General features: G+C 43.6%; 1 protein-coding gene, 1 non-coding gene and 1 pseudogene across 3 annotated transcripts; 2 read left to right on the top strand and 1 right to left on the bottom strand.

The window, feature by feature from the left end:
- Positions 1-23,218: 23,218 nt before the first annotated feature.
- On the bottom strand, positions 23,219-24,342 carry LOC113835886 (annotated as a pseudogene).
- A 19,572-nt stretch (positions 24,343-43,914) lies between these two features.
- On the top strand, positions 43,915-117,111 carry Shld1 (shieldin complex subunit 1). 2 transcript variants are annotated; one of them, XM_027421711.2, is made up of 3 exons: positions 43,915-43,947; positions 50,382-50,566; positions 116,590-117,111. In XM_027421711.2, exons 2-3 carry the CDS (start codon positions 50,386-50,388, stop codon positions 117,033-117,035), a joined length of 627 nt encoding a protein of 208 aa, XP_027277512.1. In that variant the 5' UTR covers positions 43,915-43,947; positions 50,382-50,385; the 3' UTR covers positions 117,036-117,111. The 2 variants fall into 2 exon arrangements, with proteins under 2 accessions (XP_027277512.1, XP_027277511.1); XM_027421710.2 differs by lacking the exon at positions 43,915-43,947 and adding an exon at positions 48,473-48,764.
- Positions 81,188-81,289, top strand: LOC113835928. Its single transcript, XR_003486670.1, has one exon. It is a non-coding gene; the product is annotated as a U6 spliceosomal RNA (small nuclear RNA).
- Positions 117,112-144,179: the final 27,068 nt, after the last annotated feature.

The following is a 144,179-nucleotide window of genomic DNA, read 5'->3' as shown; positions in this document are numbered from 1 at the left end:
TTCTCCCAGCTCCCCTAATAGTATTTTTTTGGATCATTTGCCAGGTGAATTGCCTGTACTTATGTCTTCTCAGAATCTGTTTCCAGGGGAATTCGAAGTAGAATATTGGAGTAGTCAGTTCAGTTGTCCTGGATTGCATGGCTGATAAGATTGCCGCAAATTAGGTTTCTCTAACTGCCCCCAGTTGCTGCTCTTCATTAGCTTGTTCCGATTGTCCCTAAGGGATACCAGTGTCTCAGGATGTAATTAAGCCAGTAGGTACTTCTCTCTCAGTATCTGACTTGGAAGATGAGAGGAGTCCCAGAGGGTAAGAGGCGACTGCAATTTAGCCATCTAAGACTCTGACGTGATAGGGAAAAGGATGTTGCAACTCTCAGGTTGCAGTACCCTGTGGGAACTCCCTAAGCATCTCAGAGTACCACACACAGATTCATCAGTCAGTGTGTGTGTGTGTGTGTGTGTGTGTGTGTGTGTGTGTGTGTCCTGCCAAATGAGTGAAAGGTTTGAAGGCATATGCCATCATGACTAGAGGATCTCCATTATTACCTTATTGACTTAAAATTCTGCATCAGAACAAGGAAACAAAAAACTGCCTAAAAGTATGTCTATTGTGGTGGTTTGAAAAGAATGGCCCCCATAGGTTCATATATTTGGGTGCTTAGTCACCAGGGAGTAGCACTATTTTAAAGGATTAGAAGGATTAAGAGATATGCCTTGTTGGAGGAAGTGTGTCAATGGGGCAGGCCTTGAAGTTTCAGAAGCCCATGTCAGGTCTTTTTTGATCTTCAGATCAGTATTTGGCTCTCAGCTCCTGCTCTAGCACCATGAGTGCCACCATGCTCTCAGTAATGACGATAATAGACTAAAACTGTACTCTAAAACTGTAAGCTAGTCCCAATTAAATGCTTTCTCTTATAGAGTTGTCATGGTCATGGTGTCTCTTCACAGCAATAGAACAGTGACTAAGACATCTATATACACAAACTTTCTCAGTACATATGTGTTCTTAGGATACTACAAGTAAAGCATAGGCCCAAAATCTAGGTTGCAGGAAACAACCATTTGATCAGCATGCAGTTCTTCTACAAGGTGGATTTTAGGCCATAAATTGTCTGCACTATTGAAAAACAAAAACAAAAAACAGTTGAACTATCCCAAAATAGGTTATTTATTTATTTATTTATTTATTTATTTATTTATTTATTTATTTATAAATAACCCTTCTTACTATTTAGGGCTGATAGGAACATAAATTTTTATCTGTTTCTTCAAGACAAAACCTCATGGGAGAGGCAACTGATTCCGCTGGCCTTTCTATCTTTAAGAGAGGCCTTCAGCAAAGCCCTTTGCCTTGTGGGATTTGTGTGCTCAATTCTGAATTCAAATCCTTCAGTGTCAGGAGAAGAAATTTATGAAAAACAATGTGATGCATGAGCATTCATAATATGAGAAGAGCAAGGTCACGTCCAGGCAGTTGCAAGGCTGCCAGTCACAGATGGCACACCTAGCACTTCCCTCTGAGTGTCGGGTGCCGCTTGCTACAAACCCTGGTTTTGTTACTGCCTAGTGGTGTGATGCCTTGGGTGATCTCGTTACCCTTCTCCATCAGGTACCTTATCTTAAAATACAGATGAAATTACAGTGTTGCCTGCGTCCCTGCTGGACAGCTGCTCCATGCTGGGACCTTCTTAGTGGACTGATCTACTTGGAGATGTGAAGCATCTCAGGAAGCCAAAGCCTATAAAAGCTGGAGTTGCCTAGAAGCAGGAGGCCTGAGGTCTGACTTGTCTACTGTGCTCCAGGCTTGCTCGGCACAGGAAAAAGAAAAACTGTAGAGGTTTGAGAAACTGACATTGTTCCCCTGCAGCTTGTCATCCCTGAACTGGGCTTTTACAGTTTCTGGGCTCCTGAACTATCACTGTGTCTGTAATTAAATTACATGTTAGCTATTTTGGTAACTATTGAAGTACCAATTCCACATTTGCATGCGCAGGGCTGTTTGCAGAACTATGGCTTGGGAAAGTTTTATAGACTATGGTTGAATTGAGGTGCTGTCATGGACAAGTTGGTTATTCCAGACCTAATCAGTATCAGCAGAGATACAAAATCAATACTGATGAGGTGGAGGCAGGAGGATCAGGAGTTCAGGCCAGCCTTCAATACAGAGTCAGTTCTAGACCAGGCTAAATGAGACCCTGTCTCAAAAACAAAACACAGCTGGAGAGATGGCTCAGCAATTATGAGCTCTTGCAAAGGACCCAAAACTCAACACCCACATCAAGAGGCACACAACCACCTGTAACTCCAGCTCCAGGGATCAAAGGCCTCTGAAGCTACCTACTCATGTGCATATAGATACACCTACACAGAGTTAAAAATAGTAAAAATCAATCTTTCAAACAAATAAATCAATGCTACAGTCAAACTTGTGCCTTACTCTTTTGATCCCAAAGCACTTTGCATGCTGTAACTGAATCAATACATTTATTATCCAAAAAGATGAACAAATCCAATTTTCTCCTGAACTAAGTTTTTTTTTTTTCATTCAAACTTAAAAAAAAAAAATGTTTCAAGCTTGGTGTGGCAGCATAGGACTTTAATTTCACCGCTTGGGAGGCAGAGGCTAGCGGGGCTTTGTAAATTCACTGAAAAAGAATTGGCTTAACCCTGACCGAAAAGTTTAGAATTAGATTCTTTATATATATATATATATATATATATATATATATATATATATATATATATATAATTTATTTAGGGAAAGGAATCAAAATCTTGGGATGTAGCTCAATGGTACAATGCTTAAATATTACAAAAGAGAGGAAGGAAGGAAGGGGGGAGGGAGAGGAGAGAAAAAGGAACTGAGCACAGATGTTTTGCTGAACAAAAGGCCTCCTGGCCTCTTTGCAGCTGCAGTTTCTTGGGAGCTCCTAAGGCTGCACTAGAATTTATAAACAGAAGGACAGGTGGCAGTAGGTGTTGTAAGGCTGTAGGCAGGCATTTCATCGGATCAACCTACAACTGGATGAATGGGGATGGGGTCGGGGAGGGCAACTTCCCTAAGGTTCTCTAGAATTTAGCTTAAACTGTGAGTCATGGCTCCATACAGGGTTATGTAACTGAATGTGGGAGAAGGGCATAAAAACATCTGGAAACAGTAAAAGGTTGCTGGACCCCAAGAACCAAAATTAATTCAAAATCAAATACATCATAAATCTAAGATGTTTCTGGCAGGGCGGGCCTTTGCTGCACTGTGCAGTTTCATCGCAGCCTTGCTTCTGAACACACTGATAGTGTGAGCTCTGTGTGAGCCTTTGTGCCCTGAAATACAAGGCCAGCAAGAACTGCTCCAAACAACCCAGCTCAGATTCTAGTCTCTTGCGTGTTACTGACTGCAGTGTTTTGAGTTTTTGCTGTTCTATAAACACAGTGGTTTAATTATAGAAAGCAAAGACACTTAACATTTTCCTACTGTCATTCCTTAGCATTAAATTAGTATAAGTTTGGATTGGATTGTGTTAAGTGTTTGATTTTAAAAATTGCTGTTTGAGTTACTGACTGGAGTTTCATTTTAAACAAATCGTGTAAAGCCTGGTGTGGTGGCACATGACTTTAATTTTAGCACTTGGTAGGCAGAGGAGGATCTTTGTGAGTTCAAGCCCAGTTGGGGCTATCTAGTGAGACCCTGTCTCCAAAAAAACTGGACAAAAGACTCGGTAAGTGCATTTAGTTTAGTTTTAGGGCAGAATTTCCGATTGAGCTGGTGAAATGGCCATCGACGACAGAACTTGGGGTTTATAAGCTTTATGACCTAAATTCACTCCTCAGATCTCATGAGGCAGAAGGAAAGGACCAACTCTCAGAAGCTGCCCTTTGACCTCCACAGACATGCTGTGCACACATGTGCCTACACACACACACACACACACACACACACACACACACACACACACGGTGCACACTAAATAATAAAATTTAAATTAAAAGCCTTGCTTTAAAGACTTACTTACACATCTGTATCTGTGTGTGTCTGTGTGAACATGGGCCACTGTGTGTGCCACGGAGTCCAGGACAAGGTGTCAGATTCCCTGGAGATGGAGTTACAGGCAGTTGTCAGTTGCCTGACATGGGTGTGGAAACCAAACTGAAGTTCTCTGGAATGACAGCAAGTGCTCTTAACTTCTAAGCCATCTCTCCAGGCCCCTAAAAATAACTTAAAAAATTTAAAACAATTTCCAATAGTTTCTGAAATGACCCTAACCATACTTCTGCCCCTTTGTATTTTGTGTTTATTTGAAGCCATGGTCTCTGTTGATAATTATTAAAAACAAAGAATTGATCAACTCCGAAAAACATTGAAGATACTGTGTCTTGCAGCAGAAAATATTTGCCAAGATTTAGCTCTTTGTGTAAAATGAGTACTTCCAGCTCATTTCTATACAAATTTTCCTTATTCTTTAATAAATGGTAAAATAATATGTGTACCAAAGATTTTCTCCTGCCTCAGGCTTCCAACCACTGTAATCACACTCAATTTCCAAATAAATTGTTTTAAAGTATTTTTATGGCTCTATCAGTACATGTCTTATTTATGTATTTATTTTATATGCCTGTAAGCCTGGGGTCCTGTGAAAACTTCTCAGGTGGAAAGGAGGTCATGGGAAAAGTTTAAGAAGCTCTGCTAGGGGCAGCTCAGGGAGGGTTAAATTTGGAGAATTCTATCCCTTCATGCAGTTACCCACTGTCAAATAATGTAAGAGAAAATATGGTGTGTTTGGAACTGCACAATTGTGAGGGGCACAGAGATTCACTGTGACATTGTCCCTCACCCAGGAAACAGATGGGCTTCAGCTCTCCCATCTTATTCCCAGAGTCCTTTTGACATCCACCCCTTCGTGGGGCAGGTAAGTCTGTAAACCTAGAGAAGCAAGCCAGTTGCTTAGTTAGTAAATGGGTCCAAGTTGGACTGAGGGCATAGTTCAGCAGTAAGATGTTTGCCTAACTTGAAGCCTTGGGTTTGCACACCAAAACTATAAAAACAAGCAAAACGCAGATAGCTAGATATGGTAATGCTCATGTGTCATCCCAGAACATAGGGAGAACACAGGTACAAGGCCAGCTCAGGCCACATAGTGAGTTTGAGCCAGCCTGTGCTACATAACATGACCCTGTTTTTAAAGATAAGTTTTCTTTTTCAGCTACCAAACTGTTAAAGGTTAACCTAAAATAGAACACCCCAGTAATGTGATCAGCACAGAGCAAGGACTCTGTCTCAGAGAGAGAACAGACAGAAAGTAATACTGTTGGCTCTTGGTCCTGTGGAACCTTCCAGAAATGAGCAGGTAGTGCTATCTAATGTGTCAGCTCTCCTTGGTTACTTGGTTCTGCAGGACATTCTTGCCACCAAAACCTGACCCTTATATAGCACAAATTTCTGACTAAAAATTAATACAATTTAATTAATTAAATAACATGGATTTTAGTCTATACAATATGAACTTAAGAACTGGAATCTAGGGGCTGGAGAGATGGCTTAGCAGTTAAGAGTATTGACTGTTTTGGCAGAGGACCTGGGTTCAGTTCCCAGCACCCACATCTATAATCCCAGTTTCTTGGGACCTGACACCCTCTTCTGGCTTCCTTGGACGCCAGGTACACTCATGGCATGAACACATACATGTAAGAAAAACTCTAATGCACATAAAAATAAATTTAAAAATTTTTTAAATTGGAATCTAGACAGAAGAAAGTGTGATGAGCCTACTGTGGGTACTAACATATACTCTGTTGGGGAGTGCTGCTTACTTGTTCTTTTTAAATAGTGTTTATTTTATTACACTGTATGAGTGTTTTGTCTACATGTATGTTTGTGCACTGTGTGCACATGCCCATGAAGGTCAGAAGAAAGCATCAGATGCCCTGGAATTGGAATTACAGATGGTTTTGAACCACTGTGTTGAGGCTGGAAGCTGACTCCGGTCCTCTGGAAGAGCAACAAGAGCAGCAACTGCTCTTAACTGCTGAGCCATCTCTCCAACCCCTTAAAAGTTGTTAGTTTGCTGTTTTGTTTGTCATTGGTACGCACAGGGATGTAACTTACTCTTATCTTTTTCTTAAAACATCTTATGATTTGTCTATTTTCTTAACAATGGGTCTTAAAATTGTGAAGAATTTGGTGTGTGTGTGCTTCTTCTCTCTCTCTCTCTCTCTCTCTCTCTCTCTCTCTCTCTCTCTCTCTTTCTCTGTCTGTCTGTCTGTCTGTCTGTCTGTCTGTCTGTCTGTCTGAGGAAGGGTCTTACTATGTCTCCCTGGTGGACCTCAAACTCACAGATATCCACCTGCCTCTGCCTCCTGAGTACTGGGATTAAAGATGTGCTTCACCATATCCAGCTAATAAACCTGTGTTATAAGGACACTGTCCTCATTCCTGGTAAAGGAGGAATCTGGGGCTGGAGAAGAAGTGGCCATTGGTGAAGGGAGCCTGCTTGTTCTTCCAGAGGATCCAGGTTCAGTTCCCAGCATCCCTGTCAGGGTGGTTACAACCATCTCTGGCAGCAGGGGATCTTCTGGCATCCATAGGCACCACACTCATGTGTACAAACCCACACACATACTCAGAGAATAAAAATAAACCTAGGGGTGAGGAGAGAGAGAGAGAGAGAGAGAGAGAGAGAGACAGACAGACAGACAGACAGACAGACAGACAGACAGACAGACAGAGAAGGAGGAGGAAGAGGTTAAGGCATGGGAAACTCCTTTAATCCTAGGGGGCAGAAGCAAGAGGATGTCTCTGAGTTTGAGACCAGCCAGGGTTACATAGTGAGACCTTTCTCTCTCTCTCTCTCTCTCTCTCTCTCTCTCTCTCTCTCTCTCTCTCTGTGTGTGTGTGTGTGTGTGTGTGTGTGTGTGTGTGTGTGTAATCAAAGACTGCATTTGCATCTTGATTTTTACATATAATAAACCCTCCAACTACAGGAATACTTCTTTTTTGTTAAAAAAAAATCCGTCTCTGCTGCTATTGTTGTTGTCAGTTTTTGTTCACTTGTTTGTTTGAGACAAGCGTTCCTTGTAAACCAGAACTTATTTAGAAAATAAGGACACCCAAAGGTTGACTCTGACCTCCATGTGCCTTCTGTGGCAGGTGAGTGCTTACACTCACATGCAACTCATACACCTTACACACAAGCACACAAGCAAGCTGAGTGTGGGGGCTCACACCTGTATTCCATATGGAGCTGATTTACAGTAGTCATGCATGTGGTTTTAGATGAGTAAGTTTATTAAGCATGCAGCAAGCAAAAGCAAACGAATAAATAGTAGATGGTTGGAAGCTGCAGATAGAAGGTAAAAGCACCATACTATTGTGAACTTACAATGTTCAGCAGGAACAACGGGAGTAACCTGGCTGGGAGAGCAAGGAAAAGCAACACAGTCAAATCAGGCACTTGTAACATCTAGCAGCAATGACTAGGGAAGCCCTGTTGAAAGTGGACTGGAGTTCCAGAGTGAGAGCGCAGAGCAGAGCAGTCTCTCCATGGGTGAGCTTCTTCCTTCCTGTTCCCACTGCAGGCATTCCTGTAGCATGTGATAAACAACAGTAACTTCCAGTGGAAACAGCTTGCCTCCCAGCCATTTGCAAAGCTGAAACAGTTTTAATATCCTTAGCACTGGCTGTTGTCCTTTCTTCCTGCCCCAGAGTTAAGGAGTCACCCTGTCCCAGGACAAGAAGATTTGGAGAACATTCAAGGACATATTCAATTCTGAGAGGCAGTCCATCTCTTGTTCCCAGAGTCTGCTAAAGCACAAAGAACACATGAAAATTTGTCATTATAATGAATACTACACTGAGACCAAAAGGTTGCTGAAAGTTCAAGGCCAATCTAAGCTATAGAGGGAGACCCTGTCTCACAAAAGCAAGAACCAAAGTAAAAATAAACAACTAGCAAATGCTGACAGAGAAGTGTGGTGGTGGTGGAATGAATCTCACACTCCCGAAAGCCATGTAAACTGCCACAGCCACTATGAAAACTAGTATGGAAATTCCTCAAGAAACAAACAAAATCACGGGGGCTGGAGAATAGCTAAGCAGTTGAGAGTACAGGCTGTTCTTCTAGAGGACCTGGATTCAGTTCCCAGACGGCACACATGGCTCACAAGGGTCTCTGTAACTCCAGTTCCAGGTAATGTGACCCTCTTCTGGCCTCCTGGGGCATCAATGGTACATAGACATACATGCAGGCAAAATATCAACATCCCACACATTAAAAAACAAAACAACAACAAAAACTTATATTCCTATACCACATCTGGGAATATACCAAAAGGAATATAGCACAATGGAGTTTATGTAGCCGCAAAAAAAAAAAAAATTATGTCATTTCCAGGAAAACGGGTAGACCTGGAGATGATCGTAAGTAAACTAGAACCAGAAAGACAACAAATATCACATTTTATCTCATCATGGAGCCTTGTTTGTGTGTGTGTGTGTGCACACGTGTGTGTGTGTGTGTGTGTGTGTGTGTGTGTGTGTGTGTGTACTAGTATGTGTGAACGTGTGTGTGTGTGTGTGTGTGTGTGTGTGTGTGTGTGCCTTTACACACAGGAAAAAACAAATTTCTTATAATTGATAATTTATATCTCAAATATTTGTAGCCCTTCTGCTTCTGTTGGGGATGTTTCCTGTTCATATCCCTTTTGTTTCTCTGTGTGCTGTTATATTTGCATATTAAACATTGAATTCACATGGGAATCGTTTGAGACCCAGCATGAAGGTGTCTTCCCCCATAGAAAACTTTGGTTCCCTTCTCCTAGTCTGGAGGCAACACAAACCATTTTAAATCTAGTCCAAGTTAAAACTTAATCTTCCTCATACTGTGTGGTTATGTGTAACCCCAGCACTCATGGGTCTGAAACAGAATTGTAAGAGATAGGAACATAATGAGGCTTATATAAACTTTAGATAAATAAAAAGAAAGAATTGCGTTTCCTTTGATTACTCAGGTGACAGGGACCAGCTTTACTCTGAAAAGATGGCTCGGTTCCAGCCCACACGGAAAAAGATCAGAAACATCATCGGGCCAGGCTTTGATAACTGACATTTGCTTTCATAAAAAAAAAAATAAAAAATAAAAGAAGAATGGTTGACACTGTGTCCCTTACTTTCGAGACTACCCAAACCACAGCTCAGTTCTTCAACTGCTACTTTCCAGCTAACAGACCTTCAGAGAGTTAAACAGGCCTGAGCATATGTTTCCTTTGAGGGCCTGCCTCAGTCTAGATTTTTGCTAAGTATTTCTTTAGTCTGTTGGTAACTCACTAGTGGTTTAAAGATGTATTACTGTGTCATTGGGTTTTTAATCCTTTTTAAGCCTCAGTTGCAGGCTCATGTTACCTACCTGCCTAGCATACTAAGGTAATTCTTAGCACAGAGTCTCAATCAATGTCAGACTGTAGGAACTAAAATGTTTTACGGGGTTAGAGGCTGTAGATTCTCGGGCAGGGTGCTTGCACAGCACACACCAAGCCCTGGTTCGATTCCTAACACTACAAAAAACCCAGCATAGTGCGATTTACCTACAATCCCTATCCAGGATGTGGCAGCTGGAGGATTGGAAGTTCAAAGTCATCCTTGGCTACAGATGGAGTTTGGGGCCAATTTGAGATACATGTGATTCAGTCTCAAAATAAATTCTTTCTTTACTGGAGACCTCATCTTACAACTCTGTCCATAATCATTCTTTGTCTGCCAAGTCCTTACACTCATCTCTATCAAAATGTCCTGCACACTTTTGACCCCTCTCTAATCCTCTATGTGGTTATCTCAAGTCCAGTTTCTCTGTAGGCGCTGTGGAGGTGACAACAGATGATGCTTTTCAATTGTTTGACTGTCACCCTCTTCTTTTTCTGACAATGAACATAGAGACTGTGATGGAGCCTAGTGAAATATCTGGACCCAGGTAGAGGTAATACCAATGAACCCTGAAACAGAACACGTGGTTTTCTTTTTTGTGTTTTGGTTCTGTTTTTGCTTTTATGGAAAGGGTTCCAATCAATAGTCTACCCTCTACTAGAACCCTGGCTCACTATGGGCCTCACCCTATTCTAGAACCAGGCTCACTATGGGCCTCACTCTCTACTAGAACCCTGGCTCACTATGGGCCTCACCCTATTCTAGAACCAGGCTCACTATGGGCCTCACCCTGTCCTAGATCCCTGGCTCACCATGGGCCTCTCCTAGAACTCAGGCTCACTATGGGCCTAAGCTGGCCTTCCACTCAGCACCACCCCCTTGCTCCAGCCTCCCAATGCCAGCACTGTAGGAATGCTAAACACAGCTTTTTTCAGCCTCTGATCCACTGTGTTTGCTTCCTGCCCAGACCAGCAAAGACGCCACAGCCCTGGAGGTTTCTTGCCCGTCCATGCTTCTGATATGGAGCTCTGACTGCCAAGGAGACAGGACAACTTCCTTGCTTAGTCTTCTATTACACTGAGGCAACAGAGGTTTACAGGTGAGGATGAAACACTGTCTTTGCCAGGTTGGCAGGTTGATATGTCTGACAAGCTGCCAGAAAGCAGGTGGAGAGACTGGTCTTGCTGGGTAGTGTAGACTTACATAAACCTATAACAGAACAATTTGGTCACATCTAGCCCTATTTTAAATGCCTTACATGAGAAAATCTGTCCATGTTGAATTCCTAAATATGTACAAAATGACATATGGAGGATAATAATCAACGCATTGGTGCATATAAATCCAAGACTGGGAACAGCGGGCCACACAGACACTGTGAGGCCTTCCAGGTTTCTTTGCCCCTCCTGCAGCCAGGGAGGAAAGTTCTGAGGGGCTGACAAAACTTGCCAACTCAAGCCTCCACAGTGCCCCCCAGGGAAATTCTCAGCCAGTAAGAACGGAAGATGGTGCCTGTGTTAGGTTCCTCAGCCTGCTTTGACAAAAGTGCCGTAGACCGTGTGTTATATGTTAAACTTACTTTCTCACATTTCTGAAACATAGAAGTTCAAGGTCAAAGGGCTGATTTGGTGTCTAGTGACAGCACTTTCTTCCTGGCTTGCAGCGATGACTGCTTCCTGATTACATCTTCTCATGCCCTTTCTTCAATGCTTGGAGAGAGGGAGGGAGCGATAGGGAGAAGGGGGAGATGAAGGAGTTGGAAAGAGAGCAAAAGGGAAGAGAAAATAAACTCTATTGTCGCTTATAAGGACACTACTCCTACCCCCATCTTTATGACATAATTTAACCTAATTGCTTCCTTCAAGAGCCACTCCAAACATAGCCACATCAGGAATTAGACTTCATAGGAACTGGGGGCAGAGGGCACAAAAATTCAGTCCAAATGGTGTCTGAAAATCTCAGCTTGGCCTGTCTTCAGTGTGATGGCCCTGAGACTTGTCCCACCTGGTTGTTTAGCATGTCCCCAGTGGAACTGAACCCAGGCTACCTTCAGTTGTCACTTATTTTATGGTTTGTGTCTGAAGCGTTCCCTGAAGGCCCCTGTGTTTTGTTGCCAACTGATGAGCTTTAAGGGAGGGATGGGATCCTGGGGGCGCTGAGCACGTCAGTGGATAAATCCCTTGATGGGTTCATGATGAGATGGCATTATTCAGTGGGAAAGGGAGAGGCAGGGCCTACTGGAGGAAGTGGGTCACTGGAGACATGCTCTGGAAAGGCACACCTTGTCCTCCGCCTTTCCCCACGTCTCCCCCTATCTCTTGGCTGTCATGGGCCAGTAGCCTTCTGTGCCACAGGCTCCTTCTTCCCTGATGTGCCTTACCACCTGCTCACAGTGGAGCGCCCAGCTATGGATGCCCCCCTCTCAACTGTTGCTCAAGAATGCCTCACGGTGGCAGACATACTGGCTTCCCTGGCCTTTCTCTCCCTGACCAAGCATCCGGAGATCACCACCCTCTTGAAGTACCTACACCTCAAACTTTCAGGGTCTGCTTCTGAGAGAATCTACCCTGAAACGATGTTTCGAATAATTTGAACCTAAAATTAGCCTTTTGCATATGTCTATGTCTTCCCCAGTCCCTGTGCAGGAACCCCACCAATGTGATAACATTGTTAAACCAGGCCCTGGGGAGGTGCTGAAGCTCAGGGGCATCACTCTCACCAGTGGGATTTGTTTCCTTATCAAAAAAGGCCTCAGAGAGCTATGTGGGTTACCAGAAGATATTGATAGTAGGTGTTCTCTGTAAACATGAGGGCAGACCCTCATTAGACTTGATATCTTCCCATGCCTTGTGTTTGGACTTTACAGCTTCCATTACTGGGTTTCTTCCATGTGGGCTTCTTGCTCCTTCATGGTACCCCAAAGTAAGTAAAACTGATTAGAGGGACTGTCTTCGTTAGGGTTTCTATTGCTGTAAAGAGACACTATGACCACAGAAACTCTTATAAAGAAAAAACATTTAATTGGGCTGGTTTACAATTTTAGATGTTTAGTCCATTATCATCATAGCGTGACATGGCTGTGTGCAGGCAGACATGGTGCTGAAGAAGTAACTGAGTGTCCTACTGGCTTGTAGGCAACAGGAAGTGAACTGAGACACTGGGGGTGGCTTGAGCATATATGAGAACTCAAAGCCCACATCCACAGTGACACACTTCCTCTAACAAGACCATACCCACTCCAAGACCACACCTCCAGATAATGCCACTCCCTTTGGGGGCTATTTTCTTTCAAACCACCACAGGATCCCACCTTTTGCTAGAGACTGGAACAGGAATTTAGTACTACTAGAGCATATTTAAATATTGTTAATATTAATGACAAGCCTTTATTATAAACACTGCTTTTAATGTTCTTTTTTATTTAAATAGGCTAGGATATTGGGGGCAAAAATTGCTTGATTCCCTAATTGACAGCTGTTCTTTCCTGGTAGAAATGTGCTTATCTGAAGCTATTATACTTTGACGGTATCTTTTAATGAAACAATAATAACTGAAATAGTTCCCAAGAAAGCTCCAATACATAGATGTTAAAATAATTTTCCGTTTCTTTCTTCAAGAGCCCCCAAACACCTTAAGATGCCATGGCAAGTGTGTGGTAATGCTAGAGATTTAGAGGAGCAGCAAATCTGAAAGTGACAAGTATTATGTTATCTAAAAAAAAGCCAAGGGGGCAGAGGCCAGATAGATAGTCACTCCTGGCCAAGCCACAGTGGAATTCATGCCAGGAGGCAGATCTGGACCTAGAGGCAGATCTGGGAGAAAGGTCAGGAAAGGACGGGTCATCTAAGTTCACCATGTGACAATTCAGCAGGGAAGGGCTCCTGGAGTTTGTCAGCCTTTGCAACATGATGTACTTGGAAGAGAAAAGAACGATGTGTTCTTTAATTTTGAGGCTGGACATCTTGGGGGATGGCACCTTCTAGTTTGGGAGGAACCTGGGATTATATGGTCCATTTGAAATTGAGTAGCCTATAGATGATCCCTTATCAAAGGTGCACAGTGCATTCTGGTGGCAAAGATTGTTGGAGTCCTAGATGATCTAAACCAATGGTTGGTACAAAGCTGCATGTCTTTTAGAGATGGCAGAGCTTCCTTTAAATAATGAGTCCATCAGTTTCCTGGTTCTTTCCCAGAAGAAACCTAATGTCACAAGTAAAGAGGTAGTTGAGAATCTCATAGACCTTTTACAGCAGTGTGTGATGGTGAAGGGCAGTCATCATTGATGATGCAGTGCAATGGGGCTAGCAAGAGCAGGGAGACATCTATACCCCTAAGTCTGAAGACATGATGGGTAGCCACGGTTATGGGTAAAGAAAGTGGCCACCCCTATGTTGTTCTGCTCCCAAGAGGATACAGCCAGGCTATAGAACTCTGTTGGGAGAACTTCAGAAGACCAATTCTATAGTTTTACTCTCCTCTGCCAGAACCATTCTTGACTGAATCCAAAAGGGAAGCCAGGGGGTGGGACCCATTGAAGCACACCACAGAGACCCACATCTAGGACCTGGGATAGAATGGGGGAAAAGCAAAGATTGGATCTGGAAGGACAAATTTTAGATACCTGGAGCAAGCCCAGATGTGTTGGCTCACACCTGTCATCCCAGCACTTTTGAGGCTAGCCTGGGTTGCAGAGTAAGACTGTGTCTCAAAAACAAAACAAAACAAAACAACAAAAAAGAGGGGGAAAGGAAGAAATGCCAGAAAATCTCCTGCATATTCATCATACACATCAATCAGGATAATAGTCTGATTCTAGCTCAGGGTGGACAGGGAAGACCCATGACGAAGATGGAGGGTAATAGAATATGGGCTTGTTCCCATGGTGGCAGAACTTGAAGCAACAGATGAGCCCAATACAAAAGCATGCTTCAAACCTTGCTTTGCATCCTATTTGTGAACATTAGACGAAACAATTTACATAGCTATGCCCAAATTCAAAACATGACCTCATTCTAGGTGGGAGGATGATGTAAAGGAATGGGGAGATGCTTAAGCAAATTCTATCGACATGACAACTAATGCTGACAATAAATATGGGTGACATGCATATACTATATAATTGAGATGTCTCACTTCACTTTAACGATAAATGCACAGTCACCAAAGATGATGATCTATCTACAAAGTTAGAAACAGAGCTACAGAGAGATGGAAGGGTAGGCTGTATCTTGGTCACTAATGAAAACCTCTCACTTTGCTCCAGATATTCGTTAAAAGTTGGCTGCATCTACCCTATACCCATCTCTGGTATGATTACTGTACTGAAGTCCATTTTAGAAGCTCTGTCAACATTTGGAAACCAACTGCTATGCTGGAGACTGTTGTACATACCAGATCTAAGGGGACCTGGATCTTAGTCACAGTTGTTCCAAGGAGAGCTTCCCCCAATGTGTCCTAATTCTCTTCAGATATGAATGAAATCCAAAAGATTTGAGTCACTGCGTCCAACTAGTGACCAATGGCAGAGATCCTAGAACAGGGACCAAATGCTCTGAGAATTTGGACACCCAGTTTTTGTTTGGGGCCTGCCATGGGGTTCAGTAGTACAGTTCCTGCCTGGAAGGAAATAAAGTCCTGTGTTCAACCTCCAGATCACAGGAATTAGCGTGGTGACTCTTGTCCTTAGCCCCAGCATTTGGGAGTCAAGGCAGGGGGTTCAAGAGTATCCTCAGCTTCATATGAAGTTGAGGCCTGGTGTGTTGAATGAGTTCCTACCTCCCAAACAAAGCAAGCAAGCAAGCAAGCAAGCAAGCAAGCAAGCAAACAAACAACAAAAAGAAACCCAAATAAAAAAAAGAAACATTCTAAACAAACAGCTACTGAAAAAAAAAAAAAAAACTAGACCTGGCAAGATGTCTCAGTGGGTAAAAGTTAAACATGAGGGCTAGAGAGACGGCTCAAAAGTTAAGAGCACTGACTGCTCTTCCAGAGGTCCTGAGTTCAATTCCCAGCAACCACATGGTGGCTCACAACTATCTGTTATGAGATCTGGTGCCCTCTTCTGGTGTACAGATATACATGGAAGCAGAATGTTGTATACATAATAAATAAATAAAATCTTTAAAAAAAAAAGTTAAACGTGAGTTTAAACCTAAAGCCCATGGTAGAAACAGAAAACTGACTCCCAAATACTGTCTCTGACATTCACAGGTGTGCCATGGCTCTCAAGTCCTCCTGCTCCATAACACATATGCACTGATAATAACCAGTAACATTTACAAGTTAACACAAATAAATGATATACAAAACTCTTCAAGAGGCTTTATTTTAAAAAATGGTTCTCTATATCATACTCTAATCTAAAGAAACCCCCCAATATGGCTCTGGCTCAGTGAATAAAAGTCCTTGCTTCAAAAACCTGATGACATGAGTTTGATCCTAAGAACCTACAGTTAAAGGAAAGAAACACTCCCCAGAGTTGTCCTCTAACTTCTATAAGATAAAAAAAATTTAAATAATACAAAAAAGGACTTTCTTGCTGGGTAGTGGTGGCACATGCCTTTAATCCCAGTACTCAGGGTGGGGCACAGGGGAGATGGCCAGTTCAGACTCCCTATCCACTATCACTAGGAATCTTGGCTGGGGACATCCTTGTAGATTTGTAGGTGTTTCCCTTGCACCAGGTTTCTACCTGACCCCCAAATGCCACCCCATCAAGACATCTCTTTCATTACTCTCCCCCCTCTATCCTGCCCCCCCAATCCCTCTTGTTCCTATGTCCACCTGCCCTTAGTTTACCAGGAGATCTCTTCTATTTCCCCTTCCCAGGAAAATCCATGTGTCCCTTTTTGGGTCCTCCTTGTTACTTAGTCTCTCTGGGGCTATGGATTGTAGCATGGTTATCCTTTACAGCTAATATCTTATTATGAGTGAGTGCATATCATGTTTGTCTTTCTGGGTCTGTGTTATCTCACAGATTTATCTGGGATTTTCTTTCTAGTTCCATCCATTTGTCTGCAAATTTCCTGACATCACTGTTTTTAACAACTAAGTAATGCCCCATTGTGTGAATGGACCACATTTTCTTTAACCACTCTTCAGTTGATGGACATCTAGGTTGTTTCCAGGTTTTGGCTATTATGAATAACACTGCTATGAACACAGTTGAGCAAATGTGCTTGTGGTATGATTGAGCATCCTTTGGGTATATGCCCAAAATTGGTATAGCTGGGCCTTAAGGTAGATTGAGTCCCAGTTTTCTGAGAAATCGCCATATTGATTTTTCTCTTTGCAGCAAACAGGTGAATGGAGAGTCTGTGTCTTTCCAGCACTGTGAGCGATGGTTGAGGACTCTAAACGACATAGTTATACTGCTCCCTGTAAGGCTCAGTGAGCATCAAGATAGAGGGGGTGGAAGAATGTTAGTGTCAGCAAAATGCAGTCTTCTGAGCATGACAGCCATTGAAAACATGAACTTACATCAGCTGACATTATCTGTGCTGGCCTTGCACAGGAGTCACCCTGACTATAGTCAGCCACAGGTGGGGGTGGAGCTCTGGCACATTACCCCTTACTGCTGAACAATAGGCCATTGTAGGTTCTGGTAGAGGAGGAATCATTGCACTCGGCTCTGTACGCACTGGCGAGCCTACAAGCTCCAGTGCATAGTTCCATATCCGCAGCCACACAGACAGCCCTGGTAAAATGCAGCAAGTCACAAGACAATACAGAATGACACAACTTTAAGAATGGGATTTGGAAGGGGAAAGGGATGGCAGAGATGGGAGGGAGGTAAAACAGACAGTTGCAGAGAATCCATTAGAATGCAATATATAAATATATGAAATTGTCAAAGAATAAATGCAATTAATAAAAAGCAGAAAGAAATTGGGTAGAAAAACTGTATGATTCAGGCATCTTGCTATGGTTGTTGTGCTTCCTGGTACACACGTCTGCTGAAGCAAGGCATGGTGGCAGATGCCTATAATCACAGCACTCAGGAGCTGGAAGTAGAATTGATTACAAGTTTAGGGCTAGCTACTTACTAAGGCTCTGTCCAAAATAATAAATAAAATAAAAAAACTCTTCTATCTTTTAGTACTTACATATGCCAGAATACTAGCCACTGTTGCCACACCAAAACAACTCCTATAACAACCACTATTTTATTGTGATTGTGCAGCCCACTGGTCAGGAGATTGCAAAGAGCACAGAAGAACAGTTTACCCCTACTGCATGGTGCCTTGGTCTCACCTGAGAAGCCTCAAACAACATCCACTGACAAACATCACCTAAGCATCCTGACCCCTGCTAGTAGGGCTTTCTGGCCATTGACTAAGAACTCAGCTGGGCTATTGGCCAGGATAGCAGGTCACAGCATCCTTGGCCTTCCTAACAAGGCATGAGAGGCTGGATCAGGAAATTACTTTCTCCAGAGAACCTGAAGAAAGGAATGCTTCTTTATGTTGTGGCCTTGGAAGTCTCATCATGTTCCTTCCACCATGGTCATAGCGCAGTCACTTCAGGGAGGCAGAAGTCTTTGACACCTGTGCATGGGAGAAGTGTCAGTTCCTTCTAAGATAAGGAAGGATGCAGGTGTTACTGTGCCGACCTCAGGGAACTGCAAGGTGAGGAGCGCCGTTGGGTATAAAATACATTTACATTTTTCTTAAGTGCTGTAAGAATAAAAACGTCTCTAGCCTTTTGTGTCTATTTGTACAGTTTGAATAAGTTTTAAACAGATCCCTTTTCTCTGTACCCTGTGAGAGTATATGAAGCAATCTTTTGTTAGTATAGAACCAGCCCAGAAAAGTAAGGATTTTTGATAATATACCTCAATAACCATATGTCCTCATTGGATGCCAAGAATTTGCTAAATTCAAGGAAAATGGAGTTAAGACGTGAATGGGAAAGGAGGCTTGCTCAGGCTAACAGAGTGAGGCTTAGGAGAAAGCCAAGTATCAATAAAGGAAGAAGTGCATGAAGAATCAGCCAGCAATAGCCACCTCGGATATGATGTCACCCTAATGCAAACATTCCTTCCCCTCCTAGAACCAAAGTTTCTGTTCGAATGGATTATTTTACTCAGTCTTGCACCAGCCCAAAGACATTTCTCAGCCTTGTACTGTCCTCCTCTTTCTTCTGCTTTTGGCAGCACCCAACTCCGTGTATATCTAAGTTCTTAACTTCAAAAGACCAAGTCCTGCTGGCAAACTGTTCAAATGCTCTTCCTCCACACTGTGCCTCCTGAAAACGTCTCCAATCAGAGGACCCACACTCTCAGACAATGTAAGGTGTTCCTTCACTCCTGCCTGCACTGTGCCTCCCGAAAATGTCTACAGTCAGAGGACCCAGTCTCCTTTAGATAATGTAAAGTGTTCCTTCACTCCACCTGTGAATGAGTAGACTGAGAGAGGTCTGCCTTCATAGTTTGGAGTGTCCATGCTGTCAGCAGAATGACCCTAATAATAATATGGCAGGCAGAAGTATGCCCCCACACACATACCATATTCATACCTCAGGGACTTAGGTCCTCTGTGTGACAAAAGGGACTTTGCAGGGGTGATAAGTGAGTGATAGAGGCACAGATGAACCCAGACTCTCTTTGTGGTGTCAAAGAAAAGTCACAAGGAGCACCACGAGAGGGAGGCACAGCCTGTCTTGATGACTCCTGCCTGTAATCTCACAATTTGGGAGTGAGGGCAGAAGAATTGCCACAAGTTCAAAGCTAGACTGAACTACGATACAGCGAGTTCAAGGCCAGCCTGGACTATAATGTGAGACTGTCTCAATGGACACTAGCAAAACCAAAAGCTGCCAAGGCAAAGATGGCAGCTTTGTGCAGTTGGTCACCCTTAAATCCTCTAGGAAAGATAAGGTGAGAACCTCGTACAAAGAGGGACTGACTTGACTCTAAACATGCCAACTTCCTGCTAGATAGATGAGGTCACAGTCTTGGTCCTCTTCTAACCTTTGGGTTAGAGAAGAGACCTGACCTTTTTGAATTCTAGTAGTTGGATGCCTGCTGCTACCTATTTATCTGTAGGTTAGATATGTAAGTTACAAGTTGTTTATTTTTTCAAAACATCCAATGTTTAAGGAACCCCTGTATCCCTTCCCAGGAGAAGCTTGATGGTGATTTGAAGATTTCTGGAAATCTGACTGAAGGTGGGGACATGCTTCCTACCTATACTGAAGGAACTGGACAGGTAGGAGAGGCAGCTGACTTCCTCAGGCTTCTCGGAATCCTATCTTTCAGTAATTGGAAGATTTGAACAAAGAGAGACAGAGATCTTGATTTGGTTTTGGAATGAGGAGATGGTGACTTTCTTCTAGGACTATGTAGAGTTCATTTTTCAGGACTGTCAAAGATGCTCGTTGTTGAGCTGGGGCTCTAGCTCAGGCTCCTGCTTTTATGAATTGCCTTAGGAATTCTTTTCTGTAACATCAGAGAGTTTAATGCTTTTATAACACTTTATTTTGTATGCAGGTATGTATATGTATGTAAGTAACTATACACACCACAGCAGGTTCTCCTTCCACTGTGTGGGGCCTGGGGACCAAACTCAGGCCATCAGGCAATAGGCACCCTTACATGCTAAACCATCTTGGTGGCCTTAGATGTATACTTTTTTCAATCCTTTTTAAAGATCCCTCCATCTTGGAGCTCAGGTGAAGTATTGTTCCAAATGGAATACACATATCTAAAGATTCAAAGCCAGAAAACACAAATGAGAGAAAACATGTAACATTATCCTGGGTTTGGGTTACCCCACTCAGGATTGTTTCCAGCTCCATCTGTTTACCTGCAAATTTCATAATCTCTTTTTTTCTCAATAGCTGAATAATATTGCATTGTGTAAACGTTCCACATTTTCAGTATCCGTTCATCGGTTGATGGATATCTAGGTTGTTTTTATTTCCTGGCTATTGTGAATAGAGTAGTTAAAAACACGAATGAACAAGTTTCTCTGTGGTAGGATATAGAGTCCTTTGGGTATATGCCCAAGAGAGGCTTGGCTGGATCATGTGGCAGATCCATTTACAGCTTTCTGAGGAACCTCCACATCAATTTCCATAGTGGCTGTACCAGTTTGCACTCCCATCAACAGTGAATAAGTATTCCTCTTTCCCTGTATCCTTGCCAGCATTTGTCATCCTCTGTTTTTGCTGTTGATTTTTAATCAGCCAATCTGACGGGGAAAATCTCACTGTAGTTTTAATTTGCAATTCCCTATTTGTTAAAGGTATTGAGCATATTAAAACATGTTTCTCAGCCATTTGTATTTCATCTTTTAAGAATTCTCTGTGTAGTTCCCTGTCCCATTTTTAAATTGGGATGCTTGTTTTCCTGATTTTTAGAGGTTTTTTTTTGTTTCAAAATGTATAACATTCCCAAATATTTAATAAAAATATCTTAATGGAATGAATTAATTTTTTAAGTTGGTGTCAAGAATGTAAATAAGATTCTGTTTTCTTTTACTTAACATGTATTTATTATAAGTTTTGTTTTGCTTTGAGACAGGTTCTCTACATAGCCCTTTCTGTACTGGAACTCACTATGTAGACTAGGCTGGCCTGGAACTCACAAAGATCCTGTCTTTGCCTCCCGAGTACTGGGACTAAAAGTATGTATGAGTATGCCCAGCTTATTACAAGATTTCTAATAATAGATTTCTTATGGAATACTTAAAATAAGATTTATTTCCCCTAAATTGTTTAGAAATAACTTCTGAAAGCATGTTGTACATAAAGTTCAAGTGTCCATCAACATCATCTAGAAAACAAAGTCAAATAATTGGTAATGTTATTACTTGGTTACTATAATTTTTGTCCGTATGGGTGTTTGCCTGAATTTATGCCAGTGTTCTATATGCCTGAAGTTTCCATGGAAGCCAGAAGAGGCCACTGGATCTCCTGGACTAGACTAACAGACAACTGTGATCCAGCATGGTGGCAATGGGAATAGACCCCAGGTCATTGGAAGAGCAGCCAGTGCTCCTAACTCTGAGCCATCTCTCTAGCCCCTATTGTTGCTATTATAACTCATATAGTGCGTAATGTTTTATACAATATATTATTGAAGACTCTCATGATTGCTGTTGAGTATCTTCATTTCACTAAAAGCAACCAAGGTAGAGGAAAAGAATTACAAATTCTGCTAGGAAGCTTCATCGTGAGCTAATAACTTAGACTTGAAAAGAAAAAAACCAATGAAGATCTGGCTTGAGCTGAATAGATAGTTTCTTTCTTGAACAAGTGTTTATCTGTATGGGTGTGGGCATCCTTCCCTCATGTGAACCAGGAACAGACAGTACAGCACAGCTTTTCATGCTTCCTTATTTACTATGCATGTGTGCATGCAAGAAGATAGAGCTGCCGGGCAAGCTCGCTGGTGCTTCTGAACACTTGCTAGTTTTCTTCAGCTCTTTGATGTTATCCTTTTACTGGCCTTATCCCTGAGATGCCAGAATATGAATTTCTGACTCTGACAAATACATTCTCATTTCATATTCCAAACCCAAAAAGTAAGCCAGCCAAAAACACAGATGCAAAAGGAAGGTAAAATATAGCAGTGTCTCTTAGACCATCCCACTCTGGAAATAGAGTTGTGAAGTTTCCCTCATACCAGTAGTGATCATGCTGCCAGTCAGACACTTTCACTGGAGTATTCTGGGCCAGGAACTGCTTGCCTTTTACTTCAATATACTTGGAGGCCAGAAGTTCAGCAGCAGTTTTGCTGGGCTGAAGCCAGAGTGTCAACAAAGCAGCAGCCTCCCTCTGGTGGTTCTGAGGGTTCACCCATTTCCTTGCTCTTTGCAGCTGCTGGTGCTTCCTTCTACTAAGGATTCAAGAGATGCCTTCCATTTGCCTTTGGATTCATTTGCTACAGGGAGGCTGGCCAGCAAGGGCTGATATATCAGGCTTCCTTGCCTTCCTTGACTTGGCATATAAAGACTGGCAGCCAGTAATCAAGAGGAATGAAGATGGTAAGGCTGGATTGTGCATTGTTTTAGTGATTTGTCTTGTTGCTGTGATAAAATACCCGACAAAGCCACTTACACAAGATGGGGTTTATTTTGGCTCATAGTTGAAGGGTGCAGTCCCTCATGGCAGGTGGTAGGAGTAGGCAGCAGTTGGTCACTTTGCATCCAGGCAGGAAGTGGGGATACATGTGTGTGCTCATCTTCCCCATATTATTCAGTCTGAGATTCCAACCCACAGAACGGCACAACCCACAGAATGGCACTACCCACGTTTACAGTGGGTCTGCTCACCTCAGTTGGCCTGATTTAGATTGTCTCCCCAGATGTGCTTTGAGATTTGTTTCCATGGTGGATCTAAATCCCATCAAGTTGACAGTCACGATTAACCAACACATGTTTCTTCCCAGACAAACAAGTACTCAAATTCCTGACCCAAATCTTCCCCTGGGGGAACCAGCCTGGACAGTGCTGTGCCTCTTGTTCCCTTCTCTCAGGATAGACAAGCCTTGCTTGTCCTCAGAGCTGGCTGACCCACGCTGCACATCTGATCTAAACTGAGTCTTTCAGGTTCTTTCTGCCTAAAGTCTTGTATCAGACAGAGGGGACTCTGGGTAGTGTCTGCAGGAGGGGCAGGTTCCTAAGAGAAAGCTGATCTGAAGGGAGACCAGCCAATCAGAGACCTGCTTTTGGCTCCCTCCATGCTGAAGCTCATTTTCTAGTCTCCTCTCTGTTTTACAAGCTAGCTTTGTCCTTTTTGCTTATTTTCCTTTCCAGCTTTATTTAGAGAAACAAATCCAGGTTCTGGTGCTCCTCTTCCCCTGCCCTAGCTGTAAATTAAATAACTTAGACGCCGTGGGAGAGGACAGAACAGAAGGGAGGAAGGAAGGACAAGAGTCTCCTCACTGCTGGCCTCTGGCTGCTTAATTATCTTGCTAGCTGCATGCTTCTTCACCCTGGGATCCCTGGCTCCTCCTAGACCCCTGGGGTCATAGGGTCAGTGGAGGAAGCTATAGTGCCATGCTGAGATCCCAGGTAGCCTCAGCCCTCCAGCTGCTGATGTTGCTTGCATACCAGATGGGCCCCAGGTAACCTACTCTTCATAGTTCTCCAAAAACAGCACCCTCCTCCTTGAGTGCATGCTCTGGGTTAGGGAGTATCAGTAGGCACTTGGTCAGAAGCACATGTCAGATGCCCACCTCAGTTGTCAAGTTCCTCTTGAACACATTGGCACAAATCTCACCATTGGTGCCCACATTTGCGTGGACGGTCTTAGAGAGTAGGCTTTGGGTGAGGAGGCAGGGAAGTCCTTGCCTAGTAGGAGCCTTGTACTAAACAGACCTGTGGCATAGGGATTCTCCTCAGGGCCCTGAATGGTGCCCTGTAGGTCAGTGAGGACCTCCTCTTTGGGGAAGACCTTATTGCCACCAGGTGGGTCAGAAGTCGGTGTCATCTCCTCCTTGTACACCAGGCTGATGGTGTGAGGAGGCAGATTCTCTAGCTGGCATTCCTGCACTCCTCTGACCTCTAGCAGGGGTGGGGTTCCAACTGCTGGCTGCTATGGCCCCAGTGAGGTCCCCCCTGGCCCATTTCCACTCATCACTAACTTCTACTCCTGCCACAAAATGCTCAAAAGCTTACACCTGCTTGGCTGAACTGGCTAGCTCTGTCAGATTGTATCCCATCCTGTCAAAGAGTCGATTAATCCAGGAAAACACCATAAAAATACACCCACACTGTTAGTGAGCCAGAAAGTCTTAGCCCACTACACTTGCAAGAGTCTCCTTCTCACAGCCCTGAAAGTGTAATGAGTGGTAATCTCCCTCACAGGTCAGTGAGCAAGATGTCACCTACCCTCCGGCCATCCATAAACGTGGGCCTGAAGATCTGGTAGGTGCAAAATGCAAGGTGCTTCTCTTTGATCCAGGAAAGAACAGTGTATTCTCTCATTAGCTTAGATAGAACAGTGACGCCTCACCAAGCTGTTCTAGATTTAGAGATGATGAGTGGCAGTCGCCGGGAGCCCAGGCAGTCAAATGTGCAAGAGCAGAGACTGATTGTGGGGCCGTTTCGAAAACTCTCTGACTTGCTGTCTGCCATGGTCCTCAAATCCTTAGCTCCTGGTCTTTGCTTTTGGACCTCAGAGTACATGCCTGGAGACAGCGGTTGTCAGCATGATGCTGTTGATGGGGAAGCATCAGCCCTTGGCTGAAAATATTTTGTCTACAGTTTCCCAGTTTCTAAAATTCTCACCCTGCCAGGTTTTGGTTGTGTTGTTTATAGAGTATGTTGGCAAGGGCACAGCTGTGTCATCGTAGAGGCACAGAGAAGCCCTGAAGGAGAGGCACTGCCTTCATGCTTCTGCAGTCTGGGTGGGCTATAAGCTCAATGACCCTGGCTAGCTCACTGAGACAATCAATCAACACAGACTGTCCTAGAGTTGAACCTGCCAAGGCCCCCAAGCACCTGAGGAGGTAGATACTAGACCCATCTGCTCTTCTTCTCCTGGGTGGAGTGGTATGGTGTGGTACTTTCCTGGAAAAGTAAGACCTGTTTCTTTTCTCTGTGTGGGATCATTAGTGTAATTCCCCACAGGGCACCAGCCCTTCTGAACAAAGGCTGATAATGTTGACAGTCTCTGTGTTCCTGCCCAGAGAACGCTGGGAAACTGTCTTTCCTGGTTGTAGCAGGTTGTGGCAGGAAGATCCCCTCTTATTCTTTATCATGATGAGACAAAACCCCTGTTGGGGCCATATATTTTGAAAATCTATTCCACTGGCCTCAAGTTCTGGAGAGCTGAGAATTCCTATTGTCTTTTAGATATTGGCTGATAGCTGCTCCTATTCTAAATAACAATAGCCTTGGTCCAGGGAGAGTCTATACCCACCCTGAAGGCTAGTAAGACATGCTGGTGGAGGGTGCATGGAGGTTTCAGTACATGCAGCAAAGGAGTGTCTCTAGGATTAAGAGAAGTATTTGCTGTCAGCCCTTTATACATGATAATAGGTGACTTCTGCCATTGCCCCCACCTTTGGATGGTTACTTAAGATGATGGATCAATAAACTGTGGCCTTCAGTATTAACTGATGGCCCTCCTGATATGACCAGATGTCTCTGTCTCATCTTTAATACTGTTGGATAGTTAGCCTTCCCTTGTCCACACTCTTCCGCTTAGGGTTGGACCCAGGGTTGTTTGGCTGGTTCCAATTGCAACCCCAAAGACATCAATCCATGATAAATGGCTCCCAAATGTGGGGCTAATACAGATGGTCAGTGATAAACCCCCAGGAAGGAATGGGGGAAAATCATTGAATGGCTTCAACTTGGTTAGATTCCCCCATTCCCTAGCAGGTGTCTGGTGGCCTACACATGGCACCATGGATATAGAAACAGGGTTTTGCTCAGATGGAACGTAGAGGTTAAAGATGATTGCTATTCAGTGCTTGTCTCACAGCAGTGACCCTCAATTAGAAACTCTCCGGAAGACACTGAGGACATCTGAAAGGTTTTTGTCATTGCATCTAGTGAGCAGAGGGATGTGGGTAGTACCCTGTAGCACACAGGCCTGCTCCATGATAAACGTGGCTTGGTGTCAACAGTGTAAAGGCCACATGAGCCAGGGCTAAGACTGAGATTCCCCAAATCTCAGACTGTGGCCAAATAAGAGATATCAGTGTTACCTGAGAGCTTGTTACAAACATATCCTTAAACCAACAGAATCGCAGCCTCTGGGCATGGAAGCCAGAGATAATGAGGTAAGAGTTTATGTCTGGGTTTGATTTTGTTGAGACGGGGCCTCATGTAACTAACTGTTCTCATTTGCTGTGATAAACACCATGACCAAAAGCAGCTTGGGGAGGAAAGGGTTTATTTCAGCTTACAACTCTCAGGTCCTACTCCATTACTGAAGGAAGTCAGGGCAGGAACCTGGAGGATTGGTGCTTACTGGCTTGTTCTCCTTGGCCCTCTCAGCTAGCTTTTTTTTTTTTTAGATTTTATTTATGTCTTTTGCCTGCATGCCAGCAGAGGGCACAAGATCTCATTTAAGGTGGTTGTGAGCCACCATGTGGTTGCCGGGAATTGAACTCAGGACCTCTGGAAGAACAGAACAGTCAATGCTCTTAACCTCTGAGCCATCTCTCCAGCCCCTCAGCTAGTTTTTTAAACAACCCAGGATAACATTCCCTGGAGCGGGGTACTACTACACTAAGTGGTCTGGGCTCTCCCACATCAATTATTAATCAAGAAAATGCCCTACAGAGTTGCTTACAGACCAATATGATGGAGGCCTTTTTTAGATTGAGTTTTCCTCTTCCCAGATGATCCTAGTTTGGGTCAACTTGACAAAACACCAAACAGAATTCCCAGGATGGTTTTGAAGTTTCTATGTTGCCAAGGTTGGCCTTGAATTACTGATTGTCCTGTTTCCATGTCCCAAAAGCCGAGATGACAGGCAATGAACCCTATCCTTGCCTATAGATGTATGTTTTAACAAGCTCTCCAGGGGCTCATAATGTTTGAGAGCAATTTAATTAAGAAAAGGAAGGTAGCTGTCATTATAAACTAAGAAAAATACTGTCCACATAGAGTTGCAGGACAGCCAGGGCTACACCGAAGAAAACTGGTTTCAGAAAATAAAACAAACAAATAAATAAAATTAAAATAAGCTAAGAAAAATAGAAAACTCTGTACTGATAGTTCTTAAAAGTGAAGGGACCAGACCCTCACCCAGCCCCCTGCTTTGGCAGCCATGACAGGCTGTGGAAAAGACCCAGCAAGTTAGGCTCAGCAAAATGTGCTGAGCTTCCTGACCTTGTCCAACCTCCTAGTCACTAAGAGGTAAGATACCCTCCCTGTGGTAAGGAACCAATCAGAAGTTAGCTGGCAGGCTCTGGACATGCTTTACAGTAAAAGTGGCATAACAGTGGCATACAGAGGATAGTAACCACCCTGGGAGGGCCTACAGGCCATAGCAACCAGTTGGCCAATCAACTCAGGACAGGTCGCCCAAACCTGCAAGTGAACCAATCCTGAGACTGTTGCCAATCCCCTAGAGATTCCCCTTGCTCTGCCCAACAAATTCCCTACCTTGCTGTTTCCCAGGGTCCTTCTCACTCCCGCCTGCAAGGACAGAGGGACAGAAGACCTGAGTTAATGCAGTTAACTTGTTAATCAATAAAAGACTCTTTGCTTTTGCATCAGAACAGGTGTCTTGGTGATTTGGGGGTTCAGAATTTGGGCACAACTGCATGTCAGGATGGCTGAGTGGTCTAAAGCGCTGCATTCAGAATTTGGGCACAACAAAAGTAATTTGCCAATAATCAGTGGCCTCAGGAAGTTTATTATAAATACAATTTCTGAGGGCTCAAAGAGATGGCTCAGTGGTTAAAAGTATGTAGTGTTCTTCCAGAGGACTGGGTTCAGTTCCCAGCAACTGCATCAGGCGTTTCATAACCACCTGTAACTCCAGCTCCAGGGGATCCAATGCCTCTGACCTCCAGGCACCTACACTCACACTCGTGCACCTTACCCCTCCCCCATAATTAAAAATTAAATATTTTATAAGAAATACAAAAATGTGTAAGCCCACAGCTTGTTACTGCATTGTTTATAAAGCCACACGACTAAGAGAACAATTGTGCTACTACAGAGAGAAGACAGGAAGCAGTCACGGCCCCCAGTGCTCTTCCACTCTGCGCAGGCCATGGAGTAGCTCGGTGTAGCTTCAGCTAAATAGTGAGTTCAAGGCCAGCTTGGGCTACTCAAAACCCTGTCTGAAAAAACAATGCTAGCTGGGCATGGTGGCACTTGCCTTTATCCTCAGTACCCAGGAGGCTGAGTGTTCGACGGAACTGTCATGGGAGTTGTCAGGAGTCCATCTGGGCTTGCTCACCAGAGATGATCATGTACCTGTCCTGAGCAGTTGTTTGCAATTCTGCCCTAATACATGTGACCTCAGGGTCTCTGGGAGAGGCTAGCATATATGGCTGGGGAAGAATGATATCTGATATTGGACCCACTGTGAAAGGGTCATTCAGCCCCCAAGGGGTCACTACCCACAGGTGAGAACTACTGAAGTAGAATGTGCTTCAGTGAGGTAGGCATTGCTGGTTTTCTGGGTGGAAAGAGAGAGAAGGAAGCAGAAAGCGAGAACAAAAGCAGGTTGCTCATTGTTTTCCTTGTGAGGTGCAGTAGGTGGAAGACCTATCTGGAGACAGTACAGGCTTCTGAAGGTCATCTTTTGATGTGGCAGTTAGCTGCCTCAGCTCAATTTCTTGGAAGATCAGATCAAGGGCTTCCTGGTTAGTTACATCTTGGTGACTGGAACACAAATAAATGTGAATTGACTCCATTTAGCTTTTTAGCCTGGACAGGGACCTAATGAAGACACCTGGTTCTACACGTAAGCCTCCCGTGATTTCTAAACCATTCTCTTGAGGTGGGCTCCTTTTCATGAAAATTTTAGACACGTGGGTTCCCGTGTTGTGGAGAAATTCTCCAGTTTAAGGACTTTGCAAAGACTGGCAGAAGACAGCTCTTTATAATAGAAGCTATTAGGAGACAGCATGTAAGTGTGTCCCCCAGAAAAGGGTGCGGTAAGGACAGCCCCTTTGAGGGACATGCACAGCATGGTGGGTCTCATCCTATATTATGACCTCAGGTATGAGGTCATGGTACCTCCTTTTTATGGACCAGGTGCAGTATCAGCCACAGAAACTGTAGACCTGGAGCAGGGTCTCAGACATGCCCTTACCACTTTGGCTCTCTCCTGGGTCTGTGCAGTTGTCCACAACAGAGAGAGGCAATCTTAGATAATGAGCCCAAGGCATGTTTATGTTCTACATCAATGGGCTAGGAGGCATGTGAGTGTCTTAATTACATATTTCTCCTCACTTACATTTTATTAGTGATTTTCCCTTTGTTGCCCTTTAAGCAAGCCACTGTAGCATGAGACACTCTGACACTGGGGTTAGTAGAGAACACACAAATTATGCTTCTAAAATGCATGCAGGCAGGTGGGAAAGATAAAACAAAATTTTAAAAATGCATGGATTTGGGACACAGATATCCATATGAGGGCTGCCTGCTCTATCTACTTTAGCAACTAAAAAAAAAAAGAACAAAACACACACACACACACACACACACACACACACACACACACACACACACGTATATATTAGTGATTCATTAATTTAATATGCCCTGGCTTAGAAATGTTAGGGGTGCGGGTTCATGAAAGCTAGGCCACATCCCCAGGCCTCCTTTATGCATATATGTTACGATAAATCTTTCCGCCAAATGCCGCCTGAGCCCCACCCCCACGTGTGAGTTTTACCCCAGCCACCTGCCCGAGTTAGACCCAAATGAATACACAGAAACTTGTATTAGGTACAATGCTGCTTGGCCAATTACTAGGATTCTCATCTGCTAGCTCAGTCTTAATTATCATAAATCTATATATGTTATAAGACTTATCTTATTGGACGCCTTATTGGCGTCCCTCCTTGCTGTGGATCACATCGTGCCGCTGGAGCAGGGGCGGAGGGGAAAAGAGAACCCTTCCTGTTTCTCCTTCGTTTAAATATGAGTCTCCTTGCTATGTCACTTCCTGCCTGGATCATCATTTCTCTACTACATTTCCCAGAATCCTCTTTGACTCCTAGTCCTGCCTAACTTGCCGTTTCATTGGCCAAACAGTATTTTATTTAACAATCAATAAGATAAACATACACAGTACATTCCCCATCATCTCCTCTTTTCTCTCTTTTCTGTCTAAATAAAAAGGATAACTTATCTTTTATAATAACTGAAGAAAACTATAACCATAACTATCTGTCTTCAACTCTACCAAAGACCACAGAAGGATAATATATAAACTCTAGAATTGACAGAGACTTCTCGCTACCTGGACAGTCACCCAAAGTTCCTCTGTAACGCTGGGGCATCCATCTTCAGCCCATAGGCCATAGTGTGTCTGGCACACTTCTCCATTTTAACAGGAACCCTTCAGTACTGTCTTGTTTTGTAAGTTTAGCAGTCATTTTCTTGTGGGTCCTGCATGTCTAGTTTATACAGCAACAAACAGTCCAGGCAAGAGCAGTTTCTTGCCCAAATGGCTAATCTTGCCATGTTGAAAGCAAACTCCATAACGAGTTTCTTCGATGCCCATCTTCCTTTCTGACATGATTGGTGTGCCAGGAGCAGTTGTGTCTTACTGCCAAGAAAAGCCCTAAACCATTTAAATGCCATATTTCTGTAGATCTTTGAAATGTTTGAAGAATACCTATCCATCTCAAATATATCTCTGTATATCTAGAAACCTAACTAACCTAATTATAAGTTCTGACTATTATAGGTAAAATATCTGTATAAACACAATACCTAAACAAGAGGAGACATATACATATCACAAAATTGACCTTACAGTTGTATCAATAAATGAAAATTTATACCAATGCAAAGTATTCATTCCTATATCCTATTCCCCTTCTCTTTCTTTAAAAAGAGATTGATGTGCTCATTATCATTTATAACTAACCCCATTTAAATGAAAACAAACATTTATAAACAATATTTGGGAATATGAGCGTCGTTCTTTCTAAACTGCTTCCTGCTGATTGGGGACGATGTTCATATACCATAGGGATCATGATAAAACATAGAAACCTGACCAAGTCCTTGTTTTTGTAGTCTGTAAGGCTATATCGTCTCAGCTTCAGGGGGTCTTGCTTGATCAAACCGTATTAGTCTGGAAGGAATCCACAGCTTTTGATTTTCTGTGGAAATACAAGCAAAACCTTTATTTCTAAGTAGCCTGTCCTTAAACTCAAATCCTGAAGTTAGAGCATTTTTAAAATGTATAAGTTGGATTAATTTAGCAGTATTTATAATCAAATGTATTTTAGTAGCAGTAAGTCTTTCCTCAGCAATCAAACAATTTAAAGACAACAATATGGCATTTAGTATCCCGATTCTCTGTGTATTTTTCATCTCTAGGTGGCTTTTTTACTATTCTACTTTTACTTCCTTTTGTTTCTTTTTTTTTTTTTTCCTGAGACAGGGTTTCTCTGTGGAAATCGGCCTGCTTCTGCTTCCTTCAGCAAATCCTACCGGTGTTGGCCACCACAACCGGCTACTGTGCATATAGAAGTCAGAGGACAACTTGGGGGAGTTGGTTTTCTCTCTCCATATGGTAATTTGAGTAAGAATGACCCCCATAGGCTCAGCCATCTCGGAGTGGCACTATTTGAAAAGCATTAGGAGGTGTGGCCGTGTTGGAGGAATGTGGGGGACCGAATATCAGGTCCCAGGTTCTGGCCACCATAAACAGCTGTGGCGCCAGAAACTCCGGCCCACTATTGTATTGTTAATGTCAGCAGGGATACTTTGTTTACCATGGCCTCAGGATAATATGCCTCCTTATTTGCATATCTATGCACCTAAGCATCTGTATAGGCCTGCACCTGGGCAGGGAGGATGAGAGGTATGTGAGTAACAAATGAGGGCAGAAGGTTAGGAGCGAAGCCAGCGAGCAGCGAGAAGAGAGAGGAGAACAAAGAGAGAAATGGTTGCCTTGTAGTATTAGCAGGATGGTTAAGAGACACCAGAAAAGATGGCTAATAAAGAAATTACTCTAGTTCCACAACATGGAACTGAGAGCTTTCTGAAGATGACAAGATGCCTGACTTTGGTCTTTATCGACGTTGGGTTCCTCGAAGCTTCCAGGTCCACACACCCCCACTCAGGTAGAACCCATGGACTAAGGCTGAGACATGCTGGGCCACGACAGAGGAAGTGTCTCTGGGGGTGGGCTTTGAGGTTTTAAAAAGCCCATTCTAAGCCCAGAGGATCTCTCTTCCTGCTGCCTATGGATCCAGATATAGAACTCTCAGCTACCTCTCCAGCACCATGTCTGCCTACCTGCCACAATTCTCCCTGACATGATGATAATGGACTAAACCTCTAAATTGTAAGGCAGCCCCAATTAAATGCTTTCTTTTATAAGGTTTGCCATGGTCATGGTGTCTCTTCACAGCAATGGAACACTAAGACACTCCATCATAATGGGTCCTAGAGATTGAATTCAGGTCATCAGTTCTGGTATCAAGTGTCTTTATTCTTTGAGCCATCTCTCCAGTATTTTATTTTATGAGAAGTCCTCATTAAGTTGTCCAGGTACAGTGATGCAACCCTATAATCCCAGTACTTGGGAGATGGAAGAAAGAGAATCAGAAATTCAGGGTTGGTCTTGGCTACATAGAAAATTGAAGGCTGGGAGGCTCAGCTTAGACAGAATATATAAACTTCAAGGAGTGCTATTATCTTCCAAAGAACCAAATTGCTATAGTTTAGAACTTCTTGTTTTCTTGATTGCTCATTTTCTTCCTGGGATAGTCTTTCAGTGTAGCTCAGGCTGAGCTTCCTAAGATCCTCCTGCCTCCCTCTCAGTGTGTTGGGATTATAAGCATGGCATACTACTACATCTGTGACCCGTCCCACAGGTCCAGTCATTCAGGGTTCCGAAGGGGGGCTGCCTGAAAGAGTCATGGGCGAGAGAAAGAAAGGAGACCAAGCAGCAAAAGAAAGGACAAGAGTCTGTCTGTGCAATGTCAAGGTCTCGATTTATTGGGGCTTAGAGTGGGCTTAAATAGCCCTGCAATAATAGAATTGGGGGGAATAATAGAAGGAACATCAGGTATTTGCTGGGACTGGAACATTCTTCTTGTCAGCCGGAACATCTAGTGGTCTTCCTTGGAACAGCGAACAGAAAAGCCCCAGACCCTTTCTCAGAACAGAAGCAGTTAGCAGTTCTACTTGGCCAAACCGTGTCTAATTACAGGATCCAGGAGGCTCACAGAGCTGGCTTGAAGCAGCAAATGTAAAGGTCATTAAAATGCTTACAAAGGTGGGCTTTAAGCCACACAGTTTTGGGCCCATGGCCCCTCACACATCTGATTTATAGATTAGCTCTCCAATGTCACCTAAAGGCCTGTAAAGACTTGGTGACTGTTAGAGATGGTGGAATCTTTATGAGGTGGAGCCTTATAAGTAAGTTCAGTCATTGGGAGTTTGCATTTGATGAGAAAATGGCCCTGCCCCTTCTCCCCCATAAAGCAAATGGGCCTCTTCAGCCACGTAATGGCTCTGCTGTTTTGTCTCAGTGACACAGTGACAGAAAGCTGATTCGGTTACTATGCCAAGCTTTTTTTTTTTTTTTTTGAGTAAGGGTCTTATGTAGCTCAGTCTGGCCTTAAGTTCGCTCATTGTATAGCTGGGAATTGCCCTGAACTCTTTATCTTGGCCCCACCTACAAAGTACTAGAACCACAGGCACAAACCACCATGCCTGGCTCAAAAATAATTATAAGTAAGTTTTTAATAAAGAAAACATTTGCTATCTGAGCCTGGTGCTGTGGGACTAGAATCCCAGCTAATTAGGAGGCTGAGGTAGGAGGACTGCAAGTTCAAGGTCTAGGTCATCAAATTCCCATTCCACTCATACCTACTGGGTTTTATGCAGGGACTTCAAGGAGCTCCTGGGTGCCAGAATTAGAAAGCAAAAAGGGGCCAACTCAAAAGAACTTCTGAGTACATAATGTTGTGATTTGTTCCTCAGCCTTTCTTAGAGTTCCCAGGAATGCTACCCTTAGTTAACAACGAGGAGTGAACAACCCTCACAGCACCACCCTGTAAGCTATGGGAAGGATGGGAAGGGCAAAGGAGGGGCAGTGAGGGGAGTAACAAATGCTTATTTGCTGCCAGTCATTTTGGAGTAGCTGAGCCTGGGCATCAACCAGCTCAGAGTGTTGTCCTTTCTTGTCTCAGAAGGTCCTTGCTAAAAGGTAATGACAGCAGAATCAGTTGAGACTCAGACATTACTGAGAAAAGCAGCTGAAGCCAGTAGTTCTTGGCAAGGTCTCTCAGCTCCCTGTGTACTAGCTTAGTCTATGCAGCGGGGCCTATCTTGAGTACATCACTCAAAGGCATTTGTTACTGGTACCAGGAGTCTTCCTTCCCAGTACTCAGGAGGGTGAGGTATTAGGATCCAAAGTTCCAGAGAAGCCTAGGCTATGCAGTAACTTCCAAAACAGACTGAGCTACTCTGAAGATGCTGCTTCAAAGGGGGAGTCTAGATGTCCAACAGCAGAAAATGGATAAAGGAAAATGCAGCATATACACAAAATGGAAATTATATATAGCCATAAAGAAAAATAAGGTGTCTGTGGTGGTTCATGCCTTTAATCTCAGCATTCAGGTTTCAGAGGCAGGCAGATCTCTGTGAGTTCGAGGCCAGCCTAGACTAGTCTACTTAGTGAGTTCCAGGACAGCTAGGGCTGTATAGACAGACCATTAAAAGAAAAAGAAAAGAAAAGAAAAGAAAAGAAAAGAAAAGAAAGGTGAAATCCTGATACTACAGAAAATGGACACAACTGGAAATTGATGGGGAATGTCCTTCTGTGTATGTTTATCTTACTGGTTGTTGAATAAAGCATTGTTGGCCAATAGGGGAGCAAGTTAGGTGGGTCTAGGAGTTGAGGAGAATTCTGGGAAACATAGTAAAAGGAAGTCTTGTGATACAGGCAGGAAGTGACATAGCAGGCAGACTCATATATAAGCAAGCACAAGAAGGAAGTCATTCTCTTGCTCTTCCTCCTGCTCTCTTCTCTACAGAGCTGCCATGTGATCCTGGCAAGAGAAGACGCCTACAGCTGGTGTCTGATAAGTCTTTATGGTTGATACTTAAGACTGAGCTAGCAAGTAAGTAATCTTAGTCAATTGGCCAAGCAGCATTTGTACCTAATATAAGTCTTTGTATGTTACTTGGGACCTTAATGTGGCGGCGGTGGAACTCGGGTGGCCTGGCAGAAAGCACCCATGTGGCGGCAGGGCTCAGGTGGCTTGGCGTAAAGACTTATCGTAACAGGAAATCATATTAAATCAAATAATAAGATTCAGAAAGACAAATGCTGCCCCCCATCTCTCTGAGAAAGGATCTCATTATGATGTATCCCTGGCTGGGATTAAAGATGTATGCCACCATTCTGAACCTCACATATTTTCTATTATATGAGATTTAAACACACACACACACACACACACACACACACACACACACACACACACACACGTATATATGATCCAGGCACAGTGGCACAGTTCTTTAATCTCAACTCTCAGGAGGTAGAGGCAGGTAGATCTCTGTAAGTTACAGACCAGCTTGTTCCACATAGTGAATTCCAGGACAGCCAGTCCTCCACAATGAGACCCCCCCCCCCCGTGTGTGTGTGTGTGTGTGTGTGTGTGTGTGTGTGTGTGTGTGTGTGAATATACATACCCCAACCCCACATTTTAAGGGCTGGAGATGTGGATCAGTAGGAGAGAGTCTGCCTAGCAAGTGCAAAGGCCCCAGCACCAGCAGAAGAAAAAAGTCTTTGTTTATAAGGCAAGCGGTTATCAGAGAAAGAACCAGGCGTGGTGACTCATGTCTGAAAGCACAGCTCTTGGGAAGTTTGCTGTGGGTTTGAGGTCAGTCTGGGTTACACAGTGAGTTCCAACCTGCACTAGAGAGAGACCATGCCTCTAAAGAATAAATTACATTTCAATTGAGAAGTATATACTATATATACTTTTAATTGACAAATAAAATGATATGTATATCACAATGTTTTTAAAGTATGTATACACAGTGGGATGACTCAATATAACTAAGTTATGTAATGCTCCCTCACATAGGCACCATCTGTGGTGAGGACATTTTATACCCACCTCAGCATCTCCCAAGGATACAACATATCATTAAGCATAGTCAGCATGTTGCATGGTAAATTCCTTCCTTGCCTGATCCTTCCTACCTAACTGAAATGTTTTCACTGTCAACACCAACTGCCATTACCACTCCCCGCCACTGCTAACCACCATACTGTCTTCCCTGTGATAACTTTGTGGGTTGCACATACGAGATCATGTGGTATTTGTCTTTGTACACTTGACTTATTTGTTTTAATGTAATGTTTTCCAGCTATATCAATGTGGTTGAAACTGACAAAATTCTATTGTTTTTGATGGCTAAGTACTAATGCATTGTATGTGTGCACTTTTAAAAGACCCATCCATCCATTGATGGATGCATAGGTTGTTCCCATTTCTTGATTATTGTGAAGAGGGCTAGGATAAACATGGGAGTACAGATACCTTTTTGAGATAGATATTGGTTTCATCTCTTTTGCATAAATAACTATAGTGCAATTTCTGGATCATATGGTTGTTCTGGAATTTTTGTGGAACCCCTGTGTAACATGATAAACAAAAGGCCCAGAGACAGATATTGGGGTTTAAGGTTCAAGATAAGATCAGAAAAGCAAAGCAGCCAGCCACTAGATCCTACCTCTATCTCAGCTCAGACCAAAGGGTGGATCCTCAAACTCTTCCTGACTTCACTGCTCCTCAGATTCACTCAGACTGCCATGCTCTCCTAAATGTGGCTAGAGACTAACCTCAGACTGAATGTATTTATCTTTTATACCTCTCAAATCCTAGGATTAAAGGCGTGAGTTCTGATTCACTCTCTGGAGCCCAGGGTGGTTTTGGATTCAGTGGTCCATCTACCTCTTAATTCTAAATCCTCGCATTAAAGGTATGTATCACCACTGCCTGGTCTCTATAGCTTGTGGCTAACTTTGCTTTCTGAATCCTCAGGCAAGCTTTAATAAACCATAAATAATATATCACCACACCCCATCACAGTTTTTTTTGTACTGGTTGGACTAATTTATATTCCCACCAATGCTGTGTTGTGAAAGGATTCCATTTTTTCCCCACAACCTTGTCACTGTCTGTTGTGTGACTTCCTGGAAAGACAATTGTTGTGTGATAATTTGGTCACATTCTGATGCTCCAGAGACTGACAATAAAGTTTGCTTTGAATCAGGGGACAGAGCTAAATATTAGCAACAAAAATTAACCATAGAGGTTTTGGAGGACTGAGGACAGATAAAGAGACACAGGAAGTAATAGGGCAGGGCTTTTAGATGATCTTGGTCCTTTAGGATCAAGAAGCAACAGCTGTGGAGAGACATTAGATAGTAGAAAAAACTGCTGAATTAAATTAGCCTGTATTCTTTAAAGATGTGTTGTCCTCAAAATGGAAACCAGGATATGTGTTATGTTGGAGAAGATGTTTTGCTTTGTATCCACCAAAGAAGAAAAGCTATGGATACATCAAAATTGATAAAGATTAGACTCAAACAGGAAAGACCTCTTCACTAGAAGAGGTGATAGTTCATCATACAGCATTATAATTCAATCTAAACTAACTTATAAAACTAACAAATGCCTTTCATTTGACCAGATATAACTTGTCAAAAAAGAGAAACTTTCACAGTTAGGGCTGGGGCAGGGTTTTGTTTTTGTCTTTCCAGGAGAATAAAAGCATCCAGGAATCTGAAGATCACCAGACAAATGAGATATCTGAAGAAGAAGGATGAGTTATCCAGAGAAAATGTCTCAAGAAAGAGAATAAATGGCCTAATGATACAGCACATTCCCAACAGGATAAAATTTCATAAAATCTTCCTAAGTGTTTGTTTCTGCTATTCTCTACAGACATATAAGGCAAATGGTCTTTTTGTAGTATCATTTCAATTAAAAATCAAAGCTGGCTTTGGAGTTGGAGCGTGGCTCTTTCCTTCTCTAAACCCAAGCGTGCATGAAATATAAATTTCTATTACTTGAAAGCTATTATTACAAATTGTTTAAGATAATTAAGAAATGTAGATTAGTAGTTAGTCATATATATATATATATATATATATATATATATATATATATATATATGTATCAAGTTTGTGGCCATGTTGGGTATGTTTTCAAGGTCAAACAGAGATGTATTTTAGATAGACAGGTGGTCTTCAAACACTTCAGACATCTACAGAATATGGCATTTAAGATGTTTTAATAACCTAAGGCTTTTTAATGGCAATGAAATATGTCTGCTCCTGGAAGCACAAATCTACTTCAGAGAAGATAATAGGCATTGAAAAACCTCCATTATGGAATTTGCTTTCTTTGTGCAAAAGTTAGCCATTGGGCAAATAAACTGCCTTTGCCTTTGGTATGCTGTCCAAATTGGACAAACAGGACATAAAAGAAAGTGACTGCTGAACTTTGCCAAGACAGGGTAGGATAGTCCTTCAAAATTCCCTGATTCACAGAAAAGTCTGTCAGATATTCTAGGCCTGTAGGCCAAGGATAGATGCCCCAATGTTACAGAGGAACCATAGAGTGACTGTCCAGGCAGCCAGATGTCTTTGTCATTTCTATAGTTTTGGAAATTGTTTGCTCTGCATTTCCTGTTTACTCAAGTAATATTTTATCCTTCTCTGGTCTCTGATGGAATTGAAGACAAGATAGTTATAGTTACAGTTTTCTTTGTTACCAAATTAAAAAAAACTTACATAAGAAATGCAAAGTTTATAAGGTTAAGAAACATAAAAGCTTAAATTGTTGATCTAAAAAGTTGTTTTAAGATATAAAAAGATATTTTTAGGATGGTAATACAAGTTATGATAGGTATAAAACTTTGGACTAAGATAGGATACATAATACAGTATTTTCTCCAAATTTACCATATACAAATGGACTGGACATTGTGAATGTAATTCTTACCTGATAATTATTCTTATTGTATATAGTTTTCCTTATTTTATATAATTCTAAGTTAGAATTAAAATTTTTCCTTTTTAATTAGGCAAAAGGGGGAAATGTTGTGGAATAATCTTTTTGTACAATGTGAAGATGTGTCACTCTGATTGGTTTAATACAATGCTGAACTTCCAAAAGCTAGACAAGAATTCCAGTCACAGGGGATGCTGGGAAGAAGAAGGGTAGAGATGCCAGGAGATATGGAGGAAGCAGGAAAGCAGGATGGGCAGTACATAGATGAGCCTTGGGGCAGCACATATATGAATAGAAATGGTTTAATTTAAGCTATAAGAGCTAGTTAAAAACAAGCATAAGCCATAGGCCAAACTTTCACAATTAATAGGAAGTCTCTGTGTCATTATTGGGAGCCAACAGTCTGGTGAGAAAGTCCAACTACAGACAATTTTTATTTACTCCAAATAGAGAGGACAATGCCAGACTAAGGAAATTATTACCAAGACCATTGATCTTATGGGGACTGTGTTACTTACAGGAACATGGGTGACTTTACAGCACTGAAAAGCCCACACTAGCTTAGGTGATGGCTTGTGAGTGCTGTCAGTGGAGTCTCCTGCACAACCTGCAGGCAGCTCCATTACAGAAAATATCCTGTCCCCAACATGGGAAGAGTCCCTTAAAAATCTTGTACATTTCTTGTGGGTTCACGGACTTTCTGAGCCTCCATTTTCCATCCAATCGTAAGGAAATGTTTCATTCCAGAGGAAACAGTCTCATAGTAGTGTGTATTAGCTTCTGTTTTATTTGTTTGTTTAGGTGCTGGGGATCTCACCAGGGCCTCATGCACGTTATGCAAGGGCTCTGCCACTGAACTACAATAGCCAATCCTTGTTTTTTTTTTTTTCTTAATCTAGTTTGATAAAATGTCAGTCTAATAGCCAGCAGTTCTTAAATAGAGATATGAACAAATGTTAGGTATGAAAATATTCCAGGTCAGCAGTGAACTCATGCAATTTAAAGAGGTTGAAGTGAAACAAACTAGCAATGCTTTCTCAATACTAAATCTATGTGGGTCTGGACTCAGTACCCAGCAAGGGATGTATGTATGGCAGGTGTAGTCCCAAATGTTAATTGTTCTTTTCTTTCGGATGATAAAGGCTCACCGAGGTTCAGTAGCTACAGTCATACAATTGCCAGAAAGAGCGACAGAGTTCAGGCGGAAAGTCTTAACTCCATGTCCAAGGCACTTGCTTCCTTCGCTCTTCAATATAGACATCTGAGGGTAGCTCTGGGTCATGGATTAGATATGTCTGCCCCTAGAATCATCGTATTAATTACTTTTTTTTTCAGTGGCGAAATCTTTGACAAGAACCAAATTAAGGGAGGAAAGGTTTCTTTTGACTGGCAGTTCCCAAGAATACAGTCCAGCACAGCTGGGGAAACATGGCAGCAGGTGCAGAATGCATCACAGCCAGGAAGCAGAGAGTGATGGATGCTAGCTCACTTTCTCCTCTGTGTTTAGTCTGTGAGTCCAGCCCATGGAATGGTACACAGTTAGGTGGGTCTTTCCACCCCAACTAACCAGCATAGAAAGTTCCTCTCAGACTTGCCCACAGGCTTGTCTCCTAGGTGATTCTAGAATCCTGTTAAGTTGGTAATCAGTTATTAGCCATCAGAAACTGCAATAGACTCGATACTTACTATGGCCTCACAGCCTTGCGTGCCAGGAAATGGACTGTAGTTTCTGCCAGTATGGAGTATTTAACACTTCACTAGCACTGTGTTAGCAATGCTTTTCACTTTCACAGTCCAACCTTTTGCTATTTATAAATATTTAAGGTGCAGCTGAGTAAGTGACTTAGACACTAGAGGCTGAGAATTCGCTGGGAAATAAAACTTGAACTACCCTCAAAGATGTGTGCATTTAGTTGAGAATTTCACAGTCTCTTTCTTAGTAGTGTAAGTGTCAACTTACTATCTAATTATGTCTTTATAGTATCAAATGATTGAAACAGCAATAATATGCTTTCAGATTCATTATTACTTAACCCTTGAACTTTTATAGTGTTTTCTTTCCCCCTTATTAAGGCTAATTTCCCAAAGGAGAGTAATTAGGTAGGTCAAAGTTCAACGTGACGCGGTGATAAGAGAATTTCAAAGGATTCCACCCTGTTTTGAAAGAGCTATTTTATTTTGGTCTTTCAGCTAAGTAATTTTTTCTCCCTGCTGAAAGACATTTGGCTGAAGTAGGTGGCTTAGCTGATGACAGATAACACACACACACACACACACACACACACACACACACACACTAATTAAAAATAAAATCTTAAAAACATATAAGTATAAAATTGTGACATATCTCAATTTATATAGACTTTATATAACCAATGGCCAAAGAATTGGGAATCAGGGTTAAAGGATGGGCCAGTGGTTAAGACATTGCTCTTGCAGAGGCCCCTCCTTTGATTCCCAGAACCCACATGGTGTCTCACAACCATCTATAACTCTTACAATGTAGCCTAGGCCAGCCTGGAACTCATAGTCCTCCTGCTTCAACCTTCTAAATGCTGAGATTACAGGCATACATCACCACACTTAACTAACATTCTCTGTTTTGCTGATTTACGATTTGTTGTTGCTTTCCCTTTTCTGTTTGGAGGTACAATGCTCCAGGTTAGACGTGCTGGGACGTGCACTATACCCAACTTAAGATTCTGCTTTAATAGCTACTTCAGTTTTCATCCCTGGTGTCCAGAAAGTGGTGGAAGAGGATGGTCAGAAGCAGACTACAGGGTAAACAACGTTATCCAGACTTCCGAACTTTGCTCCAGGAAGCATCATAGGAAAAGCAAGCCTCGTCATGGAAAAATGACACAAAACATGTGAGAGGTAAAGTAGACACTTAAGTTGTTTATCAAACAAAGGCGATAGTGGCAAAAGGGTCCAAGTTTTTGCTTCACTGATAACAGGTGATACAGTCATGTTTTAGTGTAATTGCTGAGTCAGGTGTAGGTGGAAAAGAGCGATACTCACCCATTCCTGATCACAGAGGCATATCAACCTGAGGCAGTGAACTGGGATAGGGATAGAAGTATGCAAAGGCTAGCCCTTGAGACAGTTATTGTTCTGTGGGAAATAAAGAAAGAGCACAAGAATTTAAAGGGATAAGTAGAAGAAAGTAATGTCTCCTAGGAGGAATAGTCAACTCCCATTTGACAAGTCAGAGGAGGCTCCTAGATGGAGAACTCTCTGTAGCTGACATCTGAAATAGCACAAAGACAAGAAGGGAGAGAAGAATGTTCGTAAAAAATGAAACTGTGATGAAGAAAAATTCAGGCTGAGAAAGAACAAGCATGGAGTATTTAAAAGAAACATACAATCAGTGTGTAGGTGGAGGGCTGGAAGGGAGGGTGATGAGATCTTTACAGCTGTACATATCTTCACAGAATATAGTGTTGAATGGCCTAACCTCATGTAATATTTGCTTTCTTTTCCTTTCTTCTCTTCCTCTCTTTTTTCTTTTCCTTCCCCCCTCCTTCCCTTCCTTCCCACCCCCCTTTCTTTCCTTTTGGAGACAGGGTCTCTATCCCTGGCTGGCCTGGAATGGATAATTAGACTCTGATATTCTTGAATTCATAGAGAACAGCTTCTGCCTCTTGAGTGATGGATTTTAAAGACATGCATCACAACAGGCTCAAGTGCCATTTAAAATAGGATTTTTAAAGTTATTTCTTAAATGTTATATGCATGGGTGTTTTGCCTACATGTATGTCTGTGCAACATGTGTGTGCCTTTAGAGACCAGAAGAGGGCACTGGATCCCCTGAAAAAGGGTTTAAAAAGATTGTGAGCTGCCAAGTGGGTGCTGGGAACTGAACCCAGGTCCCATGGAGGACCAGCCAGACCTCTTACGTTTGAACCATCTCTCTAGACCCTTGAGCACTATTTTTAAAGACATTTCTCTAAAGTACAGGACTCCTAATGTGTGGAGTCTCAACCAAAGGTAAGCATCTAAAGGAGACCATGAACATACAGGACTCCTTCAAGAATATGGTTGGGAGAAAATTGTCCTTGGTCTAGTTAAACAGAATTGTTTTGGACTAGCTTTTTATAGTAGGGCCCAGTGGACAGGACCAAACTGGAGGGGAGTCTTTGTGCTAAGAGCCACTTATATCAGCTGGGAGACAAGCTTGCTTTCTCAACAGTTCCAGTCAGTAGAGAAACACAATCTCTTTGTTTAAACCTATAAAGACAACAACCTAGAATGCAGGCTTTTCTTTCTGTTTCCCTGTAAGCAGATCCTCACTGCTCTTGGGGGTGAACATATTGGAGATTAAATTTAGAAGCTCACCCACCCAGGCAAGCATTCACATGCTCTGTGGCTAAGCCATATCCTCAGCCCCTCAAACTTTATCAACTTTATCTTTCAATAGTCAGTGCCTTTCTTATCTTTTTGTTTAGATCTGAAATTCTAGCCCAAATAGAATCCATGCAACAATATTAAGATATTCTCTTCCATGCTGTGTGAGAGAATTTTATTAGCCTTAGAGCTTATGATCATCCCTCCTCACTCAACCTCTTCCCCAGGGCTGGGGTTCAGAGTGGACTTCCCAGGCCAGTTTTCTTCTTTCTTATGTTCTTTTAAAGACATTTTTCATGCTAACAGTTTTCCAGTTCCTTGGTACCCTCCAAGCACACTTACAACAACTAGAAATTGCCCAGATGACCTGCACTCTGCCAAAGGCCAGCCATATGCCCTCAGTTAAGATGGCCGCCGCTACCTTGCTTTGCCCTTTTCCGGCCTCAGCAAAGACTACTTCCTTGTAAACCTCGCTTTCCCCACAACAAAGATGGAGCCGGCTCTTCCGGTTCCGGGCTCTTGTTGTTGTGGGGTGAGTGACAAGGGGACTGGAGGAGGAATCTGCCGGTTTTGTATCCATTCTGGAATGTCTTGGGAAGGGAGCAGGGAAGCGAGGACGGAAGGGAGAAGCGGCTCGCGCCGGGTGCCTGCCCGACCCCTCCACCCCAAGCCCCGCCCACTGCACCCTTCTCATCCGGTCTGGAATTTAGCAGTCGGGACCAGGACTAGTTCCAATTATTGTTGTTTTGTGGGTTTTGCTTTTGGAGACAGGGACTCTCGACATAGCCCTGACTGTCCTGAAACTCACTATGTAGACCAGGATGGCCTGGAACTTACAGATCTTCCTGCCTCTGCTGGAATTAAAGGCCCGAGTCTATTATAATTTTAAACAGCCATATTAGTAACTTGATGTTTTCATAAAATCTACAGTGTAAACTACAACCCATTTTGTACCTTAGCGGAACTGTGCAGTTATCATCACAACCTTGGACTGTTCATCACCCCAAAGAAAATTTCTGAGAAACAGTCCTGAACCCGGGAGCATCGCTCCACCCACCCCAGTCCTAGGCTATGACCAGAGTACTGTTTGTCTCTATGGTTATCTAATTTGCCTTCTATATAAACGGAATCAAACAGTATGTGACTAGCTTCTTTGGCCAGGGATTTGTAAGGCTTGTTGTTGGGACTTCAGAGGATTGTATTCCTTTATTGCAAAAATAAAAAAACATGACTGTATTGAATCCTATTGCATATGTTTATTTTTCTGATGATCAGGACCTTCCTATTTTCCAAAGTACTCCGACAGCTGCCCATCAGTTTCGCTGTCTTTGTGCCAGTCCATGGCCTTCATTACTATAGAGATGTCTTTGGCTTGGCCTTTTGAGACAGTGTCTTGCGATTCGGGGCCAGGCTGGCCCCGAATTCAAGGTCCTCCTGCTTGTGTGTCCCCAGACATTGACTGGGATCACAAGAGTGTGCTACCGCATCGGGCTTTCACTAATTTCCCTTGTTTTTCAGGTTAATTTAGGCACTATTAGCATTATTTTTTATTTTGTCTTATTTTTATTTCATTTCAGGACAGGGTCTCATTATATAGCTGTGGCTGGACAGGAATTTGTTATGTAGGTCAGCTGGCTTCAAATTCACAGGGATGGGGTTGCCTCTGCTGGGACTAAAGGTGTGTGCCTCCACCCCTGCTGAATAGTACCATCTTAAGATACTGGCTTCTGATGCATGAACTCGGAATGTCTTCCTTTTCTTTAGTGTGTATCTTAAGCTTAATTAACACAGTCCTGTTGTATTTCTGTGCTTTTGCAAATGGAAATGGGTTTTAATTCCTCTTTGAGATTGTTGATTACTAATGTACACAAATACAAGTGATTGTATAGGTGTTGGTCTTGAATCTTTCAACCCTGTGTAAGTTGTTTATTTTCTAATTTATTTTGTGGATTCCTTACAGTTTTCTGTTAAGATCATGCCTTTGGGTTTTGTTTGATTTTTGCCCTGAGGATTGAACCCAGAGCCTGGTACTTGCTAGACAAGCGATTTCCCACCAAGCTGCTTCCTCTGCCTCTGTGTCCTGGTAATGGGGATAGTTGTACAGCTCTCTTTCCAACCCGTATACCTTTTATTTCATTTTCTTGTCCAATTGTGTGGTATAAAACTTCTACCACAGGCTGGGTGTCGGTGGTGCACGCCTTTAATCCCAGCACCCGGGAGGCAGAGGCAGGTGGATCTCTGTTAGTTCGAGGCCAGCCTGGTCTACAGAGTGAGTGCCAGGATAGGCTCCAAATCTATACAGAGAAACCCTGTCTCGAAAAAACAAAACAAAAAACCAAAAACCAACAACAACAACAGCGCGCGCGCGCGCACACACACACCACACACACACACACACACACACACACACACACACACACACACACACACACACAAACCCTGTAGCACAACGTTGGCTAGAAACGTAGACATCCATGTTTTGTCCCTGATTTCAAGATGAAATCGTTTATCTGGCCTTACTGACTATCTTTACTATGGATTTTAAAACAACTCTTTATATGGTTGAAGAAGATACTTTCTATTCCTAGTGTGTTGAGTAACCAAGAAACAGTATTTGTCAAAAGTTCCATGTGTCTGCTGTGGGTTTGTCCTTTATTCTATTAATAATGTGTGGAGATATACAGATGGATTGGCAGAGGTTAAAATAACTCTGAGGGCTGAGGATGTAGTTCCATTAGAATTAGCAGAATGCTCACTTATCATCAACAAAGCCTTAGATTTGCTCCCCAGTGTCACACAAACCAGGCACACACCTGTAACCCCAACATGGCAGACGTGGAGATAGGAGAGTCAGAAGTTCAATGTCATCCTTAGCCACACAGGAAGTTCAAAGTCAGCCTGTGATACATGAAACTCTTTCTAAAACAAACAAGCCAAAAAGAATAAATAAAATGGTGTTTAACATAAAATGACTTTGAATTCTGGGGGTGACTTCCATTTAGTCCTGAAAGAGTCATTCTCTTCCATTTTTGGTGTGTGTGTGTGTGTATGTGGTGTGTGGTGGGGGACTCTGGGATGGTGCCCAGGCCCTCCCAGTATAAGTAAGCTGCACCTCCAGTCTCTGGAGCCTTATCCTTTGTGTACACTGATGTTCTGTAGAGGACTCCTCTGTGTGTTTTTGATAGATACAGGGTTGTGGTTTTCTTGTGGTGTTAATGCGGATGTTGTTCTTGTGCTGTCTTTTCTCCCTGTCTTTCTTTTTTTTTCAGAGGAGAAACGATGTCAGTTCATTATGCATGGCCAGGAGTGTAGTTTAGTGGTAATGCACACATATGGTGTGCTAGGACCCGGGCTCAATTCCCGCTTTTCCTCTGTCCCATTGTTTTTTCCTGTGCACATTCACTGACTCTCAGACAGTGTGTCTAGGAGCAGGTGTGCATATTTGTTTTTTATAATGCAAAGGGTTCTGCCTTCCGCAGGATTTTTTACTTTGTTTTGGCACATTGCTCATCTTGGAATTTTGGGCATTTAATGTAATCGATTTGAAGCACAAGGGATCACATCAGGGATTCCTTTCATTGATGACACTGTTTGATGCTCTTTGAAGGCAGTCAGAATATACTGGTCTCATCTGTGACCTCTTCACTCCCTTCCACAAGCCTCCTGCACCGGGTTACAAAACCGAAGCAGAAACCAGGGGTGCCATGCAGAGGTCCCTGCTGAAGCTCCAGGCTCGCTTAGCTGTTAGGACACCAATAGAGAGACCGAGAGACTGGATGTTCTGTTTTTGCAGAACCTTATCTTTCCACTGCTTTTAGGAATGGTCAGCTGATACCTTGGCTGATCCTCTGCCTGAGCAAGTGTCCACAGCCTGTGACTGGGTGTCCTTGCCAGGTGTCAGTGTTGGTTTGTTTGTTCACTTGCTGTCCTTGCCTGATCAGCACTGGGGCTGCTCGGACTTGAAGCTGGGAGCCTTCAAGCTGGGCTCATTCCATGGGAGCAGCTTTTAATGTGTTTCTTTGGGGAGCTTTGTATGCCTCCCATGTCTGCATCTAAGTGGAAATGGGGGTAATGACGTGGTTATTGTAGGTGAAGCAGTTGGTGTAGGCGTCATATATACTATACACTTGACAACGGTGAACTCTCATGAAACTAACTGCTCGTATTATTCTGAAATTGCCTCTTCCATTAAACATCTGTCTTTGAGACCTTTCAAGTTCTACCATTTTATTCTCTTTTTTTGTTAGTTTTGTCATTTTAATAGCTGTGTAGTCTTCCTTGATTTGAAATAATGCTTTCTTCCAAAACTATTGCTTGTCTTGTCTCAACTTCCTTGTTAACACAGCTGTGGCATCCAAACTGTCTTTTCTAACTGGCTTCTAGGTCCTCCTTAACCCCTTTCTCTATTCATTCAGTTATTAAGTTCTGGTTTCCTTTTAGGCTTTTTCTTTTTTCTTTTTTTTTCTACAGTTTTTCATTACAAGGTTTCTCTGTGTCCTGGAACTAACTCTGATCAGGCTGGCCTTGAACTCGCAGTGATCTACTTGCTTCTGCCTCCTGATTGCTGTGATTAAAGGCGTGTACCACCACTGCCTAGCTTTAAATGTGTTCTTAATCTTGACTCATAGGACCTTGGCCTATCCAGCCCTTCTCTGTTACTTAGACTACTGCAGGGTGAGTAGTGAGTGTCTGTTACTCATGGGATTGCCTGTGGCCAATATTGAGCAGGCTCCAATCCTGTCGGCCCACCTGTTTCCCAGTTACTAAGTCTGCAAGCACAACTGTGCATGTACAACCTCTGGATGTTTCGTGGTGGCTTATGACAACCTAGCGTTGGGTTCTGGCTAATATAAAGTTGATTGCTATGGGCAACTCATGAGAGAGGAGAGGCTGTGCTGCAAGGGACTTCCTGTGGAGAATCCAGTACCCCAGGTTCAAGACCCAGGAAGGAAAACACTAGGGTTTTCTTGGTTTGTTTGTTTTTTAATTTTATTATTATTAATTTTTTGTGATTGTTTTAAATTTATTTTTATGTGTATGCCTGCAGTGTACCACATTCATGCACTGCCCTCAGAATTCAGAGATAGGAAGGTGTGGACACCCTGGAACTGGAGTTACAAACAGTTTTAGTTTTGTAAGCCACCATGTAGGTGCTGGGAATTGAACCCAGGTCCTCCGGAAGTGTAGCCAGTACTCTTACCTACTGATCCAGATCTTAAACAAGAACTTTTCCAGTGCTTCATCCAGGAAGCTACTTCTGAGGAGTTCAGATCTCACCCAGAGAGTTTCTGTATCCAAGACGCTGACAGAAGCTATGTTCTTCCTGTCCTTCCTGGAGTTGATAGCTGGGTAAGGGGGCTGTCTGGCCATCTAGTCAAGACCACAAGGCTTGTTCCTCAGTGTACAAATTACCCTCTGTTGGTGGTGGTATGTTTGTCTGATTTTTGAGATAGAGTCTCAGACTGTAGCTAAGGCTGGCTCAGACTTGCAGCGGTCCCCAGCCTCCTGAGTGCTGGGATTATTGACATGAGCAAGCACACTTAGCATAAGTGATCCTTCATGCTCATTTTAAACTCCCAATGCCCCCATTGCTTGTGGGTCTAACCTAGTTCTTCTTCCCCCTTCTCCCCAGCCCTTGGTTTTATCTTTTAAAAAAAATCTTACTTTATTTTATTTTGAGGTAGGGTCTCCTCTAAGTTGTCCATGCTGGCAGTCTTGATTCAGTCTCTTAAGTAGTTTGGATTATATGCCTGAGCCACGAGGCCTGACTTAAGATGGTTATTTTTTCTATTCTTTTCCTAAAAACAAGCAAAAACTTAAAATAAAAAGTTAGTATACAAAGTAGCAGATTTCATCATAGCCTTTTCAGAGCTGTCACTGCACTGAGGGTCCCGTCCCTGCCCCCTCTCCATCAGATTGGCTCTCTTTGAGTCCATGCTTTGGATACTGGCCATGGCCATGCCTTCCCAGCAGCTCTGGGTGGAGGTGATTCTTCCTAGAGTCCACCCCACTTTCTAGTCTCCTGTGTCTGAATTCACAGAGTTGACATAACAGGTTTGTGTTTGGATTGCCCCAGAGCTGTATAAAGGAAGGACCGGTGCAGGCTATGCAGGGAATATATGGTCACCTGATTCTCACTACCAGATAAATAACCAGAGAGTAACCTGGGATGTGTCCTTGCTCCCAACTGGTCTCTGTATTTCATACATATTTAGTATTTCATTTTTATAAAATCTGGATCAAGTGTTTCTGTTAACTGAAACTTGTTCACCACTATTGCAGGTGTTGTACTTCAGACCTGTAGTCTCAGCACTTGGGAGGCTGAGGCAGGAGGATTGTTTGCAGGCCATCTTGGGCTACATAGTGAGTGCCAGGGCAGGCTGGGCTACAGTGTGAGATTTTTGTAAAAAAAAAAAAAAAAAGGGAAGGAAGGAAAGAAATAACTAAAACTCCAGAAGCCCCCAAAACCTAAAGACTAAAACCCTCAATATTCTTGTTGCCATCAAGTTCTTGTTCTACACAGTACCTCAGCAGTTCTCTGGTGATCAGATGTCCTGTGTCCTAACATTCAGCCTCCTTTCCCAGATGAAACATATAACATACAACATGTATTTGTAATATATATTACTGTTGTTGCTACTGTTTGTTTTGAGACAGTCTTTCTGTTTAGCCCAGGCTGCCCTCCTATGTCAGCCTCCTGAGTTTTGGTATTACAGATGCTTACTATCATGCCTAGCTCCTGACTGACATTGGGATTGATTTTTCTCAGTAAAAGTGTCTTGCCTCACAGTTAAGGGAACTTGGTGCCCAAACACTGTGTCAAAGGAGAAGAGCAGAAATACCTTGCCTTAGGGGAAGAGAGTGGCTGGTTTTCTGGACTCCCAGAAAACTGCTGATACAGGTAATCTAGGGCAGCTCCTGTTACACAGAGCCTTCAGTGTGGAACTATTTTGCTTTTCCTTGCAGGCCTATGGAATCCCAGGCAGACACACCCAGCAGCGAGTCAGTGGAGAGCTGTACCTTGAACCTACCGACAGCATGTGACATCAGAGGTCATGAAGCATGCCAGGGAGCCAGCCAGGCGGCCAGCAGCAAGTCTCTGAGTTCTCTGGAATCCCATTCTTTCCCTTGTTCTTCGACTGCTGATACAGGTAATAAGCAGAGTTAAGTCAAACTAACGTAAAGAAAACAACAAGTGGCAGAGACAAAGGCATATGCTAGTTCTGCTTCTCCACCTACAAGGAGTAAGTTGTTACCTTACCTAGAAAAACACCTTACCCAGCAACGCTGTGGAGAAGGGCTTCAAAGAAGGCCCCCAGAGTAACAGGGTGGTGCATAGAAACTGGGGATTTGGAGATGAATGATGTGGAAGTGAATGCCCAGGCCCTTCCCTCAGGGAGCTCAGAGTCTGGGGAGACTCAAACACAGTGTATCTAGACAATGAGGACCATCAAGGGATGCAGGTCTTTGTTATCCCTTCCTGGGCCCCTTTCTGATCTCTGTGCAAATGTGCTTGTAGGCACACTCGGTTTGACAAGGAGGGTGGAATTGTGCTTTGTTCTTTAAAAGACTTCGGAAAAAAGCAGTGTGAACTCCGTGTGCTGTCAGTAATGAGGATGTCAGTAATTGATGGAGAACAGCAGCGCAGACTACTGTGTGCTGTGGGTGATGAGGATGATGGAGAACAGCAGTGCGGCCTACTGTGTGCTGTGGGTGATGAGGATAATGGAGAACAGCAGTGCGGCCTACTGTGTGCTTGTGGTGGCACATGTGTGCACTTGAGGACAACTGGCAGGAGTCAGTTCTCTCCTTCCACTATGTGGATCCCAGGAATTGAACTCAGATCATCAGATTTTGAAACAGACACCTTTACCTTCTGAGCCATTTTACCAGCCCCTGGTCTCTGGATTTAAATGAAAACCTTTCTATAAGTTTTCCCGATTCGATTGCAGAAGTTGATATTTTAAGGCTAATGGTAATTATTGAGCTGGAAAGCCCAACTCTTGCCTATTAATTATGTAATCTATAGTCTACAAACCTGGATTCAAAGTTTAAATAAGCCAGTTGCTGGCCCGAACTTGTTAGTTAGACCAGGCTGACTTAGACTAACCTTGAACTCACAGAGACCCACCTATCCCTGCCTTCTAAGTTCTGGGATTAAAGGTGTGTGCCACCAGCCCTGGCTCCAGAAAGTCTCGTGTAGTGAAGGCTAGGCTTGAGCTTGCTCTGGGAAGGAGGCTAGGCTTGAACTTCTGGTCCTTCTCACTCCACCTCTGAGTGCTGGCATTATAGGCACATGCTACCATGTCTAGCCTCCTGTACTTCCCATGCAAGAACCTATTTTTTATGTTCACATGTTTAGCTCATTTCCCCTCCTATCATTGCCTGTGTGTAGGTAGCTGTAGTTGTGACTTTTCACGAGGTAGCCCTTCAGCAGATTCCTGCCAACAGTTTCACTCTGCTCTGACAATTCTGGACCACTGTCTGCTCAGTTCCAGGCTTGCTTTGCTTTGATCTCCAGTGCTATCCTCACAGCTGCTGTTCTAGCCCAGATTCTTAACACCTCTAGTTCCTAAGCCAACCAGGCTTAGGTTTGTGTGTTCTGTATGGTTGAGAACTTTCTCTTCTGAGGAGTATTCCAGCTGGACAGTTACTGGGTTAGCTCTGCAGTGGCCTATGGTACCAGTACATACTCGGTAAGGAATGCTTGGCTCTATTCAGGTGGCTTGTGCTTGGCTCCAAATAGAGTCAGCATGAAGAGCTGGCAGGGTGTGGTGGGGGTTTGGGATGGAGGTTTGAGAGTGAACTTAGTAGCTGGCTTCCTAGCTATTAAATTAGATAGGATCCAGGAGCTGACTATGAGTCTGGTCAGGGACTGAGGGCTCAGTGGTATGTCACTTGCCTGCCATGCTCAAGGCCCCAAGTTCAGTCCAGAAAATGAAAAAAGATCCATTCAAATTCCATCTAACTCACCCTTTGTTGTCCCACGCGATCGTCTCGCCAGCAAGAACAACACAGGACACTTGGATCCTTCTGCAGTAAAGCTTTAATGTGTCTTGAGAGAGAGAACATAAGCTTACAGAGCAGAGACCCCGAACTCCCAAGAACCCATCCCTTATAAAGGCTGGCAACCGCCGCCTCGGACGTGTCACCCCATGATTGGCTGCAGCTCATCGAACCATATGATGCCATGGGAGTGGCAGAGACCAAGGGATGGAAAGTTACCCAGCACCTGCGCATTAACTTGTTTACATTCGGTGCCTGCCGGATGCAGGTGCCATCTTATAATGGAGAATGCAGGGACGGCTCCCTACACTTTGTCAGCATCTCTAGTGGAATCCAGGCCTGACTTGGCAAAAGAGTAGAGGATCAGTAATGGAATAGGGCATCTCCAGGCAGGGGCATACACCTGCAACAGGTAAGTAAGCCAGTGGGCATTCCTTGAAGCCCGGACATGAGATAGGCAGAGCACAGGTGACTTATCCAAGGTGAGGTCACAGTTCTCACCACTGGAGGAGTGGTAGGCCAGAGAAGACTGGCTTCAGGGTTTCTGTTGTGTTTTGTTTGCTTGTTCATTTGAGACAAGGTCTCAGTCATAGCACAGGCTAGCGTGGAACGTCACAGGAACAACTTGCGATGGGACTGGCACCTCTGCCACTTCCTGTTTCACAACCTGCTGATGGGTCATGACCCTGGTTGATGGTGAAACTTCTGCTTTCAAACCTAGATGGATGTTTGGCACTGCACATCTCTGAACAGCTATTTGAAAAGTAAAGCTAATAATCTTTAATTTTAGACAAAGCCTCCTTCTATACAGTTCTCTGAGACCTACCATCAAAACCATCTATGTGCAAAACCACTGTTTTGCTTGTAGTCCCACAAAATCTGCACTCTCCTTTGACATGAATTCATTTCATAAGAATTCTCCATTGGCCATCCTGAAACACTGAGGTGTTTTCAGTGATTTTGGAGGCTGGAAGCTGTGTTTCCCCTGGAGTTGTAGTTCCAGCTTCTGTCCACCCTTTCTCTGTTCCCACCAAATTCTGCTAAACATCAAGGAGAAGCAAAGCTGCTGGGTGATGGGGGTTGTGATGGTCCACAAATAAAGTAAGGCCAGGTAGACATCCCTGATCCTGGACCATGGCTCTTCTATCTAACGGGTCTGCTGCTAAATCCCAAGCTAATAGATTACCAATGGTGCATTGGGATCTTCATTCTGGTAGCAGACATGAATTCATCTTCTATGCCATTTACATGAATCAGATCTTAAATTTCTCTGGAGCTCCAGGTGTCCCGAGCCCTCCCATAGTGGAGAGTGGACCCAAGTTGTTACCTCTCCAAACCCCCCTGATACGGGGACCCACAGAGCCAAGATCCTGGCCTTTCCACCTCTTCATCTCTTGATTGTTCCTCTTCCTTGGGCATATGCCCATCCCCCATCTACCCATGGGATAAAGCCTACTCTGCCACAGATGCCCATGGTTATGTCTAGGAGCCAAACTGATGGAGCCTTCTTGCCCTCACTGGCTGTGTCTATTCGAACACCACTGTTCATACCCTGGAGGAGACTATTAGAGGCAAGAGGCACCAGTCTGTAGTGCATTTTCCAAGAAACTGGGTTATAAGAATCCCAGGAATAAGCCAGAAAAACCTCAAAAGTTTCTTTTGTTCCAGTCTGGTCTACAAAGGCAGGATAGGCAGGGCTATTGGCTGCCTTAATAGCCGTGTGTCTGTACTGAGGTTACCAGTTAGCCACCTCTCAGGAAGTGCTGTTGAAATAAACAACCTTTGCCTCCCACAGGCATAGGGTCATGAAACTCCTCCCCATGCCTGTCCCAGTAGATAAGGCAGAAGACTCAGCTGCTGCCAAGGTCTTCCTGGGACACATTTCCATCCTAGTGTGTGAATCTCTCTGAGATTGTCCTTCCTCTCCTTAGGCAGCAGCCCCAAGCTCTCCTGCAATTTGGTAGCTGTGTTATTTGTTACAAACAACCAATACAGCAGCAGTGCAAGGCTGTGGGCTGCAAGGCTGTACAGGCTCATAGCCACTGAACACAGACCTCTGGGACTACTCATCATATGATCCTGGACTCCTGATTTTAGGCTGACCCAAGCCTTAGAGCCTTAGCTGCCCAATTCCCTCTTCAGATGGCCTCCTCCTTGATCAACTCCAATTCACTCCATGGGCTGTGGAATGGGACCCACCCATTGCCTGACTTTAGATGAGGCAATGGACTCAAGCTCCTTATCTGTTACATACTCGTTGTCCTGGCTGCAGGACTAAAGAGAAACACAAGTATGCAGAAGCCAAGAGCCATATTAAGCGATGAACTGTCTTCATTAAGCATCTCAAAGGCAAGGTCACAAGGTTTCTTAGGGCACAGTCCTCTGTTCTGTTGTGGCTTGATAACCAGGTAGGTCCTGTAGCATATCTTCCCAGGGCCCACGGAACCTTTGTCCTGCAGATACCAGCAGTGCATTCTATCACAGAGCAGAGGGGTTTTCTGCAGTTGTTTAGACGTGGCAAGATGGGTGGAGGAGATCTTGGTGATTTCCTCAGACTAGAACTTTTGTCTGAGAACAGTGCTGGGAACTGGACTGCACACAGCAAGCCTGAGTGTTAAGCACAATAAGGCTTTGATGATTAAAGGCGCTTGCTGGCAGGTGGCTGTAAACTTTAACAGTGCTTTAATGTCCCTTGGGGGAGTCTGTCAACATCCCAGTCTTCAAAGGTAGCCAGATAATTTAATATTTAAGAATAGGTAAATATTCTTTATCCTGTTTATAATTCACATGGTATCTCTTTGTAACTCTATAAAACTCTGTTCCCATAATGAAACAATCAAAAGCCCTTACAGCCAGTATGTCAGAGAAGTTACATAACAATTGTAAACTGCTAGATTTGGGGCTGGGGAGATGGTTCAGTGGGAAAGAACTTGCTGAGCAAGCTTGAAGGCCTGTGTTCTCAGGTGCACAGCATGGGTGTAGTGGCTGAGGGGGGCCAAGATAGGCAGATCCTGGGGCCTTACTTGTCAACCAGAGTTCCCACGGTGGTGAGCCCCCGGTTCAGACTGGCAAGATAAAATGGGAGGGGCTGGAGAGAGGGGTCAGGGGTTGAGCATACAGCCGAGTTCTATTCCCAGCACCCATGTCAGTTCACTCTCTCTCTCTCTCTCTTTGTTTTTTTTTTAACATTTTATTTATTTATTATGTATACAGAATTCTGCTTCCATGTATATCTGCACACCAGAAGAGGGCACCAGATCTCATAATGGATGGTTGTGAGCCACCATGTGGTTGCTGGGAATTGAACTCAGGACCTCTGGAAGAGCAGCCGGTGCTCCTAACCTCTGAGCCATCTCTCCAGCCTTGTCAGTTTACTCTTATCCACAGTCACCCCAGTTCCAAAGGATCTGACACCCCCACTGTGTGCACTTGCTCTTATATGAAAGAGCCCCCCCCACCACACACACCTATGCTGTGAAACATAAAATAAAATTGAAAAATTTAGGTAGAGAGCAATTAAGGAAAATACCAGATGTCAGCCCTTGGCTCACACATGTGCATGAATGACTAAGTGTGACTGTGGGGGAGCACTAGTGTGCGTGTGCACACACACACACACACACACACACACACACACATACACACACACACAGAGGCAATCCTGTGCCACTTTCTCTTTTAAGAGTCAGGCTGTATGGTAGACATGCAAATGATGTCAAAGAATTATTTTGATGAAGATATAAGCAATGTCTAACTGGCTAGTGACACTTCTCCCCTTCCCCTTCCTTTTCCCTCCCCTCCAGGATACAGAAGGAAAGGAAAGACTAAGGCAGTGATTATAAATGGATTCTCTGAGACATGACTGGAAATAAAATGGGTTTTCCATCACATGCCCTGGTGGCTTTTGATTTTTTTTTTTTTTTTTTTTTGCATGGCAGTACATTCCAGTGTTGTGTTGGCTCACTCATGGTCCCTACCCCTCTTCCCTCCCTCTCCTTGCCTATTTAGCCAACTAGAAGGAAGGTTCAGTTTGGTAACAGGATTCTGAACTCTCCCCTCTACTAGTAGATGGCAGCTATGGTTTCTGCCTGGGAGTTGAAGATTGAGGGCAGTGGGATTGAAGAATGGTGGGGCTTCTGGACTGCTCCCCTCTCCTCCCTCTTTTTCCCTCCCTCCCTTATTTCTGCTTTTATGAGCTATAGTCTCACTATGCAGACAAAATTGGTCTCAAACTCAGATCTTCCTGCCTAGGCCTCCTGAGTGCTGGGGTTACAGAGCTGGTGATTTTCAGTGTCCTGTGTACATTCCTTTAGGAACTACAGGCTGAGGCTTGGGAGGGATGGTACCCTAGCCTCTCATCTCTGCATGCTTCTGTTAGCTTCTTTATACTGTGGGTCTTCAGGCAAGCCCTCATCTGAAGAGAAGTTTGAAAACTACCCAGCCCACCTAATCTGATTCCCACACGGGGAAGCTGAATCTCAGGATGCAAAGCCCACCCAAAGTCACTAGCACCCTGGAAACTATTTCCTGGTTGGCCCTCTTGCAGATGACCTTAACTGTCAATTCCTTGTCCCTTTTAAAATACACTTAAAGTCAAGCATGGTGGTGTATGCCTTTAATCCCAGCAGAGCCAGGCAGATACCTGTGAGTTCAAGGTTAGCCTGAACCTTAGTTCAAGGTTTACGTAGTAACTTCAAGCCATCCAGGGCTACACAGTAAGACCCTGCCTCAAAAATAAACAAATAAATAGAATAAAATACACTTAGAACTGTGTATTTTAGAGTTCTGAATGGCAGCTTGTATCACTTAGTCATTGGAGGTAGTGATGGTTTTAATCATTTTTGAAAAGTTGGGGGATACTGCTGCCATCTGTAATGTCCTCTGTTCTTCACTCGGGAATTTCAATGCCATTTGTGAGGGCTAACAGTCTATAAAGGAAATCTCAGCAGACCTGAAAAACAAGTGGGGCTCCTGACACCAGACAGGGCTTGCAGGGCGTTTAGATGCAGAGCCAGTGGGCAGAGTGGCTGCCCGCTGACACACAGCTTTCTTCACTGGCTCCTGCAAGTGAGCTTACATCCAGGACTTGTTCAGCTCTGCCTTCCTACCGTGCAGGAAAGACTTGACTGATGTAGTCAACCAACACCAAGCCTAATTCACCGGAGGCAGTAAGGGAAGCCAGTGAACACCTATCACTTATTGTACACCTACTCTGTAGGTGCTGTGTCATAGGTGTGTGTGTGTGTGTGTGTGTGTGTGTGTGGTTTTTGTTTTGCTGTTGCTGCCGGGTAACTAATCCAGGGCTTCCAGTTATGTTAGTTAAGAACTCTAGCACTGTTCATCCCAGAGTGTTGTTCCTTTTGATTCTTAGAACCAACCCGAAAGAAGTAAGTGCTGTTCTGACCTCCATGTTACCCTGAGGAAACAGTCTTTGAGAGGCTGATACTGAGATTTTGTTTAAACAGTGCTGGAAAGCTGAGACTCAAATCTGGGCCAGGCCAGACCTAAAAGGCAGGACTTAAAAGAAACGCAAACATGAGTCCTGAGGAAGGGTTGTGAAGTGCTAAGCCTTAAGTACTTCCTTCCCAGCTCCTTCTGCTAACTGCCCTCTAATAGCAGTACTTCTCAGGGAGCACCCATGCTTCTTGCCTCACTTGAGACACACACACACAGACACACACACACACACACACACACACACACACACAGACACACACACACACACACAGACACACACACACAGACACACACACACACACACACACACACAGACACACACACACACACACACAGACACACACACACAGACACACACACACAGACACACACACACACACACACACACACACACACACACACACACACACAAACTGCTTACTATCCTTCCTAGTCCTGCTCTGTGGAAGAAGCCAGCTCAGCTATCTGAGGACCAGCTTTGGAGAAGGCATTGCCTTCCCAGTTCAGTGTCACATTAAGCAGGAACCACTGTCTTAGGTCAAAACTGGGAAAGAAACAGTCAGAAATTTGGATTCTAGCTGTTGGCTGGAAGGAATGAAACCCTTATTTACCCAGAAGACATTTTCTCACCTGTGTCCAGGTGCTCTTTGTTCTTTGAGGTCGCTCTTTGGTGCTGGTTCCAGCCCAGGCCTTTGTATTTTAGGCAAATGTCACCACTAGCTGTTCAGCCAGTGTCCTACCTGGAGCTTTTGAACACAGCTGATGACACGCTACAGAATCCAGCTTCCTGGAGCTTTTAAGGGCAAACACTTTTGTATTCACTTCTGGGTTCCTATGCTTGACTGGCAGTTGCCTCACAGTGTCTGCAGCTGCTGTCTGCCAACTTAGGCCTTGACTCGTGAGTAGATTCTCAGGCAGCACCTGGCATTTAGGAGGCTCTCAGTTAAGGCTGCTGGACTGAATAAATGAAATTTGTTAAGAAAAGAAAGTAGGGCTGGAGAGATGGCTCAGTAGTTAACAGCACTGGATGCTTTTCTGAGGACTTGGATTTGATTCCCAGCACCCACATGGTGGCTTGTAACTGTCTATAATTCCAGTTCTGGGGGAATCCCACATCCTCTTCTGTTTCTTTGGGCACCGCATCACTTGGCGCACAGATGTATGTAGACAAAACACCTGTACATGTAAAACTAGAATTTGAAAACAAGGTTTAAGGATACAACATATTGGCTTGGTTATAGTGCCTTGCTCATCAATTTGTGATTTTTATGACACATTCAAGTTATGTTTTATCTCATCTATGAGGGTGATGACAAAATCCACAAGTTAAAAGTGTGTACTTTCACAGGCCCTGCAACTTTGTTTAAACCGTATTTAGAACTTCTCTCTCTATGCACCCCCACTCACTTTTCTCCTTGAAAAGAGAATCCTTGAGGTTGGAATGGTGGTGTATATCTGTGTAACCCCATCCCTTGGGAAGCTGAGGCAGGATGATGATGGTTTTGAGATTAGACTGAACTATATAGTGAGTTCAAGGCCTGTAGCAGACTTAATTTTGGGCCATCAACCAGCTCCCAAATCATGACAGGGAGACTTATTATTAGTTATGAATGCTCGGCGCCTTAGCTTAGGCTCATTTCTTGCTAGCTCTTATAACTTAATTTAACCTGTTTCTCCTCATCTACTTTTTGCCTCAGGGCTTTTTACCTTTCTTTCATTCCTATGTCCTACTTTCTTTGTTTCCTCCTTGTCTGTCTGGCTGCCTGGCTGGCTGGCCCTGGGCGTGTTCCTCCTTTTCTCCCTCGATCTCTGCTCTCCTCTCAGCCTAGACTCTTCCTACTTATTTTCTCTGCCCACCATCCCTGCCTATCCTTCTTCTGCCTAGCTAATGACTGTTCAGCTTTTTATTAAACCAATCAGGTGCCTTAGGCAGGCAAGGTGAAACAGTAACACATCTTTACATAATTAAACAAATGCAGCATAAACAAATGTAACACACCTTTACGTAGTTAAAGTAATATTCCACAACAAAGGCCAGTTTGGGCTATATAGTGAGATGTCCCCCACAGGTGAAGGTGCTTGCAGTTAGGTGTAATGACTTGAATTCAATCCCAGGAATCCACACAGCGGAAGGAGAGAAGCAACTCCATAAATAAATGTAATTAATACATAAACAAAGGACCAAAACAGAAAGAGCACAGTAGGAAATGGAACAGTTTTAAGGGTGTATCATGCTACAGAGTAGACTCTGATCCACATGTGTTCCTAGGACAGTTGATTTATTTATTTTATTTACTTTGAGACAAGATCTCAGTGTGTATCCCTGGCTGTCTGGGAACTCACTATGTAACAGAGCTGGCCTCTGAACATGCAGAGATTTGTCTCTTAAGTGCTAGGATAAAAGACTCATGCCCTGCTGGGCTTTTTCTTTGAGACATCCTCTCACTGTGATGCTTACGTTGCTCTTAAATTTAAAATCCTTTGTCCTCAGCCTCCCAAGTGCTGGTATTATAGGTTTATGCCACTATGCCCCGAGGGGATTGTTTCAATCATTATTTCTTTGTTTTTTAAGGTTTATTTTTATTATTTCAAAATCATGTGTTTGTCTAAGTGTGGGTATGGATATGTGAGTGTGTGCCTTCGGAGGCCAGAGGCATCCGACTCCCCGGATCTGAGGTCTTAGGTAGTTGTGAGATGCTGAGAATGAGTCATCTCCAAGGACCTCTACCCACTGAACTATCTTTCCACCCCAGGAAATCATTTCTTAATTCAGCATACATTTCCTATTGGTGATTACAAAGTAGAGTCAGAGATAGGTTGATAACCAGTAGTTTATTGGGGGAAAATACTCCCACAAGGGAACCAGTGACCAGGTTTGCACCTGAGCAGGATGGACCCAGAAATGCTTCCCAGCCAGCTCAGCCAAGCCAGAGAGAGCTGTGTGCTTGCCTCCCTCTTAAGCCCTTGTTACCTAACTGTGACCATGCCCAAGTGGTCACAGTTAGGTAACCTATAATCAGGGTTTCTCACTACAATTTCCTAATAAGAGTACATAAAATTGGCGGGGTGTTGGTGGCACACGCCTTTAATCCCAGCACTAGGGAGGCAGAGGCAGGAGGATCTCTGTGAGTTCCAGGCCAGCCTGGTCTACAGAGTGAGTTCCAAGACAGCCTCCAAAACAATACAGAGAAACCCTGTCTCAAAAAAAAAAAAAAAAAAAGACATAAAGTTATAGAGTGGAGAATACCTCTGAAGATTGCCTTTAAAGTTTTTTGTTGTTGTTTTGTTTTTTGAGACAGGGTCTCACTATGTAGCATTGGCTGTCCAGGAACTCATTATGTAGTTCACTATGAATGCTGGGGTCTAGTCTTGGCTTGGGGTTAGTTCTGACATAGGGAAGGGTCATCAATGCAAGGAAAAATTCTGACCAAGTGGGTTGTGCTCAAGTGATCCCAAGTAGCTCAAGCCATCTTTATTTATACTTAAACAGTTTTTTTTTCTACCAGGCTTACATGAAAAACTTTATTATTGGCTCCGATTTTTGACTTTTAAAAAACATATCATATTTTTGGAACCACTCACAATGGGCTGGGCATTGCCCCTTCAATAGCTAATCAAGATGATGTCATACAGCTCCATGGAGGCATTTACTTAATTGATGTTGCTTCCTTTCAGATAACTTTAGCTTGTATCAAGTTGACATAAAACTAGTCAGCACAGTAACTTTGCCTTTTGAATAAAAATTATCAAAGTTTATAAAAAAATACATCATTTTTAAGAAACACGTCATAATCATTATAACCATTGCTCCCTTATGCTTTCCCACCCCCTGCATAACTTTATTCTAGACCTAGAGTTCATCATGTTTGCAGACTTAACTAAATATAAGCCAGACACATCCTGCTCTTGCAGAACTCATGTCAGCTGGCAGCTACCTGCAGTTACGCAGTTAAGAAAGTAACAGACATGGGCACAATGCTTTTTTCAGGGTTTCTCTGTTTTGCTTTGGAGATTGTACTGGAACTCACTCTGTAGACCAGGCTGGTCTTGAACTCACGGAGATCTGCCTGCCTCTGCCTCCCGAGTGCTGGGATTAAAGGCATGGCCACCAACGCCCAGCAAGCACCATGTGTTAAGGACAACAATATTCAAACCCAGACAATTCTCTCATGTCTGCTTTTATAGAGTTCCTTTTTCTACAGGAGGGTTCCATGTCTCAATCTCTCTGTAAAAAGCAGACTTTGGTAAGGTACTTCTTCCCCCATCTCACTATACTATACTTCTTCCACCAGCATAAGCTCCTGTTTATGGTAAAGATAGATCTTTCCATCCCACATTTTACATTGCATTCCCCCCCCATTGGATAATACTAGATTTTATCATTGATTTGATACACTGGTGGTCAGGGAGCTTACTCTCAACAGTTGGCACTATGTCTATTCCTGAGGCTTTTTTCCTTACTCTCCTTTCCAGAACTATGAGACATGGTTAATGTTCCAATCCTTTCCCACGTGTACCTAACTGTCTCCATTGAGTCAGAAGTTTCCAGGATTAGGAGTCGTAGTTAGTAATTCCAGATAAGACATTTGTTTGAGAAGCATTGCCTCTCCCCCTGCCCCCATGAATCTTAGGGGAAAATATTTGAGAAAAAAGAATTTTCAGGGAAAATTACAGCTGTTGCATGTGTGACTGACAAAACTAAAAACCACCCAAAGAATCAACAATATAATGAGAGAGAAAAGAGCCTGCAAGCTGCATGAAGTTTACAAATTCCTACAGAGGCCTGAGAACTATTGGTTCTTGTCAAGTGAGAATCCCTTTCCATGGGTGCTTTGCCCTGAGGAAACCACTGAACAGGTAGTCAGATGGTGATCTGAGAGTAGGCAGCCAGGCTCCCAACACTTGAACTCACAGAGATCCTCCTGCCTTTACCTGTGGGATGCTGAGGTTAAAGGCGTGTACCCCCACTACCCAGCTTGCTTTTAAAGATGTTTAAGATTTTATTTATTTATTTATTTATTGTTTAGTGTGTCTGAGCATGGGAACACTTGCACAGTGGCATATAGCAGACAGAAGAAAACTTTCAAAAGTCAGTTCTCACACATTGAAAAAGAAAAGCTAGATGTGGTGGCACACACTTGTAGTCCCAGTGCTTGAGAGGTAGGAAATAAACAGAGCTCCAGGGCTTACTGGCCTGCTAGCCCACCCTGCTTGATGAGTTCTAGAGTAGTAAGAGACTCATCTTAAAAAACTCAGAAGTGGACGGCTTCTCAACAGCAACACTGAAGGCTATCCTTTGGCTCTAATACACACACACACACACACACACACACACACACACACACACACACACACAGACAGACAGACACAGACACACACACCACAGGCACAGGCACACAGGCACCACACAAACACAGACACAACACATAAACACACATAGACACACAAACACTCAGGCAGACACAGATATACAGACACACCACTTACACACACACAGGCATACACATATACCACATAGACACACTACATAGACAGAGAGACACACAAACACACAGGCACACACATAGATATACCACGTATGAATACAGGCATACATACATATGCAGACATACACACAAACACACCACATACATACATGTACACACACACCACATACATGCACGCACACAGGTACACACGCAGGCAGATACCACATCATACACAAACAGAAACAGACACACAAATTCACAAACATGCCTCCTCCTTCAGGGTCTGGGTATAGTACCTCTTCCTCCATCAGCCCCCTCTGTCTGTCCTAGGCAGTGTGACTACCCTAATTGTCAGTCAGGATGCCATATATGAACAATCTCTTGACTTGTTTGCTGTCCTATAGGATAGACACTTGCCTGCTTTCCCAACTCCTACAACAGTGCTCTCCAGCTTTTGGGGCTTTCATAGGTCTGCTAAAAACCCTTGGTGTAGCTATGTGTGAGCATGTGGGAGTCAGAGGCAGATGGATCTCTGATTTCAAGGCCAGTCTGGTGTAAATCGTTAGACCCTGTCTCAGAAATAAATAAATAAAACTGAAAAGTTCTCACCTTCCTATGTGGGATCCAAGGCTAAGACTCACTTCATTCTAACTTCTTTGTACTCACACCAAGCTTAACTTAAATTCTCTAATTATCATTTTCTGAACGAATCTTTGTTTTTCATGACAAGCACTTCCGATGCTGAGCCATCTCATCTATTTTCCCTAAGATAACCATTTCTATCACATTCTAGTACTTTGGGTCTTTTCCTGTTTATAAGATGATACAATGGAGTAACAACTATAAGGAAATGCTGAAAAACAAATGCATTCATTTCTCCCAGCATGTAATATAGTTGGTTTTCCAAGAGCTCTCTTTCTCACCTTTTTCTAACATTTTATTTTTTGAGACATGGTCTTGCTGTGTAACTCAGGCTGGCTTCAAGCTCATGACCCCTGCCTCCTCCTCCCATGTGCTGTGATTACAAATGTGAGCCACCAAGCCAGGGTTTCACAGAGATTGTTTTGGAAAGTGGTGATTAGAGAATTTAAGTAAAGCACTCAGTGAGTACAAAGTTGAAGAAGTTATGTACTGAGCAAGGCTGCTGCCGCTTTAGGGGACCAGTTTGGGGTGGAATTGGCTACAATTATTCTCCAGGTTTTATTCAGTAACACCTAAGCTGCTGCCTTGAACTGGGCACTGTGTTTGACTCTACTGCCCTCTTGTGGTTGCTGTCCACATAGTTCTGAGCAGGGGGGGGGGCATTTACGTGAGTTAAACATTTTGTCACTCTCTGCTCTGATTAAGCCCAGTCCTCACCCCACCCCCAACCCCCAACACGGGGGGTTGAACTCAGGACCTGGCACATTAGCTACACATCCAGCCCCTCTTATGTATTCTTTGTAGAAGCTGTCTACTAGAGGTAAAATTCAACATTTTTAGAGCTTTGTATTCTGAGATGGGGTCTTAGGCTAGAACCTGAGAAGCTAATTTGTTTTGTAATTCCTAGTGGCAAGTTTATTCACTACGCATGTGTGATGCAGTCCCAGAGTACGTTCACTTACATATGATACTGTTGTCTGTGCATTTGCTGGTGAGAGTTAGGCTTTCTCTTTGGCAAAGACCAAAGGATTTACATTTTTCTCCTTAGATAAAATTATGGTTGTAGTAAAGGGCAATTATGGCATTTAAAAAATCCTTGCTCTCCTCTCTTTCCAGTATTGGGGGTTGAACCCAGGGTCCTGTGCATACTGAGCAAGCACCTGACCATAGAGCTTTATCCTCTGCCCACCCCAACCCTTTATTTTAATTTCAAGACAAAGCCTTACTAGGTTGTTCAGGCTGACACAAACCTGTTCTATTGCCCAAGGAGACCTTGATCTTGAGTTATTCCAGCTTCAACATTTCGGATACCTGGGATTATGGGCATTCTACCAAGATGCTTGTCCCCAAAGCTAGGGGGTTGAATTTAAGGCCAGCATATAGCAAGGTTCTATCATTGAGCTATCCAGCCCGTCTGTCTTCCTCTCTTTCCCAACAGCATCTTGCTAACTTGTACTGAGTTCAAACTCGTTTAGCAGCTGAGCATGACTTTGAACTCCTAATCTTCCTGCCTCCACCTCTGAAGTTCTGAGATTACAGATACATGCTGCTATGTCCTCCTAAACCTAAGTGATAGACAAATTTTATTTTCTAATTATGTATCTGTGTGGAGCCCAGAAGAGGGCACCCCAGAGCTGGAGTTACAGGAGGTTGTGAGCTGCCTGATGTGAGTGCTGGGAACCCAACTTAGGTCCTCTCAAGAGTGGTGCACACTCTTAACCACTGAGCCATCTCTCCAGCCCCAGTCAGAGTTCTTAAAGTTACAGCTTCCATTTCCTTTTGAATTCAAGGCCAGCAGCTGCACAAGACCATCTTAAAACACGAAAACAACAAAGAATGGGTTGAGGATGTGGCTCTGTGGAGAGCAGAACTTGAGCCAGCACCCGAGTGAAAATTAGAGCATGGCCACACTCACCAGTGACCCCAGAGTTGTGGGAGGCAGAGATACGGGGACCCCTGACCAAAACAGCAAGCTCCAGGTTCTGTCTCCAGGGAACAAGTCAGAGAGACAGAAAGCACCCACCATCCTCCTCCAGCCACTGCAAGTGAATGCTCTCCCTCATAAACCTCACACTGACAAAGTGACAGAAAACACCCACCATACTCCTCCAGGCCACAAGGGCATGCTCACCCTAATAAACCTCATGCACACAAAGAAAGTGACAGGAAACACCCAGCATCATCCTCTGGCCACTGCAAGTGCATCCACACCCTCACAGACCTCACACACACAAAGAGAGAAAAGGAAGAAATGAGGTCTCTCTGGAACTGTGTCTTTCTGGAATTTGTCTTTCTCTTCCCACACCATATCCCACATAGCTCAGGGTGGCCTTGAATTCACTAAATAGCCAAGGATGGCCTTGAACTTGAACTATTTGTTGACAGGGTTTCTCTCTTTTGTGGTTCTGGCCATCCTGTAATTTGCTATGTGGATGAGACTGACCTTGAATTTACAGAGCTTCCTCTGCCTTTGCCTCCTGATTTTTGTCACCATGCCCAGCTGGCCTTGAACGTTTGATTTTACTGATTCAACTTCTCTGGTGCTGGGAAAGTGTATACTGTTTTTTAAAGGTGGTTTCACTATATTACCCAGGCTAGCCTAGAACTTACTATATAGACCTGGCTGACTTTAAACTCCACCCCCCTGCCTCAGCCTCCTTGGTTTTGAGATTGCATGCGTCACCATGCTTGGCTGTTAATACTTTTGGAAAGATAAAAGAAGACTGTTTGGGGCAGACGAAATAGGAATATAAATGTTTGAACTTTCTGTCAAATTTGTAATCAGACAGAGGTGAGCTTAGTATGACAGGATGGTGGCTGGGCCTGGTGACCTTCGTTTCTGAGGAAGTATGGTCTTTGAGGTTTTAAGATAGTGGGCTTGGAACCCATGTGGGTGTCAAATGGCCCTTTCACAGATGTCACCTAAGATCATTGGAAAACACAGACATTTACATTATAGTACATAACAATAGCAAAATTACAGTTATGAAGTAACAACAAAAATAATTTTATGGGTGTGTGTGGGGGTCACCACAACAAGAGGAACTGTATTAAAAGGTCACATTAGGAAGGTTGAGAACCATTTTTTTAAGGCCTTTATCACTTTTCACCCAGTGTTCTTAGGCAAGTTCTTAACCTCTTTAAGCCTCATTCCTGGTGTGTGTGTGTGTGTGTGTGTGTGTGTGTGTGTGTGTGTGTGTGTGTGTGTTCTAAAATAGCACTACGTGGTGGAGTTGGACGAAGTGGGTGAGAGGTGACACTCAGTTCTCACACCACTAAACTCTTACATGACAATCACTTGTTATGGTTTCTATGTGAAATGTCACCCACAGGTTCCTAAGTTCTAACACTTGGTCCACCCCAGCTGGTGGCACTATTTGGGGAGGTTTGGAATCTTTGGGGTCCTACCTTGCTGATTTCCAGCCTACCCCCACTTCACTGGGAGCTCTCTCTGCCTCCTGATATGCTATGTCAAGCTGCCTCTGCAAGCCCCACCACTGCCTGACTCTTCTCAGCCAAAGTGTATAGCCGGATTTTTCTTTGGGTTACCATCTCACAAAAAAAAAAAAAAAAAAATACAGACTTATTATAAAATCTCAGCCTATGAGCCTATGGTTTAGGCTTGTTCCATTAGCTCTTATAACTTAAATTAACCCATTTCTATTCATCTATGTGTTGCTACATGACTCGTGGCTTTTTTGTTTGTTTGTTTGTTTTGTTTGTTGTTTTTTGAGACAGGGTTTCTCTGTAGCTTTGGAGCCTGTCCTGGAACTTGATCTACAGACCAGGCTGGCCAGCAACTCACAGAGATCTGCCCGGCTTTGCCTCCCAAGTGCAGCAGACTTACGGCTTTTACCTCTCCCCCTGAATATCTTGCTGCCTCAGCATCGGGCTGGCAACTTCACCTTTCTTCTTCCCAGACCTCTCTCTGTCCAGAATTCCGGGCTATACCTCCTGCCTAGCTATTGGCCAGTTAGCTTTTTAATAAACCAATCACAGTGGACTAACTTTACACAGTGTAACCAAATATCTCACAACAAAAGTATCTTTCCTGCCATGATGGGCAGCACAGTCTAGAATAGGAAGCCAAGATAAAGCTGTCCTGCCTTAGGTTGCTTGTGCTTGGTATTTGGTCATAGCGGTGGGAACAGTAAACAGGGCAGCGTTCAGTGTCTGTGATATATGGATGCCTGCCTTGTGCTTCCTTCCTCCCTGTGGAATGTGTGCTCGCCCCGCCCTTGTACGAGTCCCATCCTCTGGGGTGGCTGGGAAGCAGTCATCATTTTCCTCCACAGATCTTCCACTTAACCCGTTGAAGTGGTCAGCTTTACATTGGTGCGAAACTGGCACACATTCAGTAGAAACCATGCTTCAGGTTTTGAATTTGGATCTTTCCCAGTGTTAGTGGTGTGTGGCCTGCCGTGATGTGGACCAGCAGCAATGAGCGGTGGGGCCCAGTCAGTCCTTCTGGGACACACCCATATTCCATAGCATACAGTGTTTCTATTCAGCATGCCTAGTGGGTTACATGCAGTAAGTGCTCTTGTGAGATGTGATGCTTCCAAATCACAGTGAGTGTATTTATTAGGGTATGGCCCCAATGGAAGTTGAGAAGCATCTGTATTATCTATAATTTACGTGTCTGTGTCTATTCTAATCTTATAAGTCAGACATCAGTTTTGACAAACCACCTCCAAATTTATGAGGAATTAAGTTTAGCTTCAAAGAAACCTAACAATAGAATTATAGTTGTTGTTGTTATTTATGTGTCTGGGTGTTTTTCCAGCATGGTGTCATTGAACTGTGTGAGTGCAATGTCCGGGAAGGCCAGAAGAAGGTGTTGGACTTGTTTGTGAATCTCTATGGCTATTGGGAATTGCACCTGTATCCTCTGGATAAGCAGCCAGTACTTTTAACCACTGAGCCATCTCTCCAGCTCCCAACAGTGGGATTTTGGTAGAAGTAGCATAACAGTGTTAGTCCAGGGGCTTTTGGGTTTCCTTTTGGCGTTGGAGACAAAGTCTCACTTCTCTAGTACCAGCTGGGCTGCCTCTCACTTTGTAGCCAGAGTTGACCTTGAATTTGCTGCAATCCTCCTGCCTGCCCCACTCCCCAAGTTTTGGGATTATAGGCATGAGCCACCATCCTGGCTCCCAGGTACTCTATCTGCTTCTGGTCAGGGACACAGCATTACTACAACATTGCAGAGTGACAGGAAAGTTGACGTCAGCCATCTTGCCAGATGGTGGTGTGCCTATCAGCCAAGACACCAGTCTTCCTTCCTTATATATAAGTTGTTTTTTTGCCCCTGTGTGTCCAGTGGATATGAACTGGGGAGCCCAGGGCTAGGAAAAGTTCAGGGTAGTGGCAGTGATGGCTGCCATCCTTCGTCTCTGCCCTCTCCACGGAGATGATAAATGATGCTTTAAGACTTGGTTTCTGTACTTGATAGTAAGTGCCTGGTCTTCAGTCCTTTACGTCTTTCTCCCTTGAATTGTTTTTTCATTCATGATCACATTAGTCAGAAAATTAGTCTGCTGGTGGCCTTGTGACGGGACAGTAGGCACCACTTTCAGCTAGAACTCTGTGTGTGTTTGTGTGTGGATTGTGTTGCTTGGAATGAAATCTAAGGTCTTATGTATGCTAGGCAAGCACTGTGCTTTTTTTCTTTTCAAAAATAGAGATAAAAGTAAATATTACAACAAAATATGAAATTAAACATAAGGCTATATATGGTGGCAATGCCTGTAATCCCTGCAGTAGAAGCTGTAGGATTGCACAGGTTCAAAGGCAGCTGATCTGCATATACATAGTAAGTTCTGTGTGGAATGTATAAAATAACTAGGATTTATACAAAGCTTTTCCTACAGGTATTCTCTATAAACACCTTCTGTGAGTCCTTTCAGCTACTCCTGTTGTTGTTTAAAAAAACAGTGTGTGAGAGAGACCCCATCAATGACAGAGCTTGCATGGAGGGTTTTTTATTGGGAAAAGGGAGGCAAAAGGGGAGAGAGAAAAGGGGAGACCAGTCTCTGGGGGCAGGACTGGTTGGGGGAGGAAAGAGAGGGAGAGAGAGGGGGGGGAGAGGAGAGGAGAGGAGAAGAGAATAGAGGAGAGGGAAAGAGAGAGGAGGTGGGCAAGGCCCGCCTTTTATAAGGGAACACAGTGAATGTGCACAGGAGGAGCTCTTAGTGGCTGCAGCTGAGGATGTATCCTGTCAGGACTCCAAGGGCAGGCCAGTACAGATGCCTGAATACTAACAACTCCCTTGCACTAATAAGTGTATCCATACAAATAGGTATATACATAGAAACAGCACATCAGGTTTTAAAAGCACAAGAGGATAAAGCCTGAGATGTGGCTTGGTGACGGAGCACTTTCTGCTGTGTGTGAGGCCCTGGGTTTGAGTACTTCCAGGAAGAAAGGGTTACCAAGACACCACTGTATCTGTTCTTTTCATTTATTGCATCATGCATCTTGTCATATTGCTGCATGTAGATTGCATATTTTATGGCTACATAGCTATTCAGTGTATGGTTTGATCATGATTTATCTAATGTGGTGAATGATACTGGATGGATGTTTAGTTGCCCAGCTTTCCACAGTCACTACAATGATCTCCTCATACATGTATCTCACTCAATGTACTTGGTGATTAAATGTTTTCATTTATTATTATTATTATTATTATTATTATTATTATTATTATTATTAATGACTATTTTATCATTTCATTGATAGGGTCAAACTTGAAAGCTCTGTTGCTGTATGTCAAATATTAGTAATTTAGTAGATTTTATCCAAAAATGTAAAGCCTAATAATTAGCAAAAGACCTCCTCAAAAATGTGCCATAACCCCCACCCCTTTTTTTAAGTACTTGGAAGGCTGAAGCAGGAGGATTGCCGTAGGTTCTAGGTCAGCCTAGACTAATGGATGAATTATCTCTAAAAGGGTAGGGAGTGGCTTACTTAGTAAAGTGTCTGTTATGCAGGTGAGAGCAGAGCTCGGGTCCCAATCCCCAGTACCCAGATAAAAGCCAGCTGCAATTGAACACATTTATCATCCCAGTGCTGAGGTCCCCACCCAGGTGAACTCCTGGAGCTCATTAGCCAGCCAGTTTAGCACACTTGTCAAGCTCCACATTTGGTTGGAGACCTTGTCTCAAAACACAAAGTGTGGGGCTGGAGAGATGGCTTAGCAGTTAAGAACTTGCTGCTCATGCAGAGAACTGGAGTCAGTTCCCCGGACCCCATGTCACAGAACCTGGAACTTCAGCTCCAGATCTGATGCCCCTTCTTGTTCCATGGGCACATGCACACACAGCCCCATGTCCCTATAAACACATATACATAATGAAAATAATAAAGACAAAATAGGGTGGTGAACAGTTAGAAGACAACCGTGTGTGTGTGTGTGTGTGTGTGTGTGTGTGTGTGTGTGTGTGTTTAGAATTCAGTTTTGTTAGGAGCTAATTCTGGTGAAAACATCTGCTTTAGAACATCAAATTAACACCCCACACAGGAACTTAAGGGTGGCCTTTTTGTTTTTGTTTCTGAGTTGCTGTAGTACAGGGACAGTGTTGTGGCCCGCTCAGTGGCACTTGCAGAGGCGGAGCTGCAGAAACAACTTGTCATGAGAGGAGGTGAGAAGTGTTGGGGGCGGGCTTCTTTTTCCATGATTGTATTTATAAGTGATTAAAATGACAGCTTAAAAAAATTACTGAAGAACTAAACAGTGCAGCTAAATGGAAAGGATCTGCTTGTACATGTTTGTACAAAAGAAGGGAACCTACGCAGTTCTATGAAATTAATAGGAACCAGAGTTTAGAGCAGCAATTCTCAACATGTGGGTCATAACCCCCTTGGGGGTTGCACATTAGATATCCTGCATATCAGATATTTACATTACAATTCATAACGGATTGGAGTTGTGAAATAGCAACAAAGTAATCTTATGGTGGGGTGAAAAACCATTGAACATGAAGAACTGTATTAAAGGGTTACAGCATTCGAAAGGTTGAGAGCCACTGGTCCAGAGTGACTCCCGAGAACATTTGTCTATGTGGTGTCATTAAGAAAAACTATAGACAGCCGGGTTTGGTGGCACACATCTTTAATATCAGCACTTGGGAGGCAGAGGCAGGAGGATCTCGTTGAGCTTGAGGCCAGCCTGGTCTACAAAGGAGTTCCAGGGCAGCCAAGGCTACACAGAAAAACTCTGTCTCAAAAAAACACAAAAACCAAAAAAAGAACAAGAAGGATACTCTTTAGAATTAAACTTACCCTGTGCTCACAGCTAAGCTTCCTATTTTCCTTTATGTCCCAGTTCTGTGATTAGGTAAGTGAGTAGCAGAAATCAGGTAGGGTATAGCTGTCACATAGTAGTCATGATGGCCTCCAGTACCACAGTTCAGCCTGCTCCTGACAGCACTGCTGCTATGCCCCAGGAACTGCCCAGTGCAGCTGACCCTCTGCAGCTGCCTGGGATGGTTTCCTCTTGAAAGACCCCAAAAGAGGTACTTTCGTAGAAGGAGACCCGCACCCAGGAATCAGCAAAACCACGAACTTTGGATGCAAAAGCAAGAGGCTTTATTAGTAGCGCTGGTACCCGGGGACTTAGCTTTTGTTAGGCTAAGCCCCGAGCCCTGGAAGGGGAGTCCTTCTATAGGGGAAAAAGGCACCGTAATAGTCAGGCGAAACGGCCTTTATCTTTTGCCGGTCCAGATGGCTCTCCTTGGGACGGAGCGATCCGGCGGGGGCCGGGGCCGGCAGGGAAATGCCGGCAGCTGTGGGGATCAAGGGTCGGGGAGTGCAGGGGAGGATGTATTCCCCACGCGCGGGGAAACTTAAAAGAAAAAGCTAAGGGCGGGGGTCTTTCATTCCCCCATTTCTCTTGTAACTGAATGGAATCTTTCATTCAGAGGTCTCTGGATATTTTGGGTCTATTAGAATGTAGGGACCAAATATAAGGATTTCTCGAGTGCATTGACTGACTCTTCTAGGACCTGGATATCTGTGTGCATGGCTTGTTGTAGAAGCTTAAAATGATTAATTCCCTGTAAGGCAACGGTTCTGGTCCTTATGCCGGCTGCTATGCCCCCCATTGTTACCCCTCCTAATAATAGGGCCATGGTAAAGGATATTGGCTCCCTCTTATATCGGGTTGATTTTCCTAGTACGCTGTAAACATACTCAGGTTGGTGATAGTTTTTACTTTGAGTCTAACTTTAAAGATGGCCCCCCTGATCTGGTCCTGACAGGTACCAGCGAAGGCCCCAAGCATACCCCTTCTGTCATTTTGTTGCTTTCTTACCCTCATCCGTAAAGGAAATAAGGAGAGGCATAGAGGTGGTACCGGTGGAGCCCTTTTGCCATCCTCTGGTTACCTGAATCTTGTCCCATGAGGATGAAGGCTTCCAGTGAGCATCCCCTGTTGTTTCGCATCCCCATGCAAGGGAGTTCCTTTTGACTTAGCATTTTAATCAGGGAAAATGGACGGCGAAATTCTTTTCCAAACTGCTTCCTGCTGACTTTGGGACGAAGTTAGGGACCCCAGAAGGTTGAAATGCTAGTCAAAAGCAAAAAGGAATTTAGGCAATGGGGAATCCATCAGGGGCTTCTGGTTAGCAGACACTGTTGCAGAGATAGGGGGTGTCCACATCAGCTGGACTGGTTCACATCCACAGCAAGTCCAGGGCTCGCAGTCTACTTGGAACAGCCAGTAGTCTGCAACTGATACTCAGATGTCTGTCAGAAGCAGAAACCTGTTTAAGACATATTTAAACTAGGAACAGAGGTTAAAACTTATTTATTGAAGCCCACAGTGCAGAAAAAGCAGATATCTGGATATCTGTTCAAACAGCAAGAACATATTTATAACTTTGAGTCCTAGCAAAAACTACAGATTTGGGCTATAAGCATGTACATTTTTCTTCTGTCCAGAGAGCCAGGTATGGATTGGACAGAGGTGCCTTTGGCCTAATGAAAAGCCCTTTAAGTTTGTACTTAGATGACAACCAAAATAAACTTAAAAACCTTGAGCTTGTGCCTGAACAGTAGATAGTCATTATTTTATCAGCTAACATACTGACTAGTCTATAGTGGATCTGACTGTCTGATGCTGTCAAGCTGACAACCAGTAATATTTCAGAGATCTGAGAAGGGTATATTTTATCCGAATCTACTAAAAAGTGACAGAAGCCAGTTAGAAGCAAGTCCATATACAGTTAGCCAAACCCAAGTTTCTCCATTATCGTTGGAGGCAGCTGTCTCAAAGAACAACAATCTTCGCCAGGCCTATATTGTGAGAGGTTTTATTTTCTCTCTGTGGAAGAGGGACATGGAAAAGACTGACCTTGTTTTGTCTAGGCAAAGGGGTACAATCAATTTTCCAGTGTCCAGCAGCTTTGTCCACAGTCTCGGCCAGGTTCTGGCAGGCGGCAGGTTTCATATCTGAGCATCTGCTCATTGGTCCAGGTGCAGGAACTGAGGTGCCTGTAATCTTCGGGTCATTGTCAGGATCTGGCAGTCTGTCTGACATTATAAACTTTAAAGATAACAATTTAAATGCCATATTCTGAAGATCTCTGAAGCATTAGAGGTCTGTTTGTCTGTTTTAATTACTTGCCTTAAGCACACATTAAGTATACAGGTGGCTAGGTAAGGTCTTATTTCTGTAAATAATTTTTAGTCTGACTGTAACTGGTTTTAACTTAGTAAGATGTTTGAAACAGCACAGCTGAACTTAAAACTGCATAGAGCTACCTTATATTCCTTAAACAGTAGCTTAACTTCTTTCTTAGGCAGGGTTTTTCTGTGACTTTGGAGCCTGTCCTGGAATTCGATCTGCCGGACCAGGCAGGCCTTGAACTCATAAAGATCTATCTGCCTCTTATTCCCGAGTGGTGGGATTAAAGGCATGTGTCACCAATGTTCTAAACTTTAAGGCGTGTGCTACCTATACCCTGAGCTTAAAGGTGTGTGTTACCAACATCCTAAATTTATTTCTAAAATATAAACTGTAATATCTTATAATAGATCAGCATCTTTCATAAAACAAAAACTTTACATTGTCAGGCTTTGCTCAAAAATAATTCTAAATTGAAGCTCTTTAAGTACAAACATTAATAAAAACAAACATTAAAAAACTGTTTTTTTTTTAAAAGAAATTTAAATTCCCTTAAGGTCTTTCTGTAATATATAGAAGCATTAACATTTTAAATCTTAACTGAAAAACTTGTTTCTAAGATGGTATCTCTAATTTCCATGCGGTCATCTTTAGTCAAGATGGCGGTTTAAGTATTCTTTTTTTAATTTTAGCAAAATGGAAGCAGAACATTTTAAAACAAGTATATATAATTTTTTTGAGAAATAAACAGGACCTTTTAAAACAGAATTAGCTTAATATGGTTAAACATGAGAAACCATAGCACAGTTTACATTTTTCTCTGATCTATAATAACCTTTTTTTTTCTGACTTTTTACAACTTGCTTTAACCCTCTATAATTTTCTGTGACAATCTTCTCTGCTATGACTTGCTTTAGCTCTCTATAACCTTTTAGTTCATTTCTCTGACTCTCTTAGATATTTTTAGACAAGTTTTCTCTTTTTTTTTCTCTCCCTCATTATTATTTAAGTTTCTTATATTTTTTTTTCATTTCTCAGTCAACATAAAAATTTTGTCAAAGTCCCTTTTTCATGAAGTATAGCAAAAAGCACATTGATCCCTGTCCAGGTCGCTGGTGGCCTGCCCTGGATCTTCCGGATCATAGGGAGTATACATCCTATATGCTTCTTTTAGTCTCTCTAGAAAAGCGGCGGGCGATTCCTCCGCCCCCTGTATCATCTGCTTTACCTGGGCCAAATTGGTGGGTCGGCGTCCTGCCCCCCGGAGACCCGCTTCGAGCACCCGGTGATAGAGACGTCCTACCTGCTTCAGTGGTAAAATCCCATTCAGGTCTTTCAAGAGGGCAAGCCGCATCAATTTCATTGGGCAGCCGGACGCGCTGTTTCTCCTCCGAGGTTAAGAGGACCTGCTGAGGCAGCGGGGGCCGCTTCTGCCTCTGGTGGGTGCCGGATATGGCGGGGGCTCCTCAGTCAATTCTCCCGGGGGGGAGTAAGGGAGTGCGTGGCGGGCGGTTAGAGGGGGAAAGGAAGGGGGGTCCCTTGGGGTGTCTTTTACCTGAAATATAGTTTGGGGGTTAAAGGTATCATCCCGCGGCCAGCCAACGTCAAAGGCTGGCCATTCTGAGGAACAAAGAGTAATCCATTTGCGTTTATGCACATCAACTACAAAACAAAGACCGAACAACACAGAACAGGCTTTCGCAGCGCGGTTTCGACAGAGAGTCGAAAGTTAGAATTGAGAGGGGGGTCGAAGAAGGGGGCCCTCCTTCTTCGTCCCCAGTAAAGATTGCAAATCCCTCAAGCCGAGGGCCTTCTCCAAAGAGACTGGGAAGATGTCCAGTCATAGATCTAAGTTCAAAGTACAAATCCCTCACGCCGAGGGCTCCAAAGTACAAATTCCTCACGCCGAGGGCTTCAAAGTACAAATCCCTCACGCCGAGGGCTACAAACGCTACCAGGACGTCTCCTGGAGCCGCGGTCGGGAGTTCCTCCTCGGAGCCGCCAAATACGAATGTACTCAGCTGGGTACTGCAAACGCAGGCGCAGTTCATAAGACGGATTCAGACAGACAGACAAGACGAGACAAGACAGCGGATCCGCACAACGCTTACCTCCCAGATGTGGGTCGGTGGTCCCTGGGCGGGTCTCGATCCCGGACCGAGCCCCCAAATGAAAGACCCCAGAAGAGGTACTTTCGTAGAAGGAGACCCGCACCCAGGAATCAGGGAAACCACGAACTTTGGATGCAAAGGCAAGAGGCTTTATTAGTAGCGCTGGTACCTGGGGGACTTAGCTTTTGTTAGGCTAAGCCCCGAGCCCCGGAAGGGGAGTCCTTTTATAGGGGAAAAAGGCACCGTAATAGTCAGGCGAAACGGCCTTTATCTTTTGCCGGTCCAGATGGCTCTCCTTGGGACGGAGCGATCCGGCGGGGGCCGGGGCCGGCCTTGAGCGGGGATCAAGGGTCTGGGAGTGCAGGGGAGGATGTATTCCCCATGCGCTCCGCCAGCTGGGCGCGGGGAAACTTAAAAGAGAAAGCTAAGGGCGGGGGTCTTTCACTCTGTGACCTTACCTTTACAACAGCTGCATCCACCTCACCCACCTCGTGGGCTGTGTAGATAACTCAAGGAGGGGCAGTCTCAGCTCTCAGCAGGCACAGTTGGGACTCAGTATTTTTGGTTGTTGCAACCTTGAGTGTTCTACTGGCCTCTGGTAGGACATTAGCATTCTTCAGTGTTCAGGATGGCTTCCCCACTGATCAAAGAGTTACTGCTGTTCACACTGCTGCCAGACACTGGGGTCTCACTGTCACTCTGGCCTTTTTTTTTTTTTCCTATTTTTGTACTGTGCTTTTGTGAAAAAATGTATTATTTATTAAGAGACTACCCTAGACCCAGAATAGCTAAGGGAGCTGATGCTGTGGTGGAGTGACACTGGCATTAATCAAGGTGGCAATTAGTAGATAGGTGTTCTAAGATCAGGGTCACTTCAGTTAGCTGCAAGACCTTCAGGAGCTATTGTATCCCGCCAGGTCCTGCCACCCTTTGGCCCCAAATAAGCTACATAATTATTTACTGTGTGCATGTGAATGAGGGTATTCCCCTGCAACTGTATCATCTACAGTGACTCTGTAAGTCTTAAAACTGTCCTTACTGCCACCGCAAATGTGTTTTGGGGGCAGGGTGAAGGTGGGCAGTAGTTGTATACAGCTGCTCTGTGCAACCTGTGCTTTTGGAGTGCTATACCACCAGACACAAATCCTTGTCCAGCTCTGCAGATGTCCTGGCACTTAAGATCATCTTATACTGTGAATCTGGACATCCAACTCCAAGAAGTTCCAATGGCCTGGTAAGGCACCACACACACCCATTTTCACTTCAGCAGTATTCATCATCAGTTCATTTGCAACACACTTTAAATAAACACTGAGCACTGATCACACAAAAAGCAGGAAGAAAGGCAGGAAAGGGCTTTTTCTCCTGTAACTAAAGAGATTGCAGCTTAGAGCAATGCCCCAGGCTGTGGTGTCTGTGACAGTTTTGGGACAGAGGTCTTCATAGTTCCCCTTAATTCTCAGAGCCTCTTCCTTCTGTGATCTCAGAAGGTCACAGGACAAGGGAATCTGAGAGTGCAGGTCTGTCCTCACCACAGAGAAATCTCTTGCTCTCTGTCCTAGTTAACTTCCCTGTTGCTGTGATAAACACCATGACTCAAACTTAACCTGTAGAGGAAAGGGTATATTTCATCTTTTTTTTTTTTTTCTCGAGACAGGGTTTCTCTGTAGCTTTGGAGACTGTCCTGGAATTCACTCAGTAGACCAGGCTGGACTCAATTCACAGAAATCCTCCTGTCTCTGCCTCTCGAGTGCTGTCATTAAAGGCACCTGCCACCACTGCCTGGCGGTATATTTCATCTTACAACTTCTAGGCCACACTGAGCCTCTGAGGGGAGTCAAGGCAGGAACTGAAGCAGAGGCCATGGAGGAGTGATGTGTACTGGGTTGGCCCTCATGGCTTGCTTGGACTGCTTTCTTTATGTCTTTTATAAGTCCTTCCAGCACCATTTGCCAAAGGGTGGCATGCACATAGTGTTGTCTGGGCCCTGCCACATCAACCATTAATCAAGAAACCCTATTTCAATCATTTGTCAAGAAAATGTCCTAAAGGTTTGCCTATAGCTCAATCTGATAGAGGCATTTTCCGCATTGAATTTTCCTCTTCTCAAATGACCCTGGCTTGTGTCAAGTTGACAAAACTAGCTATAACACCTCTAGAAAGGCTTCTTGTCACAACTGGGCAAAAACTCAGCTGCTGCAGATTCCTCCCACAAACAGTCTTCTCTTACACTGAGGGTACTGATGCTGAGCCCATCTCTCTGACACTGAGGGTACTGATGCTGAGCCGATCTCTGACACTGAGGGTACTGATGCTGAGCCGATCTCTCTGACACTGAGGGTACTGATGCTGAGCCGATCTCTCTGACACTGAGGGTACTGATGCTGAGCCGATCTCTCTGACACTGAGGGTACTGATGCTGAGCTGATCTCTCTGACACTGAGGGTAAAGATGCTGAGCTGGTATCTCACCAGCAACAGACTAACAGAGAAATGGATATGTATAGGAACTGAAGACTTGTATTAAATTCCACTGCCTCTCTTTGCCTATGACCCACAGCGAGTAACTCTCACCCATACTTTTCTCATCTGTAGAATGAGCATTTATGACAGTTATACAGTTGCTATGAGGATTAAGTGAGACAATGCGTGTCTCACCTTTTCTCCTTTCTTTGTTGCCTTTTAATGATCTCTCTCTCTCTCTCTTCCCCCTCTCACCTCTCTTGATATATATATATATATATATATATATATATATATATAATATATATAACATTTTTGTTTTCTAAGGAAAGAGCTTTCACATATCCTGACAAATCTGTCTGGTACTAGGAAAGTAAATTGAGGGCCAGGGACATGGCTCAGGCAGGCAAAGGTACTTGCCACTAAGCTTCACAATTGGAATTCAGTTCCCAGAACCCACATAGGAGAAGAAAATTGACTTCATAACATTGTCCTCTGACCTCACACACAAAATAAATAAATGATAAGCAGTTAGTGAATCCTTCTTGACTTCAGATGCCAGGAACCACAAGAACTGTTAAACCTTTGTGGTTATGCCTGAAAAACCACGGAAGGCAGTGGGTATGAGATGAGGGCTAGGGGTGTGTGTGTGTGTAGCTAAAGGTCATAAGATTCTCTTTGTAAAATATTTACACAGGTATTGGGTTGATTAAAAAAAAAATCAGAATTTAGGCCGGGTATGGTGGCACTCTCCTTTAATCCCAGCACTTGGTAGGCAGAAGCAAGTAGGTCTCTGTAAGTATGAGGCCAGCCAGGTCTACATAGTGCCAACCTGTCTCTAATTTTTTTAAAAAAACACAAATTTAATAAAACACCAGAAACCACAAACCAGAGGGAAGGGAGAGAGGTAAGCTTTTTCTTGGTTTATTTTTCCAACTGAGGAATTAGTATTCTTCTCATCAAGGAGGATGGGTCTTCTAGAAACCTTTCCTGAATAGATCGATGGCTTTCTTTTTAAGGCATTTCTATTCCTGCTACTGATTTCTGTAGATGTGGCCCCTTTTGCTCCCTCCTGGATGCTGAGTTGCTTTGACCTGGCCAGGTCTCAGGGTGTGGGCTGAACTCCCGATGAGCTCTGGCGCCCCCTCCTGTCCAGTCTGAGACTGGCTTTTTTCAGCTCTAGAAGCCCGGTTGTGAGTTTCCTCGGGTTCTGCTTTCTTCCCATTTTGTCCAGAAAAAATGAAACAACTTTCTCCTCTCCTGCCACCTAGCCCCATCTGCCTCTAGCCGTCATAGTGAGTGGTCTCTGCTCTTGTCCAGTCCTCTTTCCTGCCTCTTTGTCACCACCTTACACCTCGGTCCCCTCCTCAGCCCCTGCTGATTGACCCGGGGTTTGCGATTGTTTTTGTTTCGTTGGTTTTATGAGACAGTCTAAAGTATTCCTGCTGACTTTGAATCCTCCTCCTCCTTCTTTTTACAGTTTATTTTTATTTTCTATGTATTGCCTATGTGCCATGTACTCTGTGTGTACTTGATGCCCACAAAGGCCAGAAGAGGGTTGGATCTCTTGTGACTGACGTTACAGACAGTTCTAAGCCACCTGGTGTGGGTTTTGTAAACTCGGGTCCTCTAGAAGAGCAGCCAGTGCCCTTAACTGCAGAGCCATCTCTCCAGCCCTGAGAGATGTCACATTTACATGTCACCACATTTTGACGTTTTAAGAAAAATCTGCAATCTAATTTTCAAATTATCATAAATATTGATATATGTATGTATTTCAGTAAGTGGCTTTTCAAAAAAGTTTTAATACATTTCTCTTTACTTGTGGTATACATGTATGTATGTAGGAGGTCCAAAGACAACTTGGGGAAAGCAGTTCTCTCCTTCCTTTGTGTGAGTGGCAGGTATTGAACTGGGGTCATCAGGCTGGAAGCAGGTTCCTCAACCATCTTAGCTATATGTCACCAGCTCCTCAGAAAGTTTTGAAGTAGAAAAGTTAGTGCTCACTTTGGCAGCATGTATACTAAAGCTGGAACAGTCCAGAGAAGATTAGCAAGGCCCCTGAGCAAGCCATGCAAATTAATGAACATTCCATATATTTGAAAAATAGAAAAGTTATTGCTTCACTTTAACTCTGTATTCATTTTTTTAGCTTTTTAAATTTTTGTTTTGAAAATATCTCCTCTGATAAGACAATAAGCATTCTGCATTACAGATATTGTCCGCACAGGAACCCATTGTCAAGCATGGCATTGCCACATCACTCGCTGGAGTTAGTGACTTTGCCCTTCCACGCGTTTCCATGTCAAGAGTGCCTTCACATTCCATGTTGCCACTAAACAGTAAAGTTATTTGGGCAGCATTTAAAGAAAATTTCTCTGAAATGCATGCATACTAAATAGTCATACACACTATTATTCTATTTTACCCCGCATCAGCCTGCACAGGGAGATTTCTAGTCTGGGCTTTACTGGAGACTTGCTATTCAGAAGATGCTGAAATACCAAGTGTTGCCTCTTTCCTGAATTTTAGAGATTGGCAATGTAGATGATATGCTGTATGCCAGGTCTCAGAAATAGAATTTGGGTCATGTAGTTTCTATACTGAGCTGGAGAACCATGAGGTTCTGATGAAGTCTATCCAGTATGGTACCCACCACTTATATAAGGCCATCTAAACCTAAAATCCAAGGCTTTAGTCACAGTGGCCGGATTTCAAGTGCTCCAAGAGTACGTGGGCTGGTGGCCACCACATTGGGTGACCCATGAAGAACATTCCCATCATGGCAAGGCCTGTTTAAATAAGGAAACAGAGATGGACTATTCTAACAGCCTAATGGCATTTACTGAGACTATTATTAATCTGTTGTCTTTATTTGATGAATTTAAAAAATAAAAATAAGTGCACTTCATTTTTAAAGCACTTTTAAGTTCATAATTGGAACTTAAAACAATTGGAAGCACACACACACACACACACACACACACACACACACACACACACATATATATATATGCTCCCTCACACATGCACGGTGCTCCCCACAGTGGCATGATTTTTACAGTCAGCAAAGTGCATAGGTCACAGGTGTGTTCCCTAGGTGTGGTACAGCCTCTGGACTCGGACACATGTAACGTTGTTTATTTCGCCCACTGTGTGACCATTATATCAGCTGATTTTCTCTTTACTGTGACAAAATATTCATCAAAAAGAATTTAAAAGGAGAAGGTTTTACTGTGGCTCATGGTTTGAGAGGTTTCTATCCATGGTTGCTTGGGCCTGTGAGCTTGATTATATCCTCATAGAAAGCAGGACACTGAGATGAAGGCTGTTCTTCACAGGGAATGAGGGGCCCAGGAAAGAGAGGAGATCCAGAGGGCCATGATAACCTTCAGAGGACAGCAACTCCCCTGGAAACTGTTTCTCCAAGCTAGGCTCACCCTAAGTCCCCACAACCATCCAGATCAGCACTTGCTACCAGCGGAGCATCAGGCCTTTAGACACGGGGCCTGTAGGAGGTATTTCACATCAGGCACATCCAGCTCACCCAGAGGAGCTTTATCGTCCTGGGAGTTTCCTCTGCCTGTTCACCCTTCCTGTCCTCTCCCTCAGCTTCAGCCGCTGGCAGCCATTTCCTTTTACTGTTCCCATAGTTTTGACTTTTTCTAGAATGTACGTTCAGAGAAATCTGCTAGAATTTTTTTAATTATGTGTGTATTTATGTATGTGGATGAGTACATATACACCTGTGTGCACTGTGTAGACTGTCTTGAACAAGGTCCTTAGAAATCCTGTCCAAGTCCTTTGAGACAGGGTCTCTCATTGGTCTGGAGCTCAAGATTTAGGCTAGATTGGCTGGCCAGTGAGCCTCAGCAATACTCCTGTCTCCACCTTCCCAGCACTGGGATCGCAAGTGTGTACTCATACCCGGTGTCTATGAGTTGGTTCTGGAAGTTTTAATCAGGTCCTCATGACTGCAAGGCAAGCACTGTGCTGACTGAACTGTCTCCCCAGCTCTGTTAGTAGATTACAAGCTGTCAGTTGTAAGCTTCTTTAGATGACATATTGTATTGTTCTTTGATAACTAGGCGGTTTGAATGAGAATGGCCCCCATAGGCTCATATGTTGGAATGCTTGGTTCCCCAGTTAGTGGAACTATTGGAAAGGATTAGGGGGTGTGGCCTTGTTGGTGGAGGTGTGTCACTGGGGGTGGGTTATGAGGTTTCTAAAGCCCATGGCAGGCAGGCCCAGTCTCACACTGACTCTCTGCCTACAATTAGTGGATCAGATGTGAGCTCTCAGCTACTGCTCCACTGCTATGACTGCCTACCTATCGCCATGTTCCCTGCCATTATGATCATGGACTCACTCTCTGGAACTGTAACCAAGCTCCCAACTAAGTGCTTTCTTCTATAAACTTCCTTGATCATGTTTCTTCACAGCAATGAAACAGTAACTATTTCCTAAGAATAGAGTTTAGATATCACACTTAATTTTTATTGATTTATTTTTATTTTGGTGTGTGTGTGTGTGTGTGTGTGTACATACACTAGAATCAATGTCTTATATGACAGTATCTACAGAGGCCTCAAGATGGTGTCTGTTTCCCTGGGGCTGGGAGTTACAAGCAGTTATGAGCTACCCAGTATGGGTACTTGGAATAGATTTCTGACCCTCTGAAGAGCAACAGTGCTGTTAACCACTGAGCCATACTTCCAGTGCACCCACCCCATTCTTTAAAAAACAGGAAAAGAAATTTATTTCTTGACTGTGTAAACCTCCTAGACAGGTGATCAGGTCAGCAAGGGGGCTTTCCTCCAAGCAGCCCCTTGGGAGCCCAGGTTCCTTCCACCATGTGGCTCCCAGGCCTTGTCATTACTCATGAAATCAAAACAAGAAGGACAACGAGGAAGTGGGCAAGGTATCTTTAATGGGCTATGGTTTTCAAGATACATGTCATTTCTGTCCACATTCCAGAGAAGACAAGGGACATCCCCCTCCGCCCCGGAAATCCTTGGAAATACTGTCTAGCTCTTAGTTAAAGGACACACAGTGGACTGTGACTAAGGAAACTTTCTCAGAGCTAGTGTTCGTAATGGACAGGGCAAGAAGTAAATGCCTTCTGTCCTCTCCACCAGCCATAACTGAAGTCGCTAGGAGAAGCCCCACCTATAGGACAGAGCTGCCCTGGCACAGTCAGTGTGGAGTGACAGGCTGAGAAGCAGACTTCCTGGGTGCCCGCCTTGTCACCAGAAGGCAGGGCTTTCTTTGTTTTATTTATTTTGCTTTTTAGGCAGGGTGTCACTGTGTAGCTTGGCTGGCCTGTAGTCACTCTGTTTACCAGGTGTCTCTGCTGTTCTAATACTGGAGTTAAAGGCATGAGCCACCACCCTGGCTAAGGGTTCATTTTAAAGGAGACTTTCTGGAACAATTCAGCAACAAAATGTCTAGTTTTCTGCAGGCTACCATGTGGTGCTGGGATCTGACCGCAGCCCTCAGGGTTGAGCAGGAACCACTTCTAACTGCTAAGCCTTTCTCCTGCTTCCCAGATGCCCAGTTTTCAACCATAGACATTGAGGTTTGTTTTCTCTGGTTTGTTTGGGGATCCCTGAACTTTGATGGCCTTTCTGGACCCTCGTATTGACATTGTTTTTCAGATCCACGGTGATTTGATTCTTGTGGGTTGTGTAGATGCTGCAGCAATCACTGGAGACCTTAGCTTTCCTTGAAAATCACAGGAATGCTTGCCTAATCGTTTCCTTGGAAAGTACCTTATTGAGGTGTGTTTCTTTAAAACAAATCAACAGTTTGCACCTGTTTTTCTTGGCTCCTGTTCAAGTGTGTCATCACTGACTGACAAGTGTTACCTGCCAGCTGTCCTTTTGCACATAAAAGCTGAGTGTTCATGTAGTCATGGTAACATGCCTTTGATAGTGAGTGAACAATGCAGAAATAGACTGTTCCCTCCAGTCCTGTCTACTGTGCATGAGACACAGTATGAGGCCATTCTGGGAGAGAGCTGTGTGAGGTCCGGCCATCAGTCCAGCCAGCACTGCTATCTCACGCCCACTAGGAGGCAAAAGCCCCTGGCGATGTTTCTGAGAGCTCATTACTAGATTCCTCGTTACAGTCTTGGCTGAGCTGACACATTTGGCAAATGAGAAAGCTATGGTTGTGACTAGGCAACAGTTTTCCTTCCTGTCTTTCTCCTTAAGGAGGGGATGTGTTTAATGGGGACGTTGTTTCTGATATTCATAGGCATGCTCACTAGGCTCAAAGGCAGCCTGGGTTAAGATGGCAAGATGCCATTTAAAAACAAATAGCAGGATGTGCCATGGGACTGTTACATCACAAGTAGTCCTCATTTAACAGAACACTGTTTTCATGAGCTTATCTGCTGCAGGAGACCTTAAACAAATTACTAATTAGCATTTCTGAAATTTGCATCTCAAGCACTGGCTATTATGAACAGATTAAGTGGGGGACTTTCTGCACCCTGGGGGCTTGAAGGGGCACCCAGAAGGGGCCTGGGCCTGGAGGAAGGAACTGCTGCTCATAGCCTGGGCACACCTCAGAGGGTGAGGATGACAGCCAGAGGCCAGCTGGCAGCAAGGAGGATTTTCTCTGCTGTCTGTGGCTGTGAACTGGATGCAGGTTCCTTTTTCCTGCTGTCTAGGTTTTTCTTTTGATTCTCTTGTTGTTCTGGAGTCAAGCCATTTATTATATGTAGCTAGTGGCAAAATCCAACTCTTCACTGTTGAGCTCCTAAAGGAAAAATTACTGTTTTATTTATAGCCTCAGCTGTCCTTCCTGTTGAATAGCTGTTTTTAATATTTCTTAATGCTGTGGGGTCCTTAGGAACTTAACCATGGTGGTATAGCAAGGTTAATCATAATTTGCTTATTTGTCTGTTTGTTTTGAGAGTGTTCCGGGCAGCTGAGGCTGGCTTTGTGTAGCTGAAGATGACTTTGATCCTCCAACCTCCAGCAATTTACTTGGATGTGGTCATTAGTTGAGCATCACTGCTGCCCATGTCCAGCTCTTTCTTGTCTCTGAGGTGGAGTTTGTATAGGATATCCAGATTTTCCCAGGTGACTTCACTTTAACAGTCTGCACAGATAGCGAGCAGCCAGACTTGGGGGGAGCCCTGTGTGCTCTGCTGGTCTGTGGGCTACTCACCATGGCCTCTGCATCTCTTTCCCCTCGAATATCTGTTTCCGTTCCCAGAATTTCCTACCTTTTTAGTCTGGAGAGATGTTGAGAATAACCACCCCAACTCGTCTCATTTCTGCACTTGCCCTCTACCTCCAGTCAGGTACCAGGATTGCCAAATGACTATTTACAACCTCTCTAGGTACAGTTCATGTGTTGACCTTGCTGGTCCTTCTGGGAACTGCTCCCCATTTTAGATTATCCACTTGTGGGCAGATAGTCATACTTCTCTACATTCCTTTATGGTACCCCAAAGTTTCCTGAATAAATGGGCAGGGGGACTTCCCAAACCTAAAGAAGGTTAGAAGTGAAATGACACTGGAGATATATAGCAATCACTCTTTACCTAGCTAACAATGAGACTGATACTTAAGAACAGTGGGGTCCTCAACGTTTTTATTACTCACTAACTGTCTTACATGTGCTGTGTAACCAGGCTAGTCTTCATATCCCTCCCTAACATTCACATTTAATATCTGCCATGTCCCCTCTAGAGCTTTCCAATGGCATGGGGGCAGCCATTTTTGTGTTGCTTGTCATGGAATCTCCAGGTCTTAGAACAGCAAGTCATTCATAAGTATTTTCATTTACATTTCCTATTTGTCTTTTTGAAAAATTTTCTTTGGTGCGTGCGTGCGTGCGTGCGTGCGTGCGTGCGTGCGTGCGTGCGTGTGTGTGTGTTCTGTGGCACACATGTGGAGGTCATAGGATAACCTTTGGAACTTGTCCTATCCCAGTTCCAGGGATTGAATTTATGTCACCAGGCTTTTCCAGCAAGCACCTTTATCCACTGAGCCATCACAGCAGTCCTCATTTGTCTATTGTAATTAGTTTATTTTCTTTTGGGCTTTTTGAGACAGGTTTTCTCTGTGTAGCCCAGGCTGTTCTGGAACTCTCTGTAGACCAGGCTGGCCTGGAACTCAGGGATTCACCTGCTTCTGCCCCTGAGTGCTGGGATTAAAGGCATGCACCACCACACCTGGTTTTATTGTAAGTTTCTTAATCTGTGATACTAAGTAAAATATATTCGGTTGTAATTTGGGCCACCTCAAGCCTATTTAGTAATTTTGAATATATGTAAATAGACTTTAGCTCTTATCATTGAAAATGGACATTGTTTTTATATTACTATTGTGGTAGATTTTATTATTAATGACTAGGGGCAATTCTTTTTAAAGGTCACAAACAGTGTTTAATAACCTGAAAGAAGATTACCTTGGGAAACAGGAAGCAGCAACATAGCCTCAAATCCTTGATTTATTTAAGCCCTGCATGGCCCAGTAATCTTTTCATCTGCAGTTTCCCCCAGGCCTAATACTCTGAAAAAAGCTTCTGGGAAGGAAATTGAACACGCACTTTGAGATAGCAGAGCCCTATGAAGCTCATAAACCGAGCATATTAGGAAAAGATACTGATCAAATATAAAAGCAAAAGGCAATTAGCTTGAAGGGACTAAGGAGGATTACATAAAGTGAAAATCTGGAAAAATAAAATGAGCAGATGGTCCTAATGAGCCGGGAAGATTGACTCTGGTGCCCCATTGCAGCGGCTTTCACTGGTGCATCTGCCCCAAACTAATTGCCTCTTGTCTGCCTGGTCACCTAGGCTGAGACGTGCGGCGTTTGTAACAGATCCTATTAAAAGCTCAACCCTGTCTAATTTTTTTTCGTTAGTTTACCAGTGAGTGCTGTGTTTATGTGGATCATTTGATTTACTTTGAGGTAATTGTAATTATGTGTTGTGTTTTACTCAACAGCTTGTCCTTTATAATATAATTTGCTCTTAATTGCACTATTATTTCTTCTGCCCTTCTTGATCAATAGTCTCTTCTTTAGGGAAAAAATCATAATGAGCTTAAGGAGTATCTGTGAAGGAAGCTGTTTGTTTTGTTCTATGCTTTTGTGTTTTGAGGCAGCATCCTGCTCTAGCTGTCACTGACGTGAAACTCACTAGTCCAAGCTGCCCACGGACTCCTGGTGGTCCTTGTACTTCAGCCTCCTGGGTGCTGATATTATAGGCGTGAGCCACCATGCCTGACTTGAAGATGTTTATTTTATTTATTAATTATTGCTTATTATTACATATGTGTGTAGGTAGGGCATGGGGGAGCACACATGTGGCACATGGCATGTTTGTGGAGGTCAGAGGACAAGTGTGTGGAGTTCCATCCCTCCTACTTTCACATGGACCCCAAAGAAGGGGGTCAGGCCCTCTCACTGGCCCTTCCAGGTAATACTTTTGAGGTAGATGGTCTGTGTGCTTCTACTCCTGGATGATGGAGAATCATATTTGTCCAAGTCCTGACATAAAATAGCATTGTGAAGATGCAGGCAGGAGAAGAGCCAGGCCTTAATTCACAAAGAAGCTACCTTCCTTGTGTGCAGTATCTCTAAAAGCTGAACATGTCTGTACCTGGGAGCGCAGCACTTCTGCTGCCTGGTACATCCCTAAAAGGGACGCACCCATGTTCATAGAAATAGACCACTGACAGTAGCACAAATGACAACGATCACCAGAAACCACCCAGAAGCTGCCACAGCTGAAAGGGACCATCAGTGGTGGTTCACAATATAGATTCATCATTGAAAATATACACATTGTCACAGTATACAACATGAATGACTGTCACAATGCAATGATAGGTAAAAGAACCCAGACCCCAAAGAGTACATCCTATGTGACGCCTGCTTGTAAGTCAGAAAGACAGCAGTCTGGAGTGACTCTGGGTTAAGAGCACCCGCTACTCTTGCAGAGGACCCAGGTTCCTTTCCAAGTACCCACATCAGGACAGGAGGCTTACGGCCACCCCTAACTCTAGCTCCAGGGACTCAAGTGACCTCTTCTTGTCTCTGTGGGCACCCCCACACACATGTGGCAGACAAATACGCACAAGTAAATGAAAATAAAAGTGCTTTTTAAAAAGACAAAGTGATGTAGGTGATGGGAGTCAGAGTGGATGTAACCACAGAAAAGATCATAAATTGAAGGGTACACTATGACAATCTGGGGTTCTGGAGCCCTTGGCCTCTGAGCTAATTATTCTGGATGTGTTTGTTCAGTTTGTGGAAACCGATAGAGATCATGGATATATATTAGCTTAATAGAAGTTTTTCAAAAAAAAAAAATCACTGAAAATGTGGCAGTGTGGCCACCTAAGGAAGGGCTGTGCTTGACTCCAGGTGCTTTGTGCTGTCATGAGGTAAAGCCAGTCTCCACAGCTCAGTGACCACTGAAGGTTTGCTTATGTAACATTAAGGGGCTTGCATTGGGCTTACACTGTCTCCAGGTGGAACTTTATGCTCTGCCAAGAGTGAAAGAGGCCGTGCAAATCTTTCAGAATCCCAAGAACTTACCAAAGTCCTTATTTCATTTGGCCAACTCCAGAGTCTTGGTTTCATGGTTAAGCTAAAGTCTCAGGTAGCCCAGGTTGGCCTTAAGCTTGCTTTATAGTCAAGGGGACCTTGAACTCCTGGTCCTCCTGTCTCCCTTCCCAAGTGCTGGGATTACAGGTCTGTGTCCACACCCATCAGGCTCTCCAGTCTGTGATTAGGGCCACTGTAAAAAGAACAAGGTTGAGCAGCCAGCAGTGTACTAGCTCTTTTCATTTCTCATTTCTCATTTATTTTGTGACTGAGAGTTTGTTGAATCAAATTGCCTCACCTGTCATTTCTCCATCCAAGGTCAGGCATTGTGGGTGCACACTGACAAGTGATTGATTTTTGATCTTGAAGAAATGGGCATGACTCTATTGCTGCCCTTTCTCAGTCTCCATTTGATTAATCCCATTGACACCTCTTTCTGTGAGTCAGTCAATCAGTCTCTCTTTTCAAAGTTTTCTGGTTTGCACGCTCATTGTAAAAGATCAGGAAATATGCAAAAGACCAAAAGAGAAACATCAACACCCATAATCTTTCTACACAGTGGGAAATTCCTGTTCTATTTTGTTGGTTTCTCTCTCTCTCTCTCTCTCTCTCTCTCTCTCTCTCTCTCTCTCTCTTGCAATTCCTATTATACCATTGCTCTTGTGCCTCTGTTCTCTCCAACTCCTCGCTTTCTGTCTTCATGTCTTTTGTGCGTGCGGGCATGTGTGTGTGTGCATGCATGTGTGTAGTTCCTAAGTAGCCCAGGCTAGCCTTAAACTCACAGTCTTTTCACCATTGCCTCCTGAATTCTGGATTTACAAGCCTGTGTCCATCATGCCCAACTCTACTTTCTTTTCTTCTTCTTTTATGGGGAGGGGGCTGTTCAAGATAGGGTTTCTCTGTGTAACAGCCCTGGTTGTCCTGGTACTCACTCTGTAGACCAGGCTGGACTCAAACTCAAGATCAGCCTGCCTCCCTCCCAAGTGCTGGGATTAAAGGTGTGAGCCACCACCTCCTGGCCCCAGCTCTACTTTCTAAAGGCTTCTTGAGGAAAGTGGACCCTGAATGTCACCAACTCCATTTTCCTTCCTTCACACACACTGAGACTGGGATTCAATCATTTGGATTCTTCAAAAGCCAATACACTGTAATACAGAACTCTAGCTCCTAGCCACTTCTTAATTCTTGAGATTACCTTGGCTAGTGTCCATAACATCCTCCAAATTAAAAAAAGAAAAGACAGAGGGCTGACAAGATAGCTCAGTGGTCCTTGCTGTCAATCCTGAGGACCTGGGTTCAACCTCTGAAGCCCATGTGGAAGGAAGATTGCTCCCACAAGTTGTACTTTGCATACATACTGGGGTATGCCATGTGCACACACACACATACTCATTATGGGGGCATGGCATATGTACACACACATGGGACATGATGTATGCACACATACACATGTAGGGCATGACATGTGCATATACACACATACACATGTGGGATGTGACATGTGCACACACATACATGTCTCCCTAAATAAATAAATGTAAAAAACAAAAAGACCTATAATTCATCAGAATAAACCCATACTGCTTGCTATTGTTTTTATTATAATCTTTTTAAAATTAATTAATTAGTTTTTTCTATTTTATATGCAATGGTGTTTTGCCATGGGTGTCAGGTCCCCTGGAACTAGAATTACAGACAGTTGTGAGCTGCCGTGAGGGTGCTGGGAATTGAACCTAAGTCCTCTGGATGAGCAGTCAGTGCTCTTAACCACTGAGCCATCTCTCTAGCCCTTGTTTTTATTCTAAATCTCTTCTACTGTCTTCTTGGAAGAAGCCACGGAGCCAAGAGCTTTTTTCCCAGCCAGTGCTAGAAATCAAAGCTATGCCTTGCCCATGCTAGGCAAAGCACTGAGCTGTGTGCATCCAGCCCTGCTCCCCTGCTCCCATCAGTGTACAGATGGGTTTTCATTGTGACATTGTAACTTTCTTGTATGTACCTGTCCCTTTCCCCACACCTTCTCCCTTCTTCTTGTGGGACTACTATTATGTTAATGTTAAGCTAGTGAAAGAGTGTGTGTGTGTGAGTGTGTGTGTGTGTGTGTGTGTGTGTGTGCGTGCGTGTGTGTGTGTGTGTGTGTGTGTGTGTGTGTGTGTGTGTGTGTGTGTGTCGCTTTGAGAACTTTCAGCCTTTAAAACCCCGAACTTCCTGGGTCCTTGACCTTGAATCTTAAGATTTGCCTTTTTTTTTTTTTTTTTGATTCTTCCTGGGTTTCTAGATAGTTTCAGTGACCTTGATGTTTTTGGAATCACAGCACCTGCTGGCATAGTGTGACTAATGTGGCCTGACTCTGTTGCCATGGAGTTTCCAGCCTTTATGCTTTTAGACACACACAACCTACGATATTTGAACTCATTTTTGCCTTCTAAAATGAGCTCCTAAGACAGTTCTGATTTGGGCTTTTGGGTTTCTTCCCTTGACTTCCTTCAGGTTTTTTTCTACCAGGTTCCTGTGAGCTTCATCTTCCGCTTTAGTTTTCTGAAGTGTGAGAACAACCTGAAGGAGCCCACAGTGCTCATGGCTGTGGGTCCTCTTGACCCTTATGAGTGCATTGTTTTGTTTGTGTGCTCTGGTTTAGGGCTGTGTGATATTCTCATTGTCCCAGGGCCTCTGTTTAAATGTGTAGCTGTAAGTTATTGTCCATCCTGAACAGAGAGTCATCTAAGTGACTGGTATAATGGAGTGTGTGCTGAGAGAGTAAAAGCAAAGAGTTTCTTTAAAAATGAGGAGAGGAAGCAGCTTGCACTGGCATCTTTATCATTTCTACTTTGTAGAGCCCCTGACCACCACCTACCTGACTGTGCCCCCCTCTCTCCAAGTCTTCCCTATTGGAACTCCACTTGAGGCACTTGTCTGTCCTAGGCACTGAGGAGACAGAACTGCAGGGGATTCTGTATGTCATCCCCTCCAACTCTGTAAGTGTTATAGTACCTGCTTGAGGACCAGTTTTCAGTCCTGAGGTTGCTACTGCACTTGTTATGAAGGTAGTGGGCCTTCAGTTTCCTAGAGCACAGACCCCTCATTTTAGGAGCAGCTTCCTGAAGGAAGGAAGTATATGAGGGGGGCTTCCTGCAACAGGGGAGGAGTTCTGCCTCTGAGTCTTTCTCTTCTGATACTTTTTAAAGATGGTGTGTGTGTGTGTGTGTGTGTGTGTGTGTGTGTGTGTGTGTGTGTTCTTACACACAAGTCTGTAGGCATGCACCCACATGTGGAAGTCAGAGAAGCTATCAGAGTCTCTACCACTGTTCACCTTATCGCCTTGAAACAGGGTCTCTCAGTGAACCTGAGGCTCATTGTCTGCTTTATTTGCCTACCAGTGCTCAGATCAGAGGCATGAAAAGCCATGATCATCTGTTTTTTTTTTTTTCCCATGGTACTGGAATTCAAACTCAGGTCCTTATGCTTGCATAGGAAGAGCCTTTTCTCACCCCAGCCTTTATTTATTTATTTATTTATTTATTTATTTATTTATTTATTAGCACTTTGAAATGTTTGTCAGAGAACTAGGAAAAGGACCATCTGTCTGGTGATACAGGCACAAGACATCTCAAGCTCACCCCACTGGGTTGCATTCTAATTTTTCTAATATTTTGAGTGAAGTATCTTTCTCTCTTTAAAAAGTTTATGAAAAACATCTACAGAGTATGGTAGGAAGGATGATGGTAATTAAAAAAAAAAAAGACCCCATTGATCAAAACTGGAGTGATGAATTCCTGTAATCCCAACAGAAAGGTCAGACAGGAGTTCAGGGCCAGCCTGGACTATATGAGACCATATCTCAACAAAACCAAGAAAACCAAATCCCTAGAGTCCACAGTTAGCTTGTCCTTAGTAGCACTTCTTTTCATCACTCCAGCCCAACTTCTTCTAACCCTGTCAGTAGACGTCTGCTGTAAATAGACCAGCTCAGTGTGTTCCACAGCATGCCTTAGTCTGTTTGGATGGCTATAATAACATACCATATACTAAATAGTTTGTAAATAAAGAACTCTGTTGCTTACAGTTCTGGAGGCTGGCAAGTCCAAGGCCAAGGAACCAGCAGATTTGGTGTATGAGGAGGACCTGGTCTCTGGCTCAGAACTATATCATTAAGCAGCAAAAAGGACTGTCTGAGCTCTCCCTTATAAAGTCAGTAGTTATATGTCACCAATAAAGGCTCCTCCCCTATGACTTAAGCCCAACTTCCAGCACCATCATCTGGGATAGGATTTCAACATATGAACCTGAGGAGACACACACCTGCAGACTCAAGCATCCTGCTGTTTATTTTCAAACTTAGAAACCCAAATCACCCTTTGTGAATTCAGGTAGAGGAGGCAGGTTTAAAGCACTAGCTAGGGACTGAGCTGGGACCAGACATTTGCCTCCCACCCTACTACCTGCTTCCCAGGTTCTCATGCTGCTTGTGTGGATGGTTATTTGGGATTATCCTTAACACTAAAAGCCGGGGCAGTGCATTCATTCATTCTCCCTCACTCTCTAAAACACTGTAGCTAGGACAGGGTCCCTGTTTCCAGGAAATGACAAAGAAAAACTGCTGAGTCTGTGCACTGAGTGCAGTGGGGTTTGGCAGGGACCAGCTAGCTCTGTTGGTGAGTTGAGGATGGCTACCCAGAGGATGGGCACTGGCCATGGTGTTCTAGAGTAGCACCAGAGGCCTCAGGTAGAGCAAACAAGGAAAGAGACAATTGGGAACATGTCAGGCACTATGTAATTACAGGGGCTTCATAAGGTTGCATGAACACTGTAGAAAATTCCATGAAACTGTTACCCTGCCTAATTAATTAACCAGAAGGAAATAGGAAGTGATTTTCTATGTCTGGTGTAAAATATTGTAAAAATAATTTCGATTCATTTGATAAAGTATTACAGGATATTTTAATTTTTGGCTTTGTGAATGTCCCTGACAAGGGCTGTAAAAATCGATTTCCATAACCTAGAACTGCCTCCCTCGGATCTGCTAGTCCTTGTTCTCATGGCTCTGACTGCAGTGGCTGCCCTCTGGCTTTGCTCACCTGTTCCCACTTCAGGACCGTTTCTTTACTTTCCTGCTGTCTGTAACCTGCCTGACCCTGTTCTTTACACTGCTCCGCACTCCTTGTATTTTGGTCTCTGGTTAAGTGTTCTCTCCAGAAAGAGGATCCCAAACCTTCCTATCTGGCTGGTCAGGTGGTGGGAGGATCTATCTATCCATGAGAGAACTTCAAATTAGCATTTTAATACCCTCCCCCCATACAGAGAGCTATTCAAGGAATTCCTCTATAGAAAATATAGAGCTGTGGTGACCAACATGGAATTTGGAAGAAGCAGAAACAACTAAGGAGACAGAGAAATCTACAAACAAAACAAACACCAAAACCAGAATGGGGCAGAGAATCAAGCAGGTTGGATCAAGGGGGTGGAAGGTTCTAGGGTGGGGCAGGGGCTGAGGAAGTGAGGGTTTATCCCAGTCACTTAACAGAGGAAATTTATACTGAGAGGTTATTACAGGATTAGGGCAGTTTAGCTAGCTATAAACACAGCAGATAAACCCAGCCCATACACCTTCATCCCAGGACTTGGGAGCTGGAGGCAGGTGGATCTATGTGGGTTCCAGGCCTGCCTGGTCTACCCAGTGAGTTCCAGGTTAGCCGGGACTGCATAATGAGACCTTGTCTAAAATCACAGCAAACAAATACAGAAGAAAAACAAGAATGTTCAAGTGATCATTTGTTTGTATTACATTACATTAATGAAATTGTTGTGACCATACTTAGAGAATGGGAAAGGGAAGTTGTCCCCTCTGCATGAGGCTCAGGTTCTTCCCCTATCAGAGTAGGGGATGAACAGGTGATGTCCCAAACTGTTGTGTTCCTTGAGGACACTGATTAGACACAAAAATCTGAAAAACTAAAGCAGTAAGTTGAAATGGTGACTATGGGGGATGCAGAAGGGATGGGGAGCTATTGCTTTTCAGTATAAGACTCTTAGTCTCTTCTTTGAAAATTTATAAGCAATTACTATATCAATAAAACTAGAAATCTGTCATCGATTAAAATACACCTTTTGATAGCCCTTCTTATGGGCACATGTCCCTGTAACAGTTTGATGCGTGTTTGGTTACTAGGAACTTTCTCCAGCATGTGGAAATGAACGGGTAGGCCAGCCTCATTTACTGAACCAAATCTATGTCCACTTACTCTGGGAATAATCAACTCAGGTTTACCTCACTGGAAGTCATGCTAAAGACAGTTGTCATTTCTCTGTGCCATGGAGACAGATTGGACTGTGACTCATAGTTGTTGAGGCTGTAGCTTTATTAAAATTGAGTAAAGCTGCCATACTAAATTGGGTTTTTTAATTACTTTAGATTTGATGATGTATGCTTTTCATGTGTATAATCTTTAGCAAACATTTACCTTCCCCAACTGGCAGACTTATAATTCATAACTTCTCATGTCTAATCAAACATTTTCTTTTTCCAGTGCCTCCATAAGGATCTCTGTTCTTCATTGTCTTTTAAAATAGTTGATGTGTTCCCCTGTGTGTGGAACATTTGACATTTCCATTCTCTGCATACAAACTCAACGTTATTATTCCTCACTGCTTGTATTAGTTAATTTTCTGTTGCTGTGGCAAAACACCATGACCAAAAGCAACAGATGGAAGGTTTTATTTTGATTTATGATTCAGAGGGATACCATGGCGGTGAAGTGTGCCATGGCAGTAGGAGTAAGATGCTGAGAGCTCACATCTTCAGTGGCAAGCAAGAAGAAGAGAAAGACCAAGGCTTTTAATCTCAAAGCCAGTGACATACTTCCTCTAGCAAGACTGTACCACCTGAACCCCCCAAAGAGTGCCACCAGCAGAGGACCAAGTGTTCAAATGTCTGATACTATGGGAGACATTTCTCATTCAGACCAGCACAGAACCTTAGTCTATAGTCAGTGATGCTTATTTAAACACAGTTTAATGTTGTAGTCTGATAGTTTTGCCATAAAGACATGGTTAGTGTGGACAGATGGATGCAGGTAGGTAGATAGATGGATAGAGACAGAGAGATGGAGAGAATAGACAGGCTGTGTAAAAACCAGCTTCAGATAACAGCGCTGCACAGCAAGCCTTAGCCTCTCCAGGGTGCCCCATCTGTAAGCGCTACATTGTGGTAATATTTCCAAGCAGAACCTAAATAATGACCCTTCTTTTATACCCAGTACAATTTACCAAACTAATTGGCAAATGTAGAATCAGGAAGGTGCTCCATTCAAAAGAGCTGAAATAAGGTGGTGGGGCTATAGCTTGGTAAAGTCCCCACCTAGCATTTCAAAGGCTTGGAGTTCAATCATTAGCACTACCTGTTAGATTTCTGCTTAAATTAGAAAGAAAAAAGGCGCCAGATGAGACATGAGACTAGAGATATATCATCCAGTTTATTATAAGTCAGGAAAGCTAGCGAGAGAGAAGTAGAAGAATAGGATAGAGAGTAAGAGAGGAGAGAGACAGAGTTAATGGCTGACCGCCATGGTCAGTCTCTAGAGAGAAGAGAAGCAGAGAAGGAAGAGAGAGCGAAGCAGGGAAGTTGGAACTTTTAAAGGGAAGACTGTGCATGCGCACTTAGGTTCCACGCATGCGCAGAGTCCTAAGGCCGGTCCTAATGTGTAATGAGTGGCAATAGCATAGCATGTCCCTGTGGGTGCCCCGACTGTTGTCAGGGGGCGGGGTCTGTCTCTTAAAGAGATAGAGCCTGTCAGCATTAAAGCCTGAACCTTTCACTACCTTCTTGCCCTGGCTACCCACCGCCTCCCCCCACCTCCCAAAAAAGAAAAGAAAAACTTGTTCCCACCAGGAAGGCCTGCTTGTTTGATGCACAAAAGAAAGAAAAGGAAAAGGGGTGGTGAGAAGGAAGGAATAGTTATTTATTTTTTTAAGCAAAGCTGTTAAACTAAAGCGTCTCTATTTCCTGCTCTTCTCTGTTCTCCTAATGGGCACAGAGACACCTGTGAATGGCCAGGCATCCATCTGGCTATATGAGTGCCTGTTTCTGTTTTAAACAGTATGGAGGTGGATGCCTCCAATACAAGGATCCTAGAGATGCAACTCCAAGACATCAGATCCCAGTCTCTCTGTGGGGTCAATGTGGGTGACTTCAAACATATTTTGTGCCCCCAGGGAATACAAAGGAGCCAAGCCTGAGCCCTGTGCCTTTCTAATCATGAGATAACCCTATCCCTGCTTTCCTGGAGGTGACCTGGGCTGATTTCTCCCAGGAGACAGCTTCTTCGGGCTCCTTACTTCCTTGGTTCTGCTCTGGTATCACTTCCTGCCTTGACCTTTTCCATATGGGTTTCTCTGGCCTGGTTCTCTGGGTTGGCGCATTCTGTTAGCTCAGAGATGTATCTGGCCACATCGTTCTACTTATAGTGAACACTAGAATTGGCAAAATTACTAGAATTGCTGCATGTATCTACCAGTGGCATTTGTAGACACTGCATTTTGAGGACATCCAAGGACAAGCATTCTGGTTCAGTCCATGACACTATTCTGAGAGAAAGCTGACATCCAGAAGATCTGTTATTCATACTGGCATTTCCAAGGATAATAATTTTTCCTGCTGGGAAATCATTCATTGACCTAGATAGATTTTACTAAATATTTCCATAATTATGTAACTATTTACATAAATATGTCCTTGGCTTCCTTAAAAGACTTTTTAAAAAAAATTTCTGTGTTTCCCTCAGTAACTCAGCCTTTTTCAAAAGAGCAAAGAGTTACTGAACACAGTAAACAGAACTTCATTTATGTTGCCTTGATCGAGGAATACAAATCACTGAAAGCCTTTTATTCACATCTCTAATCACCACAGCCTCTTCAGTGTTGACTCCGAAGAACACTACAAAGGTAAAGGAGTCCTCTGCATTCCCCCACCTGCAAAGCTTTCTATTTTCACTTTTTAATCCTTGCATATAAATGCATGTGGGTGCAGCTTTAATACCTTATTCATCAACATATGTTGTTTTCAAGTCCTATTTTTCATAAACCTTGTTCATGGTTTTATCTTCATCTGTTATTTTTACTCTCAGGACAAAAATCATCATATAAAAATCCATCCTAATCCAAATTATCTTGGAGACTTGCTGTTGCCTCCTTAGTCTAAAAAGGAGATATTATGATAAGCAGAGGGTTCATTAGGACTAAGACGTTTTATGGATGTTGCTCTAATTGGTTTATACCATGTAGTCGGTCACCTGAAGATGGTGGTAAAATCATATCACATGTTCTCTCTTTAAACTTAGTAAAGATGGCCACCAGCCACATGGTTGTTTCCATCCTGATGAGGTCACCAAACCACAAGGTTGCTATTTGCTCCAAGGTGAATCCATCAGGTACATGCACCCCCAGGAGGGCTTAGAGAAGCAGCAGGTTCCAGCAAGCCAATAAGAGCGACAGAGACTGAGCAGACAGCTCCTAGGGGGAGATGAGAGACAAGTAGCCATGGATAGAGACAGAGTAAATTATAGGAGAGAGCTGAGAGACAGAGACAGCTACAAGGCAGCCAGAGCAGAGTAAGAGGATGGCCAAGAGAGACAAGCTCCAGGAGGAACTGAGAGACAGAGCTAGCTATGGGGGAGGCAGCCAGGAGCAGCTTAGAAGCTGTCTGCTGTGACTTCTACAGGAGTAGTAGGCTCTAGGAGCCAACAGAGCAGTCAACTCTGAGGTGACACTCAAGTAACAGGAGAGAGCAATAGTAAGGCTCCCTGTCTACCTGCAACTAGAAAAGATTAATGGGAGCACAGAAACACAGACAAGGAACAGAGACAGTGACAACAAATCCAACAAATATAGGACACAAATCAATGACCAACCAAGACAAACCAGATCCTGAGGATGTGTGGTGTTGTCCTTGCCACAATCCAGACCCTGGAATTCTCACACTGCATCCAGCTTTTTCTGATTGCCACCCCAGACAGAATAGAAACCTGAAACATAGGTTTATCTTTAACCTAAATCCTAGGTATTACTTATCTCTGGAGGTCCTGAAGGAGACAAGTTGGTGAGGGGTACCCAATTCCTGGGGCCGAGGAATGATATCTTGGTGGCCTCCCCTAGGACTGGCAACCCTTACCCTTGCCTAGGAGGAGTTGTACCTCAGGCACTGGGAGTCTTCTCCTCAAGAATTTCAGTAGAACCTCCAAATGTTATGGGAACCTGAAGAGGAAAACTCCCAAAAGGCCTGAATAAGTCAAATAGAGTCTTTATATGCCAATGGTGGGGCTGTCCAAGCAGAGCAGTGGGAAGCAGCCGTGACCTCCAATTTGTTTGAGTTTTTAAAAGGCATAACTGCAATTGTGATGTATATACAAAGGCAGCTCTGAATATTTGCAGCAAGCAAGCATTGTGTACAGAAGTAGAAACAGCAGATGAGCAGTCAGGCTATTCTCATAACCTTGAGGTCAGGGACACATTGTGTAGGAACTTATGGCTGGTCTAAGTCATCAGGGACCAGTTGCCCAAGATGGTTTGGGCATTTAACATTTCCTTAGGAATACTTTCACAAGATAGCCTAACTATAGTTCAGCAGCCCACTACAGATGGGAAGCAGGAGAAAGAGAGGGCACACTGGGAGGGGGGGGGCTTTTCAAACCTCAATCCCACCTCTTCAAGGCCACCCCTCTTAATCCTTCCCAAACAATTCCACCAGCTGGGGACCAAGCATTCAAATATATGAGCTACCACAATATACTTGCTTCACTGGAGCATAGTCAAACTACCAGAGACCACATACCTAAGAAAGCTGACTCTTTCTCCCCCAGAAGCCATCAGTAGCTCCTCAGTTAGGAGTAGGGGCTCATGAGTCCCTCCCACTATGTGCTGAAAGTTAACTGGCTCCATCTTGTTCAGGCAACTCCAGCTGCTGTGAATGCATGCGTGTAGTGGTCCCATCATGCCTGAAGACACAGTTCTGCTCCAGTTCCCCCCTGTTCTCTGGCTTTTACACTCTTTCTGCCCCTCCTCCTCCATGGCCCCTGAGCTGGTCGGGAGCTAGATAAATTCTTGAGTTCTGTGGCTTGATTTTATCATCTATGAGTGTGTTAATCTGCTCTCTACCTGTTCCCTTCTTGCATGATTTCTTGTTTCAAAGACTGTGCAAACTTTCTACTTCCAGAGTACCTGTGGCTGGTGTTCCTAGTGCAAACTAAGATCTTCCAGTCTGGCATATTCCTGTAAGCCTCTGAATTCAGACCTAGAGTGCATGGGAAGAGAAATGGTGTACGAGACTTTGGTTTGGAATGGGTGTGAATACGGACAGAGGTTGCATGGTTCTGGAGTTAGTACTGTAATTGAGCACTTCTTGAGGCAGCACACAGCTTCCTCACTGGGAAGCTTTGGGGTTGTTGTAGCAGCTATGAGAATTTGGAGCCAGTGAATGTTACCACATGTGACTTCATGATACATGTTCTCTGCCCCCCCATATATATATATATATATATATATATATATATATATATTCCTATGATTAACAGTTCATTATTAAAGTTTACTTTCTTCAAATTGAGTTATAGGCCTTCTTTGTATTATCTTTCAAAAAGAATACCATGAGAAATAGAATTAATTATTCCCTCCCACCATAGTGCTTTGATTAGATAGTGTGGTTTATGGGCCCTGCAGTGCAGAGGCCTCCAGAGTAGAGGCCTCAGCTGAGTGAGGGAGATAATGTTAGTAATTGCTTATAAAGCAAATGAATTATACACAGGAAAATATCATCTGCAAAACAAGAGCATTTACATTTTCACATGAAAATGAACCCGGAACAGCTTTTGAAGCTGGATGATATTCTATTACTGTTTATTATAGAGCAAGACTTTCAGAAACGGTAAGAATGCAGGTGAACTGCGCTTTGAAGACGGTCGCATCTGGCATGAAATTCTATTTGGAGGCTAGGTGGACCACTGTGTGGAATTAAACAGACTCATGCCACCAGAGAAATAGAAGTCAATGTAGCCCTCTCCTCTGCCTCCAGGCAAAGTATCTCTATAAACTGATTGATATGAGCATTGCCCTTTTTGTTTTTAACTGTTTATTAGCACGTATTAATTATATATAATAAAGGGTTTTATTATGACATTTTCATGACCATATGTAATGCATTTTGAGCATATTCAACCTGCTATGCTCTTAGCTCCCTCCAACTCCCACTCACCTCTTCTCTCCTCCCAGCTTGTCCCCTTTCTAGTTTCTTGCCTGTTTTTGTTTTTGTTTGTCCACTTGTCTGTCTGGGTGAGTGTCACTAGGGTCGCTTACTGGAGCATGGGTGAGAAGTCATCTACAGGAGTACAAGCACCTTGCCAGTGGCCACACCGCTCTCCCTCCCTCCCCACCCCCTACCCCCAGCAACCATTAGCTGCCTATAGATCCTTGGGGAGTAGTGGGTCCTCATGAACCCCTCCCTAGCAACCATTAACTGTCTGTAAATGTTCAGGGAGGGAGAGGGAATGCTGTCTCTTTAAACTCCCAGAGACTGAGCTTCAGATATGTAAGAAAAGTGAGGCAGAGAAGCAGACAGACTTGGTCTCAATAGGCTGAGACTGCTCTATTGTAGCAGCAAAGGACTCCAACCTTTGTGCAGGATGAAGGTTGACGGCATTTAGAGGGGCTGGAGATATATATATATATATATATATATATATATATATGTGTGTGTGTGTGTTGTGTGTGTGTGGTGTGTGTGTGTGTGTGCGCGCACGCGCGTGTGCGCGTGTGTGTGAGAGAGAGAGAGAGAGAGGGAGAGAGAGAGAGAGAGAGAGAGAGAGAGAGAGAGAGAGAGAGAAAGAGAGAGAGATCTACCAGGAAGTTATAGCTATTTTTGTTGTTTGACTGGGAACAGGAGTTGCTTTTGTCACCCAGATATATTGTTTCTGCAGGTGAACTGGAACAGTCAGGCCAGTAGTACTGGGGCCATTCATTGCCCAGTACAGCCTGACTCAATTCCTCATGGCATGAGGCAATTACACAATAAGTAATCTGACTTTGAGCAGAAATCATTTTGTTAATGGTCTGCTAAGAAACGACACCTTAACTTCCTTAATTTTTGGAGGCATCCTAGGTTGCTGTTGTCGATAGTGGTTCTTATTATTGTTCTTAATTTGAAACTGGGTCTCATGTAGCCCAGACTGGCCTCAGACTCATTATGTAGCTGAATTCTCCTGCCTCCACCTCCCAGGAGCTGTGATTACAGGCACGGGCTACCATGTCTGGTTGTATGGAGTTCTAAGGATTGAACTCAGGGCTTTGTGGGTTTTAGGCAAGCACTGTGCCAATTGGGCTACATCCAAGCCCCTGGTAATTATTCTGGTAGAACCTTGAAGGTCTTATCCCATTGCCTTCTTGCTAGCATTGATGCTGTGTGTACGTCTCATCCAACTTAAGTCCAGGCATTTATGGGTGGTATGTCTTTTCGTTTTAGTCGGCTCAGGGTTTTTATCTTTACCTCCAGTAATCTACAGTTTTACCTTGTGCCTCCCAGTAGATTTCCTTTCATTTACCCTGCTTATAAAACATTGTGATCAGTTCTGAGCATCCCCAGTCCTTAACGCTCTAAGTTGCCTTTCTCCTGCTCTCTCTGTCCCTTTCAGAAATTCCAATTAGATGCATGCTAGACTCTCTCATCTTCTCTTACTAGCAGTCACTTGTTTCCCTTTGCTTATCTCTCTACCAAATTCGAAGTAATATCTTTAACTATGATTTCTGTTTTTAAGTTCTCCTTCAAGTTGTGTCTAGTTTTCTGTCTTATCCAGTTGCTGAGGTATTTGTTGTAATTTTTCTATAGTTGGACATGTTCTTTGTTCTTTTTACTTCTTTTTCTTGTTTACCTATTCATTCTTAATATTATTTATTTTGTGTGTGCAAGCACACGTTCACACACGTGTGTGCCACAACGCACATGTGGAGGTCGGAGGACAACTGTAAGAAGAAGTTGATTCTCTCCTTCCAGGCAGGCATGAGGACCTGAGTTCAGAGTCACAGCATCCATGTCGAGAGACAGTGGCACCTGTCTCCCCTACCCAGTGAGGGGAGGAGAATAGAGACAGGCAGATCCCTCCAGATCATTGTCCCACAAACTTGGCAAAAGCAATGAATTCCTTATTCAGTGAGTGACTCTGCTTCAAAAAATAAGGTGTAGAGTGATCAAGTAAGACACCTGACATCAGCCTACACACACACACACACACACACACACACACACACACACACACACACAACCCATATTAGTGCAAAGTGAAAATGAATATCACCTGTTGTCTTAGGCTGAGGCAGGACAATAACTCCAGCCGGTGAGTTTGAGACCAGCTTTTGCAATATAGTAAGACCTCCTTAATAAAAAAACAACAACATAAAAAGAAGTATCAGAAACATTTTTAACACAAATACATCCCGGTCCCCTGTAGATCCCCTTGTAGCCTTGTTCTCTGTCATTTAGTCAGTCTTGGCTTGCACTTATATCTCTGCTGCCTACAATGCTTTCTTCCTGGTTTGGATTATGTAAGTTTTAATTCTGTTTGGGGCTTTTCCGAAGCTTCTGTGGTGCAGAAGGGAAGGCTAGAAGCTTCCTCAGATTTGCAGGTGAGTTGGAGGGAGGAGGGGCTGAGGAGTCTATATTTCCCACTCTTATTGAGCTTGTTTAAATTTAACTCTCCATACATTTCTGACTCATCAGCAGTCCTGTGAACACCAGAGCTTTTTTCCTCCTGGGGGAGGCAGAGGGAGCAGGGGCCTCAAGGAGAACGAAGCATCCCCATGCCTGCTCCCTGGTTACTTTCTTGTTGCTGCCATAATCTACTCTGACAAAAGCACCTTAAAGAAGGAGGGTTTCTGGGCTAAGACCCATCTTGACAAGGAAGTCCCGGAAGCAGGACTTAAAACAGCTGCTCCCATTGTGTCTGTGGTCAGGAAAATGCTGGCATTCAGATAGCATCCTCCTCCTTATGCAGTCCTGGTCCTGGGGCCAGGAAATGCTGTGACCTAATCAACATAATCCCTCCCAGGTCTGGAGAGATGATTCTGCTTACTGCTCTTGGAGAGGACTTAGGTTCAGTTCCCAGCGCCCACATATGGTTCACAACCATCTCTAATTCCCATTTTAAGGTCTCTGATACCCTCTTCTGACCTCCAGTGCCCCCCCCCTCTCTGTGTGTGTGTGTGTGTGTGTGTGTGTGTGTGTGTGTGTGTGTGTGCATGTGTGTGTGCAGGCAAAACACTCATGCTCATAAAAATTAATCTTTAATGTTTTTAAAAAAGATAACCTGTCACAGTTTGTCCAGAGGCTTGCCTCCTTGGCCCTGTCAAGTTGACAGTATTACCTACCCATCACATCTGCCAAGATGGAGGCTGTTGCCTCTGCTCAACCCACTTTTTCCCATTCATTCATTCATTCATTCATTCATTCATTCATTGTGTGTGTGTGTGTATCCATCTCTCTGTCCATCTGTCCATCTGCTCTCTTAGGCCAGAAGAAGGCATCAGGTCCTCTGGAGCTGGTGCACAAATTGCTATGATCTGCTCAACATGGGTACAGGGAACCAAACTCAGCTCCTCTGCATAAGCTGCAGGCGCATTTATCTGCTGAGCCTCTCTCTCCAGGCTACTCTCTTTCTAACGAGTGTGCCTTGCTTCCTGGCTGACTCTAATTAAACTATGCCCCATATGAATTCTTGGGAGCACAAAGGCAGAGATTGCTGCTGGGGTTGAAACACAGGAAACCTCTCCATAACCATTTCAGTCTCACCCACTCTGGTGCTGGTCCTCCTGGGGTCTTGTGGGCGAAGTAGCTTGGGGACTGCTGGAGGGCTCTACCAGCTTGGGCTTCTGTGTGTGACTCTCCCACACACTAAGGCACCTGCTGTTTCCACCCACACTGGGATCACGATTGCTTTGCAGTGGGTGCTCTTGAGACCTGTCAGTAGCCATAGTCCTCCTGCTGGGAGTCAGGAAATGTTCCTGTGACTCATCCCTTCATAGCCTGGGCAGCAACTACAAGGATATCTTTCCTTATCATAGCATCTATCTGCCTAGGAGACATACATGGGCATATGTAATTTACCTTTTAAAATCTCAGATGTTAAATGACAAACCCCTGATTTCCAGTTGCAACAACTCTGCTGTGGGTTCTGCTCTTGTTACTATGGCAATAATCACAAAGTATTTTCTGTTCCTTAAGCACGTGATATGCACTGAGCTTTATGTTAATAGTTCACTCAGTGCTTACAGCAGTCCTGTTGTCTAGATTATAGACTGTTATTGTATAGGAGGAAACATGAGATTCCTGGGTAACTTGCCTAAGGTCACATGGCTCATCTCCTAAATTTGCAAGCGTCTCTTCTGTCAGGACAGAGGCATTCCGATTCCAGATCTTTGGCCAAGAACCTTTATAAGGCCAGAACTGAAATTTCCCTTGCAAGGCAACAGTTTAGAAATCTGTCCAGATTGTTGCCTGGGGTAGCTCATAACTGATTTTGGGATTCTTTTGTTAGGATTGCTTTTGAAATTAGCTTATAAAAGCTAGGCAGTGATGGCACATACATTTAATCCCAGCACTCAGGAGGTAAAGGCTGGAGGATCTCTGTGAGTTTGAGGCCAGCCTGATCTACAGAGTAAGTTCCAGGACAGCCAAGGCTGTTACACAAAGAAACCCTGCCTCAAAAAACCAAAACAAACAAATAAACAAATAAATAATTAGCCTAGGAAACATAAAGGGATCCATTCCTTTTTGTGGCTAAACCTTAATTTGCCCCTTGGCCATGCTGCCTTCTTGATCACTTCTACAGTGTTTACTAGATTTCAACACTGATGCCTCATGACACTTTCTAAAAGAGTGATGCCATCCTCTGGGGTTGAAATTTGAGACTAGTGGGGATACCCAGAAGATTCAGGGACTGACGACAATTTCTGGCATTTCTGAGCAGGGTCAGTGTTTTACATAAAAGAGTGTTGGTCCCTGGGTACTGACTTTGAGGGGGACACTGAGCTCTGTAAGTGCATTGCAGCATATTTGTTTACAGTTAAATCTGTGCCTGTATATTTGAAGCAAGAAGGAAAGATGGGGAAATTGTAGGTATATTGGAAAGACAAAGAGCCCCTCATCCCAGTCTGGCCAAACCTCTCACTAACTGAGAAGCAAGGATTCCAGCACCTGTGCTGTGAAGGCTGCTGACATGGAGATATTATGCCTTTCGTAGATGAGTATTTTATGTTCAAACAGCCATGATCCAGGCTTATGGCCTGAGCATATATGACGGTGGGCAGGGTCTTACTCCTTTCCCCAGACATAACCTGAGAGTCTCAAACGAGACTGAACTTTACCTCAGAGATGTCCTACCTTGCTGCACCTGGGCAGTGTATCAACTGAAATCTTTGGTCAAATGCCCCTCAGCAATCATCCTGTGACCCTACTTAAAGGGTTTCTTGGCAACCCTTTAAAGATAAGTAACTTGTAAACCCTGCAAATCCTATATATGACAACTATAAAACTATTTTTTTTAACAAAGATGATCTGAGATTCTCCCTTGAGGAGGCCATCCTCACTTAGCTGTGTCTTACTGTCTACTAACTCTTCTGCGAGGCCACACCCCTTGCTTTTGGGTCTCTCTTGATCCTGTGCTAAAGCCTATATAAACATCCCTTTATTAAACCCAACTCTTCTGGCTTCTACAGCCACCTGTATTAATGTACACATACTTGCATACACACACACACACACACACACACACACACACACACACACACACACACGAATAAAGATAAAATATTTTTGAAGCCGGGCGTTGGTGGCGCACGCCTTTAATCCCAGCACTCGGGAGGCAGAGGCAGGCAGATCTCTGTGAGTTCGAGGCCAGCCTGGTCTCCAGAGCGAGTGCCAGGATAGGCTCCAAAGCTATACAGAGAAACCCTGCCTCGAAAAACCAAAAAAAAAAAAAAGATAAAATATTTTTGAAATGCTTATATCTGTTTATATCTGTTTTATAATCAAGGTTAAACTCCAAGCATCATCTTAATTAGCAGTTCACATTTAACCTGATCCTGCTGAAGAGAAGTCATAATCAGAGTAGCATTGTTGGAGCTTGGGCAAAGCTGTTGGTAGAGTGCTAGCCTAGCATTTGAGAAGCCTTGGATAAACTGGGCATGGTGATGCATGCTGAGGCAGCATGAGAACGTGTCTCACAAAACAAAACAAAAACAATCTAGGATCCCAATCACTTGCTTTCCTTTCTGCTCACAAGTGGTCCTTACTGCCCAAGCTAGAGTGTGAGCTAGCCACTGGGATGAAAGCTTGAAGATGGGTTTTTTATTTTATGTATATGGTTGTTCTGCTAGCATGTATGTTTGTGAATCATGTTCCTGCAGTGCTGGCAGAAGCTAGAAGAGGATGTTAAATCCTCCAGAACTGAGTTACAGATGGTTGTAGGCCACTGAGTGGGCGCTGGGAGCTGAACTAGGGCCTTTTAGAAGAGCAGCCAGTGCTCTTAACTGCTGAGCCATCTCTGCAGCGCTAGAAATGACAGTTTAGAACTGTCTGGGAAGGACTTTTTTTCTTTTTAGACATGGTTTCCTTTCAGTATGCCACCACATTCAACTAAGGTTGCATTTTCCAGGGATTTCTTGCTGGGCTAACTGCTTTGAAAAAAAACAAATAAAACCCATTTCTCACAGGAACAAACATGAGTGTGTGTGTGTGTGTGTGTGTGTGTGTGTGTGTGTGTGTGTGTGTGTGTATACATGCATGCACATATGTACATGCATGTGGAGTTCAAAGAGTAGCTTCTGGGAGCAGCTTTATCCTCTTCTCCATGGGATCCAGGGATCAAAATCAGGTCATCATCAAGTTTATACAGCAAGCACTTCTAGCCACTGACTCATCTCTCTAGCCCTAGAACATTTTAGTTTCTTAGGTTAATACATAATTTTCCCAGATAATTTACAATTCAGAACACTGGTGAGATTCAGTAGCCCTGATGTGAGGCTTTGTCTTCGCACATATATCTTTGGCTTTTTCCAGCTTTTACTGTCTTCTTCAGTGGTGGCCTGCCTGTCACAGGACTCTGTCCTTTGAACATTTCATTTGCTATCACTAAGATGAAGGGTGGCAGCATTTGCCATTTCCCTCTGGATGATTCATCCAGCTTTGCCTTTCAGATATAAACAAGCACCCACAGAGACTGCCTAGTTTCAAAAGCACCTGACCCAGAGGCAGCCATCTTCCTTGTGATTTTGTTTTTGAAAGGAACTGTTGTAAATCCTAAAACATAAAAACTGGGGGTGGCAGGGTTGCTAGGCATGAAGAAGGCCCAGGCTTATATTCAGGTTTTATGATTCATTTTATTAATATGGTAGAATATATGTTCCTTAATATTTCAGTGTAGGTGTTATATAGGGGTGGGGGAGGAAAAAACCAAAAAGAGGACTTAAGATGTGACTGCCCCCACTTCCAGCAGTTTCCAGAAGAACAGCAAGGGAACAGAATAGCTGTCCACTATGAAAGGGGGAAAAGAAGGATGACTGGGATTCAGTGAGACAGACTCAAACCCAACCAGCTTCCCCAGAGAGCCGGCTATGGGCACCATACATGCACACTGTCTTAGTCAGGGTTTCTGTTGCTTGAACAAAACACCACAACTCAAAAGCAAGTTGGGGAGGAAAGGGTTTGTTTAGCTTACACTTCCACACTGCTGTTCATCACTGAAGGAAGTCAGGGCAGCAACTCAAACAGGGAAGGATCCTGGAGGCAGGAGCTGATGCAGAGGCCATGGAGGGTGCTGCTTACTATCTTGCTTCCCAAGGCTTACTCAACCTGCTTTTTTATAAAACCCAGGACCAGCAGCCCAGGGATGGCACCACCCACCATAGGCTGGGCCCTCCCCCACTGATCACTAATTGAGAAAATGCCTTACAACAGGATCTTATGGAGGCATTTCCTCAACTGAGGCTACTTCCTGTCTGATGACTCTAGTTTGTGCCATGTTGACACACAAAACCAGATGTATGTATATATACATATATATCTCTTAATAAAACCTTATGTGTGCTAACTAACAAAATATTCCTACTCTGTATTATAACAGCCTATTAACAGTCCTTGCCTAGAAATTATAGGAGTGTGTGGGAACAGAATGAGTTAAAGTTTTACTTCTGAAATAGTTAAAGGTGTGGAGTTCTGCTAACATCTTAGAGCCCCTTCCTCTTATCTTGGGAAGATAAATCTGTGGTGGCTTGAATGAGAATGGTCCCCCATATTTAAATGCTTGGTTCTCAGTTGGGGAACTGTTTGGGAAGGATTAGGAGGCATAGCCTTGTGGGAGTTAGTATGTAAGTGGAGTTAGTATGTAAGTGGAGGTGTGGGGTGAGGGCTTTGAGGTTTGAAAACCCATGCCGATCCAGTGTCTTTCTCTCAGGATATAAAGCTCTCAACTACTGCTCCAGCACCATGCTTGTCTGCTTCCTGCCATGTTAATCATAGACTAATCCTCTAAAACTATAAGCAAGCTCCCAGTTAAGTGCTTTAAGAGTTGACTTGGTTGTGGTGTTTCTTCAAAGCAATAGAATAGTAGAAAACACAAAATGCTTACAAGAAACTGCCTTAAGAAATGATTACTACATCTGTCTGGTCAAAACACAGATCCTGTTCCCTGCAATATTTGTTCCTGCAATCATGTCTAAGTGGTGATGGAAATTTTCACCTCAAATGGTCCCATAGGCAGGGCTTTCAACATTGTTATCCAACAATCTACAACAGCTGTAAGCAGCTCTGGATTGGGGCTGGACTTTTTACAGAGTATTAGTTTGGGCCCAACCTACTCTGGGTGCCTGCTTAGTTCCTTGCTGATCAGTTTTCCTGGAACAGTTGACACTTTTGCTTCCAAATAGGCTCTTGTAAAATTGGGAAATGAGATTTTAAATATTATGCTGTGGGAAAGATGTGGTTGGCTGAATCATTGTTCACCAGTATTCTCTGCCTCTCCCTAGAGGCTAATTTCCTACACATGTCCATTTTAAATCAGGTCTGTGTTCTGGGACAGTTAATCCTGACACCTAGAAGAAATTGGGTACTTTTTCGTTGCTATGATAGAATGCCATGACCAAAAGCAACTTCTAGACCAGAGCATTTATTTTGGTCTATGGTTCCGGAGGGATGAGTCCACCATGGTAGAAGCATGGTAGCAGGAGCAGGAAGCTGAGAAAATGAATAGAAGTAGGGAGAGTTTAGAACTCAAGCCCATTGTGAGAAACAAAGAATAATCTCTGTGTTGCACAAAGGAACACCAAAGTGAAAGTATCTGAACAAGGCAATCATCTTGAAAAATGATACACCAAAACTCAAACCTAGCAACACACCAGGGCAGCATGGCCCCTGTCCTTTATACCTAACATAGTGTTGGAGGCATGCAGGTCCTTGTGCTCACAGATAAGCACTAGGGGAACCAGGAATGTTAAAAACATGGGATTGTGTCTTCAAAGGGAAAGATATATAACCTGGTTTCCATGCAGAAGTCTGGGGATATGGTTAATAGCCTAGAGCCCCTTGTGCAATCTGTGTGGCCAAACCACACTGGACCCTCCCCAAACCCTTGTCTGGAGCCTGTTTTCTCAATCTACAGGACCTATCTTTATGGAAGATGTCATTGGTACTTTACAAAGAGTTTCTGTGTAGTCATATCTTAAGCTTTGTTGTACACACAGAATTGAGTCAGTTATCACCAGAAAACAGAAAACTTTTTTTTTCCCAAATCATGCAGTGCCTAAATATGCCTAAAATAAATTACTCGAGGTCAGACTCTTGACTTTTGAGCCAACACCAGCTACTGAGTCATGTTGAACGGAGGTCAGACTCTCACAGTTTGAGCCAATACCAGCTGAGTCATGTTGAACAGAGTTACTGTCTTGCCTCCCACAGATTGTTGCCCTGCTGGCAATGGTGGTCACAGAGACTGCCTTCCCACCCCCCGCCACACACGCATACAACGTAGGAGGTGACTGCCTCTCATCCCATTGCCAGGAGCTTGATATCACACTCGGTTGAGACTGGCTTATAGATACACAGGGGGAGAGGAAGGTTTGGGTTCAGTAAATTTGTCCTTGCCAGGCTAACAACCTTTGATTAAAAAATGATAATTCTCACACTGTCTCACAAGGCTTCACCCCCTAAAAGTTCCATAATCTCCCAGAGCAGTGCTACCAACTGGGGATCAAGTGTTTAAATATATTAGCATATCTCATTCAAACCACAATAGCAAAGTGCACCTCTTTAATGAAAGACACCTCTGGATGTATCTGTGAGGGCATTCCAGAGAAAATTACACCATGAGCATTGTTAAATCTGTTGAAAAATGTAAATTTGAATCATCTATTGGCTGGATGTAGAACTGTGGAAGGTGGAAACTTGCTATTGTGGGTGGGGGGCTGGGACTGTCTTTAAGTGTCTTGGCCATGGCCCCTTCCTATTTCCACTTTCTGGTTTCTGACTGTAGTGAGGTAAGCAACCTCTTCTGCCACTCACTTGTTGCCATGATACTCTGCCATGGCAATGGAGCCAGGAGACTGGAACTATGAGCCAAAACTAACCTTTCTCCTTTAAGTAATGAACAGATGGACTGACTCACATGCAGAGGAACCCCGCATGCAGGGGTCCTAAGCAGGAGCTCAGGGAATGTGGTCAGGGCCACGAAAGAAGCCAGGTAATGCTGTAGACAGGTGTGAGCGCCCATCAGACCTTCCTCAAGGCTTGTAGGGCTTGGCTGGAGATAACACCAAGTTTCATCCATTCAGTGATCTTGGTCATTCCTCCAGAGGGTGGCTAGTAAGAGGAACAAAGAAAAGAAAAAGGTCCAAGGTCTGGAACAGAGAGCTGTAGCACCACAGAGTAAGGCCCCTCATTTTCAGGCAGTAGCATCTAATAAACTTCAAATGATGTTGTTATCCATGGAGACAGTGTATTCAGTCCCGTTCTTGCACATAAACACATATAGACACACACACAAAACTAATTATTAAAATAAGAAAGTTCCACTTTATTTAAATAGTACAGAATCATTTGTTCCGGCTAAGATTAACAACAATAATAAAAGTCACTAGCTCATGGTCTGAGAAAGGAAAATGCACCATATGACTGGGTACCAGCAGGAAGAGGGATTCATAATAAAGGTACCATGGGATGCTCAAGGTAAATCAACATGCTATTGTGCAGTGGGTCCATTCATCTCAAAATCCATTCCTGGAGACAATACTCTTATTCTGGAAGGAGTAAAGCTACTGGGGATATCACTGGCATCTTTGTCGTATGGGACTATCCTATATACTGTAGGATGTTTATATCCTTGACCCTATTCAGTATCAGGGTTAAATGTAATATGGCTAAATATACTTAAATAGTATAGATATAATCATTTAATATAAGTGGCATTTTATAATTACTTCCCAGACTCTTTGCAGAACAGATATTACTGCTCCCGATTGAGAGCCCTATAAATCTGTGCTACGTTCACAAGTAGACTGAGGTGGTGTTTGAACATAAGGGTAAAGGTACAGCAATGAGTGGAGCTATGAAGAGCCCTGTCCCACACACAGGGCATCAGGAGAGGAGAAGTAAGAGCTTCACTTGCTGCTGAGGAATCAGCAGGCCATAGAAGCTGCATGATGAGAGAGAAGGGTGTGTGTTTGCAGCAAAACACAACTAAAAGAGAATCAGAGACTGGACAGCCTGGAGGCAGCATTCACAGAACTGAATATACTCAGGCCATATGTCTTTGTTCCTTTGCAAGAGGAGGGTTGTTTCTTTTAAGATAAATTGCAGTCTGCTTGACATTTGCATAAAAACACAGGAGACGAGCCAGTTTTTAGGCTCTTTTGTAGACACCTCATAGAACCAGGCTGGAGAGATGGCTCAGCGGTAAAGAGCACTGGCTGCTCTTGCAGAGGACCCAGGTTCAGTTCCCAGCACCTATATGCTGGTTAATAATCATTGGTAACTCCAGATCCAGGTTTTTCAATGCCTTCTGACCTCATCAGGCACCAAACACCCACAAGTAAGCAGACGGTATATGCAAACAAAACACCCTTATGTGTAACTAATAGTAAAATGAAATGCACATGAAAGCATGAGCCCTGTGTGTCTGGGTATATTGGGCAGCTGTTGAAAGGACATGCCATGTTCTTGGGGCTCTGAGTATGAACCCTCAGGTGGGAAGTTTCAGGTGTTTCTCAGCTTCCCCAGTGTCCTCTGGGACTCTCCTTGCTCCGCCATCCTTCCCACCAACACTTTCTGCATCTTCTGCCTTCCCAGTGAGCAGCCAGATGATCTGTAGGAGAAAACATCAAGAGACTCCTCATTCTGCCATTGTGGCACCCACCTCTCCCTTCTCTAGTTTTTAATAGAAGAACCATCTATAGGACATTTACTTGCTAATATCTGGGCTTTTTTTTTATTTGTTTAAAGTAGGAAGTGTTAGCAGTTCCTCCTCAAGGTTTGCTTTAAAACTTTTTTGTCACAGTCTAAAACTCAAAGCCAGCAAATACAATGCAAAGAACTTTTGCAATGCATTGTTTATGTTGGGTGGTTCTTACTTGTTTTATTTTTGTTGTTATTATTGTTGTTGTTTTGGTTTTTCTAAGATGGGGTTTCTCATGTTCCAGGCTGACCTCAAGCCAGCTCTGAAGCTGAGGATGACCTTGAACTTCTGATCTTCCTGCATCCACCTCTAAATTCTGGCGTTACATGGGTGTACCATCAGACTAGGGTAGTGGAGGACAGAACCCAGGGCTTTGTACATGCTAGGCAAGCACTCTAACAACTAAGCCACATCCCTAGCCCTGATGAATTATTTGAGAGTAAACTCTAACCTGATGCCCATCACTCCTAATTATTCTACAAACCAAGACATTCTCCTACATGATAAAATCAAGCTGTCATTATCAGGAAGTTGGCAGCCATACTGTAACAACCATCTAAACAACATCCCTCATTCACAAAGCTCCAGTTGTCCCATAATGTGCATTATGTCCCAAAGATCCAGTTCTAAGTCTCTTGTGCTGTTAGTTGGCTCATCTCCTTTTCATCTGTAGATAGCAGTCTTTTGTTGGTTCACATGAACTTGGCACTTACAAAGAATACAAGCTGTGTTCCTCTGATATCTGGACTAGAAAGGCCAGCAGCTGCCTCTCTCCTTTTCCCAGATAAGGTTTCTGGGAGGAACTCAGGGAGGATGACTGGCCAAAGCTCTGGCCCTAGCAGAGGGAAGGGACATTTTCTTAGCTTTCTATTTTTGTCTTCCTCCCTGTCTCCCTCCCTCCCTCCTTTCCCTGTGATTAAGGAGTACAGGAGAGAGTCATTTGTGCATAATCTTTCCTTGAATTCACTAATAGGAAAGAAAACTTGTAACTAAGCCTGACAACCTGGGTTCAGTCCCTAGGTCCCACATGGTAGAAGGAAAAAAACTGACTTCTGTGGGTTGTCCTCTGACCTCCACATGCATGTGTATGTACACACACACACACACACACACACACACACACACACACACACACACACACCCAATGGCTACTATATAAACATTTATAAAAGAACAAATGAATGGTGAAATATATTTTTAAATAAATGCATAGACAACATCTAATATTGAAATTAATAGCTGGTAATGTCAAAGTAGTGTGTCTTGCCCTGTTCAGGTTGATAGGAAATGCCATAATTTGGTGAATTAAACACTTGTACTGGGGGCTGAGAGTCTTCAGCAACCCCCACTCCCTTATCCAATTCTGTTCTTTATGAACTGTATTCATCATAGAAGGAAATGCTAAATTTCAGGTGGAAGGTCATCATGATAGGATATTTTTTTCAGTCTCCATGAGTCTATATACAGGAACCCTAGGCTAAGAACTCTTGATCCAAGCTAGGTAGATGGCTCAGCAGTTAGGAGCACTGACTGGTTTTCCAGAGGACTCAGGATCAGTTTTCAGCACCCACATGGCAGCTCATAACCATCTGTAACTCTGTGTCTTAGTTAGGGTTTCTATTGCTGTGAAGAGACACCATGGCTTATAAAGGAAAACATTTAACTGGGACTGGCTTACAAGTTCTGAGATTTGGTCCATTATCATCATGGTGGGAAGCATGGTGGCACACAGACAGGCATGACACCAGAGAGGAAGCTCAGAGTTCTGCATCTGGATCAGCTGGCTTGAGCATCAGAAACCTCAAAGCCTGCTCCCAGGGACACACTTCCTCCAGCAAGGCCACACCTCCTAATAGTGCCACTCCCTATGAATCTACAGGGGCCATTTTCATTCAAACTACCACACTGCAGACCTGGGGATCTGATACCCTCCTCTGGCCTCATTAGGCATGCTGGTGGTGCACAGGCAAACATGCAGGCAAAACCCCCTTACACATAAAAGAAAAAAGAAAAAGAAGGGACTCCCAGTCTTCGTGTGGTGTAACCTGAGGACTATGGGAAAGTAGAGTGTTGAGCTGAAGAGAGGCTATTGTGCTGTTGGTTTGCTTTCTGGTCTTAAAATTTTTCCTTTATTGTGTGTGTGCATGATGTTGTAGGAAGGACATGCCACCATGTGTGTGCGGCGGTCAGAGGACAACTTGCAGGAGTCAGTTCTCTCCTTCCATCTGGACTGTGGTTCTGGGGAGCCACCTCAGGTCAATTGGGTAGCAAAACCCTTTACCCACTGAGCCACCTCACCAGCCCAGTTTCTGATGGTTTTGACTGCCTGTTTGAGTATTGAATTATGTTTTGTCTTGCAGATAGCAGCTCTCTAAACACTGAGCAAAAGGAGGGCTCCTGGGACTCTGAGAACTTCTGGCTTGATCCTTCTGTGACAGGCCAGCTGGAGACCAGTGAAGAGGAGGATGGACTTCGGAAATCGCTGGACAGATTCTACGAAGCATTTGCCTATCCACTGCCAGGCTCCGGAGATCAGCTCTCTGTCCCTGTGTGTCAGTGCCTGTCTCAGACAATCTCTGAACTCCAGGGCCAGGAGAGCCAAGAGTACGCTCTCCGAAGTTTCCAGATGGCACGAGTCATCTTCAACCGGGATGGCTGCTCTATCTTGCAGAGGCATTCCAGGGAAACCCGATTCTACCCTCTGGAGCAAGGAAGCAACTCTCTGGAGGATGTTGAGCTCACCCCAGGGCTGTCAAGAGAGATCATTCGTTTCCTCTTGGAGCAGCCTGTAATGAAAGACTCCTAGCTGGTGCTGATGTAATGTGAAAGTCAGCAAGGCTGGAGGGGGATGTGCTGCAGCTTGGCCCTCAGAGTCCCTGGGGGGTGGGGGTGGGGGGTTGTCTCTGGATAGCTTACTGTGTCCATCGGGGTTAGCTACAAGCTGTACAGGTAAAGGCTGGCACCAGCAACCTGGTTATGGAGCCAGTTAGACTATAGGTGTGCCACCCCACCACTTGCCTTGGCCAAGGCTGCCACTGACTCAACTAGGGTTGAGCCCAGCTTCCTTGCCTGTGTTCCAGAGTGCTCTCCTGGGGTCCAGGCCAGGGCTGGGACTTTGGCAGGAAATCACTTCCTTGCTTGGTTCAGCCCTCCTCCCACTCACCTCCTGGTGTCTCTGGGGTCTTTTCTTAATAAACCTTTTATATCTGCATCCTTGACACAATCTACTCCTGGGAGAACAAGCCTTGGAGAGCAGGCTTCTGGAGATGAGTGTTTTGAGGAGACGCATTTCTGTGCTGAATCAAGGGTAATAATTATCCAGAGCCATAAATGGAGAGCAGGAGCAATTGATTGACCTGAAGCAATGTAAAGATTTAAAAACATTTCCAGATACCACATCACATCTTAATCATACCATTGGCTCCTCTCCAAAGCCAGAATTCCCTGTTTTATATTGACAGTGGGGAAGGAACACTTGGACAATCTACAAAGCTAAACTTCACACATAAAAGGGCTTCTTCAGCCCCATTAGATTGCAGTAGGGAAGACAAGGAGACAGCGCTGGACCACCCACCAGGTCTGAGGTGTAAGGGTGGAACTATGTGACCTTGCCGATTTGTGCTTAAGGGGATAAGGAATGCTTTGCCCAGGCACCTTTCCCCTCTCCTGTTATTTTTGCCTTCTGTCCACTGCCAGCACTCTCTGTCATCCTCTGAAGGGTTGCCCCTCATTCCTGCCCTGATCTTGCCTCAAGCACCCTGAGCTCCAGTGCAAATGCTTGCCCAGAGCAGGGCTTTGCTGTCCCCTGTGCCTGTCCTCCAGGCAGGTGCACAGCCTGACAGGGAGCTCTTTAAATAGCTAGTTCAGGCTTGCACTGGCAGATGCTCCTCTCTGCGGGTTGCGTCCTGAGCCCCGGTTTGAGAATTACATCAGCTGGCACCAGGAACTCTGAAACAGTAATTGGAAGCCTCATAGAGTTCTTCAAGCAAATTACATCAGTAGAGAGGCTTATTTCCCTCGTTTGGAGTAATAGCAAAAGCTGGCAACTCTGTGCACTTAGATTTTGAGAAACTTGAGGTGAAGTTTAATTGGCATGAGACTCCAAAGCTTTTCAGAAAGTGGATTATGCAAATGGGGCAGCCAACAAGTGCACACTAAAAGTCAGTACATTGCAGTCTCTTGGGGACTCTTGAATGGAAAGAAGCATAAAAAGAAGTAGTGGTGTAAACAGGCTTCCAGTTCAGGGAGGGTCTTCCACATGAAAATGCCGAGGCACACGTGGAGGGGGTTCTACATGTGTGAGCAGGCTTCCAGTTCAGGGAAGGTCCAAGGTGAGACACTTCCACATGGAAATGTGGAGGCACACATAGAAGGGGTTCCACGTGGTAGGAATTCAAGTGAATAGGACCTTGAGAAGTGCTCACAAATGGGCTCCAGCTTTCCCTCTCACAGACAGTCATCTACTGCTCCCTCCTGTTCAGCCGTCCATCCAATAATCATGGAACTGGTGCAGTTTGAAATCCACACCTGCAGGTTACATGTGAAGGTTGCTGGCTTTATTGTTTTAATTGAAGCCTGCCAGTAGACACCTTGAAGAATGGTAAAAATTATCTGGGCACAGGGAGACTCACACAGTTCGTCTCTGTGGCTATCAAGGCGGGAGGGGAATCTGGGTTATTCTATGCTTGTTTTTAGTGGACAGCAAAAAAGCAATTTGAATCTTCATGTTGGAAAGTAGTGGCTTCTATTCTGAAGGGAGATTTTAATATCGAAGAATGTCTAAGCTTCACTGAGGTCAGTACTGAAGGAGTTCAGCAAGAGGAAACCTCTGATGGTTCAGAGTGTGGGAGAGTAAAAGCCAGGGTTGCCCCGGGGGTAATGCAGGGTATGGTATGTGTCCACTTAAGTCTGAGTAAGTGTTTGTGACAGGCCAGTACAAGATATTTGATTCCCTGTGGTCCTGCCCCTTAATCCAATCTCTGTGAGGATAGAGTGGTATTTTCCATTTATCTCTGTGAACCTTTAATAAAGACTAAGATAAGAATACTGCAGTCCAGGCCTTTGTCAGTATTGCCTGTTTCCCCACTGAGGGGTGAGTTCATGACATCTTATCAGTTCATGGAAATTGTGAGGGGACTTAGATGATATCTATGATGTTTTCCAGACCCACAGAGCTTTTGTGAGGGCCAGTTTGTTCCCGAAACATCAAATCCTGAAGATGAGAAGTGCTGGCTGCATCTGAGGTGCCTGTCCTGTGCTCAGGTCATCAGTCTGTTTCTCCTGATGACTCAAGCTCAGAGCTGAAAGCTGGGACCTCGCACTTGCTCAGTCTGCACTCCTCTTCTGAGTTATAGACAAGCCTCAATGAGTTCCTTTAGGGAACATTCGACAGATCATCTTATCAGTAATTTCAAAACAGTGCAAAAGCAGCAACTCTTTTTAAACTTCTTAAATTTCTTCTTTTTTATTTATGTGGTATTGGGTCACAGTGACATACAAAAGTGCATATAGCCTATGTGCAAATGTCTCAGTAACTCTCACAGCTGAACCCACCTGTGCAACCAGAATCTTCTTCGAGCCCAGTGGTGCCTGCTAAGGGAAGAGTTCCATCTGTGGAGATGACGAGAGCAGTTGGTACTGACCAGTTTGCTCAGGGTGCTGGTAGCACACAAACTGAACAAACACATGGGCAGTGCTTCTTTCATTGCCAATCTATTCAGTTCATTAAGCTAGGGAAATACAAACACTATATCTAATCCATGACTGCATAGGGCCAGCTTAATACAAGTACTTAAAATGTAAAAGGCCGATACAATAAAATTTAGTCATAGAGTAGATGACACCGAAATCTGGTGTGCCCCCAAATCGACGAAGTTCCAGATACAGTGGTATAGACTATTCTAGGAGAGGGCTGTGGGCAGCTATGGGGTGGAGCAGAATAGTGCAAAATACATCCATGTTTCAAGCTACCTGTGCCTCTCTTTGCCACAGTGAAAATTACTTTGAAAAGAAAAGCATGCATGAATGGCCAGACAATTTAAAAGACTAGAGATATCATATAGGAAAATATTTTCTGTCTAGTAATTGAAGCGGTACTGATACAAAAGTAGATACATCAAAGGAAGGGTTGAGTCCATAAATACATATAAGCAGTGTGGTGGTTTGAAAGAAAATGGCCCCCATAGGGAGTAGCATTGTTAGGAGGTGTGGCCTTGTTGGAGGAAGTGTGTCACTGTAAAGGAAGGCTTTGAAATCTCATATATGCTCAAGCCACACCCAATGAGACAGCCTATTTCCTGTTGCCTTTTGATCAAGATGTCTGCCTGCAAGCTGCCATGCTCCCTGCCATTATGATAATGGACAGAATCTCTGAACTGAAAGCCTCCACCTCAGTTAAATGTGTTTCTTTATAAAGTTGCCATGGTCATGGTGTCTCTTCACAGCAATAGAAACCCTAAATAAGATGAGCATATACGCAAATTGAATACATGATAAAGGTGACATTTCAAAGTAGGCATGACTGGGGATGTAGCTTGCTGTAGAGCACTTATGTAACATGCACGTGGTCTAAGTTTCATCACCAACACGGGAAGAAGAAAAGAAATGTAAGACAAAGAGCTGTCAGCAATGGTTTTGGAATGATGGACTTCCTACTTTGGGAGAGGGAGAGTTAGAATGAAAAGCTGAGTTCCCCATCGAATCACTTATATCAAAATATATTCTAGGTGGGTATCAGGGTAAAAAAATACTAAATTATGAAAGTGTGAGAATATATATATATATATATATATATATATATATATATATATATATACACATATGGGGAGAGAGGGATCTTGGAATGGGAAAATCTTTCTAAGAATTGCTTTAAAAAAAGAAAGTTAAAAAGCTCAAAGAAATTTTGATGAAATTGTCTAAAAACATACATCTTCTGGCCTGGCAAGAATGACTCAACAGGTACTTACTGCCAAGTGTGATGATCTACCTGGGTTTAAGCCCTAGGACTCCATAGCGGGAGGAGAGAACCAACTCGAGTGAATTTTCCTCTGATCTCCAAAATTGGACTGGTGCATTTGCGCACACGGGCGCACGGCACACACACACACACACACACACACACACACACACACACACACACACACACACAACTTCAGGTGGAAAAAATGTTATAGTCCTAACAAGATCAAAATGAAGAAAAATACTTGGGATATGTAAATTTTCAACACACAGAGTTCTTGCAAACCATTTGAAAAACAACCAAGGAAGAAAACTGGAAAAATATGAACATATTGCTAGGAAAATGGTATATATGTACTCAATGTGTTTATGTCTGTGCTCCTGTAAACAACCCTAATGGCACTGGGTTACAAAAAAGAAAAAATGGACAGGAGTTAGTAGGGAAGAGGACAGGATCCGTGGGAGAGGAACAGGAACAAGAAGGAGTAATGGGGAGGGTTGGACATGACTGAATTACATTATGCACGTGTATGAAAATGTCATAATGAAACCCTCTGTCATATATAACTAATGCATGCTAATAAATCACTTTTAAAAAAGCATGGCAGAGGCCGGGAGTTGGTGGTGCACACCTTTAATCCTAGCACTTGGGAGGCAGAGGCCGGTGGATCTCTGTGAGTTCAAGGCCAGCCTGGTCTCCAGAGCTCCAAAGCTACACAGAGAAACCCTGTCTCGAAACACCAAAAATAAATAAGTAAATAAATAAATAAATAAATAAATAAAATAAAAATGGGAAAACAATACTATGAGTTACAGATGACACTATAGTTAATGTCTTATAATTGGTATGAGAAGTCTTTCCCAAAACAGAGGGCAATGCAAACAAGAAAAGACCAACAGTCCTGACAACATAAAAGTTAAAGCATGGGCTTCCGTTTCTAGCCTCATCTCTTTCTTCTTTCTTCCAGGGCCAGTATCACCCCTGCAAACAGTGGACATAGCTAAAATCCACAAGGCTAAGGCTTTCTTCAAGAAATATGGCAGGTACCTGCCCCATGAAGTGACACAATGCAAGAAGGGCAAGCATTGTGTCTGCCCAGGGGGAGTGGTGCTATGGCAGGAAGCAGAGTGGCTGCCTATTTTCTGTGTGAGGCTGGAGTGTGTTGAGCCCAACTACAGCTTTAAGAGAAGCTGGCTATGAAAAGAGATGAGCATTTTGAACTGGGAGGTGATGAACGGGGGGAAAAGGGGTCAAGCAATTCAATTCTAAGCTCATTTTGTTATGAAGACAGCAAATTCATGAGGTTATAGTCAAACACATAAAAACTGAGGGGGTAGAGAAAGAGGAGGCCAAAAGAGTGTAAGAGCCAGAGGGGATGAGGGACACCAAGAAAACATGGCCCTCTAAATCAAGATCAATACACATTTGAACTCACAGAGACTGAGGCACACGCACAGAACCTACAGGGATCTGCCCCAGTAGGGGTCCCGGAGCTGAAAGGAGAAGTGGACACATGTCCCATGGCTGACCCAGACGTAATCTCCAATTGATAATCCCTCACAATTGAAAATTTAATTTCTTCCAAAGGAGTCTCACAAGTAAACAAACTACTCTAAAGGGTAGGCTGCATGCCCAGCAGTAGGTGGCCAACTGAAGAAGAACTCAATGGCATCTTTGGAGGTAACTTACCTCATAATGTGTCAGGGCTCTTGCTTTAAATTTTATTTTAGTTATATATTAATTTTCTCCTCTCTTTTTACCTTATAAGTCCTATGCATGTATGTCATGTCTTGCAGCTTAGTGTTTTTATGGAATTCCTGAGCAAGTAAATGAGAGGGTCTCTTTTTCCTGAGCTTTCTCTTGGCCTCTTTTCTGTTTGTTTTGTTCAGTTCTGATGTGTGAGTTTTTCTTTATCTCATTTTATTACTATCCCTTAGAAGTTGGGTTTCTTTTTTGTTTTTTGTTTCTAAACGAGACACAGAAAGGAAGTTGGTCTGGATAGGAGGGAAGATGGGGAGAAGCTGGGAGGAGTAGAGGGAGAAGAAACTCTAATCGGGATATTTTATCTGAGAAAAGAATAAAAGGACAAAATTGGGGGGCAGACACTCTACTATGAAAGTGTACATCACCTTTGTAATTAAATAAACAGATGAAAAACAGAGGCAGTTAGTGGTGGCCTCGGTCACATGCATCCCTGTGACCAGCATGGTTTAAGATAGTATAGTTGAGTTCTCACTGTGTCTGCCTCAAAGATGGGGAAAGTGAAGCATGGAGAACTATCAGGTTTTAAGATGGTCTCAGGTCCACACTGAACTCCCTGGTCTGTAATGCTGCCCTTCACTCCTAATGGCCTTCCTATATCCAACTACTTCCCCTTTGAGAGCCCCTCCCTAAGAAAGACCTTCCCAGACCATTCCTTCTACACTTCTCGTCAGCTCCCTGAACCGTTTGGAGGGGTTTCCTTTCTATACTACCACAGCACCATGGACTTAATCACACCAAAGACACATAAGGCAACATGTGGTTTGAATGCCTCCACTTCTCACCTTCACCATGCCTAGACCACTTGGTCCATCATAAAACACAGTACTCAAACATTTCTACTTACAAAACAAGATGTAGAAACATGTCCTCGTGCTTTAGAGATGTCTGGAAAGGGCTTATGTATAAAATACCAGAATGTAGTTACCTTAAAATACTTCAATAGATGAGAAATGCAGCAGGTGGCATCAACCTCGTTAGCGTGTTGGAGGTCTGTGTAGATCTCAATGAATATCAACCCTCCTCTTCTGCCACATCTGGGCTCGGTACACTTGTTTATTGCTTTCCTGTGCCCCCCTACACACACAGTTATTTGTGCCATCCAGCTCTCAGACTCTGCTTTCTTCCATGTGGAAATCACCTTCCCTGTACATGGGAGAACTCATCCTTGTCAATAAGGTCACATTGGTATAAACTGTTCTCTCAGAAAATACATTTGTGGACCAGGGAAGGTCCATCTATGGGTGTGAAATATGCTGGCCTCATTTTCTCATTGCTTTATCCTCAAATCCCTGGGAATCATTCCAAGCAAATTTTTGTACATGTCATTTCCTTGGGTGATGCATTTGCAGAAGACACAGACTTGGCATCCCTGGCCACTCCCTGCTTTCCTTCAGCCTCGGAGACTACTGTCAGATGCCTGGAACTCCCTGGTCTATCTCATGAGACTACAATTCATGCCTATTAAACCATGGGAGTCTTCCAGTTGCCTTTGTAAGTCCCCCCATGAGATCTTCAGTGCCACTGCAAGGTACTATGGGAGCTGCGAGGAACATTTTAGTGTAAAGTGTGCTGTTATCTCTACTAGCAAGGATGCAATAGTGCCTGCCTTGGCCTCCCCCTCCCATCCAACATCCCCAGCCTGCTGTCTTTCCTGCTTCTTCAAACAAACAAACAAACAAATACCTGTACATGCAGTCCATCCATTAAAATAAATGAACCCCACCAAGCCCTTCATTAATCATAGTTTTCTCTGTCCATCTCTGCTTCCTCCTCCTCTTCCCTCTGCTTCCATTGTCTAAAGCCAAGAAGTAGATATGACCTAATAAGAAATTGGAATATGGAGACAAGAAGGCCTAGGTTTGAGATTTGGTCCTGCCACTGTGCAAATCACTCAGCATCCGAGGGCCTAAATTTTCAAATTAGCAGGCCATTGCTTTGTCTCAGGCTACATGAGCTTCTACAGGTCAATGAATGTTCAATGTATATGCTAGCAAATAGTGCCCCAAACTCTTTGTTGTTGTTGTTTTGTTTTTTGAGACAGGGTTTCTCTGTGGCTTTGGAGGCTGTCCTGGAACTAGCTCTTGTAGACCAGGCTGATCTCTAAATCACAGAGATCAACCTGCTTCTGCCTCCCGAGTGCTAGGACTAAAGACGTGCACCACCACCGCCTGCTTTTTGCCCCAAACTCTTTATAAGCTACCGGGTGAGGTGGAAGTGTGAGTGACCCCTTTGTTCCACACTGAACACTCCCACGGTCTTTTCTACCCAAGTTCTACAATGACCAGCAACCATTGCCCATAATAATAGGGTTTCAGTCATTCTCAAATCTCAGCAAGACTTTCTGAACAGCCCCTAACATGGATTCAAACTGGCAACCAACAGAAGACATCAGATTATCTTCAAACATTGGAAAAGGAAACAACATACTGATAACCTACAAGTCAAGGGCAAATTCTCAAAGGGGAGGAAGAAGGCAGGAAAGGAAAACTAATAACAGGGCACATCTGACATGGTGCTGAGTGGGGAAATTCACAGATGTAAACACATTAGAAATGAAGAAAGGAAATCCAGACTCTTGAGTTTGTACCCCATGAAAAGCAAAATACCTCTGAAGGAAGCAGAGAGTCAGAGCTACAAATAATGACAGGAACCAGTGAAAACATGAACATTAACAAGGGGCGTGTGTGTGTGTGTGTGTGTGTGTGTGTGTGCGTGCGCGCGCGCGCGCGCGCGCGCGCACACACACACGTGCATGCCTGAGAGTGCACTAATGAGTGTGTGTACACACGTGATTTTTTTTTTTGTCAACTTGACACAAACCTAACCATATACAGAAGGAGATCTCAACCGAGAAATTTCCTCCAACAGATCTATCTGTGCACATGTGTGGGGGGCATTTTCTTGGTTGTTGATTGATGAGGGAGGGCCCTGAACACCGTGGACAATGCCATCTGTGGGCAGATGGGCCTGGACCGTATAAGAAAACAAGCCAGGGCAAGCAAGCCAGAAGACAGCCTTCCTCCATAATTCCTTCTTCAGTTCCTGCCTCCAGGTTTCTGCCTTGGCTTCCCTTGATGATGGACCTGTAAGCTAAGTAAAACCTTTCCTTGACCATGTTGCTTTCGGTTAGGGTTTTTATCACAGCAGCAGAAACTAGACTAGGAAACAATATATGGTGAAACTAAGAGTTGATTCTTCCAAAATATAGATAAAATTGAATAAACCTTTCAAATCACCACCATCACTGTGTGTGATAGTAGAACTGTTATATGATAAAACTGCACACAGCTGAAGGTTGGATCCAAGGCAAGTGGAGAAATCTGACCAATATCATCTCCCAATAGCAATATCCTAGTTGTGACATTATGCTATAGTTTTGCATAATGAAGCCAGTGAGGGAAATGGAGTAAAGAATGTGCAGGATATCTGTTATTTCTTATAGGTGCAGATGATATACACTTACAACAGAATTTAAAATCCACCTTAAAAAACTGAAGAAGGCCTGAGGGATGGGTCAGTAGGGAAAGCACTTGCCACTGAGGTCTGAATGCTGAGTTCAAGCCCTGGAACCACATAAAGGTGAAAGGGGAGAATCCACTCTCCAAAGTTGTTCTCTGATTTCTACACATATATTGTGGCAGGTGTGCACACACACCAGTGCACGTAAAGTGATAATAATAGATAAATTCAATCTAACAATGAAGAGCCAGGCATTAGGTAGTGCTCACCAGCAATCCCGGCACTCAGGAAAGCAGAGAGTTCAAAAGCAACCTGGGCTACATAGACCCTGTCTCAAAAAAATTTTTTTAAGGGTAGCCAAGTTATGTCATGATTAGCTAAGCAGTTGTTTGGTGGCTGCTCTTGTAGTTTTGTCCACCTGGCAGATTCACTGGTGCTGGACAGTCTGAGATGACCTTACATGCATGTCTATCTGTTGGGTCCAGCTACTGACCAGACCATTGTGTGGAGGGCAATTTTCAAGGGCATACTCCACTCTCACTACACAAAGCATTCTTTAAGACTCTCCTTGCATCATATTTACCAATGCCTCATAGGCCAAAGTAAGGTACCTGGTCAAGTTCAGAGGCATTGTGAGAAAGGACTATGTAAGAGACGTGAATCATTGAATGGCATTTTTGAAAAAAATTGCCATAGGAAGTATTTTTTGCTGTTATTGTTTTTCTTTCTTTTTTCTTTTTTCTTTCTTTCTTTCTTTCTTTCTCTCTCTCTCTCTCTCTTTCTTTCCTTCTTCTTCTTCTTCTTCTTCTTCTTCTTCTTCTTCTTCTTCTTCTTCTTCTTCTTCTTCTTCTTCTTTTTTTGGTTTTTGGTTTTTTTTTTTGGTTTTTTTGAGATGGGTTTCTCTGTGTAACTTTGGATTTTGTTCTGGAACTAGTTCTTGTAGACCAGGCTGGTCTGAGCTCACAGAGATCTATCTGCCTCTGCCTCCCAAGTGCTGGGATTAAAGGCATTTGCCACCACAGCCCAGTGATAGGAAGGATTTTTTAAATCTAAGACAACAATAAACAAACATGCAAAACAAAACAACGCCCCCACTCTTGCATTTGCCTTTTCTTTCCAATGGTCACCTCTGTTTCCAATTTTCATCTGCTTAAGCCCTCCTTTATGTTCTCCCTACCACAGCTCTCTCATCCTCCCTCCCTCTTTGTCCAACCCATAAAGGATCTTTCCAAATATTCCCCCACAGAGGCTCCTAAGTTCCTAAATGTCAACAAGGTGAAGGCCATCCTGGCTCCAACCCAGTTATTCTGCCTTTTCTATGCCCTTCCAAAGCCATTCTGCTCCTTCTCCATCACCAGGGCTCTACCTAACTACTTAGCTACAATTATCCTACCCAGCAGGGCATTTTTCAGCTCTTAGCTCATGCACATTTCTTCCCTAGCTTACCCTGCCAGCACCAGGCAGGGACTGGAGAAAGCAAAAGTTAATCAGGACATGAATTTTATATTCATGCCTCCTGCTCAGCATCGTGGAGAAGCATTCCAACAACTTTCTATTCTTAGCTGAAACTGCAGACCTTCAAAGCTAAGAGCAAGCAGCTAGAGCAGGAGTTAGATTCATGCCCTTTGAACACCAACGTGGCAGAGGGATTGTCCAACTGTACGTGTGAAGTAGCAACATACCATTAACAAACAGGATGTCCTCCAACCCTTCAGGCCCTCATTTCTGCCTCTGCCAAGTGAGGACATTAGCACAACTCCAAATCCCCTCAAGCTCAAACACTGTGATCAATCTCCAAAGAGGGTGGATCTGGGAGCCTGCTTTTTCAAATTGATTGAGCAGCATGGAGTTAAGTGCATGGAAAATTAAACTGCTCTTCATAACAATTCATTTCCTGAGTTTAGTCCATTAGCCCACGTTTATTAAACACCATTTACTCTGCAGCCCTGGGTTGAATGCTATGGAGACAGAAGTAGCATCTCACAGAAGCCATGGCCAAAAGCAGTCAGTTACATAATCAGAGTTTGTTATATAACACATACCTACCAAGGCCATTCTCTAGCAAATTGCTGCTTGTTTATCTAAAACTTCCTTTATAAAACCAAAAGCCTTGACTTTAATCATTACATACAGTCCTGATGTGAGCTGTGGGCTCTATGTAGCATATCTATGCTTTTTTCCTTGAAGTATTCGTGTGTGTGTGTGTGTGTGTGTGTGTGTGTGTGTGTGTGTGTGTGTATGTGTGTACTCTATGTTTAGATGTAAACATATGCATTTAAAACATATTCAACTGATCATATATATATACATACATACATATATATATATATATAATATATATATATATATATATATATATATTGACAACTTGGGGTTTGATTTTTGTTTTGTGTTTTAATACAAAGTCACTTTATGTAGCCTCAGCTGCCTGGAACTCCCTATGAAGCCCAGGTTGGCCCCAAATTTGGCATAACAAGCCTACACCACTGCATCTGGTTCATGTGGGGCTGGAGGCAGGTACTCTACCAAGATACAATGCAGCCTTCACTCTAGAGTGCCTTGTAATAAATCCCAGATATTGTTCTGTTGCGTAAGTTCTATAGTAAATATATCCCATGGATAAAGCCTTTGTGGGTGGAGGATAGGTCTCATAGCCCAGGCTAGCCTCAAATTTAGTATGTAGCTGAAGATATCCTTGAACTTCTGAATACTCCACCTCGAGTGGTCTGATTACAAGTGTGTGCCACCACACACAGCTTCTTTCTTTTTCAACTACTCTATCCATAATATTCCCAAGGAAACAGCCAGTTCCTTGGCATCAGCTAATCCTTTGCCCATGTTCAGTTTTCCCCAGTTCTCTCAAAAATGCCTTCTCACCACTGAAATAAGGATCCAAATAAAGACTCATGGTTCCATGTGGTTGATGTACCCCAGAAGCACCTTCCAAACTGTGGTAGTTTTCCTTTCTTTTCAAAACTGTAGTGAGGGCTGGAGAGGTGGCCCAGTGGTTCAGAGCATTGTCTGCTCTTGGAAAGGGCCTTGGTTCAATTCCCAGAACCCATTTCTGGTGATTCACAACCCCTACAAATCCAACTCTGTAGGTATCTCCACCAGTCTGGTCTCCACAGACACAGACAAACACACATAAATGCATAACAAACTAAATCTTTCAATTTTTATATTGAAAAGCTATTTTGAAACCACTTTCCAAACCAATGGCTTGCCATCAACCAAAGAAGATTTCCTGATCCATAATTCTTTAACCTTTTTCCCCCTGCATTTTACTACAGTGTGGTCTTTCCCTTGCTTATGAGAAGACTGAAAGACAAATGACTTCCTGTCCACAAAGCCCCACCGCCAATTTATGTTAACAAGCTACAGAACTTAGATTGCCATGTGTAAAAGTACTAGAGCATCTCAAGCTGTTACCATCTCTGTGATGTCGGCACCTGTGAACATTTTATGAACCATGGTCTTTCGTGGCTTTGACACCAAAGCAATGTTCTCCAGGTATAGTGACCTCCTTCACCCTATGCACACATTTAGTCACTAAGGTCACTGTAAGGGTTGATCTGAACCAAATCTCTCTGCTTTTTACACAAGGATGTTTCCTTCCCATCCCATCCCATCACCGTTGACTATGGTCAATCACTGTTGGCTGTGAATCTGAAGTGGCCAGCACAGCATGTGAAATCACAGAGCTTTAGAATAGGAGCATAAGCTAAGCAGTTAAGCAGAGAGACTGAAAGGTTTCTGCACCAAGCTGAATTAAGAGTGAAAAGTCCAGGTTTAATGAGTGAAACACTTCCAGATGGTCTCCCAACCCCCAGAGAGAAGATGAGGAGAAGGAAACTGAAAACCACATGGTGTTTCTGTAGGAGGCCACTTAAACACCCTGTAGGCGTGGTCTTGAGCATCTCTAGGGGAGGAGCTGCTGTTTCTCTGACTTTGGGTAGGGCTTGGATCTCTGAGGTGGAGCTCTACCCAAACAGGGACCCCTAAAGGAGAGGGAGCAAAGGATCCTTTCCCAACCTATCTCCTCCCTGCGTAAAAGCCCAGAAGAGGCTGTACTATGGGCTATTCATTTCCCTGTCTGCCGAGGTTCTGGGTTTCATGGGGAAGAAATGAACTCTGGATGACTTCAGTAGAAGGACCATGAGTTGCTAAAGGAATTAGCTAGAAGGATGGATGCCAGGTTCCTAAAAACAGGTAAGATATGTGAATGTGTGCACAGCAGGGACACAGCCAAAGACACACTTCAGAGACACCTCAGATAGGATATTCCTAACTCTGGCCCTCCTCTGTGGAGTAGTAAACTAAAAGTCTTGCCACTTGAATTTGGTTAGCAGAGTCTACAGTTGCTACCAAGACACTCCTTATCTTCCTCTCCCAGATGTGTTCTGTCCCCAGACAAGCAGCAGTATTTTGAGTGCCAAATCTGCAAAAGTTTTAACCTCATTAAAGAGGAAACAATTTCTTTTTGTACATTGGTGTCACCCTTACTATCACCTGTCCCAATTACAGAGGCAAATTAAGCATGGTGTGTGAGCATTAACATCTTTTCTCCCAGGTTCTGTTAGTGCTTAAGAGCTGCACATGAAAGCATACCAGGCTACTAGCCAGCAGATTGGCTCAGGGAAGACTTGTAACTCAGATTTGTTGAGGCAAGAATTCTGCCTATGCACTTCAGTGTATTTCTGATGGCTCTTGGATTCCATAAAGGAAAACAGGGTTGTGTGACTTAGTAATATGAGGCTGCAGCTGACACTGTGGCCACAGTTTCCAAAGGCTCAGAGCTTTGTTGTTACTAGGAAAGGGTGCCCTTGAATTAATTTCCTGGGTAGGTGTCAGTGTTTGGCAGATAATGGTCTCCTCTGCTTTCTGATTGCCTCAGTGGACTACACAGTGTAAAATAATGAGCTGGAAGGCCTTCAGAGTCTGGGAGTCCAGTTTAGGCTTCTCTCAGAAACAGACCCTGGGGAGCAAACTCAAATGAAAGTAGTTTTTCTTCATACAGAGATCAGGCACTGAGACAGAGACTGGAAGTCAAGACCAAGCAAGTGGGCACTAGAGGTTAATCCTACTGGGAGAGGCTGGCAGCCAGGGCAGAAAGTAAACACGGGGAGTGTTGTGTGGGGGGTGTAGTTAGTGTTTCTACTCTTTGGGGGCTCACTACCCAGCTCCCAAGTAAATACACAGAGACTTATTCTTCCTTATAAATGTCCAGCCTTAGCTTGGCTTGTTTCTAGCCAGCTTTTCTAACTTAAATTATCCCATTTCTCTTTAACTACATTTTGCCTCTAGGCTTTTTACCTTTCTTTAGTCTATACATCTTTCTCTCCTTCTTACTCTGTGGCTGGCTGGGTGGCTGGGTGGCGGGGTGGCTGGGTGGCTGGGTGGCTGGGTGGCTGACCCTTTGCATCCTCTCTCCTTTTCTCATTCTTCCTCTCTCATCTCTCAAGCCTAGATTTCTCCTATTTATTCTTTCTGCCTGGCAGCCCTGTCTATCCTTTCTCCTGCCTAGCTATTGGCCATGTAGCTCTTTATTAGACCAACCAATCAGTGTTTTAGACAGACAAAGTAATACAGCTTTACAGAGTTAAACAAATGCAACATAAAAGAACGCAATACATTTTTGCATCATTAAACAAATATTCCACAGCATGAATGGATATAAAACATCTTAAACTAATGTTCCTGTCAGTCTGGTTAAGGTAGAATCTGGGGAGACACTCATTTTCAGTACTACTGAACTGTTCAGACCTTAGCTACCAAACAATGCCCTTCAATATAGAGACAGTTGCTGCCAGTTGGAATGAAGGCTGGAATTCACAGAATCTGAGGACACAAAAGGCTGGAAAAGCCACCCTCATCATTAGGTACCCTGAATTCACTTCCACCCTCCATTCTTCATTTTCCCTGCATATTCAAACTCCAGAATAGAACTTCCAGAATCAATCAGTAGAAACCCATGTCTTCCACTTCCAAAACCAAAATTCAAATTGGCACAAATTGCTTACCTCTTTATTGACTGCTTGGTAATGCCCACCATGTTACAGAGTTAGTCATTCAGCTGTGCCCAATAATTTATTAGCTTTTCACTGAAGGAATGTTCACTGGCTGACTCTTACTCCTTCCATTTAGCAAACCTGGCTGCTTGGAAACAGTACAATCCATGGTCACTGTGCTTTCAGCTGGTTCTTTTTGGATCTAACTGTTTGGGTAAGATTAACAGCTTGCTGAACATGAAGACTCTCACATAGGTAGAAACTCATGAACAAGTCTTTGTCATAGTGTTAGTCTCAAACCAGGGCTGGAACACCTGAGCAGCAACCCTACCACTGGGTCATATCCCCAGAACCAGGATCTTGATGGAATAGAATGTTTCTCTATTCTGGGGAAGGAGATGGGCTTTCTTCAAGATCATTTGCCTAAACTGAGCATCAGCTATGAGCGGGCAACTTGGCAATGTCCAAGAGAGGCTGGTGTGTTGGTTAATGTAGAAACACTTTGTCAGTATGTCTGGAACAAGGGCATCCTACTGACATTTCCTGAATGGGTTTAAAGACTCATCCAACATCTTCCATGTAATCTTATATTAATGAATAGTCTGGTTTATTTGCTTACTTTCTTGTTTTTCTTTTCTTTTTTTTCCCAAGACTGGGTTTCTCTGTATTGCTTTGGAGGCTGTCCTGGAACTCTTTCTGTAGACCAGGCTGGCCTTGAACTCACAGAGATCCACCTGCTTCTGCCTCCTGAGTGCTGGGATTAAAGGCATGCACCACCAACACCCGGCTATGAGCTGAATTCTTGCCCATCAGTCACAAAAGAATGGCTAAGATCAACAATACAAATGACAGCTTATGCTGGCAAGGAGTTGAAGCAGTGAAACACTCCTTCACTGCTGCTGGGAGTGCAAACTCGTTCAGCCACTGTGGGAATCAATATGGCAGTTCTTCAGAAAATTGGGAATTGATATACTGTAGGGATACACCATAACCACACCTCCTTAGGGCTGGCTACAGGTGTGCCTGGCCACGCCCATCAGGGTGTAGTCAAGGTGATGTCAGGGTAATGTGGGAGAGGTTTTTAAGGGACAGACAAAGCACATGGTAGCTCTCTTGCCTTACTGCTTTGGCATGCTCGAGCTTCCTGTTGGTTGGCATTTATCTATTAAAAGTTATCCTAACCTTACGGAGTACGTATCAGTTATTTACCACAATAATCTACCTCAGGGAAGGCTACAGAGCAGGGAAGGAAAGATTGTAGGAGCCAAAGGGGTCAAGAACCACAGAAGAACACAGCCCACAGAATCAACTAAGCAGGGATCATAGGGGCTCACAGAGACTGAAGTGGCAACCATGGAGCCTGCATGACTCTGTTCACATATTACAAAGGATTTACCTAATGGTCACAAAAGATGTCAGTTCATGTATAAAGGAGGTCAAATAAATGGCTGAGGGAGCTAAAAATGGCCCAAGATAATTTGGCTCTGGACTGGGAATATTCCGTCCTCTCCACATCACTGTGGTTCTAATCCATCAGCTTTTTCAGACACAGCTTTCCAGGAATTCTTGTTCCTGGGAGCTCCAGTTTCAGGCCCCAGAGACTTAAAATCACAAAGCAAAGGATTCTAATACTACAATTTAAAATAAAAAATAAAAGCTGAGTATGGAGGCATCCTTTCATGATGTGTTTATGTAATTATTATTTATTAATAAAAATTGGGAAGTCAGATATCAAGGTAAGAACTTGAATGATCAGAGAAGCAGTGGCGAAGCCACCAGTGACCTCTTGTCTCTTTCATTCCTCCATCCAAAAGAGCTAAGATCCTCTCTCAGCCCGCCCTACTACTTCCTGTCTCCTCTCTGCCCTCAGTCCTCCAAAGCCTCTATGGTTAATTTTGGTCAATTAGTGGCCAGTCCCACCCTCTGACTCAAAGCAAACTTTATTGTCATAATTCGATCAAAATATCATACAACACTTCCATAATCTCAATATTTGGGAGGCTGAGGCAGAAGGATTGCTAGTTCTAAGATAGCCTGTGTGATGGTTAGTGTCATTGATGTGACAAGATTTAGACTCACCAGGGAGGCAGGTGGTGCCTGTGAAAAATTTTTATAATTGAATTAATTTAGGTGAGAAGAGCTATTCTGAATGTGGGTGGAGTAATTTCCTGCACAGGACCCTACACTGAATGAAGAGGATGGAGAGTGAGCAGCCAGCATGTATGTAACTCACTGGTCTCTTCACACTGGAGGTGATGTGATTGGCAGCTTCAAGCTCCTGGTGTCTTTGTTGACTTCCCCACCAAGATGGACTGCAGCCAATACAACCTTTCTTTCTTGGGTTCCTTTTGGCAGGATCCACTCTCGCTACCCCTTAAGTGTTCATTTATCAGCCTTTATCACATGGATCTTTGAGGGACATTGAAAGTCTAAACTATAGCAAGTCCTAAAATGTCCTCATTCTGTTTCCTTTATTTTATTACAGAAACAGAAAGTAAGATACCTGAGACACAGGGAGACTCTGTCAAAACAAAACAAAACAAAAGCAGGCAAAATAGTAGCATCTTATGTTAGAAATTAGAAGATTTAGCAATTAAATGAGAAAATTATATCCTATAACTAAGCTATGTTTTGTAAACAGGAAGAATAGGAAACTCACAAATTAAAATCACTTCTTTCCCCCCTTCAACTCGTACACTAATAATGGGCATTTTGGCCAGGTGGAGTGACATACTTTTAATCCCAGCACTCAGTAAGCAGAGACAGTCAGCTCTCTGTGAGTTCTAGGCCAGTTTAGTCTACCTTGTGAGTTTCAGGACAGCCAGGGCTACACAGAGAAACTCTATCAAGAAGAAGAGAAAGAAGAAAGGAAGAGGAAGAGAAGAAGAGGAAGCAGAGGAGGAGAAGGCAAGAAAAAGAAAGAAAAGGTTTCAGTACCCAATTACTGTCCCCCCCCCATCTGATACTGTTGCATTGTTGAAGTGGCTCCTTATTGCATAGGAAAACATAGCATCTAGGCGACAAAACAGAAAGAGGGACGTGGGTGCTGCAAGCTAATGAGGTGTTTAAATATCAGCTCTGTTGTTCAGGCCCGAAGGGTCTTAACATATGGCTTCTCAGTCCCTCAGTGTCCTTTATTCTAAAAGAAGGTGATGACTTCTGTTAGTGTTTTGAGAAGGGAAAGGGGATATGGTAGATTCAAGAGGAAGATACTGAGAGGAATTGTCTTTCAGAGTCAGAGATGCAATCGGCAGGGTTCTGGGGAGCCTTCCCTTCCACCAGACAAAGCCTAGTTTCTTCTTAAAGGGGAGCATGAAGGTCTCACACCATGGAGCTCATGAACAGTCCATAGAACATGCCTGTATTCAGGTTGCCTCTCACTGTACCACAGCAAGAAGAGGGGAGATGGACCACAGAGTCATAGCAGATATGGCCGGCTTATCAGCTCTTCCTAGAATGTGCAGACATAGCAACACTGCATGGAATGTGGCTAGATCTGAAGGTAGAGGCGTGCTGTTTTCAGTCTGAGAAGACCCTACATCCCAAATAAGGTCACAGTATGGCGCTCCAGGCAGACATTTAATTTGGGGAACATGTTTTGTTCAACATGGAGTGGAAACAGAAAAAGAAAACAGTGGCTTCACTTTCACATTCCAGATAAGGAACCAACAACAGAGCACAGTAAGGATATCAAAAGTCCAATTTGGTGAACCAATGAGTTTTATTGGGGTTCCCTACAGGGGCAGAAACAACTTAAAGACAGCTGCATAACAAAGCCAATGCCAACATGAGTGACAGCTCACAAAAGCTGGAAACTTGGGGAGAGTACTTCACAGCCTGCAGGCAGCTCCACAAGTTGGAGAATGTCCTTTCTAAGTAGTTTAGTTGGTCTAAGCCTCTTCTAGTCAACTCAGTTTGCCTGAGAGTATGTCTTTGCAACTTACGTATATTTGGAGAGGGCAGGGCCTAGTGAATCTTGTTAACTTTAGGGACTTCCTAAAGCTATTTTGAGGTTGTTGGTTTTTTTGTTTTGTTTTGTTTTGTTTTGTTTTGTTTCCCTGTCTTGGAGGAAAATGATCAATTATTTTATTTTAGTCTACTCTGCCTGCCATGTGGAGAATGGACTATGAGGAGACAAGGACAGAAGCAGGAAGACCAGTGAGGAAGTCATTTGTTACATAGAATGCTAGTGACTTATGGTGGTGTGGCACAACTCTCCAAGTATAATTTCCAAACCTATTGAACTTTGGACTTTAAAAGGCTGAGATTTATTGCATGGAACCATATCTCAAAATATGATATTTAAGTCCCCATAGCATCCACCGTGTCTTGAGTGTTTCCACATACCCATCACAGGAGGGGTTTATAAAAGCTAGTTCATTTGCTCCCTCATCCTGGCTTCTGAGGCTGTCATCATTACCCTCTTCACAGAGATAAGGAAGTTGAAGTCCCACAGAATGAAACTACGTATCCACAGTCACATACCTTAGTTAAGTAACCTAAGCAGGATTTGATCTGAGATTCCCAAACTTTAACCCACACATTATGGAATCTTAGATGACAGCAGAAGTGACTGGGGAAATGAATCAGAACTAATATGAGTCATCAGGACCCAGATTCTGGACTAGAAAAATGTGGTCCTAATGCTGAATTCTCTGCATCTCTTCTAATGGAGGCTGCATGCAGGAGGGTCCTGAAACTCAGGCACAGCTGAGCCTTTAAGTGCCTGGCAGATAGATAAGAATTGCAAAAGCAGCCAAGTGACAGTCCAAGATGACATCTCCTTAGCCCTGATGAGATGCAAACTACCTAGTCCAGAGACTCTTCATGGAGATTGAGCCAGAAGATGTTGGGGTACAAAGATTAAAATATCATTCCCTTGGGAGTTATAAAAGGCCTCCCTGCCCACCACCTACTCTAAAGGACTCACAGAGATGCCCATCTCAGCAGCTCCCTGTACCTCAAGGATATTATCATAAGAAATTTTGTCTTAGGGGGAGTTACAGAAGAGTTAGCCCACTGAGTGGTCTATAACTCACTGGTCATAAGTGAGGGATCTCATAAAGGTCCATTAAAAGATATCCTTTATTGGATCCTGCACTGAGTCTATAATTATACTAATGGACAGTCTCACCTTGGATGTCTTCAGGAATAGGTTGTTTTGAATGGCTCCGGGTTGTTTCAGTTTGGTGCCTGCCAGCACTCACTCGCACTGTATAACAGCACACTTAGTGCAAAGTGCCTCTTCGGTTTTGTGTCTGCTATGTGTGCAGTGTTAGACTGTATGACCTGTAGATGATGTCAGTTGGATACATCTGTTAGAACGGCATAACAAAGAGGCAGGATGGTCTCAAGTTACTTCTTATCATTCCCCCAGATGGTCTTGGTGTATGCTTTCACTGTAAAGAACTAGGAGAAATGTAAAATGGGTATGAAAATGAGGAGTTGGGGGCAGTGAATGACTCAGTATTTCAGCAACTGTTCTGAGCCTTATATGAAATTCTTTCTTTCTTCAAAGCAATATGCAAAATCCAAAAGTGGTGTTGTGTGGTTCACCTCAAGCTGAAGGCATTCACTCAGGTTTGACCCTGCTTCTTACATATTCCCACAGGCAGAACACTTTCCAAAGTATTATGGTCAAATAGTGAATTTCAAGAAAACCACTGGTCAAATTTTTGAAGATTGCTACCTCTATGTTTTAGGAAGACTAAGAAATGAGGGACTCAGAGGCCCTTTAACAATGACTTTTTCCCCACAGACAGTTCTCATATTCATATTTCTTTGATCTTCAGTGTCTCCTTGGGCTGAAATTGAGTATGGTGCTATTTCAGTTAGAATTACTATTGCTGTGTTGAAATACCATGACGAAAGCAACTTGGGAAAGAAGGGGTTTATTTGGCTTATGCTTCTATATCACTGTTCATCATCAAAGGAAGTCAGGACAGGAACCCAAGCAGGCTAGGAACTTGGAGGCAGGCACTGACTCAGAAGCCAAGGGGGAATGCTGCTTACTGACTTGCTCCTCATGGCTTGCTTAGATTGCTTTCTTATAGAACCTGGGACCACCAACTCAGGGATGGAACCACCCACAGTGGCTCAGACCTCCCATATAAATAAGAAAATATCCTACAGGCTTAACTACAGCCCAGTCTTATGGAGGTATTTTCTCAATTGAAGTTCTCTCCTCTCAGAGAACTCTGGCTTGTGTCAACTTGATATAAAAAGCACCTAGGACAAGTGTTTACTTTCTTTTCTACCTCTGGGCTAGAGGTTGGCTCATGTTGGAATAGACTTAGTCTGATAAACCTTGATATTCCTGCTTACATCTAGAGCTGGTGTACCACTCAACCTTCATATCTGCCAAAGATTCTTTGTCCTGTGAATTCTGTAAAGTTTGCCTTCCCTGTGCTCTTGGAATGGAGAAGGGGACAGGAAATACCACGCTCAGTAAATGTTCTAGCATTTTTTATGCCTTATAAGATAATATGTCTTCTAAAGGTCAAAATAGATTGTGTTGAGATGAGCATATGCATTGGTGATATACCATTTTAGACAGTATCATGTTTATGTGGAATATAAAATTTGGTTTTCCTTTTTCTTTTTTACCTCTATGAGAGAAGGTTAAAGAAATGAAAGGCAGGTACGGACAGAGATGGGGTGGGGAGTTATCCTTTAGTGAAAATTACATTTGCATATTTATTACCCAAAACAAAAACATGGGCAGTTATATCATGAAAGCACTTAGATTATACATATTTATTTAACAATAATGGTTCCTCAAGGGCCATTATGAATTATTGGTAAATAAAATATTCATAGGTATATAAAACTGCAATTCTCCCATGTAGTTTTCCCTGGACATTCCTCCTACAGAATGCAGTTTTGTTAGGGGAGAGCTGCCTGGAGTTGCCGTGCTCTGCAGTCCCCATAAATAACTAATTCCAGCATCAGCAGGAAGAGGCTTTGATGACAAAGCAAAGTCATCAAATCTCAAACTCACAAGGCAGAACTAACTTTCATTTCATGGCTCCTTGGGATGAGAGCAGAGACTGGCTACAGAATTCAGCAGCCAGAGGGAAAAAAAGGAGACCCCCAAACCATCAGGTTCTGCCCTCACTGTCCCTTCTTGGTCATCAGACAACGTCACAGGCCTAACTCTGACCCACCCAACAGACTATTATAAGCCAAATTTCCACATACGTGCAGATGTGGACAGTCTCTGTCTGCTCGCTTCTGAAGCTTGAACTCAGAGAAAACTGGTGTCCTTTCATGTGGCCACAATGACCCAGGAGGGAAAAATACCAACAAAATTAGGAAAAGTAATTGTAGTCTGAATGGAGAAAGTGTCCTCCCAGTGAGGTTAATTCCCTTCCTGTCTTGTCTCTGGGAATTACCACTGAGTAAAAAAGGACAGCCTTTGCCTTTGGGCACAAGCTTTGCAAAGATTCAGGAAGTAAGTGACATGTGTTATGGCCTCAATGTGTCCTGGAACTAAACTGGCAATACAGCCAGCTCTACACAGTTTGTATTGTGTGGTGTTCACACATACCCGTTGACATATGAGTTCCTGGTATACTCATTTCAGAAAGCTAGTAGTGTCTACAGGAGCTGATGTGACAAATTCACACTCAAGTGTTCATAACATATGTCTTTGTAGTATTCCTAAACTGGGAATAATCCAGTCTAAACACTGACCAGCAGCAGAATGTACAAATTGTTCTACATCATATTATGGAATACTACACAGAATTAAAAAAACATGAACATTGCTATCTGTAGAAACATGGCAGATCTCAGTTATACAACACTGACTGTAAGTGTTCAGACACAAAAGTGCTATGGGGTACCGTTTACACAAAATTTTAAAACAGACTAAAGTGATTGGTGATGTTAGATGTCGGAAGTGGGATTTTGTTTGTTGGGAGTGTTGAGTGAAAGGGATGGAGGAGCTTTCTGGGTTCCAGAATGTTCGGGATCTGGGTGGTAACTACGTGGGTACATGTGTTAAACTTTAATGACCCATACATGTAAGGTTTGTGGACCGCACCAGTTAACTCAGTTACTATGCTAAATTGTTTTGGAAGAAAAAAATTTTAATTAATTTTACAAAGAGAAAGAAATCTCAACCCTGCCTTTTGCTACTGCACAACTGTGGATCTTTTGTATCTTTTATCTTGGTCTCATTCCCCACATCTGTAAAGGGAGAATTAGAGAGTTAAGCATTTGGTCCTATAACGTTCATTTAAAAATCTTGTTGCAACACATGTGAAAGTGCTTTGTAAACCAAGTCACTTTACCTAGTGAGTGTGTATTAATGGGAGGGATACACAAAGGTCAGAAACACCCTTAATTCTGGATACTTACTACTGTTACAAACTGCATGGTTAGTCACATCGAGTGGTAATTTGTCAAAAGCATGAAGGTCTCCAGAAACTTATCAAACTCAAAGCATTAGGTAATCCTCCACCATCTTCTGTCTCCTTCTCCCTGCCCCCTCCTCCATCATTTATTTATTTATTTATTTATTTGGCAGCTGGGACAGGGACATCATGCACATTAGAGGACAACTGTTCTTTCTTTCCACCAAGTGGGTCCTGGAGATTGAATGCAGGCTGTCAGGATTGGTGGCAAGGTGCTTTACCCATTGGGTCATCTCACCCCCCACCCCACACCCATCTACTGTTAGTGTCTTCAAATGCATTGAAGACTAAGCAAATCTTCTGACAATATATCATCACAGGCAAGCCTCAACTGCAGAACACTCCCTACTGTGTCACACAATGATATGGCTTTACCTCCTGACTTTTCTTGAGAAATGTTCATTTTATTAATATTTATCTGCATGAAAGTTGCATGGTGTTACATTATCCACCCGTTTTGTGGGTTGCAAACAAACAAAACATTTCTTTCTTGAGACTAGAAATAGGCTTGCCATTTCTTAATTATTTCAAAATATATCAAAAATCTTATCCAACGAAGAAACTGGATAACCATAAGTATTCCAGAATCAAACTTACCCAGCAAGGAAAGTTACTTGCTGACATGAGGCTCTTGTAGGGGTTGGTGAAGTCAAAGTCACAGAGATAAAAGTCTATCCTGGTGGCCACCAACACAGGGAATTATGTGTGCATGTCCCTGCAAGGCAACAGTTTCCATGGATGCACCATCTCCCAACAGGCCATGCTCTCACCTTTAATCTCCAGCCTTGTGCCAATAACACTGAGATTAACCTCAGGATTTACCAAGCCACAGTGCTTGATGGACAGTCAACAAGCCACATAAACAAATGAATTGAATTAGTGAATTAGGAAACAAAAATCCAAAGGTAGAGCCCAGACTCCTAGGTGGTTTGATCTATTTGCCATATGTTTGTCTGTTTGCTTTCCAATTTTCTCTCTGATCTGATCTGTGGAGACTGGCCCTTGTAAATGATTTTCCTGGTTTGCCCTGCTGTTTCCACGTAGCTTCAGTTGCTAAGAGGCACTAGCTTTGAAAATTAAAAAAAAAAAAGCCAAGTATTTCTCCCCCTTTTCCTCATTGGAAAGAAAACATTGCATCTCTGGCAGTAGCAGCTTCTCTTGTTTCCAGCTGCTGCCCAGCAGCCTTACCCAGGGCCCCAGATCTACCTTTTTAAGTGGTCTCTGTTTCTGGGCTGCAGGGTGGATATATCCTTCCATCCCTGGGGAGTGAGCAGCTACCTGCAGTTACTAACCTCTGGCTTTTCTCAATGTCCTGACCTGCTCTCTCAGTATTTCTAGTCCCTGTGTATTCTTTTCAGTACCGAATTCCTGTTATTGGCTTCATGTTAAAGGTTGGTCATTTCAGAAGCCATACACGAGACCACGCCCTTCTTTTTTTTTTCTTATTTTTTTTTTATTAGTTCAAATTAGGAACAAGCTTGCTTCACATGTCAATCCCTTCTCCCTCACCCTCCCTTCCCCCAACCCCCCTTACCCCCACCCCATCCACCCTCCACTCCCCAGGCAGGGTAGGGTCCTTGACGGTGGCTCCCCAAAGTCCACCACATGATCCTGGGCCAGGCTTAGGCCCTCCCCCATGTGTACAGGCCAAGAGTGCATCCCTTCACGTGGGATGGGGGTCTTAAAGTCCCTTCTTACACCAGGGAAAATTACTAACCCACTACCAGGGGCCCCCTAGAGTGTGGAGGCCACCTAATTGACATCCATGTTCAGGGGTTTGGATCAGTCCTGTGCTGGCCTCCCAGGCAGCAGTCTGGGGTCCATGTGCTCCTTTTGTTCAGGCCAGCTGTATCTGTGGGTTTCAATAGCCTGGTACTGACCCCTTTGATCTTCATTCCTCCCTTTCTGCAAATAGGTTCCAGAGTTCAGTTCAGTGTATATCTGTGGGTGTCTGCCTCTGCTTCCATCAGCCACTGGATGAGGGCTCTAGGATGGCATAAAATGTAGTCATCAGTCTTGTAGGGTTTGGTGGCACATGCCTTTAATCCCAGCACTCAGGAGGCTGAGGCAGGTGGATCTCTGTGAGTTTGAGGCTAGCCTGGTCTCCAGATCGAGTACCAGGATAGGCTACAAAGCTACACAGAGAAACCCTATCTCAAAAAACCAAAAAAAAAAAAAAAGTAGTCATCAGTCTCATTATAGGGGAAGGGCATATAGGTTATCCCCTCCACCATTGCCTAGATTGTCGGTTTGTGTCATCCTTATAGCTATCTGGAAATCTCCCTAGTGCCAGATCTCTTCTCGGACCTATAATGGCTGCCTCTGATATGGTATCTCTCATCCTGTTCTCCTCTATTCTTCCCCCAACTCAACATTTCTGCTCCTCCATTTCCTCCTCTCCCCTCCTCTTCTTCTCTCATTCTGGCAGCTCCCTCTCCCCTACCCTCATGCTCCCAATTAGTTCAGGAGTTTCTGCCCCTTCCCATTCTCTGGGGTCCATGCATTTTTCCCTTAGAGTCTTTCTTGTTTCCTAGTTTCTTTGGTGAAGAGGATTGTAGGCTGGTAATCCTTTGCTCTATGTCTAAAATTCATATATGAGTGAGTACATACCACGTTTGTCTTTTTGTGACTGGGTTACCTCACTCAGGATGGTTTCTTCTAGTTCCATTCATTTGCTTTCGAATTTCAAGATTCCATTGTTTTTTTTTTTTTTCTGCTGAGTAGTACTCCATTGTATATATGTACCACATTCTCTCTATCCATTCTTCAGTTGAGGGGCATCTAGGTTGCTTCCAGGTTCAACCACGCCCTTCTTAATTATTGGTCCTTGGAGCTGAGTTTATTTCTCCTCAGTTCTTTGAAAGAATTCCCAGGAAAGACTGTTTCCCATGGCTTCTTTTCCTGGCATTCTGTTATGTTATCTAAGATATTATATCCAGAATATTATAAGCAATCAAAAAGCTAAGTCTTACCAGGTGTGGTGCAACACACATTTAATCCCAGCACTCAGGAGGCAGAAGTAGGGGGATCTCTGTGAGTTAGAGGCCAGCCTGGCCTGCAGAACAAGTTCTAGGACAGCCAGGGCTGTTACACAGTGAAACCCTGTCTCTGAAAAACAACAACAACAAAGCTAAGTCTTTCCAATATTGCCAAGATGCCAGCTGCTCCTATGTTGGTATATGGGTTTGTTATCATTCCTGTTAAAATCCAAGCAGGATTTTCAAGTGAAAATTGACAGTTGATTTAAAACTTTGGATGGGAGTATACAGGACTCAAAATGGCCTTTGTCATCAGATAACAAGACTCATTAAAATGATTCGATATGAAGAACGTAAGTACCA

The sequence above is a fragment of the Cricetulus griseus genome, chromosome 6, assembly GCF_003668045.3.
Source record: "Cricetulus griseus strain 17A/GY chromosome 6, alternate assembly CriGri-PICRH-1.0, whole genome shotgun sequence".
Classification (NCBI taxonomy): Eukaryota; Metazoa; Chordata; class Mammalia; order Rodentia; family Cricetidae; genus Cricetulus; species Cricetulus griseus.
This window is presented reverse-complemented; position numbering and strand designations above follow the sequence as displayed.

Excerpts from the sequence above, each read along its gene's own strand:
- Shld1 (XM_027421710.2), top strand. The coding sequence starts at position 48,730 with ATGTTCTTCCTGTCCTTCCTGGAGTTGATAGCTGG. Across the intron at positions 48,765-50,381 it reads TTCCTGGAGTTGATAGCTGG|GCCTATGGAATCCCAGGCAG; the intron begins GTAAGGGGGCTG and ends TTTTCCTTGCAG. Across the intron at positions 50,567-116,589 it reads TTCTTCGACTGCTGATACAG|ATAGCAGCTCTCTAAACACT; the intron begins GTAATAAGCAGA and ends TTTGTCTTGCAG.